Source organism: Hemitrygon akajei, chromosome 26, assembly GCF_048418815.1.
Source record: "Hemitrygon akajei chromosome 26, sHemAka1.3, whole genome shotgun sequence".
Classification (NCBI taxonomy): Eukaryota; Metazoa; Chordata; class Chondrichthyes; order Myliobatiformes; family Dasyatidae; genus Hemitrygon; species Hemitrygon akajei.
In genome coordinates this window covers 9,111,324-9,255,502 of record NC_133149.1, presented here as the reverse complement: position 1 = coordinate 9,255,502, position 144,179 = coordinate 9,111,324, and positions in this window count along the sequence as shown.

The following is a 144,179-nucleotide window of genomic DNA, read 5'->3' as shown; positions in this document are numbered from 1 at the left end:
ATGAAATTGTATGCATGTTTGTTTCATGCAACTGTAGGTGGTTTGCTGCGTGGTGTGGCCAAAAGGGTCTTTTCTGTACTGTATTATTAAATAAAAAATAATTGATTTGTTAAAATCAGGAGGACAAGAGAGAGGCTTTCTGAAATAATCAATAAACCAATAGTTTTGAATCAAATTCCCTTGTCTGGTGTATCAAAGCTGGGTGTGCCTGCACCCTCACCACCACCACCACCACCCCTGCACTCCTTCTCTCCAACCTGTCCAACGCCCAACTTGCTCCACCCTCACCATTCTCAATATCCTTTGCTTCTGCCAGTTTTACAAACTTGCTCGGCACTCCACATTAGTAATACAGTACTGTGCAAAAGTCCTAGCTGCATATATCTGGTCAAGACATTTGCAATGTACTGTAAATAAAGCTCAAAGCTAGACTATTACATCCTTGCTTCCCACCTCCACTTCCCTCTCCCCACCCCTGCCCTGTCCAAGTGCTCACTTTGTCTATAATAGATGATGGGGTTCAGTAACTTGCACAAACCCAATATAATTCTGGTTGCTTTCTGCTTTCTTAGCCTTTGGCTGTTCTGTCATCAAACTTAGAGAACTTTGGGAATTCACTGATATTCAGTTTTCTCATATTCTTTGAGTGTAAAAATACCAGACTGAGGAGATATATCAACTTAAACTCTATTATTCTGTGTATTATCATCTTTATATATTCAGTCTCCTTTTCCAGCACTGTGAAAATGCTGTTAATAGGTTTTTTCATTGTTTAATGTCTTGCCTGCATTCACCTTTAATCAATCTGTGCTATTCCTTCCCCTTCTCTTCTAACATGTTACTTTAAACAGAGAATGAGAGTTGTACAGCCTGATGATACTCGGGATAAATGGCTGTTAAACCGTGGCCACTTCATTAGATTCGCATGTACACCTGCTTGTTAATGCAAATATCTAATCAGCCAATCATGTGGCAGCAACTCAATGCATAAAAGCATGTAGACACAGTCAAGAGGTTCAGTTGCTGGTCAGACCAAACATTAGAATGGTGAAGAAATGTGATCTAAGTGACTTTGACCAGAGAATGATTGCTGGTTTCAGACAGAATGGTTTGAGTATCTCAGAAACTGCTGATCTCCTGGGATTTTCATGCACAACAGTCTCTAGAGTTCACAGAGAATGGTGTGTAAAGCAAAAAATACCCAGTGTGCGGCAGTTTTTTGGACAAAAATACCTTGTGAATGAGAGAGGTCAGAGGAGAATGGCCAGATTGGTTCAAGCTGACAGGAAGGTGATGGTATTCAAATATCCACAGTTACAACATTGATGTGCAGAAGAGCATTTCTGAATGCACAATACATCAATCCTTGAAGTGGATGGACTACATCAGCAGAAGATCATGAACCACTTATTGGCCACTTATTTAGGTAGATAAGATTTAGGTAGATTAGGAAGATCATGAACCACATTGGCCACTTATTTAGGTACAGGAGGTTGCTCATAAAATGGCCACTACGTGTATGTTATGAGCAGATCACCAAACTTAGAGAACTTTTGGAATTCACTAACATTCAATTTCTTCAAGTTCTTTGAGAGTAAAAATGCCAGTTTGAGGAGGTATTTCAACTTAAGCTCCATTATTCTGTAAATTATCATCTCCTTTACCAGCACTGTGAAAATGCTCAGTTAACATTTTTTCATTGTTTGATGTCTTGCCTGCATTCTCCTTTAATCAATCTATGTTAGTCCTTCCTATTCTGTTATTTTAAATGGAAAATGAGAGTTGTATGGCCTTAGATCCCTCAGAATAAATGGTTGTTATATCAGATTGTTTAAGTGATTGGATGTAGCTGGTTAAACTGATAAGAATTATTGGTTTATGTCATTGGCAGATGCCAATATGGACTAACTAGTTTTCATGTCACCGCAAAGTCACAGTTGTAGTTAAGAACAAAGATTAATTATTTCACAGAATTGCTGAAGAAAAGAAAGTTGACAGATTACTCTTTGTTTACAACTTATTCACCTCCAAGAATTTATAAAAATATGTAGTTGATAGTCCCTCAATTTAATAAAACTAAAGATCAACCAGGGAACATTGTGTTTTGCTTTTTTTTTGTTTCTTTCAATGCAACAAAGGGTTCTCAGATCTGATGCAATTTGGATTCTTATTGCTTCTCTTTCAGAAAATAGAAGAAACTCCTGTCCTCCATCAAACTAATGGCCCATCAGCAGAATCATGGAAATGCAATTATAAGCAAGCCTGCCCTAAGCATACAAACTCACGGTGTCTTCAGCAAAATAGAAGCAACATTTTCCCCACTACTCACAAGCTTTGCAGTGCACTGGTAACTGCTCTGTTCTGGACTGATGGAACCTGCCCAGTCCTCCACAGGATTATCACTTCTTTTCACGCAGTCCATCTTCATGGTACATTGCTTCAGGAAGACTAACAACATTGACAAGGATGCCTACCACCCTGGTCATTCACTTTTCCCTCTTCAACCTTCTGGGAGATGATACAGGAGCTTGAAAGCCTGGACATCCACACTCAAGAAAATAAGATCAGAAGATATAGGAGCAGAATTAGGCCTTTTGGCCCATTGAGCCTGCTCCGCCATTTCATCATGGCTGATCCAATTTTCCTCTCAGCCCCAATCTCCTGCCTTCTCCCTGTATCCCTTCATGCGCTGACAACTCAAGAATCTATCAACCTCAGCCTTAAGCATACGTAAGGATATGACCTCCACAGACACCTCACTATTCTGAGGATGTATCCTCTCTCACCATAGAAAACATCCTCTCCACATCCACTCTATCAAGGCCTTTCACCATTCACAGGTTTCAGTGAGGTCACCTCTCATTCTTTGGAATTCCAGTGAATACAAGCCCAGAGCCATAAAACGCTTTACATGTGACAAGCCATTCAATCCTGGAATCATTTTCATGAACCTCCTTTGAACCTGCTCCAGTTTCAGCACATCTTTTCTAAGATAAGGAACCCAAAACTGCTCTCAATACTCCAAGCGAAGACTCACCAGTGCTTAATAAAGTCTCAACATTACATCTTGCTTTTAGATTCTAGTCCTCTTGAAATGAATACTAACATTACATTAGCCTTCCTCACCATAGACCCAACCTGCAAATTAACCTTTAGAGAATCCTGCCCAAGAACTCTTGTCCCTTTGCACCTGTATTTTCTTTCCATTTAGAAAACCCTTTCATTTCTTCGACCAAAGTGCATGACCATACACTTCCCGACACTGTATTCCATCTGCCGTTTTTTTGCCCATTCTCCTTGTAACCCTCAGGATCAGCCAGCATGTGTTTGTCTAGGGGAAAACAACTCCTTGTCATGGTCCCATCTGGCTATTCCCGATCTTGCTATTACCTCAGTAATTGGGCCTCAATCCTCTCGCCTAATTTCCAATCACAACAAGGAGCTGCCAGTTCGTTGGTCGACTCTTGTATGAGTAACCTCGTTTCCTGGTTCTTTAGGACTGTCAGTTCTAAGTTCCGCATCGTTTCCTGGATTCGCTATGTAAACCTTGTCTCCGCGTAAAGACTCTCCTGGATACCTATCCCACGCTCGCTACGGTGATAACGCCTCATGTCTGTCCCCAGCCACATCCTTGCAACACTCCTGGCTCTGCCAAACTGAGAAATCTCGTTTGTGTGAATGCTGTGTGATTTAGATTGTGAGGACACTCAGTCCTTGTTTATTGTCATTTAGTAATGCATGCATTAAGAAATGATACAATGTTCCTCCAGTATGATATCACAAAAACACAAGACAGACCAAGACTAACTTACAAAAACCACATAATTATAACATATTACAATGCAACAATGCAAAGCAATGCCGTAATTTGATACGGACAGACCATGGACGTGGTAAAAAGTCTCAAAGTCCTCGACAGCCCATCATCTCACGCAGAAGGTAGAAGGAAGAAAAACTCTTCCTGCCATGAACCTCCAGCCCCGCAAAGCTTCCCGATGCTGCCTCTGAAAGCATCCGGCCACAGCCAACTCTGAGTCCATCCGAAAAACTTCGAGCCTCTGACCAGCCCTCCAACACCGAGCACCGAGCACCATTACTGCCAAGCGCTTCGACCCCGGCCCTGGCCGCCAAGCAACAGGCAAAGCCAAGGATTTGGGGCCTTCCTCTCCGGAGATTTCTCGATCACACAGTAGCAGTGGCAGCGAAACAGGCATGTCAGAAGTTTCACCAGATATTCCTCTGTGTTTCTCACGTCCGTCCCCATCAAAGCAGGATTGTGCACGGCCCCTACTTACAGATAACAGATATTCATTCCTGGAGTGGCTGCGTGCGCTGCCATCGCGCAGCCATTTTGCCCAGTTAGAAATCCACACTGCAAAATATCAGACAGTACACCATATGCAATTAAATGATTGAACTTTATAAATTTTAATCTGAATAAAAGGATAGTAAAGAAAATAAAAAGAAAAAGGGCCCATTTTAAGGAAAAATAGTCTACTGCACATCGTTGGAGCTCAGTGATACGGCTATTCATCAACCATCGGCCTCCTCTGAATGCAGCCGGCCCCTGGACCCACAGTCCTCTCTCTCCGGTGGTTTTCCAACTCTCTCCATTTGCGTCCTCTCTTTCTCCATCGCTCCCCAACAAAAGACCGCGAAAAACATGGCTCCCAGACACACAAGAAAGAACAACATTTCTCCCATTGGTTAACATACATTCCAAAGCTCTATTTGCATAACCCAAACATTGCTGCTACAGAGAAACCATTACATTAGCAGTGAAACATTACATAGGAGCCATTACATTAGCCTTAGCAGTGAAACCTTACAGCGTGTTACACTCTGCCCCCCCCCCCACCGAATTTAGTCATGTCCTCATGACGTTGAGATAATTTTCCAACCCTTCCTGCAAAACACAAAGCCACATCCAGATGTAAAAAGCAATGACATAGCTCCCCAACACAGTAGGGGTCACACTCTGTTCCCCTGGGGTTACGTAGGCCAGCCCATCTAGGGGTCTCCTAATTCTGAGACCTCCGCACTCCCTCATCTAACCCAATGGGAGAAGGGTCAGGAGTCTCTTCCTCAATCAATAGGGAGTTAGCAAAAGGCAACATATACCACAGAACCCGAGGAACGAACACAGAGCACTCACAGTCTGGGGTCTTGGCCAAGTGGTAACCACCTCTATCTTCGCTGTTAACTTCCCCCTTTTTCCTATAGTTTCTCCCCGGCTTGTCTCACAGGGACACTGGACATTATCGTCACCGGGAACATGTGCGCCAGGAGCATCCCCCTCGAGGTCTTCCAGGGTGTCCACTAAGTGGGCCTCGCCCTCAGGCACTCTGGGAAATTTGGGGGTCCTCATCACTCTTGTTACCTCCCCAGGTTGGACCACCAGTGGCTTCGACTGGGTGAACCATACAGTCCCTCGTTTAAATTCGGTATCGGGCCCAATGCAGCCACTACTTCCTCAAAAGCAGCTCGAAACATCGGGTACATGGACAATGTCGCCATAAAGCTCTCCCCAGCTTTCTCCTTGCAGGCCCCCACAAGCCTCCTCAGAAATGATGGAACTCTGTCTTTGAAGTCTTTGCCCCCAGCTATGGGAAACCCAACTTGTGACTCAGCCTGCTCAGCTATCTTCTCCTCCTCCCTGACAGTAAGGACAGGCCATGGCCCCGCCTCACCTGGGGCACTGATAGACACCGGCAGTCCCACTGCCGTTATGTCGGCACTAGTCTGAACTAAAACAAAGCCTGAGCCCGCCATTTTATCAAAACTCCATGCTACAATTTCAACTTCGCCAATAGCTTTAACCGTACTCAAAAATCAAATTAACAATTCATCCTGGGTACGAATATCCACCCCACTCAACACGCACGCATTAGTTACTGGTAACCCCAAAGGAGGTGCACTACCGCTCCACCCCAGCAGATTCCATTCCAGCACAGACTGAAACACACAACCCACTGGTTCAGTGCTCAGGGCAATCACGCAGCATCCCATGGAATCAATCCTGAACGTAGCCCCCACAATTGTGAGCCTCAGGCTTGGCCAGCATGTGTTCATCTCGGGGAAAACAACTCCTGGCCCTGTCAAACTGAGAAATCTCGTTTGTATGGATGCTATGTGATGTGTTGCTTGGTTACAAATCCACACCACAAAGTATCAGACAGTACACCATATGCAAGTAACTGATTAAACTTAATCTGAATATAGGGTTAGTGAAGAAAATAAAAAGAAAAAGGGCCCATTTTAAGGAAAAAAGTCAAAAGTGCATGTTGGAGCTCACTGCTACAGCCATTCATCAAACATTGACCTTCTTCGAGCGTCGCCGGCCCTTGGACCCTTGCTCCCAGTCCATTCTGTCCGGTGGTTTTCTGACTCTCTCCATTCGTGTCCTCTCTCTCCATCACTCCCCAACAAAAGACCGTGAAAATCTCTCTTCCAGACTCACAAGAAAAAAACATTTCTCCCATTGGATAACATACATTCCAAAGTCCTGTTATCTTTAGTCATAACCCAAACATTGCTGCTACAGATAAACCATTACATTAGCAGTGAAACCTTACATAGAAGCCATTACATTAGTCTTAGCAGTGAAACCTTACAGCATGTTACACCCTAATCTATGTAAGTCCTTCTCTAGCCTCTCTACTTCCTCAAAACTACTCGCCCCTCCACCTATCTTCATATTGTCTGCAAACTTTGCAACAAAGCCATCAATTCCATCATCCAAATCATTGACACTTAACTTAAAAAGAACTGGTCCTGACACAGACCCCTATAGAATACTGCTAGTCACCAGCAGCCGGCCAGAAAATTCTCCATTTACCTCCTGCCAATCAGCCATTGTTTTATCCATGCTAGAATCTTTCCTGTAATACCATGGGCTCGTAGCTTGTTAAGTAGCCTCATGTGTGGCACCTTGTCAAAGGCCTTCTGAAAATCCAAGGACACAACATCAACTGATTCTCCTTTGTCTATCCTGCTTATTATTTCTTCAAAGGTCAGTTTCTTCGATACTGACTACAGCCTATTTTATCATGTACCTCCAAGTACTTTGAGACCTCATCTTTAATAATCAACTCCAAAATCTTCCCAACCACTGAGGTCAGGCTCCTTTCTTCTGCCTGTCTCCCTTCTTGAAGACAATCTCTTCAGCTACCTCTTTCAGAACTCTGGAGTGTAGACCATCTGGCCCAGGTGACATCTACATTCAGACCTTTCAGTTTCTCAAGAACCTTCTCTCTAGTAATGGTAACTTCACACACTTCATGACCCCTGACACCTGGGACTTCCTCCATACTGCTGGTGTCTTCCACAGTGAAGACTGACACAAAATATTTATTCAGTTCGTTCATCAATCCATTGTTCCCCTTTACTACCTCTCCAGCATCGTTTTCCAGCAGTCTGATATCCACTCTGGCCTCTCTTTTACACTTTATGAACCCGAAGGAACTTTTGATATTTTCATTAATATTATTGGCTAGTTTAGTTTCGTATTCCATCTTTACTGTCTTAATAATTTTTTTTTAGTTGCCTTCTGTTGGTATTTGAAAGCTTCCCAATCCTCAATGTCCCCACTAATTTTTGCTCAATTATATGCCCTCTCTTTGGCTTTTATGTTGGCTTTGACTTCTCTTGTTAGCCATGGTTGTGTCATTTTGCCTTTGGAATACTTCTTCCTATTTGGGATGTATATATTCTGTGCCTTCCAAATTGCTTCCAGAAATTCCAGCCATTGCTGATCTGCCGTCATCCCTGCCAGTGTTCTTTTCCAATCAATTCAGGCCAACTCCTCTCTCATGCCTCAGTAATTCCCTTTTACTCCACTGTAATAGATCTGACTTTAGCCTCTCCTTCTCAAATTTCAAGGTGAATTCGATCATATTATGATCACTTGTCCCTGAGGGTTATTTTACCTTAAGGGGCAATTCTGGTTTTATTGCACAACACCCTATCCAGAATCGTTGATCCTCTAGTGGGTTCAACCACAAGCTGCTCTAAAAAGTCGTCTTGTGGGCATTCTATAAATTCCCCCTGTTGGTATCTAGCACAACCTTATTTTCCCAAACTACCTGCATATTGAAATTCCCCATGACTATCATAACATTGCTCTTTTAACATGCACTCTCTGACTTCCATTGTAATTTGTAGACCACGGCTTTGCTGCTGTTTGGAGATTCTCAACTCTAGCAAACTCGGGTGCCCCTCAGGTTCAGGTGTAGCTCTTCCATTTTTTACAAGTTGTACCTTTCGCAGAAGAGATGCCAATTATCTGGAAACCTGAACCCTTGCCCCCTGCACCAGTTCCTCAGCCATGTATTTATTTGCCAAATGCTCCTATTCTTATCCTCATTGGTGCGTGGCACAGGCAGCAATCCAGCGATTTCTACCCTGGCAGTCCTGCTTTTCAGCTTTCTACCGAGGAGTATTCATCAAAGGAGCAGTCATCAGAGTAGCATGAGTCAGAGTAGTAGGGCTTTGGTGAGGATGGGCCTAGGTGAAGTAAGGAGGTAAGTTACTTTCATATCTCTTTTTTACCCCTCTAACTTGAGAATAGTGGGTATGACTGCAAGGCCAGTTTTCTGTTCTGGGTGTCAGATGTGGGATATCTGGAACACTTTCAGCCTCCCTGATGGCCACATCTGCACTAGGTGCATTGAGCTGCTGCTCCTTAGAGACAGAGTTTGGGAACTGGAGCTGCAGCTCGATGACCTTTGGCTTGTTAGGGAAGGTGAGGAGGTAGAACATAGAACATAGAATAGTACAGCACATTACAGGCCCTTCAGCCCACAATGTTGTGCCAACCCTCAAACCCTGCCTCCCATATAACCCCCTACCTTAAATTCCTCCATATACCTGTCTCTTAAATTTCACTAGTGTATCTGCCTCCACCACTGACTCAGGCAGTGAATTCCACGCACCAACCACTCCCTGAGTAAAAAACCTTCCTCGAATATCCCCCTTGAATTTCCCTCCCCTTACCTTAAAGCCATGTCCTCTTGAACTGAGCAGTGGTGCCTTGGGGAAGAGGTGCTGGCTGTCCACTCTGTCTATTCCTCTTAATATCTTGTACACCTCTATCATGTCTCCTCGCATCCTCCTTCTCTCCAAAGAGTAAAGCCCTAGCTCCCTTAATCTCTGATCATAATCCATACTCTCTGAACCAGGCAGCATCCTGGTAAATCTCCTCTGTACCCTTTCCAATGCTTCCACATCCTTCCTATAGTGAGGCAACCAGAGCTGGACACAGTACTCCAAGTGTGGCCTAACTAGAGTTTTATAGAGCTACATCATTATATTGTGTCTCTTAAACTCTATCCCTTGACTTATGAAAGCTAACACTCCATAAGTTTTCTTAATTACCCTATCTACTTGTGAGGCAACTTTCAGGGATTTGTGGACATGTACCCCCAGATCCCTCTGCTCCTCCACACTACCAAGTATCCTGCCATTTACTTTGTACTCTGCCTTGGAGTTTGTCCTTCCAAAGTGTACCACCTCACACTTCTCCGGGTTGAACTCCATCTGCCACTTCTCAGCCCACTTCTGCATCCTGATCGATAGGAGCTACAGGCAGGTAGTCGCACTGAGGCCACAGGAGACCATCAGGAGTGGGAAGGGAGAGTATCAGTTAGTGGAGAGCACTCTTGTGACCATCCCCTTAACAATAAGCACTCCATTTTGAGTGCTTTTTGGGGAGACAACCTACCTGGGGGAAGCAACAGTGGCTGTTCCCTATGGCTCAGAAGGGTAGGGAATGGAAGAGGATGGTAGCAGTAACAGGGGACTCTATAGTCAGGGGGACAGATAGGTGATTCCGTGCATGCAAAAAAGAAACATGGATGGCAGTTTGCCTCCCAGGTGCCAGGGTTCGTGATGTTTCTGAGCACGTCCAAAATATCCTGAAATGGGAGGGAGAACAGCCAGAAGTCGTGGTATATATTGCAACCAATTACATAGGTAGGAATAGGGAAGAGGTCCTGAAAGCAGACTACAGGGACTTAGGAAGGAAATTGAGAAGCAGGACGCCAAGGTAGCAATCATGGGATTGCTGCCTGTGCCATGCGACAGTGGGTATAGAATCAGGTGGATGATAAATGTCTGGCTGAAGGATTGGAGCAGAGGGCAGGGATTCTGATTTCTGGATCATTGGGACCTCTTCTAGGATAGGTATGACCTGTACAAAAAGAACGGGTTGGACTTGAATTCGAGGGGGACCAATAACCTGGTGTAGAGGTTTGCTAGGGCTATTGGGGAGGGTTTAAACTAGATTTGCAGGAGGAAGCAAGTTGAAGTGCAGAGGCAGAGGATGGGGCAGTTGGTGCACAAGTAGAGACAGCTTGTAGGGAGATTATAAGGAAGGATAGGCAGATGGTAGAGCAAAGATGCACTCAGCCTGATGGTTTGTGATACGTCTATTTTAATGCAAGGAGTATCATAAATGAAGTGGACGAACTTTGAGTGTGGATCAATACATGGAACTATCATGTACTGGCCATTACAGAGACTGGGATGTCTCAGGGGCAAGAATGGCTGTTGAGTGTGCCAGGCTTTAGATGTTTCAAAAAGGACAGGGAGGGAAGCAAAGGAGGCGGGGGCGTGGCACTGTTGATCAGAGATAGTGTCACGGCTGCAGAAAAGGAGGAAGTCATGGAGGGATTATCTACTGAGTCAGTGTGGGTGGAAGTCAGAAACAGGAAGGGGGCGATAACTCTATTGGGTGTTTTTTATAGAGCCCCCCAATAGTAACAGGGGCATCGAGGAGTAGATAGGGAGGCAGATTCTGGAACAGTGCAATAATAATAGGGTTGCTGTGATGGGTGATTTTAATTTTCCTAATATTGATTGGCATTACCTTAGCGCAAGGGGTTTAGATGGGGTGGAGTTTGTTAGGTGTTTCAGATGTGAGGAGAGGCTGTACTTGATCTGGTATTGGTCAGGTGTCAGATCTCTTGGTGGGAGAGCATTTTGGAGGTAGTGATCATAACTCTATCTTCTTTACCATAGTGCTGGAGAGGGGTAGGAGCAGACAATTTGGGAAACATTTAATTGGGGTAGCTGGAGATATGATGCTATTAGGAGGGAACTTGGGAGCATAAATTGGGAGCAGATGTTCTCAGGGAAATGCACAGCAGAAATGTGGCAAATGTTCAAGGAGCATCTGCATGGCGCTCTGCATATGTTCCATTGAGGCAGGAAGGATGGTAGGATAAAAGAACCATAGTGTACAAAGGATGTGGAAAATCTAGTTTATAAGAAAAGAAAAGCTTACGAAAGATTCAAGAAACTAGGTACTGTTAGAGCTCTAGAAACTTACAAGGGTGCCAGGAAGAAGCTTAAGAACGAAATTAGGAGAGCCAGAAAGGGTCATGAGAAGGCCTTGGCAAGCAGGATTAAGGAAAGCCCCAAGGTATTCTGTAAGTATGCGAAGAGAAAGAGGATGAGCTGTGTGAGAATAGGATCAATCAAGTGTGACAGTGGAAAAATGTGTATGGATCCGGAGGAGATAGTGGAGGTACTTAATGAATACTTTGCTTCAGTATTCACTACAGAAAAGGAACTTGACGATTGTAGGAATGACTTACAATGGGCTGAAATGCTTGCGCATATAGACATTAAGAAAGAGGATGTGCCAGAGCTTTTGAAAAACGTTAAGTTAGATAAGTTGCTGGGACTGATGAGATGTACCCCAGGCTACTGTGGGAGGTGAGGGAGGAGATTGCTGAGCCTCTGGCGATGATCTTTGCATCATCAATAGGGACCGGAGAAGTACCGGAGTATTGGAAGGCTGCAAATGTTGTTCCCTTGTTCAAGAAAGGGAGTAGAGATAACTCAGGAAATTATAGACCAGTGAATCCTACTTTAGTGGTGGGCAAGTTGTTGGAGAAGATCCTGAGAGGCAGGATTTATGCGTATTTGGAGAGACATAATCTGATTAGGGATAGTCAGCGTGGTTTTGTCAAGGGCAGGTCACGCCTTACGAGTCTGATTGAATTCTTTGAGGATGTAACAAAACACTCTGATGAAGGTAGAGCAGTGGATGTAGTGTATATGGATTTCAGTAAGGCATTTGATAAGGTTCCCTATGCAAGGCTCCTTCAGAAAGTAAGGAGGCATGGGATCCAAGGAGATCTTGCTTTGTGTATCTAGAATTGGCTTGCCCACAGAAGGTGGTTGTAGATGGTTCATATTCTGCATGGTGAGCAGTGACCAGTGGTGTGCCTCAGGGATCCGTTCTGGAACCCATACTCTTGGTGATTTTTATAAATGACCTGGATGAGGAAGTAGAAGAAGATTCATTTTCATAGATGCTGCCCAACCTGCACAGTTCCTCCAGCATTTTCTGTGTGTTGGTTTGAATTTCCAGCATCTACAGAATCTATTGTGTTTATGCTCCACAGATGTTGCCTGGCCAGTTGTTTGTGTTTTGATATCATAGGATGTTCTTTCAGGCTGTTTTGGCCATTGGGGGAGGGGTTGGAGGGGGTGGGAATAAGCTCACACTGCGTATTAAATCTCCCAGTGGCATGTGTTTCATCTCCTCTGACAACTGTCCATCTCCAGGCCTTCATGTTTTCATGACTCTACTGACAGGAGAAGGGGCAAAGGTGGGTTACTGGCACCATAAAGCCAGTCTCTTCGGGCATATGGGGGCTCATCAGCCGTGATTGGCAGCTCATCTAAGAGAAGGGCCAGAAGTACCTATTCCACATGGTATCACTAAATAAAAAAATAAATAAATAAGAGGGGACCTCCCATTTGGAGGAGGGCATACACATGTGGACCACATCCTGTGCTTGATGGAGAAGGGGGCACCTTGACCAGCTGTGAACTCCACAGTCTAGGAGGGTCAGGGAGGGAGCCAATCTACCTCTCCCACACTCCTACCAGCTTCCTGACAGAGGAGTCATCACAGTAACCAAGTTGGGTTGGTTTGGGTTGATGGGCACTCAGTTCTGCCCTGTATTCAGTGCATGTCAGAAATAAAGTTTGTGGGCACACTATGATGGCGCCAGAAGCATGGCAGCCCTTGCAGGCTACCTCCAGCAACTCCTTGGCCTTCGCTGGATGTTGATGCAAAGTGAGGCATTGTCTGTATGTCTTAATGTTTCAATGTACATGTGACAAATAAAGCTAATCTTAAGAGGTTGCCACGATAGCGCAGTATTTAATGTAAGATCGGAGTTCAATTCCCATAAGGTTCTCCCTGTGTCTGTGTGGGTTTCCTCCCACATTCCAAAGATATACAGGTTAGGGGGTTAGTGAGTTGACATCGAAAGCATCCAAAGAAGGCACTAATAAGAGACAACTCATTGCCTGCAGCTCCCATGGGAATCATCAAATATTCCTATTCACCGCTACTACAGCTGAAATCCAGTCACAGCAATGGCTATTTCAGTAAGTACCATCATTTTAAAACATTTAAAAAATCAATCAATACTCAGAATCAATGGAGCCTGGACTGCAGACTCAGATCGTGAGTGCTGTTAAGAACGAGGAAGCGAGGAAAGCCTACTGGGCTGCAAGTAAGATCGAAACACCATGGCTTTAGACCCCCACTCCTGACTATCCTTCTAGCAAACGTACAATCTCTGGAAAATAAAAATTATGAGCTCAGAGCAAGATTGCTGTACCAGATAGACATCTGGGACTGCTGTGTACTTGGCTACACGGAAGTCTCGCTATCCTCCGCCGGTTTAGAAGTAGTGCTGCAGCTCAATGGCTTCACCATTCAGTGTAAAGACAGGACTGCTCAAGCTTTTAAAGGCAGAGGAGGTGGAGTATGCTTTTTATTTCAGTAATCGTGGTCCACAGATGTGGTGGTTCTGTGTCTCAATCCTACTCCTCCAACCTGGAATATCTGGCAATCAAATGTCACCATTCTTATCTGCCAAGGGAGTTTTCCAGTATCATCCTGGTAGCGGTGGACGTTCCACCTCAGGTCAATGTCAGGCTGACATGGGGGAGCTGAGCTCTGTGATCATCAGGCACAAAACATGCATTCTGAAGCCTTCCCAATCACTTGTGTGGGAGGTTAACCAGGCCGGCTTGAAGAAATCTCTGAACAACTATGACCACCTATCTATCTCCTGTGGAACCAGAGGAGCCAGACACCTGACCACTGTTACACCACCATCAAGAATGCTAAAAGTGCCATTTCATGCCAACGCTTCGGAAAGTTAAATCACCTGGCTGTACATCTACTCCCAGCTTATAGGCAGAGACTAGAGAGTGCAGCACCAGTAGTGAGGACCAAGAAGGTATGGACAAGGGAAGCACAGAAGTGCTTACAGGACTGCTTTGAGTCAGGGGACTGGACAATATTCAGGGATTCATCTTTGAATCTGAATGACGACGCCACAGTTATCACCTACTTCATCAAAACCTGTGTGGATGAGCGTGTGCCTTCGAGAACATATCCAAGCCAAAAGCCGTCAATAAGCTAGGAGATTCATACTCTGCTGAAGGCTAGATCTGTGACATTCAAGACCGGTGATCCAGAACTGTACATTAAGTCCAGGTATGACCTAAGGAAGACTATCTTAAAGTGAAAAAGCAATTCCGATTCAGGTTAAAGATAGAATAGGATGCACATCAGCTCTGGCAGGGTTTGCAGGCCACTACTTTCTATAAAATGAAATCTAACATCATGAATGGCTGTGATGCTTCACTCCCAGATGAGCTCAATGCCTTTTATGCTCACTTTGAAAGGGAGAATTAAACTACACTTAAGCGAATTCCTACAGCATCTGTGATCTCTGTCTCAGAGACTGACATCAGGAAATCTTTCCAGAGAGTGAACCCTTGCAAGGCATCAGGCCCTGACAGTTTACCTAGTAGGCTCTGAGAACCTGTGCCAACCAGCTGACAGGAGTATTCAAGGACATCTTCAATCTCTCACTACTGCATTTGGAGGTTCCAACCTGCTTCAAGAGGGCAACAATCATACCAGTGCTGAAGAAGAGCAGGGTGAACTGACTCAATGACTCTCACCCAGTTGCACTCACGTCTATTTCAAAAAAGTGCTTTGAGAGGTTGGCCATGGCTAGGATCAACTTCGGCCTAAGCAAGGACTTGGGCCCACTGCAATTTGCCTATCGTCACAATAGGTCTTCAGCGGATGCAACCTCACTGGCTCTCCACTCAGCCTTGGATCACCTGGGCAATAGTAATACTGAGATCAGGCTGTTTATTGACTAAAGCTGAGCATTCAGCACAATCATACCTTTAGTTCTAATCAAAAAGCTCCAAAAACGGTATCTCCTTCTGCAACTGGATCCTTGACTTCGTCATTGGAAGACCACAATCTGTGCGGATCGGAAACAACACGTCTTCCTCATTGACAATCAACACTAATGTACATCAAGGTTGTGTGCTTATCCCACTGCTCTGTTCTCTCTACACTCATGATTGTGTGGCTAAGCACAGCTCAAATGGCATCTATAAATTTGCTGATGATATAACTATTGTTGGCAGAATTTCAGATGGTGAAGAGGAGACATACAGGAGTGATACAGATCAGCTGGTTGAATGGTGTTGCAGCAACAACCTTGCACTCAATGTCAGTAAGACCAAGGAATTGATTGTGGAGTTCAGGAACACTAAGTCAAGGGAACACACACTAGTGTGTTCCCTTGACTTGACTCTGTGAAGAACAATAATTTCGGTTTGTATATTGTATACATTCTTTGATATTAAATGGAACAATTGAAATATGTCATTTGCATCAAATCAGATCAGTGAGGATTATCAAAGGGATCAAGAGTGGAAAGTGTGAGCAGTTTCAAGTTCCTGGGTGTCAACATCTCTAAGGAACTATCCTGGACTGAACATATTGAGGCAATTACAAAGCAGGCATGACTGTGGTTATATTTATTTAGGGTTTTGAGGACAATTGGTATATTACTGAAAACTCGCAAATTTCTACAGATGTACCTTTGAGAGCATTCTAACTGGTTGCATCACCACCTGACATGCACATTTTGGAAAAAGCTGTAGAAAGTTGTGAACTCTGTCAGCTCCATCATGCACACCAGCCTCCCCAGCATCCAGGACATCTTCAAACAGCGATGCCTCAAAAAGGCAGCATCCATCATTAAGGACCCCATCACCTTTCCATTGCTACCATCAGGGAGGAAGTACAAGAGCCTGAGACACACACTTGGCGATTCTTCCCCTTCAACGGATTTCTGAATGGATAGTGAACCCATGGACACTTCCTTTGTATTCCCTCTGTTTTTGCAAGACTTATTTTATTTGCTTTATATATACTTTTTATTGTAATTTATAGTTTTTATTATTATGCATTGCACTGTACTGCTGGTACAAAACAACAAATTTCACAACTTATTCCAGTGATATTAAACCTGATTCTGGTGACACTTGCCAGCATAATGCTCACTGATCTGATTTGATGCAAACAACATATTTCAATAGTTCAATAGTTCCATTTAATATCAAAGAATGTATACAATATACAATCCGAAATTCTTGTTCTTCACAGAGTCAAGTCACTTTTATTGTCATTTCGACCATAACTGCTGGTACAGTACATAGTAAAAATGAGACAACGTTTTTCAGGACCATGGTGTTACATGACACAGTAGAAAAAAACTAGACTGAACTACATGAAAAACAACCCAGAGAAAGCTACACTAGACTACAGATCTACACAGGACTATGTAAAGTGCACAAAAACAGTGCAGGCATTACAATAAATAATAAACAGGACAATAGGGAAGTAAGGTGTCAGTCCAGGCTCTGGGTATTGAGGGGTCTGATAGCTTGGGGGAAGAAACTGTTACATAGTCTGGTCATCAGAGCCTGAATGCTTCGGTACCTTTTCCCAGACGGCAGGAGGGAGAAGAGATTGTATGAGGGGTGCATGGGGTCCTTCATAATGCTGTTTCCTTTGTGGATGCAGCGTGTAGTGTAAATGTCCATGATGGTGGGAGGAGAGACCCTGATGATCTTCTCAGCTGATCTCACTATCTGCTGCAAGGTCTTGCAATCTGAGATGGTGCAATTTCCGAACCAGGCAGTGATGCAGCTGCTCAGGATGCTCTCAATACAACCCCTGTAGAATGTGATGAGGATGGGTGTTGGGAGATGGACTTTCCTCAGCCTTCGCAGAAAGTAGAGACGCTGCTGGGCTTTCTTTGCTATGGAGCTGGTGTTGAGGGACCAGGTGAGATTCTCCGCCAGGTGAATACCAAGAAATTTGGTGCTCTTAACGATCTCTACCGAGGAGCCGTCGATGTTCAGTGGAGAGTGGTTGCTCCGTGCCCTCCTGAAGTCAACAACCATCTCTTTTGTTTTGTTCACATTAAGGGACAGGTTGTTGGCTTTGCACCAGTCCGTTAGCCGCTGCACCTCCTCTCTGTAAGCTGACTCATCGTTCTTGCTGATGAGACCCACCACGGTCGTGTCATCGGCGAAGTTGATGATGTGGTTCGAGCTGTGTGTTGCAGCACAGTCGTGGGTCAGCAGAGTGAACAGCAATGGACTGAGCACGCAGCCCTGGGGAGCCCCCGTGCTCAGTGTGATGGTGTTGGAGATGCTGCTCCCGATCCGGACTGACTGAGATCTCCCAGTCAGGAAGTCTAGGATCCAGTTGCAGAGGGAGGTGTTCAGGCCCAGTAGGCTCAGCTTTCCAATCAGTTTCTGAAGGCTGATTGTGTTGAATGCTGAATTGAGGTCTATGAACAGCATCTGAACGTACGTGTCTTTTTTGTCCAGGTGGGTTAGGGACAGGTGGAGGGTGGTGGCAATGGTGTTATCTGTTGAGCGGTTGGGACGGTACGCAAACTACAGGGGGTCCAATGAGGGGGACAGCAGGGTCTGGATATGCCTCATGACAAGCCTCTCGAAATGCTTCATGATGATGGATGTGAGTGCTATGGGACGGTAGTCGTTTAGACAGGAAACCGAAGACTTCTTCGGCACGGGGACGATGGCGGTGACCTTGAAGCACGTTGGAATGGTGGCACTGCTCAGGGAGATGTTGAAGATGTCAGTGAGAACATCTGCTAGCTGGTCTGCACATCCTCTGAGCACTCTACCAGGGATGTTGTCTGGTCCAGCAGCCTTCTGTGGTTTGACCCTGCACAGGGTTCTTCTCACGTTGGCCACGGAGAGACACAGCACCTGGTCATTTGTAGGAGGGTCCACAAAAACAGAAGAGTGCCCCAAAGAACGATTGACAGTTAAAATGCTAGAACCCCAAGCACCCAGTATCAGGTTTATTTTCACTGACATACATCATGAAATGTGATGTTTTGTACCAGCAGTGCAATACAATTCATAAAAATTACTGTAAGTTACAATAATGCGTATGAAAGTTAAATAAGTTGTGCAAAAAGAGAACAAAATAGTAAGGTGGTGTTCATGGATTCACGGACTGTAGATTATTGTAATAGAATCCCGAGTCAACAGACATTTTGACCCATTGTATTTGAGCAGGCCATCCCATGAACCAGAATCAGATTTTTTTTTTTTTAAATTTTTTATTAGTTTTTCAAAACATTTTACAAAATTAAAAACCCCAAATCCCAATGAGGAGCATTAATACAGTGCAAGATTAAGCATACAATAACAATATGCTACAAAGGAAGAGAATTTAACAAAAAAGCACCTAAATTAAGGACAAGTGAGCTTAGTGTCCTCCCCAAGCCCCACAACACAAGAAAAAAAACAACAATTCCAGACCAACCACCACACAATATAGAGAGTATAAGTCCGGACAGTCAAACTCCCAGACTGTGAATACACTTAGCAACAGAGGATAATAATGCCTACTACCAGAAAAAAAAGGGAGCTGAAAGCAAGGGACCGAAAAGAAGAAGAAAAAAAGAAGAAAAAAAAACCCTAGTCAGGAGGAAGGATATGAAAGTACTCGATAAAAGGTCCCCAGACCTTATGGAACTTTAGATCCGAATTAAGAACTGAATAATGAATTTTTTCGAGGTCCAAGCAGGCCATAATGTCGTTAAGCCATTGCGCATGAGTGGGCGGGGCAACATCTCTCCATCTAAGGAGGATCAAGCGTCTCGCCAGGAGAGAGGCAAAGGATAGTATTCGGCATTTGGTTGGACCCAGACATAAATCTGTCTCGCCCCAAAAACCGAACAGAGCAATTAAGGGGTTAGGTTCTAGGTGCTGATTCAGAATACCCGATAGTGTAGTGAAGACATCTTTCCAGAATTTCTCCAAGCTAGGACAGAACCAGTACATATGGATGAGAGAGGCCACACCCCTCTTGCATTTATCACAGAGCGGACTAATGCCAGGGTAGAATCGAGATAGTTTAGATTTAGACATATGGGCTCTATGAACAATCTTAAACTGTAAGAGGCAATGGCGAGCACAAAGGGAGGTTGAGTTAACCGATTTGAGAACTGAGTCCCAGCTCTCCTCGGATAAGGAGATATTTAAATCCTGCTCCCAGGCCATTTTAATTTTATCCACAGGGGCCCGTCGTAAGGCTGCTAGTTTATCTCGGATAATTGAAATTAAACCTTTACCTAATGGATTAATGGTAAGAAATAGGTCCATAGCATTTTTCGCAGGCATTTCAGGAAAGTTAGGAATTAAAGGAGCAGTAAAGTGTCGGATTTGGAGATATCTGAAAAAGTGAGCGTTAGGCAGGTTGAACTTAATGGAGAGCTGCTGAAAAGAAGCGAAGCGATTATCAATGAAGAGATCTTCAAAATGTCTAATGCCCTTCCTGTACCAAACATGGAATGCTGAATCATACGTAGTAGGTAAAAAAAGGTGATTATGTGCGACAGGGCTAGAAACGGAAAACCCCTGGAAACCATAGCATTTCCTGAACTGAGCCCATATACGCAAAGTGTGTCTAACCAGAGGGTTAGCTATTGATCTGGACAGACTACTAGGGAGTGCAGAGCCAAGAAGTGCAGATATAGATAATTCTTTAGTGGAGCTCAACTCCATTGTCACCCAGTTAGGGCACTCAGGTTGACCGTGGAAGAAAGACCAGAAAGCAGCACAACGTATATTAGCTGCCCAGTAATATAAGCGAAAGTTAGGTAAACCCATGCCACCTTCTTTTTTAGATTTTTGGAGGTGGATTTTATTAATTCTAGAGTGCTTATTCTGCCACAGATATGACAAAATAATAGAGTCTAAGGAATCAAAAAAGGATTTAGGAATAAAAATTGGGATAGACTGGAATAAGTATAAAAATTTGGGGAGAACATACATTTTAACAACATTAATACGACCTACCAAGGACATAGATAGAGGTGACCATTGTACCAGACTCTGTTTTATAGTATATGAAAGATTGACAAAGTTTTCATGAAAGAGATCTTTAAACTTCCTTGTGACTGTAATTCCAAGATAAGTAAATTGATTATGGACTTCTTTAAAAGGGAGATCACGAAATATTAGTTCGTGTGCTTCTTTATTAATTGGGAAAAGTTCACTCTTATGTAAGTTGAGTTTATAGCCAGAGATCTGGCTAAACTGGTCAAGAAGTGAAAACATTAGAGGTAAGGATGTAGACGGATTTGAGAGAAAGAGTAATAAGTCATCAGCATAGAGAGAAACTTTATGCTCAACACCCCCTCTCCAAATCCCGGTCAATTCAGGACAATTTCGAAATGCTATCGCCAGAGGTTCTATAGCCAAATCAAAGAGAAAGGGACTTAAGGGGCATCCCTGACGGGTGCCACGTTTGAGATTAAATACTTGGGATTTCTGAAAATTAGTTAGAACAGAAGCAGTAGGACACAGGTACAGCAATTGGATCCAAGAGATGAAACTTTGGCCGAGGTCAAATTTTTCTAAAACTGCAAAAAGGTAGTTCCACTCTATATGATCAAATGCTTTCTTCGCATCAAGGGAGATAACACATTCAGGAGTCCCAGATGGAACTGAGTATAAAATATTAAATAGACGCCGAATGTTAAAAAAAGGGAGACGGTTTTTAATAAAGCCTGTTTGGTCATCAGAGATAATGGAGGGAATAATGGTTTCTAATCTATGAGCCAACACTTTAGCTAAGATCTTTACATCAACATTGAGCAGAGAGATCGGCCTATACGAGGAACACTCTGTTGGCTCTTTGCCCTTTTTTAAAAGAAGAATAATAGATGCCTCATTGAAAGAGGGTGGCAATTTGCCGTAATTAAACGAGTCAGATAATACTGAAAGTAACTGAGGAGAAAGAAGTGAAGAGAATGATTTATAAAATTCCACAGGGAACCCATCAGGTCCAGGAGATTTCCCTGAGGACAGTGCAGAAATTGCAAAAGATATTTCTTCTGGTGATATAGGCGCATTGAGTTTGGCTTTGGAATCAGATGAAAGTGAGGGGATATTCAGATTCTGTAAAAATTGATCCACAGAGATATTGTCATTCAGGGATTCAGAGGAATAAAGCCGAGAATAAAAATTTTAAAATACGTCATTAATTTCTAAATGATCCGATGTAAAGTCTCCGTTCTCCTTCCGGATCTTTGTAATATGTTGTTTGGCTTTGGAACGCCTCAGCTGATTGGCTAGGAATTTACCAGACTTATCCCCATGAATGTAAAAGCGGCTCTTGCTTTCGAGAAGTTGGCGTTCGACAGGTTGAGTGGACAGAAGGTTAAATTTAGTTTGGAGTTCAACGCGCTTCTTGTATAATTCAGGGTTCTTAGTTTAGGCATATACTTGATCCAAATCTTTAATCTGGTTAATGAGGTCTGCTCGATCTGCACGGGATCTTCTATTGAGATTTGCTGTGTAAGAGATTATTTGACCCCTCAGATATGCTTTCATGGCATCCCAGACAATCTGGGATGGCACTTCAGGTGATGTATTAGTGTTAAAATAAAAGGTTATCTGGTCCTTAATAAATTTTACGAAATCATCATCCGATAATAAAGTTGAATCGAACCGCCAGTGTTTGTTCCTCTGAGGGAAACCAGGAAAGTTCAGAGAGAGGGTAATTGGGGCAGAATCAGATTTACAGTCGCTGACGTAAGTCATGAACTCCGTCCTTTAGATGCAATAGTACAGTGTAGGCATGACAAATTAGTGTAAGTTACTATTTTAAAAGTAAGTAGTGCAAAAGAGGAACAGGGAAGCAGTGTTCAGGAGTTCATGACTGTTCAGAAAACTGATGGTGGTGGGGAAGAAGCTGTACCTCCTCCCTGATGGTGGCAATGAGAAGGGGGCATGTCCCAGATGGTGAGAGTCTTGAATAATGGATGTTGCCTTTTTGAGGCATTGCCTTTTGACGGTGTCTTTCTTGGTGGGGAAACTAGTGCCCATGATGGAGCAGGCTGATTTTACAATGCTCTGCAGCTTTTTCTGGTCCTCTGCAGTCTAACCGCTGGAATTATTATTACAGCTCATATGAAGGGTCTTGACCTGAAATGCTAATCATCAAATCCCTTTACAAATGCATTGAGATCCTCCAGCAGTCTGTTTCTTTGCTCCAGATTCCTGCATCTGTGGTAAATTGTGTCTCCACTAGAATTATGTTTAATTACTACATTAAGGTTGCATTTATGCAGGCATTTAAAAAGATTTAAATAAAGATCTGTCATAAGGGGGACAATGGGAGCAAACACAAATGCAAGACACAGACACTGAAGTACCAGGAACAGGACTAGGTGTGAGAAGGAAGCAAGGGAAGTGGGGAAGAAAGGACACTGGACATGACACAGGCCCCGGACGAGACAAGGATTCTGGGCCTGGGCTAGGACTTGACTGGGGTAGTGGAATCAGGATGTGGAACTGGGAACTAGGAGCCTGGGCTTGGACTCCGAGCCAGAGAATGGACAAGGACCCAGAATCTGGGTCTTGACTCAGGCTCGGACTCCAGAACCAGGCTCGGACAAGACGAGGCTACAGGATGAGGAGAGGCACAGGACAGGACGAGAGACTCCTGGACAGGACAAGGGAACCCCAGCACAGGATAAGGGAACCCCAGCACAGGATAAGGGAACCCCAGCACCGGGCTGGGCAAGGTACTCCTGGGCTGGGCGAAGCACATGGACATGACGAGAACACAGAGCCTGGGTCGAGGGAGAGACAGGAACATGGAACACCGAGCTGGGACCCCTCCTTGGGTACAGGATGTAGGGCCGGGACTCATACACAGAACACAGAGCTGGGACCCCTCCTTGGGTACAGGACGTAGGGCCGGGACTCATAACACAGAAAGCTGAACACGACAAGACAGTTCCCAACGCTAGGTAGCGGCAAAATGGCCGGACCTACCTAGCGAAGGCGTGGACACGGACAGACAGTTCCAAACAGGGTGAGGCTGCAGAGGCAAGGCAAGGTGAGGCGGGGCTCCAGGCAGAGGTGAGGCAGGGCAAGGTGAGGTGGGGCTCCAGGCAGAGGCGAAGCAGGGCAAGGTGAGGCGGGGCTCCAGGCAGGAAGGAGAAGGGAAGGGGTACAGACCGGGGCTTTGGACAGGAACAATCCAGCCACCAGAGGCTGAATCCTGAAGCTATTTATGAAGCTAGACCAAACAAGAATCAGCTGCCTCAACAGAAACAGGGGAAACCCGGAAAAACACGAGGAAATCTGCAGATGCTGGAAATTCAAACAACTCACACACTGGTGGAATACAGCAGGCCAGGCAGCATCTATAGGGAGAAGCATTGTCGACGTTTCGGGCCGAGACCCTTCGTCAGGACCAATTGAAAGGAAAGATAGTAAGAGATTTGAAAGTAGTGGGGGGAGGGGGAAATGCGAAATGATAGGAGAAGACCGGAGGGGGTGGGATGAAGCTAAGAGCAGGAAAGGTGATTGGCGAAAGTGATACAGAGCTGGAGAAGGGAAAGGATCATGGGACGGGAGGCTTAGGGAGAAAGAAAGTGGGGGGAAGCACCAGAGGGAGATGGAGAATGGGCAAACAACTAAATATGTCAGGGATGGGGTAAGAAGGGGAGGAGGGGCATTAACAGGAATTAGAGAAGTCAATGTTCATGCCATCAGGTTGGAGGCTACCCAGCCGGTATATAAGGTGTTGTTCCTCCAACCTGAGTTTGGATTCATTTTGACAGTAGAGGAGGCCATGGATAGACATATCAGAATGGGAATGGGACGTGGAATTAAAATGTGTGGCCACTGGGAGATCCTGCTTTCTCTGGCGGACCGAGCGTAGGTGTTCAGCGAAACGGTCTCCCAGTCTGCGTCGGGTCTCGCCAATATATAAAAGACCACACCAGGAGCACCGAACGCAGTATACCACACCAGCTGACTCACAGATGAAATGTCACCTCACCTGGAAGGACTGTCTGGGGCCCTGAATGGTGGTGAGGGAGGAAGTGTAAGGGCAGGTGTAGCACTTGTTCTGTTTACAAGGATAAGTGCCAGGAGGGAGATCGGTGGGAAGGGATGGGGGGGATGAGTGGACAAGGGAGTCGTGTAGGGAGCGATCCCTGTGGAAAGCAGAAAGGGGGGGGGAGGGAAAGATGTGCTTGGCAGTGGGATCCGGTTGGAGGTGGCGGAAGTTACAGAGAATTATAAGTTGGACCTGGAGGCTGGTGGGGTGGTAGGTGAGGACAAGGGGAACCCTATCCCGAGTGGGGTGGTGGGTGGATGGGGTGAGGGAAGATGTGTGGGAAATGGGAGAGATGCATTTGAGAGCAGAGTTGATGGTGGAGGAAGGGAAGCCCCTTTGTTTAAAAAAGGAAGACATCTCCTTTGTCCTGGAATAAAAAGCCTCCTGAGAGCAGATGTGGTGGAGACAGAGGAATTGCGAGAAGGGGGTGGCATTTTTTCAAGAGACAGGGTGGGAAGAGGAATAGTCCAGGTATCTGTGAGAGTCTGTAGGCTTATAGTAGATATCAGTAGATCAGCCATCTCCAGAGATGGAGACAGAAAGATCAAGAAAGGTGAGGGAGGTGTTGGAAATGGACCAGGTAAATTTGAGGGCAGGGTGAAAGTTGAAGGCAAAGTTAATGAAGTCAACGAGCTCAGCACACGTGCAAGAGGCAGCCCCAATGCAGTCATTGACGTAGCAAAGGAAAAGAGGGGGACGGATACCCATATAGACTTTGAACATGGACTGTTCCACAAAGCCAACAAAGAGGCAGGCATAACTGGGATCCATACGGGTGCCCATGGCCACACCCTTGGTTTGGAGGAAGTGGGAGAAGCCAAAGGAGAAATTATTGAGAGTAAGAACTAATTCCGCTAGATGGAGGAGAGTGGTGGTAGAGGGGAATTGATTAGGTCTGGAATCCAAAAAGAAGTGAAGAGCTTTGAGACCATCCCGGTGGGGGATGGAGGTATATAGGGACTGGACGTCCAGGCAGTGGGGGCCAGCGAACTTAAAATCATTGAAAAAATTCAAAGTGTGAGAAGTGTCATGAACATAGGTGGGAAGAGATTGAACAAGGGGGGATAAGACAGTGTCAAGATAGGCAGAAATGAGTTCGGTGGGGCAGGAGCAAGCTGAGACAATAGGTCTACCTGGACAGGTAGGTTTGTGGATCTTGGGTAGGAGGTAGAAACGGGAAGTGCGGGGTGTGGGAACTATGAGTTTGGTGGCAGTGGATGGGAGATCCCCAGAGCTGATAAGGTTGGTGATGGTATAGGAGACAATGGCCTGGTGCTCCTTAGTGGGGTCATGATCAAGGGGTAAATAGGAGGAGGTATCAGAGAGTTGTCGTTGTGCCTCGGCCAGGTAGAGGTCAGTACGCCAGACCGCAACAGCTCCCCTCTTATCAGCAGGTTTTATAGTGAGGTTGGGATTGGTGCGGAGGGAGCGGAGAGCAGAGCGTTCGGAAGGAGTGAGGTTGGAATTGGAACAGGGTGTAGTGAAGTTGAGACGGTTGATGTCCCGTTGGCAATTAGCAATAAAGAGATCCAGAGCAGGCAGAAGACCAGAGCGGGGTTTCCATGAAGGGGAGGAGGGTTGAAGACGGGAGAAGGGGTCATCGGTGGGGGTAGAAGAGTCCTTGTCAAAGAAGTAAGCTCGGAGACGGAGCTGGCGGAAGAAGAGTTCAGCGTCATGGCGTATGTGGAACTCGCTGAGGTGTGGGCGAAGGGGGACAAAGGTGAGGCCCTTACTGAGGACAGAGCGCTCTGCCTCAGAGAGTTGAAGGTTGGAGGGAATGGTAAAGACCCGGCACGGATGAGAGATGGGATCAGAGGGGGGAGGGAGGCTGGTAGTGTCGGTGGAGAGGGAAGGGTTGGGGTGAGAGGAAGATGGAGCCTCTGAGGGCCCAGGAGCTGACGATGGGATCTGAGGGAGAGGGGATTGCAGAGTGGTGGTGGGGGAAGGGGAGTCGGGAGACACAACCGCAGCATGTGAAGACCCGGCCTGGAGTTCAAGGCTGGAGTCGCAGTCAGTGGTTGCGCAATCACTTTGAAGCTGCCCATGGTCGTTGGAACTCGTGTTGATGGTGCTGGAGTCCGGAGTCTCAAAATCCCCTTGGTCGCTGGGGCAGCCGAGATCGATGGCCGAGGTGTATCCATGGTCGTTGGAACCCACGTTGACGGTGTTGGAATCCGGGTTTTGAACATTCCCTGGGTTGCTGGGGCAGCCGAGATCGACGGCCGAGGTGTATCCATGGTCGTTGGAACTTGTGTTGACGGTGCTGGAGTCCGGGTTTTGAACATTCCCTGGGTTGCTGGGGCAGCCGAGATCGACGGCTGAGGTGTATCCATGGTCGTTGGAACTTGTGTTGACGGTGCTGGAGTCCGGGTTTTGAATATGCCCAGGGTTGCTGGGGCAGCCGAGATCGACGGCCGGGCCTGGGGACACGATACGAAGACCATACTCTGGGGTCTGCAGATGGAAGATCTTGCGATCCTTGCAGGACGTGATAAAGTGAAAGAAACGGCGATTGCATGCATGGATCCGACGGAGGATGAAATAACGGACAGGTCCATTGCAAATGGAGAAAAAGGTGTCCCGGAGGTGTGGAAGGGATTGTGATAGGGACGCCAGGTACCTTCTCATGGTGGAGAGTGTCGCCCTCAGAGCTCGACGGGAGAAACAACGGGAGGCAGAGTCAATTAAATGTGAGTACCTGGGATCCTCAGAAAGTCCAAATTGAGAAGCTCGAAAACGGATCCTGAAGCCAACTGGAGTCAGTTGGCGGTGGAGACACATTCCAAGGAAGGATATATGGCTGTAATAGTGGGTCTGGGTCAAAATATGATCGAAAAGTTGAAGGGCCGAAAGAATTATAGATGGGGAGCAGTGAGAGAGGGTTTCACTGAACTCCCGTCGGAGAAGATTTAAACTTCTTCAGTGTAGGCATCACTGGCAGAGGCTTCGCAGTAGTGAATTTAAAGAGCAAACACGAGGAAATCTGCAGATGCTGGAAATTCAAACAACAACACACACAAAATGCTGGTGGAACATAGCAGGCCAGGCAGCATCCATAAGGAGAAGCACTATCGATGTTTCGGGCTGAGACCCTTCGTCAGGACCAACTGAAAGGAAAGATAGTAAGAGATTTGAAAGTAGTGGGGGGAGGGGGAAATGCAAAATGATAGGAGAAGACCGGAGGGGGTGGGATGAAGCTAAGAGCTGGAAAGGTGATTGGCGAAAGTGATACAGAGCTGGAGAAGGGAAAGGATCATGGGACGGGAGGCCTCGGGAGAAAGACAGTGGGGGGGAAGCACCAGAGGGAGATTGAGAATGGGCAAACAACTAAATATGTCAGGGATGGGGTAAGAAGGGGAGGAGCGGCATTAACGGAAGTTAGAGAAGTCAATGTTCATGCCATCAGGTTGGAGGCTACCCAGCCAGTGTATAAGGTGTTGCTCCTCCAACCTGAGTGTGGCTTCATTTTGACAGTAGAGGAGGCCATGGATAGACATATCAGAATGGGAATGGGACGTGGAATTAAAATGTGTGGCCACTGGGAGATCCTGCTTTCTCTGGCAGACCGAGTGTAGGTGTTCCATGAAACAGTCTCCCAGTCTGCGTCGGGTCTCGCCAATATATAAAAGGCCACACTGGGAGCACCGGACGCAGTATACCACACCAGCCGGTTCACAGGTGAAGTGTCACCTCACCTGGAAGGACTGTCTGGGGCCCTGAATGGTGGTGAGGGAGGAAGTTTAAGGGCAGGAAAACCCTTAAAACCCGGAAAACCTGGAATAAGGAACATGGACCAGACTGTGAACCAGAATGCTGATTTCATGGACTGGACCATGACAAAATCAGCTTTATTTGTCCCATGTACTTTGAAGCATTCCGTGAAATACATTGTTTCCATTAAATCAAATCAGTGAGAATGTGTTGAGGGCAGCGCACAAGTGTCGCCACGCTTTGGGTGCCAACATAACATGCCCACAACTCACTAACCTGAACCCATATACCTTTGGAATGTGGGAGGCAACCTACATGGTCATGGGAAGAACATACACTCTCCTTACAGACTGTAGCAGGAATCAAACTCTGATCTTACAGGTGACACTGTAATAGCATTACGCTAACCACTAAGCTACAGTTCCCCCACCACCACCCCCTCCAACTCAAAAGGCAAGGCATAGAAAAATATTGTGTTAACGTTGGCAATGGGATAAGTGAGGGAGAGAGAAGCACTCTCACTAAGGACATGGTATGCTGAAGCACCCATTTCTGTGCTGTACAACTCTATCTCACTAAATCTTGCAAGACAGGAATTCCTGCAGCCACACAAATCAATATCATCTGTGCCTCAGACTAAAATAAACAAATAGAACACCAAGCACAAGCACTCTCCTCAGAGTATGTTTGTGAAATTATATACTGTATGCCTGAGGGTGGAATTCCCACACTCCCACAGTCACTAACCATTCATTATTGGTCTCATCCTATACTTCCTGGCAATCCGCTGTGCAAAAGTATTTCAACATCTTCCAATGCACTGGGCAGATTCAAGGACAGTGGAAATGAACTCCTGTCCAGTTCAGTCATCCAAGACATCACTGATAGGTGTTTAGGGGATTTGGTATGTCAGACAAGAGTCTGGCAAATTTTGACAGATGCATGGTGGAGAGCATTCCGGTGGGCTGCATCACCACCTGGTAAGGGGGTGCCAACACATAGCATCAAAAGAGGTTGCAGAGGCTTGTAGAGTCAGCTAACTCCATCACAGGCACAGTCCTCTCAGCATAGAGGGCATTTTTAAAAGGTGGTGCCTCAGGAAGGTGGCACCCCATGCCCTCTTATTACTACCATCGAGCTTGATGGTAGTACAGGAGCTTGAAGACGCACCCAAACCTTTATGTGCATCTTCTTCCCCTCAGATATCAGATTTCTGAATGGTCTGTGAACCCATGAACACTACCTCGCTATTCTTCTTTTGCATGCTCTATTTTTTTTGTAACTTGCAGTAATTTCTACATTTTGTTTAAAAAGCTCTCTATCTCCAATTCAATATGGCTAATGATCTGACCTCCAGTACCTTCAAAGAATTCCAGAGATTCACTATCCTATAAGAGAAGAAATTTCTACCCAACTCAACTTTAAAGGACTCGCCACATACTATCTTACAGCTTTGTCCATTATTCTTGAGTTTCCCATGACTGAGAGCATTGCAAACATCCATCCTGTCAGCCCCACTTAAGATCTTGAGTAACATGCACAAAATGCTGCAGGAACTTTCCACAGTATCTATGGAAAGGAAAAGAACAATTGACTTGTCAGGCCAAGGCCCTTCATCAGGACCGGAAAGGAAGGGAAAAGAGGCCAGAATGAGGATATGGTCGGAGGGTAAGCAATACAAGTAAGCAGGTAATAGGTGAGACCAGATGAGGGGGAAGGTGGCTAGATGGGGAAGGGAAGGGGAAGAAGTGAAAAGCTGGTAAGTAGTAGGTGAAAGAGATAAAGGATTTTGTGCTTTCAATGAGATCATCCTTGGTTTCCGAAACTCCAAAAGGTACAGACCCCAACAATGTAGTATCTCTGAGTATTTTTTTTGTATTTGCAGCTTTCCATGGTTTCTGCTGCTGAAGGCATTCACTGAAGCCCTGACTGCTCACTCGAAATTTACACTTACCACTCCAAGGGAAAACAAACTTACTTACGCAATAGTCATCTACTCCCATTATCACCAGCATTTTGAATCTTCTCCCCTAGTTATTCAACTGCTTACGTTGTCCCTTGTGTTTTTCCTTATTAATATTACATCACCTTCCTCATTCCACTTGTGCATATATTTCCATATTCTGCCATATTATGATTCTTGGAACTTCTCTGCTAGTTTCTGCTAATTTGGTCTATTTAACACAACAAAACACATATAACCATATAACCATATAACAATCACAGCACGGAAACAGGCCATTCCGGCCCTCCTAGTCCATGCCGAACTCTTAATCTCACCTAGTCCCACCTACCCGCACTCGGCCCATAACCCTCCACTCCTTTCCTGTCCATATACCTACCCAATTTTACCTTAAATGACACAACTGAACTGGCCTCTACTACTTCTACAGGAAGCTCATTCCACACAGCTATCACTCTCTGAGTAAAGAAATACCCCCTCGTGTTTCCCTTAAACTTTTGCCCCCTAACTCTCAAATCATGTCCTCTCGTTTGAATCTCCCCTATTCTCAATGGAAACAGCCTATTCACGTCAACTCTATCTATCCCTCTCAACATTTTAAATACCTCGATCAAATCCCCCCTCAACCTTCTATGCTCCAATGAATAGAGACCTAACTTGTTCAACCTTTCTCTGTAACTTAAGTGCTGAAACCCAGGTAACATCCTAGTAAATCGTCTCTGCACTCTCTCTAATTTATTGATATCTTTCCTATAATTCGGTGACCAGAACTGTACACAATATTCCAAATTTGGCCTTACCAATGCCTTGTACAATTTTAACATTACATCCCAACTTCTGTACTCAATGCTCTGATTTATAAAGGCCAGCGTTCCAAAAGCCTTCTTCACCACCCTATCTACATGAGACTCCACCTTCAGGGAACTATGCACTGTTATTCCTAGATCTCTCTGTTCTACTGCATTCCTCAATGCCCTACCATTTACCCTGTATGTTCTATTTGGATTATTCCTGCCAAAATGTAGAACCTCACACTTCTCAGCATTAAACTCCATCTGCCAACGTTCAGCCCATTCTTCTAACCGGCATAAATCTCCCTGCAAGCTTTGAAAACCCACCTCATTATCCACAACACCTCCTACCTTAGTATCATCAGCATACTTACTAATCCAATTTACCACCCCATCATCCAGATCATTTATGTATATTACAAACAACATTGGGCCCAAAACAGATCCCTGAGGCACCCCGCTAGTCACTGGCCTCCATCCCGATAAACAATTATCCACCACTACTCTCTGGCATCTCCCATCTAGCCACTGTTGAATCCATTTTATTACTCCAGCATTAATACCTAACGACTGAACCTTCTTAACTAACCTTCCATGTGGAACTTTGTCAAAGGCCTTGCTGAAGTCCATATAGACTACATCCACTGCCTTACCCTCGTCAACATTCCTCGTAACTACTTCAAAAAATTCAATAAGGTTTGTCAAACATGACCTTCCATGCACAAATCCATGCTGGCTACTCCTAATCAGATCCTGTCTATCCAGATAATTATAAATACTATCTCTAAGAATACTTTCCATTAATTTACCCACCACTGATGTCAAACTGACAGGTCTATAATTGCCAGGCTTACTTCTAGAACCCTTTTTAAACAATGGAACCACATGAGCAATACGCCAATCCCCCGGCACAATCCCCGTTTCTAATGACAACTAAATGACTAATGACTTTCTAAATCTCATCCAGAAAGAAAATACTGTAGAGGCTAGAAAACTGCATCAAAAACAACAAAAACAGAAAATGCACATACTTGAAATCCAAAGCAACGCACACGAAATGCTGGAGGAACTCAGGGGGCCTGGTTGCATCTATGGAAATGAATAAACAGTGAATGCTCACTGTCTTTCTCAGGGATTGGGAACTAAAATTTAGACAGCTTAGGTTTAAGGTGAGAGGTGAAAGATTTAAAAGGGACCTGAGGGGCAATTTCTTCTCAAATAGGTTTCAAAATTCAAAGTAAATTTATTGTTATCAAAGTGTCTACATGTGTGTGCCATTTTCTTGTAGTTAGAATGTGAATGAGGCAAGGATATTAATGTCATTCAAACACAGCTGAACAGACGTGAATAGGAGAGGTTTAATACAATATGGGTCAAACATTGGACTAGTTTGGTGGGTGCTGTGATTAGCATGGACGAGTTGGGCTGAACTGCCTGTTTCTACACTGTATTACTCTATGACCCAATCACTTTGTCCATATGGGACGTTGATGAAACTTCACTCATTATTGTGGGGAAATTCTGTAGCTCTTCTCCAGTCCCTGAAGAAAACTCTGAACTCTCAGTGAATGGTAGGGCACTGGAGTGTGGTAGAACAAAGGGATCTGGGAATACAGGTCCTTAATTCATTGAAAGTGGTAGCACAGGTAGATAGGGTCATATACAAAGCTTTTGGCACTTGGCCTTCATAGATTAATATATTGAGTTCAGGAGATGGGATGTTACGTTGAAGTTGTATAAGACGTTGATGAGGCCTAATTTGGAGTATTGTGTCCAGTTTTGGTCTCCTACCTACAGGAAAGATTTAAACAAGGTCAAAAGAGTGCAAAGAAAATTTACAAGGATGTGGCTGGGTCTGGAGAACCTGAGAAAAGATTGAATAGGTTAGGACTTTATTCCTTCGAATGTAGAAGATTGAAAGGAGATTTTAAGAGGTATACAAAATTATGAGGAGTATAGATCGGGTAAATGCAAGCAGGCTTTTTCCACTGAGGTTGGGTGGAACTACAACCAGAGGTCAAGGTTTAAGGGTGAAAGGTGAGAAGTTTAAGAGGAACATGAGGGGAAACTTCTTCACTCAGAGGGTTGTGAGACTGTGGAATGAGCTGCTAGCACAAATGGTGCATGTAAGCTTGATTACAATGTTTAAGAGAAGTTTGGATAGGTACGTGTATAGTTGGGATATGGAGGGCTATGGTCCCAGTGCAGGTTGATGTGAGTAGGCAGCTTAATGGTTTTGGCATGAACCTGATGGGCTGAAGGGCCTGTTTCTGTGCTGTGCTTCTCTATGACTATAACTCCAGAATCTCTGTTATCTCATGCTCATACAACATAACTAGTGCTGTTAATTAATCATAGTTAGCATGCGTAATTAATGCAGTCACAAATTACTGAGGTACTTTTTATTATGTCAATGTTCACAATCTAAAGCTTCTTCAGAAGTCAAAAATGAAGTGTAAAACTTATTACTAAGCAACTATACTAAGTGTTACAAGAATAGAGAATGAACAAAGAAAGAGAAGCCAAAAGAACAAAGAGAACACATTCATGGTCATCTCGTAATCAGCCTTTAGATAACAAATTTCAAGCACCAGCAATCCAAACCACACTGAGTTCATAGACTCGAATCCCCAGAGCAGCTAAAATTGGCCCAAAACATAAGTATCAAGTTCATCATGTAGCGGGCAAGCTGCTGCAAAACTTACAGACACGAAGCACATAGCAGTGGGAGCTGACTCACAGTGTCAGTGCTGCAGAGAGAGGAGCGAATATCACGGCAGAGTGAGCGAAATCCGTCCTGGTCCTGGCACACTGCCTCTCTAGTCTATCTAGGCTGGCGTTTGAATTGTGCAAACACTGGGTCATGCCCCACCGGGCCCCGGCGCAGGGCCTACACATCGCCGCCCAACCCAAAGCCATTCTTGACCTCTCCAAATTGGATCAGCACTTGGAGCCATCCAACCTCACACCCAGTTTAGGTGAATGGGCAACAAAACTTTTCCACCCTGATTCCTCTTTGAATCACTCACTGTACCTCTATCTCCATCTCTGTAAACTGCCTTGAACACGTTCTGCCCTGACTTTGCAATGCACCAGCATGGCTCATCCCTCAAGTCAGCTTCGCCTCCACTCACCTCTTCATCGTTTGCTGTGATAATTTACCACAGTTTATCTCATAAAAAGTGTTATTAATGATATTTTTGGTTGTATTTCTTGCCTTCTGAACCAGCAGTAAGCTGTTGCACAACTTCAGTAGTACCATCTTAAACCAGAAGTTTACAGAGGTGATTATATAAAAATGCATAAGGCACAGGAAAGTTAAACTACAAGGAAAATACAAGGAAAATAACAGTTTTACGCTCTAATCCAACACTTCTTTTCTCGGATATTACCTTTTCTATTCTTCAACTGCTCATGGAGGGTCAGGGAAACCTCATGAGTGTGCACACAGGTACTCAGTTTTGTAAATTCACCTGCTTGCAGTTAACTGAATCAATAAAGATACTTGTTAGTTAATACAAATTGTCTCTGTGCCTACCCATCATTATTGTTGGTGGTTAATATCTATAACAATAAATTGCGCCTTGGTTTGATCTGCCAAAATGCAATACTTCACATTCCTCTGGATTGAAACTGATTTACCAAAGCTCAGTCTGATCAGCTAACTGATTAATAACTTTTCATAACCTTTTACACTGTCTAAAATACCACTTATTTTAGCATTATCTGAAAACTTATCCACCACGTTCACGCCCAAGTCACCTACACTTAGTCGCCTCTTTGATTTATTTATTTACTGAGAGACGGCATGAAATACACCCTTCTGGCCCCTCAAGACATGCCGCACAACAACCCCCAATTTAACCTTGTGATAACTTACAATGACCAACTAACTTACCAACCGGTATGTCTTTGGATTGTGGGAGGAAACCGGAGTACCTGGAGGAATCCCACGCGATCACATAGGGAATGTACAAACTCCTTACAGAAGGCGATGGGATTCATTAGGTACGCCTGTATATCCACTCGTCAATGAAAATATCTGATCAGCCAATCATGTGGCAGCAACTCAGTGCATAAAAGCATGTGGACATGGTCAGGAGATTCAGTTGTTGTTCAGATCAAACATCAGAATGGGGAAGAAATGTGATCTAAGTGACATTGATTGTGGAATGATTGTTGGTGCCAGGCGGGATACTTTGAGTATCTCAGAAACTGCTGATTTCCTGGGATTTTCACACACAACAGTCTCTAGAATGGTGTGAAAAACAAAAAAAAAACACCTAGTGAGTGGCAGTTCTGAGAGTGAAACACCTTGTTAATGAGAGAAGTCAGAGGAGAATGACCAGACCAGTTCAAGCTGACAAGAAGGTGATGCATTGCAACAGAGGTGTGCAGAGAATCATCACTGAATGTACAACATGTCAAACCTTGAAGTGGATGGGCTACAGCAGCAGAAGACATGAACATACAACAGTGACCACTTTACTAGGTGTAAGAGGTATCTAATAAAATGGTCATTGAGTGTGCATAAATCACAAACATCATCCAACCTCTCTCAGCTATCAACACCAGGCAAGTTTACAAGCTGTTGTCTCCTTGTCAACCAACTAACTATGTAGTGAGTTCTTGCATTTGTCAAAAAGTAAAAGGAGCAAACTTGTACCTGTGGTACAAAAGGAGGTCATGGTCTACCCGAGCTCTAATCCAGCTTCTCAGTCACCAGAGAAGGAGACACTCCAGCTAAGTGGAATAAACATTTTTATGCTAATAAAGCTTTTCTATTAATTATTTCAGCAGAATAATCATGACAGTTTCATGTTTTAACTGCAGTCCAGATGAAGGCTCTCGACCTACAGCATCGAGATCATAAGACCATAAGACTTAGGTGCAGAAATAGGCTACTTGGCCCATCGAGTCTTCTCTGGCAATCAATCAATGCTGATTTATTATCCCTCTCAACCCCATTCTCCTGCCTTTTTCCCCTAACCTAGGATGCCCTGACTTAACAAGAACTTATCAACATCCATTTTAAACATACCCAATGACTTGGCCTCTACGGCCATCTGTGGCAATAAAATTCTCAGATTCAGGATCCTCTGGCAAAAGAAAGGATGCCTTTGTATTATAGGGCTGTGTCCTCTGGTCCTAGACTCCCGCATTACAGGAAACATCCTCTTCATGCCCACTCTATCTAGGCCTCTAAGACTGTCCATTTTTCTTCACAAATGCAGTCTAACCCACTAAGTTCCTCTAACATCTTCTGTTTTGTCCAATATTCCAGCATGTGCAGTCTCTTGTGTTTCCATTTCATGAAACCAACCGGTTTGCATGCATTCCTCTATATATACACACACACACATCCAGGGATGGCATGTATAGTATTCCTTCTTTGATGATAGCTCACCCCATCCATTTACCATTTATTTTAAACCATTAGAAAGCTTTCAATATCTGATTAACCATTCTAGCTAGCTCGTCTCCCACCCCTCTCTATCTCTTACCTCAATCTCTGCACTGCACTATAAACACTTTAAACCACTTTTTATAATGTGATGACATTGTAAATACATGCTGGTATTAATGTATTTATGCACATTTTATTCCATATCTGTACTTTAACCTCTAACTTTATTTTAATGTATTTCTTTATGCATTGTTGCATGTTGCACCCTGTTCCAACACACCACAGAAAATTCCTAAACATGTCAATGTATAAAGTTAATCTGTGATCCTTATGGATGAAGAAAATCCAAATTCTCAAACATGTATGTACAATGTCCTGTGTATGTTACTAAAAAGGGCTTCTTTGGTTTGTTACGAGTAGGAATGTTTCTTTGTCTGTTAAATGTTTCTCTCGCCGTTGTTTCGCTTTAGAATGGCTGATATGGTAATTGTATTCATTTGTTAATCAATGGGGAATGTTATTGTGTTTTGTGAGGCTGGGAACTTGGGGGAGGGGTTGCGCGGGCTTGGGGGTGAAGGGAGTCAGGAGGGAGATGCCGAGGAAGGAGGACGTGCGCTCGGAAGACCACCGGGGAGTCCGAGGTGGAAGACGTGGAAGTCGGGAGGGCAAGCGACGAGGAGTCGAATGGTTCGCTGGTTGAGCTCCAACGAGTGCACTAAACTGACTGAACTTTGATAAGTTGGCGCCTTTTGTTTTTTTCTTGTATATATATATTGTATTGCCTAATACTCTTTTAATTTTAGTAAACTCTTTAAAGTGTATTTCATACCGGTATTTGTTGTGGGTTTGATACTGTTGGCGGGCGCGAGGCATAAACGTGATTCTCACAGCACCTGCGTGTACGGGAGGTGGGTTGGTGTGTGGCTGGATCTCCTTTTCCCCTAGACATACCCAGCCTGTTGGGTAAGTGTTACATGTAGGTAAATTATACCCAGGGTTCCTTTGTCGATTAAATTTATTTTCTCCTTCAATCAACATTTCTAAAACCAATTACTTGCTTATCATCACATTGGCTTTGGTTCCCAAATTACTTCAGAACCTATACTTCCAAAGAACACTTTGCCAGTTGTGAAACAGTGTGGAAGGAAATGCAAAGAGTACAGTGAAATTGCCTCTCCTTGTTTGATCATTCAAAGCTTTGTTTCCCAATCCACCCAAACTGCTTCTTGTGGTCTTTTTAAATGAACATTTGCATGTCCTTCAAGATAAATCAAGTCATGCAGTGAACCTGACTGCCCTAAAAGGCATTAAAAATACTTCCGTTTCAATCTTCACAGTTTTCGAAGGCTCTTTAAAAATATGTACAAACTGTCACCAGAAGTGACAAACAATTAACCAGCAGCCGACAAGCTGTGAAAGTAGCACCGTCCCACTGATATTTATTCACACTTCATGCATGAACAGAAGATAATTACAAATTTCAGGTCTTTATGCTGAAATTAGTGCTGTGATTCTTCAGCCTGTCCACAATCCTCGTTATTGGTTGCTAGAAGAATCACTTGGTGGGTAATGTAGATCACAGACCACCACATGGCAACTGTAGTGGGGAAGTGAGGAATGAAATACACTTAGTAGCCAGTTTCTTAGACACAACCAATACCTAATAATTAGTGCTTTTTGTGAATCTGTGCAATTCATTGCTGCAGGTGGCTGTGGAGGCCAAGCCATTGGGTACTTTTAAAGTGGAGGTTGATGAGTCATTTATGAGAAAAGGCTTTAAAGGTTATGGGGGGAAGGCAGGAAATTGGGGTTGAGGGGGATAATAAATCGGCCACGATGGAATGGTGGAGCAGACCCGATGGGTCAAGTAGCCTAATTCTGCTCCCATGTACTATGGTCTCAATGTTGCAAGCAGAGAGTGTGTGTTCATGGTTCTCTGCTCTACACTTCAAGGTTTGGGAAACTGATTGTTCAGAGAAACTCTTCTGCACACCACTGTTGTAACATGTTATTTGAGTTCCTGTCACCTTCCTGTCAGGCTGAACCAGTCTGGCCATTCTCTCCTGACCTTTCTCATTAACAAGGCATCTTCACCCACAGAACTGCACTATTCTCTGTAAATTCTAGAAATTGTTGTGCATGACAATCCCAGGAGATCATCAGTTTCTGAGATACTCAAATCAGCCCATCTGGCACCAATTGGTCAGAGTTACTGAGATCACATTTCTTCTCCATTCTGATGTGTGGTCTGAACTACAACTGAACTACAGATTGAGTTTGTATGTGGTAAAAACAGGAGGGCCAACATTTTGTGGAAGTGGTTGGCTGAGACAACTACAAGTAGATTGGAGATCCACCCACCATTTGCATACCACATCCCCTGCAAAAGAGTCAACTGAAAGTGAATTAAGAAAGGTAATCGGTGATGCCACATCAGTGTTCACAATGGCATTGGAAAACTGAAACATATCAGGGGTAAAATAGTGTTAAATGAAAATACTGCACCCACAGTTTACGAAGCTCATCTGGTTCCTTATACCATCCGTGACAAAGTAGCCAGTGAGCTAGATCACATGGAGGCTAAAAGATTTCTTTCCAAGGTTGAGTGAAGCCCATAGACAATGCCAGTGGTCCCAGTAGCCAAGAAGAATGGGTTTGTTAGGATCTGTCCCAGTACTGAAAGTAGATTAATACCTTCTGCCCAGGAGAGAGGATATCTTTGCAAACCTATCTGGAGGGAAACACACGTGCAAGATGGACTTAGCTGAGGCCTACCTACAGATGGAGATGGAAGAAAGGACCAAAGTGTTTCTCACCATAAAGGCCTTTACCTCTATAATTGGCTTATTTTTGGAGTGGCATCTGCACCTGCACTCTGGCAGAAAGTCATGGAAGGTGCTGCAAGACTGCCCAGGCCCTCGGTGTTATCTGGATGTTATGAGTTAGGATGACAAGAAATATTTTCAAAATCTCATGACAATGTTAAAAAGATTAGAAGATTATGAGCTCAGAGCACAATGTGATAAATGAGAACTCTTTAACCTAAGCACCACTTACTGTGGTTAGACCATTGATGCACAATGTTTACTCTGTGTACTGAGGAAATTCAGGCAGTGGTGGATGCCCCAAGGCTAGAGGGACGTGTCACAGTTGTGATCCTTTTTTGAGTGTCTCAATTACTATAACAGGTTCCTGCGAAACTTGGCTACTATGGTCCACCCCTTGAACTCATTACTGCGGATCAGAAAGAAATGGCAATGGACAAAGGAAATGGTGACGTCAGACACTGTACTCACACATCATGATCCACATCGTCCAGTGCAGTTTGCCGGTGATGCCTTGCTTATGGTATAGGTGCAGTCATGTCACATGCTAGGAGTGATGGAAATTAACACCCCATGGCCTTTGCATCACGTTCCCTTACTGCTACTGAGAAAAATTACGCACAGATTGACAGAGAGCCCTCGAGTCTGATTTGGGGTGTAAAATGTTTCAATCAGTACTTGTATAGGACAGTGTTTACCCTCATTACTGATCATCAACTACTACTGTGCATTTTCAATTCACAGAGGGGCGTTCTGCTAATGAATATAGAGATTAACTCTATTTTTTGAAGAACACAACTACAAAATCAAATTCAAGAGGACACCTAATCATAGAATGCTGATGGTTTGTTCCAATTTTCCTTGGAAAAAGAAATACCAGTAAAACTTACAAAGGAGAATACTCCTCTCGATGTATTCTCCCTAATAGAACATAGAACATAGAATAGTACAGCACATTACAGGCCCTTCAGCCCACAATGTTGTGCTGACCCTCAAACCCTGCTTCCCATATAACCCCCACCATAAATTCCTCCATATACCTGTCTAGTAGTCTCTTAAACTTCACTAGTGTATCTGCCTCCACCACTGACTCAGGCAGTGCATTCCATGCACCAACCACCCTCTGAGTGAAAAACCTTCCTCTAATGCAGCAGAAAAGAGCCAAGGGGAAACCAGAAAAGACCCCACACTGTCTCAGGTCTACGTAGCCACCCAAAATGGCTGGAATGTGCAGCAGAAATTCTAGTGTGCCCATTCTTACCAGCACTGGGAGGTACTTGCCCTCTACGGGGGTTGCCTTATTGGAGATTGAGAGTTGTACCATTAAAGATGAGAGTTAAGGTGTTGGAGGAGTTATGTGCCAGTCATCTAGGCATAGTCAAAATTAAAACATTGGCTCAAAGCTTTGTCTGGTGGTCTGATAGATCAGCAGATTGAGCAGCTTGCCATGCACTGTCTGGGATGCCAACATGTCCAGACAAAAGGTGTCTAGATCTGTCAGAACCACTTCCTGCAGTGCCAAACTTTACTCCTACAACCTCCATGGAGGAAACCCCAGAACCTGAGATTATTTTCACAAGTCTCCCCTTGTCAAGAAAAATGTTATCCCACAAGTGTAAGAATTCCTCAACAGAAATTACATCTTTAGACCTGAATGGGATAATTTAACATTTACTATGGTGTGGATGTCTGCATAGTATTGTATTATATAGTACGTTGAGATGAATTCTACTGTGTATATTGTTGTTGCATTCTATATTGAGTTGGAGTTTATAGCTAAGTAGAGAGAGGAGTGCTGTGTATTTAATATTTCAGTAATATTTGAGTAATTGTAAATATATTGCTTGATTAAGCATTCTTTGCTGTTTACATAGTTCATTATAGATGTACAAGAAGTACATGAATGGCATACGTCATAACACCACCATGTCATGTATGCGCGCCTCATTAAAATAAAATGAAGTAGACATGTTCATCCTAGGTCCTTTGTTTTCCTTTCATTAGTTTTATGCTTTGGAGTTACAAACTTAACACAGCCAAACTTAATCATTACCATTTAACAACAATTTGAGCACTTTGCACTAAAATGGTCTTTATTGTTCTTTCTTGTAAAAGTTGTGCATAACTTATATTTCATTTTTGTTTTTTCTTGTGAATGTTGATTATCTGATGTAATGCGCCTGTGATGCTGCTGTTAAGTAAGTTTTTCAGTACATTTGTGCTTACCTGTACTTGTACATATGACAATAAATTCGACTTTTAACTCTGGACGTTCAACTTTCAGTCCTGTGCTGTAATGCTTTATGTCCTATGTTACCTAATTGTGGAATTATGTTTGAGCTGGCATTGTCTCAACTTCATTCTAACTCACCATTAATTGGTATGAATGTGAGCTGAAGATAGTTCATGATCTATTTTAAAAATGTGTTTCCATGCTAATATTGGCTGCAGAGATTCCTGGATACTTAATTAAATATTATAAGCCAGGTACAAAATTTTCTGCATGATGGAGGGGAGTAGCTGGCAGTCAAACCATGAGCTGCAACTAATCAGTTCAAACATTCTTCAGAATCCTCTCAAGCAGAGCAGGTAGTTTCATAGGATTTATCAACACTGGGGGCTCTAGTGCATGCCCTGAACATTTGCAGATGCCTTGATTCAGAAATTATACACTTGAAGTGTCAGATCTTCTTTCTTGTAAGAATCTCTGGATGGATCTTTCTCAATTACAATCAGTTTTGCATCGATAATAATTCACTTGCATAGACATTTTATGTTTGATTCTTTTTACTGAGATTGAATATTTCATGTGTTGGTTAGCAGTCACACTCAACAGGAGTCTGTACATGAGTACATGCTCACACTTCTCAGTTAGATGCTGATTTCTCCTACTCCAAATAAAAATAAAAAGACTCAGTCTGTGGTCTAACAAGGTTGTAAATGATTACCTGTTATTTATCTCCTGTTAACTGATCAAAAGTTCTGTTAACTGAGGTGAAGATGGTTGAGAGTTTCAAGTTTTCAAGGTGTAAACCACCAACAATTTCACTTGGTCCAGCCACGAGGATGCTATGGCCAAAAATACACACACCAGTTTCTCTGCTTCTCAGAAGGCTAAGGAACTTTGGCATATCTCCACTATCTCCTAACAACTTTTATAGATACAATGAAGAAAGAAAGCATCATACCTGGATGCATTACAGCTTGGTATGGCAACTGCTCTGCCCAAGAACACAAGGAAGTGTGGAGAGTTGTGGATACAGCCCGGTCCATCAGGCAAAACAATCTTCCCTCCATTGATTCTATCTACACTTAGACCATAAAACTATATGGTCTGAATGTAGAATTAGGCCATATGGCCCATTGAGTCTGCTTCACCATTTGATTATGGCTGATTCAATATTCCTCTCAGCCCCAATCTCCAGCCTCCTCCCTGTATCCTTTCATGCCCTGACCAATCAAGAATCTATCATCCTCTGCCTTAATTATGCCCAATGACTTGGCCTCCACAACTGCCTGTGGCAATGAATTCCTCATACCGCTACTCTCTGGCTAAAGACTTCCCACTACCTCAGGAAAACAGCCAACATAATCAAGGATTCCTTCCACCCCAGTTGTTCTTTCTTTACCTCTTGGTAAGTAGAATGCTATTAAAGAACCTGCAACCTGGGCTGAATTCTACTGCTGTCTGTAAGGAGTTTATACCTGTGACCGAGTGGGTTTCCTTTGGGTGCTCCAGTTTCCACCCACATTTCAAAGACATACCAGTTGGTAGGTTAATTGGTCACATGGGTGCATTTGGGAGACAGACTTGTTACAATGCTGTATTACAAAATAAGTAAATAAATAAAATACTTGTCGTTCTGCACTTACTCTAACTTCTACATTCTGCTTTACATTTTATGTTTGAAATTATCTGATTGGATGTCATGCAAACAAAAGCTTTTCACGGTTATCTTATACATTTGACAAGAACAGACCAATACCAGCCATCATCATTGTGTGCCATGTCATTTGATGTGGGTGATCATGATCTATGACCATGATTGCTCTTGGCAAATATTTCAACAGAAATGGTTTGCCATTGCCTCCTTCTGGGCAGTGTCTTTAGAAGACATTTATCAGTAATTATCAGTAGCCATTATGAGTAGTCTTCAGAAATGGCCTGTCTGGTGTCAGTGTTTGCATATCCAGGACTTTTACTCCTCATCTACTTTGTACAAACGTTTGTATATGAAGGATGTAAGAAATAAAGTCAATTCAATTCAAACTTGTGATATGAACCAGCGGCTCATACAACCATCCACCATCCACTCCTGTGGCTTCATGTGACCCTGATCGGAGGCTAAGGGTAATCTGCAGGCCAGCGGAGGGAAGGAGCACCTTATACCTCTTTTGGTAGAGATGTATCTCCACCCTGCCACACATAGTACCAGTACCATTAAAGAAAAGATGGAAAAATAAGCTTCATTTGTTACGTGTACCTTAAAATATACAGTGAAATGTGTCAGTTGCATCAAATCAAATCAGTGAGGATGTGCAGGGGATGGGGGGAGACCCACAAGAGTCACCGTGTTTCCAGCACCAGCACAGCATGTCCACAACTTACTAATCTTAAACCGTACGTCTTCAGGATGTGGAAAGAAACTGGAGCACCTGGAGGAAGTTCACTCAGTCATGGGGAGAATGTAAAACATTGTTCTAACTGCTATGCTACTGTGCTGCCCACTACACTAGCGAGGCCCCACTGATAAATAAATACCTCCTGATTGACAGATGTTCTGGTCAGTATCACTTTGTTGCTTGTGGTTGGGTGCTAACTGAATACCACATTGTTTACATCACAACAGCAACTGCAGAACTAAATACTTCAGCCAATTAAGTTCTTTGAAGTGTAGTCACTGCTGGAATGGAGGAAATGTTACCATGTTTAGAGGTAACGAAATGCACTACAGGAATGAAAAGCCCATGTGTCAGCAGTTTTACCATGAAGGGAGCTATTCAGAAAGGAAATTCACAACGGGTCAAGGACTGGAGGTCCGGAAGCAGCCTGTTCTGGGGTTGAAGGCCTGCCTCTTTGTGTGTGAGTGGGAAGGGTGGAGGAGGGGTTTGTTTTGCCCAAAGGTCAAATAGTGAAGCTGGTGAGTCTGCAGGTTGAGACCCAAAGGTCAAAGCTCCTGGGTCAGCTTGCCTGGTGATCGGAGGCCCGATATCTACGAGTCTGCAAATCCAGGCCAGGGTCTGGAGGTTGGAGGCTCAGAGGTGGCCTGCCCTGCGGGGGGGGGGGGGGGGGGGTGTGTGTGTGTGTGTGTGTGTGTGTGTGTGTGTGTGTGTGTGTGTGTGTGTGTGTGTGTGTGTGTGTGTGTGTGTGTGTGTGTGTGTGTGTGTGTGTTTGTGTGTGTGTGAGAGAGAGAGAGAGAGAGAGAGAAAGGACTTGTTCTGCTGTTATTGTTTGGTTTTGTTTTTTTTTGTTACTGTTGTTCCAGCCTGGGTGGTTCTGTGGAACATGACGGGCACGGTATGGTGGCACCAGAATTGGTGGCAACACTTCCGGGCTGCCTCTGACACATCCTTGGGTTGTGTTAGTTGTTAAAATGTGAAAACGCATTTCACTGTGCGTTCATGTGATAAATAAATCTGAATAAAGAAATCTAATAAGTGAATCACTTCTGAATTCACAGCTACAGTGTGTCAATGGTTTTACTTCCCATGCCTGTCACTTACTTACATGAAAGCTATCAATAAAATAGAAAGGGTGCAGAGAAAATTTTCAAAGATATTGCCAGAACTTCAGGACTGAGTTATAGTGGAAGGTTGAATAGGTTAGGACTTTATCCCTGGAGTGTAGGAGACTGAGGGGGGTATTTGACAGAGGTGTACAAAATTATGGTAGAGCTTAGATAGGATAAATGCAAGCTGACTTTTTCCATTGAGGTCAGGTGAGACTCGAAACTAGAAGTCATGGGTAAAGGTGAAATGTGAAATGTTTAAGGAGAACATGAGAGGGAACTTCTTCACTCAGAGGGTGGTGAGAGTGTGGAATGAGCTGCCAGTGCAAGTGGTGGATGCTGGTTTGATTTCAACATTTAAAAGAAGTTTGGATAGATACATAGATGGAAGAGGTATATAGGACTATGGTCTGGGTGCAGTTCAATGGAACTAGGCAGAATAATAGTTCTGCTGAGACTAGATGGGCTGATTGGCCTGCTTCAGTGCAGTAGTGCTCTAAGACTCTATGACTACTGATCAGTTCCAAACATGACATCTCTTCTAGTCAGTGAGAACTCAATGCCTTCCACCCAATAGAAAAACAAACCTGCACTTTGGATCGTCTTCAGGAGCAAGGGAAACCCTATATTACTAAGTAATATAGTAATATTGGCTGCTTTCAGAGACCTGCAAAGGTCGTCTAAAATATGCACCCAAGGAACACTTTTCTGCCGACACCACCTTTTCAGTCAATATATCCCACATCTCAGCAACTCAATGACTTGGAATTCAGAGGCAATAACTTTGCCAAACCAAATAAGAAGAGAATGTATAAATAACATCACGCTTCAGTGACAAAGCCTTGTTTGTAGAAGGAATGGAGGATTGGAATGTAAAGATCATTTCTACAGTTCTGAAGTTCTGGAGAGAATTAAATTCTCTTGGAACTTGAATATACGAGGGCTCTCCTGACTACTAAAGACACACTCAAAGCTTTGCCGTGTAAGCAAATGCTAAAAATTCCCAGTTCAGAATCAGGTTCAATATCACTGGCATATTGTCATGTGTTGTTATGTGGCAGCAGTACATTGCAATACATAATAATAAACAAATTATAAATTACAGTCATAAAATATATTCTGGAGGAACTCAACAGAAAACATCTATGGAGAGGAATAGAGAGTTGATGTTTTAGGCTGAGAACTTTCATCAGGACCCTTTAAATAAGATCAAGTTTGCAAACAGTGATCAAAACACACACCATGGAGTGCTGGATTTGGTTAAGAAAAATACCATCAAGGCAAAACTTGTGATAATTCTAAAAAAATCTCAGTATCACAATGTCCTTTTCCTTTGCTTTTTTTCAACAAGTATCAATGGCAAAAAACAAGGCAGTATTTCCAAATGTACACGTGACACAAAACATGAACTGTGAAGAAGGTGCTTATAGACTTCAGGGAGATATGGAGAGGTTAGGGGAAGTGGGCAGGTAGGTGGCAGATGATCTTTGATGCCACAAAGAGTGAATATAAATGAGGGGATACAATTCAAAAAGGAAATAGAGACTTGGGGGATATGCTTAGTTCAAAGTAAGTGCCAGAACATATTTAGGAAGAGGTTAAAGTATAAAGGATCTGGTCTTTGAAAGTAGAGAAACTGTATACAAATGCACAGGTTTATAAAACACTGGGGTGGCCACTACTAAATTATTTTGACCAGTTCTGTGCCCGTTCTTCAGGAATGATGTGAAGACTTTGAGGAAAATGCGAAAAAGGTTTTTCTGAAATCATTCCAGGCAGGAGGAACTTAGGTGCTGTAGATAGACAGGAGAAAGTGGGTATTTTCTGCTTGAAACAGAGGAAGCTGTTAGGAGAATTGATGGAGATGTTGAAGATCATGAAGTCTCGCAACAGAGTAAAGAGAGAGAAACTGTTCCCATTGGAGGAGAAGTCAAGAACAAGGCAATATACACTCAGTGGCCACTTTATTACATAAATCTGTACATGTGCTTGTTAATTCAAATATCCAATGAGCCAATTATGTGGCAGCAATACAATGCATAAAAGCATACAGACATGGTCAAGAGATTCAATTGTTATTCAGACCAAATATCAGATTGGGGAAGAAATGTAACCTAAGTGACTTTGACCATGGAATGATTGTTGGTGAAGATGGGGTGGTTTGACTATCTCAGAAATTGGCCACCAACTGGAATATGAAGTTAGTTGGCAAAAGAACCTCAAGTGACAATGAATGCTTGCAGTTTGGAACAGACTCCCAGGAAAAGCGATACAGACAGATGCCATTATGGCATTAAATACCTGATTAGGTATCAAAGGGAACAATGGGAAAAGCCTCTCTTCTTGTTCTACCATCAGGGAAGACATACAAGAGCCTGAAGACCTACACTCGATGATCAAGAATAGCTTTTCCCTTGTAACAAATTTGTAAATTTTCAAAACCCAGCAACACCTTTGTAAATTTTCTCTTTCAATCTTGTTGATATCTTTCCTGTAGATAGGAGACTGGACTGCACATAATTCTCCAAATTTGGTCTTACCAATGTCGGGTACAACTTCAAGATAACATCCCAACTCCCACATTTTAACTTATGAAGGCAATGTGCCAAAAGCTCTCTTTATGACTCCATCTACCCACGACACTACTTTCAAGGAATTTATAATCTCTACTCCCAGATCCCTCAGTGCCCTATTGCACACTGTGTAAGTCTAACCCTACTTTGTCCTCCCAAAGTGCAATACCTCATGCTTGTCTGCATTAAATTCCATCTGCCAGTTTTCAGCCCATTTTTCCAGCAGCATGATTTGATAGCTTTACCTGCTGTCCATTATGCCCCCACATTATTGCCCAGATCATTAATATAGATGACAAATAACATTGGACACAGCACTGATCCCTGCGGCACACCACTAGACACAGGTAACCAGTCAGAGCCAAACAACTCTGGCTTCTCCCGTAACATAGTGGTAGTAGACATCTGACTTGTTGACACATTGTTTACAACTGTCATGTGCAAGTAATGTAGCCACATGTGTGATGTAAACACAAGTTTACGCAGAAGGCACTTGTTAAAAGCGCATTTTTAATGATAGTAAGACTTGTGACTTTCTGCATTTTGTAAGAAAGTAACAGAACAAACACTGTGTGTGCTGGCAGACAGCTGAACTCAGGTGAGGAGGAATGACAGACTCCCACGTAGAGACAGAAACAAGAGTTTATTCATAGGAGCTCCAACAGAACGTCAGTGACTTGACCGAGTGACAACGCAAGACAAATCATTCTCAAAACACACACAAGGACCCCACAAAAGTGCTAATCGGGAGTCTGCTTTAAATAACCACAGTTGGCTGACAACCCGTGCCAGTTAAAATAAACTGGACAAGGTTAAACAGAAAGCACATGGCCTTAATGACTCTAGATAAGACCATAATGTACAATATTAAGACAGGTAGGTGCACAGGCTGGCAGGTTTATGACACACTGTTGTGTTGCAAACCCACCACTGACAGAGACCCGTTTCAGGAATGTATAAGCAATGTTTGTCTTGGAAAATCCTTTCCTGACGGTAAGTTGATTTACACTTCTCAGCAATGTCCTCAGACAATGGTATTTACTCTTCTGTATTGACTGGTGGCCTATTAAAATGTTCCTTAAAAGCTTGGAAAGACAGAAAATATAATTACATAAAATAGAAATGAAACTCTTCCTTGGGCACACAGCATTCACCTCATTGTTCTGCCGGGGTTCAAAATGATCTAAATCACTAATTTGTCCCACTCCCACTGTCAGAGTCACGAGGTTCTACTCTTATCCTATCTGATCTCTCATTGACATCAATAACACAACCACCAAAACTTTCATTATTCTCATAATTACTTTTCCTGAAAACGCATCTCAAGGTATGCACACAGTGGCCACTTTATTAGGTACATTTGTACCCCTACTCGTTAATGCAAATATCTAATCAGTCAATCATGTGGTAGCACCTCAATGCATAAAAGCATGCAGATGTAGTCAGGAGGTTCAGTTGTTGCTCAGACCCAACATCAGAATGGGGTAGAAATGTGATCTAAGTGACTTTGGCCATGAAATGATTGTAGGTGCTAGATGGAATGTTTTGAGTATCTCAGAAACTGCTGATCTGCAGGTGTTTTCACATACAACAGACTCTAGAGTTTACAGATGTGGTGACAAAAACAAAAAAGCATCCAGTGAGCAGAAGATCTTTGAATGACAATGCCTTATTAATGAGAGGGATCAGAGGAGAATGGCCAAACTGGATCAAGCTGACAGGAAGGCAACAATAACTCAAATAACCATGTGTTACAACAGTGGTGTGCAGAAAAGTATCAATGAAAGCACAACACGTTGAACCTTGATGTGTTTGGGCTACAGCAGGAGAAGATGTTAGTGGTGCTAATAGGTGCGCTAATAACCTGACCACTGAGTGTATGTACTTTGATAATAAATTGACTTTGACTTTGTAAAGACCATTAATATAATTAGTGAGGGTGGTCTCAGTGGTTTTAACAGTTATATAATTAAAATAACCATTAAAACCATCGAGACCATCCTCACTAAAATCTTTAATTCTTTTAAAACCTGAAATAAAGTAACTTAACTAACCAACTAAAGCTACCCTCCCCAGTTATTTTTGGTTGAAATAAAACATTCATCCATGTTCTGAAGCCCCCAATATCTCATGGAGAGTGTTCCAGTGAATACAGCAGGTTTATGAGAAATGTATGTAGTCCTCCTGCCAATTCACTACAGTAAATATTATTGTCTGATGACATTACTGAAAAGTGTAAATCAAAAAGTTTTTCCAAGATAAACATTGTTTGCTCTTGACTGAAAATGGGCCTCTGCCAGTGCTGAGTTTGCATCAAAACACTGTTTGTTCTGTTATTCACAAGTTATTCACAGTAAGTCACAAGTTTTGTTAGCATTAAGAATTCCATATTTAATTAGGGCCTTCTGCTGCCCTTAGGTAGGAGTGGTACTTTCTATGGTCAGAGATGAGACTGCCCTTTCTACACAAACAAAGTTAGACCAAGATGTTGCCTGAGGCTCAACTAAAGCAACAAAGCTGCAGGAGATGCATTTGTCCTAAAGAGCAGGATTGGTTCCTTGATGTTTCAGTGATGTTCAGCTTGCTTTAGCTGATGTTGGCTAATGAGAAGTAAAATAGGTCAAACCTTAAATGTTGCCATATCCTTTAGAGTTCCATTTACCCCTTATTACAGACAACTGGGAGGACTGGTTTTTACAATATGATTTATTAAAATATTTTTTATTTAGAGATTCAGCATGGTAAATGAGCCTTCTGACCCAATGAACCCACGCTGTCCAATTACACCCATGTGACCAAGTAACCTCCTAACCTGTACATTTTGGAATGTGGGAGGAATCTGGAGCATGTCAATGGGGACAGCATACAAACTTCCTACAGACAGTGGTGGAATTGAACCCCGGTCATTGGCTCTGTAATACCCAACTGAAGGAATTGTAAATTCACAATATCCCAAAGAAGCAAAAATAAAATTTCTTGGCCCCAGAAATCTCAAAGATGGAGAGTTCTGGAAACACTCGGTAGATCAGACATTAATTCTGTTCTCTCTCCACAGGTGTTGCCTGACCGGTGGGAAATCTAACTTCATCCTGTAATATGGAGGCAGATTCGAGGATCCAATGAGTGAAACAGAAGACAGAGATTGTGAATGAGCACATTAATTATTGATTTAAAAGTGAACAGTGAAACACGAACTGGGTGTCTAGCTAAATAAGTGCTCACCTAACTATCCTAAACTACACAGAACTATTATACTGCACATATATCTTAACGGGTACTCCATCAAATCTCCCCAAATTATAAAACTGAAGAACTAAGCATGCTCATGCGACAATGAATACTTAACTAAACAAACGTGGGGTCGGGGGAGGGTGGAAGCTGTTTATGTTTGCAACATTCTTTCTCAATGGTCCTTTAAGCGCTGGTCGTGACTTCAGCCTGAAGTGGACCATGGAGGCAATGGAAAGAGAGACCAAGCCTTTTGCACGTGCTGTTCTTATACCTCTGAGACACCTGGACCTGAAACCGTTGCCATGGCACACAAGCCAACCAAAGAGAAAGTGCAGCTGCATCCTTTAAACAGGCCAATCAACGCGCAACACAGCAGAAGTGGCTTTCAACTGGCAAACAAGCCAAACCCCCACAAGAACTGCACAGGAGAGGTAACAAGCTTGTTTTCAGAGAGTGAGGGAGGACTGAATAGAAGAAATGGAATAATTCTGAATGGATGTGACCAAATAGTAAGCTGACGCTTTGTTGTCTGTGTCACATGTGACAAATAGCAAGGCTGTGGAATATTCTAATGTACGAAAGAAAAGAGAAAAACTGTGTCAAGATCACAAAAGATTGACAGGCAGGTATGGCCAGATTCATGAATCCACAAGATGATAACGTGCCCACAAACACAATAAGATCTTGATCTCCAAGCTTATGTTGAACACAAACAGAACACTAACTTGCTATCTCTTTCCTGATTCCCAGAATCGTGCAACATACACTCAGCGGCCACTTTATTAGGTACATCCAATACCCAAAAAGTGGCCACTGAGTGCATGTTCATGGTCTTCTGCTGCTGTAGCCCATCCTTTCAAGGCTGTGTGTCGATGTGTTGTGTGTTCAGAGATGTTCCCAAACACTTCAAGGTTCGATGTGTTGTGCTTTCATAGATGCTTTTCTGCACACCACTGTTGTAACACATGGTTATTTGAGTTATTGTCACCTTCCTGTCAGTTTGATCCACATGATTGGCTGATTAGATATTTGCATTAACGAGTAGGGGTACAAATGTACCTAATAAAGTGGCCACTGTGTGCATACCTTGAGATGCGTTTTCAGGAAAAGTAATTATGAGAATAATGAAAGTTTTGGTGGTTGTGTTATTGATGTCAATGAGAGATCAGATAGGATAAGAGTAGAACCTCGTGACTCTGACAGTGGGAGTGGGACAAATTAGTGATTTAGATCATTTTGAACCCCGGCAGAACAATGAGGTGAATGCTGTGTGCCCAAGGAAGAGTTTCATTTCTATTTTATGTAATTATATTTTCTGTCTTTCCAAGCTTTTAAGGAACATTTTAATAGGCCACCAGTCAATACAGAAGAGTAAATACCATTGTCTGAGGACATTGCTGAGAAGTGTAAATCAACTTACCGTCAGGAAAGGATTTTCCAAGACAAACATTGCTTATACATTCCTGAAACGGGTCTCTGTCAGTGGTGGGTTTGCAACACAACAGTGTGTCATAAACCTGCCAGCCTGTGCACCTACCTGTCTTAATATTGTACATTATGGTCTTATCTAGAGTCATTAAGGCCATGTGCTTTCTGTTTAACCTTGTCCAGTTTATTTTAACTGGCACGGGTTGTCAGCCAACTGTGGTTATTTAAAGCAGACTCCCGATTAGCACTTTTGTGGGGTCCTTGTGTGTGTTTTGAGAATGATTTGTCTTGCGTTGTCACTCGGTCAAGTCACTGACGTTCTGTTGGAGCTCCTATGAATAAACTCTTGTTTCTGTCTCTACGTGGGAGTCTGTCATTCCTCCTCACCTGAGTTCAGCTGTCTGCCAGCACACACAGTGTTTGTTCTGTTACTTTCTTACAAAATGCAGAAAGTCACAAGTCTTACTATCATTAAAAATGCGCTTTTAACAAGTGCCTTCTGCGTAAACTTGTGTTTACATCACACATGTGGCTACATTACTTGCACATGACAGTTGTAAACAATGTGTTTACTCGGAGTTGGATCCCACATTGAAATGTTGGCAGTAGGTGTGGGTTGAGAAGATTGTCTCTGGTGTAAACTGCTTTGACTGTTGATGGGGCCTGATCAAACAAGTCAACAAGTCAGATGTCTACTACCACTATGTTAAGGGAGAAGCCAGAGTTGATTGGCTCTGACTGGATACCTGTGACTAGTGGTGTGCTGCAGGGATCATTGCTGTGTCCAATGTTATTTGTCATCTATATTAATGATCTGGGCAATAATGTGGGGGCATAATGGACAGCAGGTAAAGCTATCAAATCATGCTGCTGGAAAAATGGGCTGAAAACTGGCAGATGGAATTTAATGCAGACAAGCATGAGGTATTGCACTTTGGGAGGACAAAGTAGGGTTAGACTTACACAGTGTGCAATAGGGCACTGAGGGATCTGGGAGTAGAGATTATAAATTCCTTGAAAGTAGTGTCGTGGGTAGATGGAGTCATAAAGAGAGCTTTTGGCACATTGCCTTCATAAGTTAAAATGTGGGAGTTGGGATGTTATCTTGAAGTTGTACCCGACATTGGTAAGACCAAATTTGGAGAATTATGTGCAGTCCAGTCTCCTATCTACAGGAAAGATATCAACAAGATTGAAAGAGAAAATTTACAAAGATGTTGCTGGGTCTTGAAAATTTACAAATTTGTTACAAGGGAAAAGCTATTCTTGATCATCGAGTGTAGGTCTTCAGGCTCTTGTATGTCTTCCCTGATGGTAGGAACAAGAAGAGAGGCTTTTCCCATTGTTCCCTTTGATACCTAATCAGGTATTTAATGCCATAATGGTATCTGTCTGTATCGCTTTTCCTGGGAGTCTGTTCCAAACTGCAAGCACTCATTGTCACCTGAGGTTCTTTTGCCAACTAACTTCATATTCCAGTTGGTGGCCAATTTATTAGTTACAGGAATGGAACCTCGTGTGGTCTTCTGCTGCTGCAGCCCATCCACATCAATGTTCAATGTGTTGTGCATTTAGAGATGCTCTTCTGTACACCACTATTGTAATACTTGGTTATTTGAGTTACTGTGGCCTTCCTGTTAGTTTCAACCAGAATGGATATTTTCCTCTGACCTCTCTCATTAACAAGGCAAGTCATTAACTCTTGACCATAGAACTGCCACTCACTGGATGTTTTCTGTTTTGCACACCATTCTCTGTAACCATTCTTGTGCGTGAAAATCCCAGGAAGTCAGCAATTTCTGAGATAGTCAAACCACCCCATCTTCGCAACAATCAGTTCACAGTCAAAGTCACTTTGGTCACATTTCTTTCCCATTCTGGTGTTTGGTCTGAACAACTGAACCTCTTGACCATGTCTGCATGCTTTTATGCATTGAGTTTCAGCCACGTGATTGGCTGGTTAGATATTTGTCTTAACAAGCAGAAATACAAATGTACCTAACAAAGGGGCCATCAAATGTAGAACAGTATAGCACAGCAACAGGCCATTCAGCCCACAATGTTATACCAAACTAATGACAATAGTAATCAAGTGGCCAACAAAGTTAATATGTTCTGCCTACACACTGTCCTGCACATCTCCTTTGAATTTATGCCCTCTCATCTTAAATATGTGCCCTTTGGTATCAGATATTTCAGCACTGGGAAGAAAGAATCTGCCTGTCTACTCTAAACTTTTAAATGTCAGTTCTGATCCTCTCTCCACAGATGCTGTCTGACCAGTTGGAAAACACCTTCTGGGCACCCACCTGTTTAAGGAGATCAAGTCCAATAAGGTGAGATGAAACCTCACCACTTAATTATTTATTATCTCCCTCATTATGACCTTTCACCTTACTGTCTCCCTGCACTGCACTTTCTCTGTAATATTCGATTCTGCATTCAATTATTGTTTTCACTTGTATTTCCTCAATGTACTGTTGTAATAAAATGATCTGTATGCAAAAGAAAGCTTTTCAGTGTACCCCAGTAAATGCAAAAATAATATATCAATTCCAGTTACTGAATTCTATTTCCTAATAGTCCTAACTGTAAATAAAATGAAGCAGAACAACTATTAGTTTGGCTGTTTCCACTGTGCGTGACTTTGACTGGACAGGAGCACATCATCCTTTTCCCCTGGTACAAAATGCCATTTTTCCTCGAGTGTCCATGCCTCCTGCTATCATCAGGCAGCAGCTCACGGTATTTCAGTGTGATCCCAGTGCGATCCATCGTCACAATGCATTGCTTCTGGAAGGCGAACTGTAGGGCGAGAGATTGAAATCTTGAGCAATATGCACAAAATGCTGGAGGAACGAAGCAGGCCAGACAGCGTCTCTGGAGGGGAATAAAAGGAAGAGAGCAGAAGCCAGAATATGAATGAAAGGGGGAGGGGATCGAGTAGATGCTGACAAGTTTAAGTTCAAGACCAGGAGAGGGGAAGGTCAAGGACGCCTGGCACCCTGCCCATTCCTTTTTCTCTTTTCCTTGTGGCTAATGCTGATTGATTGACTGTCCATCATATCCAACAATGACAAAAGATAGAGGATAATAAAATCCCGGGCAACCAAACTCGAGAACTGTGGAAAGCGGCCAGTGGGTGAGTGGGCTAGTGAAGGAGTGGAGATTTGAGGCTTTGACTCGAGAGATTCTGGAAGTTTTGGCAGTTGGACTGTGCCATCAAGTCAATAAAGATTTGAATAGCTCAGCAAAAAGCCGTTGATTAGACATCAAGATTTGAATAGCTCAGACTCAGCAGAAAGCAGCTGATTGGGCAATCAAGGTCAGGTGACCAAGCAGTTTGAAAAGCTCAAACAAATAAATAGAGGGTTACCTCTAGCGGAGCAGCCTGTGGAAAGCGACCAGTCAGTGAGTGGGCCAGTGAAGGAGTGGAGATTTGAGGCTTTGACTCGAGAGATTCTGGCAGTTTTGGCAGTTGGACTGTGCAATCAAGTCAATAAAGATTTGAATAGCTCAGCAAAAAGCCGTTGATTAGACAGTCAAGATTTGAATAGCTCAGACTCAGCAGAAAGCAGCTGATTGGGCAATCAAGGTCAGGTGACCAAGCAGTTTGAAAAGCTCAAGTGAGTGGCAGACCGCACTGAGCGTCTGGAGCTGCGATTGGATTCATACTGGAGCATCCGCGATGCTGAGAAAGTTGTGAAAAGCACGTTCAGTGAGTTGGCCACACCGCAGATAAAGGCTACATAGGCAGAAAGGGAAGTGGTGGCCACTAGACAGCGTAGCAGTAGGCAGGTAGTGCAGGAGTCCCCTGAGGTCATCTCCCTCCTAAACAGATATACTGTTTTGGATACTGTTGGGGGAGATGGCTCATCAGGGGAAGGCAGCAGCAGCCGAGTTCATGGCACCATGGGTGGCTCTGCAGCACAGGAGGGAAGGAAAAGGAGTGGGAGAGCTATAGTGATAGGGGATTCGATTGTAAGGGGAATAGATAGGCGTTTGTGCGGCTGCAAGCGAGACTCCAGGATGGTATGTTGCCTCCCTGGTGCAAGGGTCAAGGATGTCGCTGAGCGGCTGCAGGACATTCTGGAATGGGAGGGTGAACGGCCAGTGGTCGTGGTGCACATAGGTACCAACGATATAGGTAAAAAACGGGATGAGGTCCTACAAGGTGAATTTAGGGAGTTAGGAGATAAACTAAAAAGTAGGACCACAAAGGTAATAATCTCTGGATTACTACCAGTGCCACATGCTAGTCAGAGTAGAAATAGGAGGGTATTTCAGATGAATACGTGGCTTGAAAAATGGTGCAAGGGGAAGGGGTTCAAATTTCTGGGGCATTGGAACCAGTTCTGGGGCAGGTGGGACCGGTATAAACAGGACGGTCTGCACCTGGGCTGGACTGGAACCAATGTCCTAGGGGGAGCGTTTGCTACTGCTGTTCAGGAGGCTTTAAACTAATGTGGCAGGGGGATGGGAACAAGTGCAGAGAGACAGAGGGGTGTAAAATGAGGGTAGAAGCAAACAGTAGTAAGGTGAAAAGTAAAAGTGGCAGGCAGGCAAATCCAGGGCAAAAAGCAAAAAGAGCCACTTTTCAACATAATTGTATAAGGGCTAAGAGTGTTGTAAAAACAAGCCTGAAGGCTTTGTGTGTCAATGTGAGGAGCATTCGTAACAAGGTGGATGAATTGAATGTGCAGCTAGTTATTAATGAATATGATATAGTTGGGATCACAGAGACATGGCTCCAGGGTGACCAAGGATGGGAGCTCAACATCCAGGGATATTCAATATTCAGGAGGGATAGACAGGAAAGAAAAGGGGTAGCATTGCTGGTTAGAGAGGAGATTAACGCAATAGAAAGGAAGGACATTAGCCTGGAGGATGTGGAATCGATATGGGTAGAGCTGCATAACACTAAGGGGCAGAAAACACTGGTGGGAGTTGTGTACAGGCCACCTAACAGGAGTAGTGAGGTTGGGGATGGCATTAAACAGGAAATTAGAAATGCGTGCAATAAAGGAACAGTAGTTATAATGGGTGACTTCAATCTACATATAGATTGGGTGAACCAAATTGGTAAGGGTGCTGAGGAAGAGGATTTCTTGGAATGTATGTGGGATGGTTTTCTGAACCAACATGTCGAGGAACCAACTAGAGAGCAGGCCATTCTAGATTGGGATTGAGCAATGAGGAGGGGTTAGTTAGCAATCTTGTCGTGCGAGGCCCCTTGGGTAAGAGTGACCATAATATGGTGGAATTCTTCATTAAGATGGAGAGTGACATAGTTAATTCAGAAACAAAGGTTCTGAACTTAAAGAAGGGTAACTTTGAAGGTATGAGACGTGAATTAGCTAAGATAGACTGGCAAATGATACTTAAAGGGTTGATGATGGATATGCAATGGCAAGCATTTAAAGATTGCATGGATGAACTACAACAATTGTTCATCCCAGTTTGGCAAAAGAATAAACCAGGGAAGGTAGTGCACCCGTGGCTGACAAGGGAAATTAGGGATAGTATCAAGTCCAAAGAAGAAACATATAAATTAGCAAAAAAAAGCGGCACACCTGAGGACTGGGAGAAATTCAGAGACCGGCAGAGGAGGACAAAGGGCTTAATTAGGAAAGGGAAAAAAGATTATGAGAGAAAGCTGGCAGGGAACATAAAAACTGACTGTAAAAGCTTTTATAGATACGTGAAAAGAAGAAGATTGGTCAAGACAAATGTAGGTCCGTTACAGTCAGAAACAGGTGAATTGATCATAGGGAACAAAGACATGGCAGACCAATTGAATAACTACTTTGGTTCTGTCTTCACTAAGGAGGGCATAAATAATCTTCCGGAAATAGTAAGGGACCGAAGGTCTAGTGAGATGGAGGAACTGAGGGAAATACATGTTAGTAGGGAAGTGGTGTTAGGTAAATTGAAGGGATTAAAGGCAGATAAATCCCCAGGGCCAGATGGTCTGCATCCCAGAGTGCTTAAGGAAGTAGCGCAAGAAATAGTGGATGCATTAGCGATAATTTTTCAAAACTCCTTAGATTCTGGATTAGTTCCTGAGGATTGGAGGGTGGCTAATGTAACCCCACTTTTTAAAAAAGGAGGGAGAGAGAAACTGGGGAATTATAGACCGGTTAGTCTGACATTGGTGGTGGGGAAAATGCTAGAGTCGGTTATCAAAGATGTGATAACAACACATTTGGAAAGAGGTGAAATCATCGGACAAAGTCAGCATAGATTTGTGAAAGGAAAATCATGTCTGATGAATCTTATAGAATTTTTTGAAGATGTAACTAGTAGAGTGGATAGGGGAGAGCCAGTGGATGTGGTATATTTAGATTTTCCAAAGGCTTTTGACAAGGTCCCACACAGGAGATTAGTGTGCAAACTTAAAGCACACGGTATTGGGGGTATGGTATTGATGTGGATAGAGAATTGGTTGGCAGACAGGAAGCAAAGAGTGGGAGTAAACGGGACCTTTTCAGAATGGCAGGCAGTGACTAGTGGGGTATCGCAAGGCTCAGTGCTGGGACCCCAGTTGTTTACAATATATATTAATGATTTAGACGAGGGAATTAAATGCAGCATCTCCAAGTTTGCGGATGACACAAAGCTGGGCGGCAGTGTTAGCTGTGAGGAGGATGCTAAAAGGATGCAGGGTGACTTGGATAGGTTAGGTGAGTGGGTAAATTCATGGCAGATGCAATTTAATGTGGATAAATGTGAGGTTATCCACTTTGGTGGCAAGAACAGGAAAACAGATTATTATCTGAATGGTGGCCAATTAGGAAAAGGGGAAGTGCAACAAGACCTGGGTGTCATTGTACACCAGTCATTGAAGGTGGGCATGCAGGTACAGCAGGCGGTGAAAAAGGCAAATGGTATGTTGGCATTCATAGCAAAAGGATTTGAGTACAGGAGCAGGAAGGTTCTATTGCAGTTGTACAAGGCCTTGGTGAGACCGCACCTAGAGTATTGTGTGCAGTTTTGGTCCCCTAATCTGAGGAAAGACATTCTTGCCATAGAGGGAGTACAGAGAAGGTTCACCAGATTGATTCCTGGGATGGCAGGACTTTCATATGAAGAAAGACTGGATCGACTAGGCTTATACTCACTGGAATTTAGAAGATTGAGGGGGGATCTTATTGAAACGTATAAAATTCTAAAGGGATTGGACAGGCTAGATGCAGGAAGGTTGTTTCCGATGTTGGGGAAATCCAGAACGAGGGGTCACAGTTAAGGATAAAGAGGAAGCCTTTTAGGACCGAGATGAGGAAAAACTTCTTCACACAGAGAGTGGTGAATCTGTGGAATTCTCTGCCACAGGAAACAGTTGAGGCCGGTTCATTGGCTATATTTAAGAGGAAGTTGGATATGGCCCTTGTGGCTAAAGGGATCAGGGGGTATGGAGAGAAAGCAGGTACAGGGTTCTGAGTTGGATGATCAGCCATGATCATACTGAATGGCGGTGCAGGCTCGAAGGGCCAAATGGCCTACTCCTGCACCTATTTTCTATGTTTCTATGTTTCTAACAGCTTCTTCCCCACTGATATCAAATGTCTGTACCAATCACCTGTTCACATCCCTCTCCCCTGCATTTCTATTTGTATCACTGTAGTTTGCACTAATGTCTATGCACCCATTGCATTGTTTTGAACTTGTCAATATACTTTTGTTGTACCACCAGGCATCCTGCTTTCTCCGGGAGCTCCACCCGAACAATTAATTTTATTACACCCTGGTATAGATGACAATAAAGTGATCAGAATCTGAAAGAAAGAAATATTACATTTATTTGTCACATGTACATCGAAATATCGAAACATACAGTCAAATGCAACCTTGTGTCAATGACCAACAAACTTGGGATGTGCTGGGGGCAGCCTGCAAAGAGTTCTGCAGTTTTAAAACCATCAACATTAAAGCCGATTGGAAGGCAACAGAAACTCAAATGTATTACAATAGCGGTGTGCAGAGGAACATGTCTAAACACACAACACATCGAACCATGAAGTGGATGGGCTACAGCAGCAGAAGACCACAATCATACACTCAGTGGGCACTTTATTAGGTACAGGAGGTATATAATGAAGTGGCCACAGAGTGTATATGCTGTGTGTGACTATATGTTCTGTGCTTTGCACCTTGGCCCCAGGGGAATGATGTTTTCTTTAGCTGTGCATATGCGTATGGCTGAATGACAATAATCTTAAACATATTAAATTATAGCACATTTTGTAGAAATGTCACTTAACATACAAACTTTGTAGATTGTCATGATACTGTGGACCAGTATGAGAAGCTGAATCTCTGCCAGTGTTATTTTGATACAATCATCTTAATTTGCCAGGTTCCCGCATGAGAAACTTCAGCAGGTAATTCCGGTACAAGATACTTGCTGCGTAAAGTGGTACTTTCTGAAGCAAGTTACAAGTGGTAGTGAGAGGTATTATTTGAGTTGTGTTGTTGGTTTCCCAAGAGGCTGATTCTATGTCAGTCATATGACTGCCACACTCAGGTCTGAAAAATAAACTGTAATTTGAAGACCCAAAAATAGAAAGACTGCAATTATCACGCAATTTATCTTAGTAAATAAATGTTGTCTTATACACCCTTCTCTGGAAGGACAATGTGCCATCAATAGAGGAAGTAAATATTAATTTAGTTGTGAATGCATGCCTTCAGAAACACATTGGTGGAACATCTGCAGTTTCGAACAATGGGGGTGAATTTCATTAAAACCTATTGAATATTGAAAGGCCTAGACAGAGAGAATGCTTCCTATAGCATCAGAGGGCACAGCCTCAGAATAGAAAGCCATCCCTCAGAAGAGAGATGAGGAGGAATTTCTTTAGACAGAATGTGGTGAATTCAGGTGACTGTGGAGACCAAGTCATTGAGTATATTTAATGCAAATATTGCCCAGCTCTTGATTAATCAGGATGTCAAAGGTTACTGGGAGAAGCCAGGAGAAGGGGTTGAGAGGGATGATAGATCAACCATGATTGAAGACCGGAGCAGACTCAGTGGATCAAGTGGCCTAATTCTGTTCCAATGTCTCATGACTTATGGCTTTCTTTGGCTGATGACCTATTATGACTCAGAAGTTAAGTCTGAGAAAGTGGTAGTGGCACATAGGAGGGAGATTGAATGGTGTCACAACAATCTCTCACTTGGCATCAGCGGAACCAAAGAGCCGGTTATCAACTACAGGAGGAAGATGCCAGAGGTCCGTGAGCTATTCCTAATTAGGGAATCAGAGGTGGAGAGGGTCTACTCTAAATACCTTGGAATTATCATTCCAGAGGATCTATCATGCAACTAGCTCAAGGAAGGCATGACAGTGCCTCTACTTTCTTTGAAATTTGCATGATTTGGCATGTCATTTCGCTCCTGAACCAGTGTGGATAACTTCACTGACCTCATTACTGAAATGATTCCACTAACTTTCAAGGGCTCTACAACTCCTGTTCTCAGTGCTATTTATTTACCTATTTCTTTATTATTATTATTTCCTTTTTTTTTACATTTGCACAGGTTGTCTTCTTTTGCATTCTGGTTGTTTGTCAGTCTTTTTTTGGTTTCAAAAGGTACATTTAATGTCAGAGAAATGTATACTACATACATCCTGAAATTCTTTTTCTTCGCAAACATCCATGAAAACAGAGGAGTGCCTTAAAGAAAGAATGACATTTAAACATTAGTACCCCAAAGCCCCCCCCAGCTCCCCCCTCCCACACACAAGCAGCAACAAGGCAACGACTCTCCCCTCCCCGCCAGCAAAAAAGCATCAGTGCCCTCCACTGAGCACTCAAGCGTGCAGCAAAGCATCAATAAAGACACAGACTTGCAGTACCCCAAAGACTACTCATTCACCCGGTAATTCGACATACCACAGACTCTCTCTCTCCCTAATAAGGGAAAAAGAGGTGTCCCCATTTCACAGGGAGAGATAACAAACAACTCGTTGATTTACGATGTTAAAAGTCTGTTGCATCTATGCATAGTTTTTCATAAATTCTATTGTATTTCTTTATTTTCCTGCAAATGCTTGTAAGAAAATTAATCTCAAGGTAGTACATTGTGAGGAATATGTATTTTAATAATAAATTTACTTTGAACTTTATTTGAACTTGGAAAACTTTGACAAATGTATAGATGCACAATGGAGAGTATCCACAGCTTGGTACGGAAACACCAATTCCCAGGAACGGAAATGTCTACAAAACGTGGTAGATATAGCCTAGTCCATCACAGACAAAACGCTCGACCACTGAGTGCACTTACATGCAGCACTGCCACAGGAAAGCAGCATCCATCATAAAGAACTCCACCATCCAGGCCATGCCCTCTTCTCGAAACTCCCACTGGGCAAAAGGTACAGGAGCCTTAGGTCCCACAACACCAGGTTCAGGACCAGTTATTATCTTACAACCATCAGGCTCCTAAATTGGCGTGGATAACTTTACTCACCACAACTTTGAACTGATTCCATAAACTACAAATGCACTTTCAAGGACACCACAATTTATGTTCTCAGTATTATTTATTTTTGATTTGCAAAATTTATCTTCTTTTGCACATTGGTTGTTTGTCAGCCTTTATATGTTTACATGTTTATATTTATGTGTTTACTAAATTCTATTGCATTTCTTTATTTTCTTGTAAATACCTTCAAGAAAATTAATGTCAAGGTCGTATATGGTAACACATACATCACCTTGTCATGGTGGACAGACTTGTAAGTTCCTGAGATCTCAAGAGATATCTTGTCTAGAGTTTAGCCATTTGATACTTAGCTCCTGATAGGGTCACCAATGGCCAAGGCAGAGGTTTCAGACAAAGAGTGATTCAACTAAGACCTCACAGTGGACCTAGTGGAAGATGATGACACCGAATATGGAGGAAGGCTGCAGCAGTGAAGGGTCCACAGTCATCTTACAGTCAATGCCACTGGACCCTGACGACGAACTGTCAAGGACGATGTGTGGCTGCCCGTGCATCAGCCTTGCTACATTAAACAGTCACGCACAGGAGTTCTCCATTAAGGGAATCCGGATTAAGACCTGTGGCAATCAGCAAGTGGGGAAGGCAGCAGAATTGTCAGGTCTGGGAGTCGACACTGCACTAGAATATATTGATCGGGACTGGCCTCAATAGCCACCTGAAGATCAAACAATAGACAACCTTTCAGGAGAAGATCGTACTCAACTCAAGTAATCATACTTCCACTACTACTATAGTCATGGAGTCATAGAAAAGAACAGCAGATAAGTAGACCCTTTGGCCCATCTAGCTTGTGCTGAGCCATTTAAACTGCCTAGTCCCATTGACCTGCAGTGGGACCATAGCTATTCATACCCCTACCATCTGTGTACCAACCCAAACTTCTCTTAAATGTTGTTAGCACATCCAGGTGAGCACTCGTGGAGATAACACACTTGACCACTGCTACACTCTCTTCTGCAATGCTTACAAAGCTCTCCTTCATCCAGCTTTTGGAAAATCAGATCACTCTTCAATCCTGTTTTTGCTGACGTACAGGCAGAAGCTGAAACAAGAGGTGGTCATAATTAAAACTGTCCACTGTCCAATCAGTCTCCATTCTGCAGGACTGCTTTGATGATGTCAACTGGAATGTCTTCCATGATGAGGATGTCTCCGAGTTCACGGATGGAGTTATGTGCTTCATCCGAAAGCACAACGACGATGTTGTCCCACAGAAGTTGGTCAGGGTCTTCCCAAACCAGAAACCCTGGATCAATAGTTCTGTGTGAGCAGCACTTACTGTGCGACATAGAGCTTACATTGCCAGCAATCAGCAGGAGCTCAAGGAAAGCAGCTATGATCTGCGTAAATCTATCAAGGCTGTGAAACAACAATATGGGGACAAGATTGAGTCAATATTCACAATGAATAGCAGGCATGATTTGTGGCGAGGGCTGCATACCATCGTAGACTTCAAAGCCAAATGTTGTGGTGCCACCAACATTGCGGCCTCTCTCAAGCACTTTTACGCTCGGTTCGATGTCGCTAACTCTAAGCCTCCGAGGAAAGCCACCGCTACAACCTGCAACCTGGTCATCTCTGAGACGCGCAGATGTTTCCAACAGGTACACAGTCGCAAGTCTGCTAGACCAGACGGCTTCCCAGGGCGAGTACTCATGATCTGTGTAGCACAACTGGCAGGTGTGTTTACAGACATTTTTAATCTCTCCCTCTCCCAGTGTAGAGTGCCCTCCTGCTTCAAATTAACCACCATTGCCCTGTACCAGAAAAGATCAAGGTAACATGCCTGAACGATTGGTGTCCTGTCACACTCACTTCAATAATAAGCAAATGCTTTGAGAAGCTGGTCATGGATTACATCTGCAGCTTGCTGCCATCCACACTGGACCCCTACAATTCAGCTTGCTGCTGCCCCACCAAACTCAGTTCTGCATACATCAACACTGTTTTATCCCCCCTTGTTCAATCCCTTCCCACCTATGTTCGTGACACTTCTCACACTCTGGATTTTTTCAATGATTTAAAGTTCCCTGGCCCCCACCGCCTTATTTTCACCATGGACGTCCAGTCCCTATATACCTCCATCCCCCACCAGGAAGGTCTCAAAGGTCTCCGCTTCTTTTTGGATTCCAGACCTAACCAGTTCCCCTCTACCACCACTCTCCACCGTCTAGCCAAATTAGTCCTTACTCTCAATAATTTCTCCTTTGGCTCCTCCACTTCCTCCAGACTAAAGGTGTAGCCATGGGCACCCGTATGGGTCCCAGCTATGCCTGCCTTTTTGTTGGCTTTGTGGAACAGTCCATGTTCCAAGCCGATATGGGTATCCGTCCCCCTCTTTTCCTTCGCTACATCGACAACTGCATTGGTGCTGCTTCCTTCATTCCTTCATTGACTTCATTCATTTTGCCTCCAACTTTCACCCTGCCCTCAAATTTACCTGGTCTATTTCTGACACCTCCCTCCCCTTTCTTGATCTTCCTGTCTCTATCTCTGGAGACAGCTTATCTACTGATATCTACTATAAGCCTACAGACTCTCACAGCTACCTGGACTATTCCTCTTCCCACCCAGTCTCTTGCAAAAATGCTATCCCCTTCTCACAATTCCTCCGTCTATGCCGCATCTGCTCTCAGGATGAGGCTTTTCATTCCAGGACGAAGGAGATGTCTTCCTTTTTTAAACAAAGGGGCTTCCCTTCCTCCACCATCAACTCTGCTCTCAAATGCATCTCTCCCATTTCACACACATCTGCCCTCACCCCATCCACCCGCCACCCCACTCAACATAGGGTTCCCCTTGTCCTCATCTACCGCCCCACCAGCCTCCAGGTCCAACATATAATTCTCCATAACTTCCGCCACCTCCAACGGGATCCCACCACCAAGCACACCTTCCCCCCCGCCATTTCTGCTTTCCACAGGGATCACTTCCTATGCGACTCCCTCGTCCATTCATCCCCCCCATCCCTTCCCACCGATCTCCCTCCCGGCACTAAGCAGAACAAGTGCTACACCTGCCCTTACACTTCCTCCCTCGCCACCATTCAGGGCCCCAGACAGTCCTTCCAGGTGAGGCGACACTTCACCTGTGAGTCGGCTGGTGTGGTATACTGCGTCCGGTGCTCCCGGTGTGGCCTTTTATATATCGGTGAGACCTGACACAGACTGGGAGACCGTTTCGCTGAACACCTATGCTCTGTCCGCCAGAGAAAGCAGGATCTCCCAGTGGTCACACATTTTAATTCCACGTCCCATTCCCATTCCCATTCTGATATGTCAATCCATGGCCTCCTCTACTGTCAAGATGAATCCACACTCAGGTTGGAGGAACAACACCTTATATTCCATCTTGGTAGCCTCCAACCTGATAGCATGAACATTGATTTCTCTAACTTCCGTTAATGTCCCTCCTCCATTCTTACCCCACCCCTTATTTATCTATCTATTTATTTATTTATTTATTTATTATTTCCCCCTTTTCTCTCTCTCTTTTTTCTCTCTCTGTCCCTCTCACAATCACTCCTTGCCTGCTCTCCATCTCCCTCTGGTGCTCCCCTCCCCCTTTCTTTCCCCCTACGCCACCCGTCCCATGATCCTTTCCCTTCTCTAGCTGTGTATCCCTTTTGCCAATCAACTTTCCAGCTCTTAGCTTCACCCCTCCCTGTCCTGTCTTCTCCTATCATCTCAGATTTCCCCCTCACTCTCCTACTTTCAAATCTTTTACTATCTTTCCTTTCAGTTAGTCCTGACGAAGGGTCTCAGCCCGAAACGTCAACTGTACTTCTCCCTATAGATGCTGCCTTGCCTGCTGTGTTCCACCAGCATTTTGTGTGTGCTGCTTGAATTTCCAGCATCTGCAGATTTTCTTGTGGTTGCCCCCTACAATTCACCTACCAACATATCCGATCGACAGATGACGCAATAGCCACTGCTCTACATACTGTCCTTACACATCTGGAGAAGGATGCTTATGTGAGAATGCTGTTCTTGGACTACAGTTCAGCATTCAACACCACAATTCCATCCAGGCTCAACAAGAAGCTCAGAGACCTCAGCCTTGACCCTGCCTTGTGCAGCTGGATCCTGGACATCCTGTCAGATCACCGGCAGGGGTAAGAGTGGGCTCCCTCACCTCCAACCCTCTGACTCTCAACACAGGAGCCCCTCCGGGCTGTGTACTGTATCCCCTCCTTTACTCCCTGTATACCCATGACTGTGTCCCCACCCACAGCTCCAATCTGTTAATTAAATTTGCCAATGACACTACATTGATTGGCCTAATCTCAAACAATAATAAAGTGCCCTACAGAGAAGAAGTCATCTCTCTGACACAGTGGTGTCAAGAAAACAACCTCTCCTTCAATGTTGCAAAAACAAAGGAGCTGGTTGTGGACTACAGGAGGAAAAGAAACAGGCTAGCTCCTATTGACATCAATGGATCTGGGGTTGAGAGGGTAAAGAGCTTCAAGTTCCTCGACATTCACATCACCGAGGACCTCACGTGGTCTGTACACACCAGCTGTGTGGTGAAAAAGGCACAACACCTCAGACGGTTGAGGAAGTTTGGTATGGGCCTCCAAATCCCAAGAACTTTCTGCAGGGGCATAATTGAAAGCATCCTGACTGGCTGCAACACTGCCTGGTATGGGAACTTAATCACAAGGAATAATGTGCTAACTCGTTCAATCTTTCCTTATAACTCAGGTCCTCCAGTCTTGGCAACATCCTTGTAAATTTTATCTGTATTCTTTCAACCTTGTTACATCTTTCTTGTACGTAGGTGACCAGAAAATGCACACAATGCTCCAAATTAGGCCTCACTAATGTCTTATACAATTCCAACATAACATCCCAATTTCTGTACACAATACTTTGATTTATGAAGGCAATGTGCCAAAAACTTTCTTTCTGACCCTATTTACCTGTGACGTCACTTTACATGAATTATGGACCTGTATTCCCAGATCCCTTTGTTCCACCACACTCTTCAGTGCTCTACCGTTCACTGTGTAAGACCTACCCTGGTTGGTCCTGCCAAGGTGCAAAACCTCACACTTGTCTGCATTAAATTCTATCTGCCATTTTTCAGTCCATTTTCCCAGCTCATCCAGATCCCTCTGCAAGCCAAGATAGCCTTCCTTACTGTCCACTACACACCCAATTTTGGTGTCATCTGCAAACTTGCTGATTCATTTAACCACATTATCATCCAGATCATTGATGTAGATAACAAACAACAACGGACCCAAGGACTGATCCCTGCCACACACCACTAGTCAGAGGCCTCCAGTCAGAGAGGCAACTGTCTACTACCACTCTCTGGCCTCTCCCACAAAGCCAATGTCTAATCCAATTTACTACCTCATCTTGAATGCCGAGCAACTGAAACTTCTTGACCAGCCTCCCATGTGACACCTTGTCAAATACCTTGCTAAAGTCCATGTAGACAACATTCACTGCCTTGCCTTCATCCGCTTTCTAGGTGACTTCCTCAAAAAACGCTATTAGTTTGGTTACACACAACCTACCTCACACAAAGCCATGCTGACAATCACTAATCAGTCCATATCTATCCAATACTCATAAATCCAGTCCCTTAGAATACCTTCTGTTGTGTATTTAATATTTCATTAATATTTGAGTAATGTTGATCAAGCATTCCTGTTCATTTAAATCATTAATCATGGGTCATATGTAAACATACGTTAATTGCATACATCATCATGCTATCACGTGATATGTAAAGTAAACTTGAAGTAAAACTGCATTTCAGACCCTCATGTCTTTGTTTGAATTAGTTTAATGTTTTGAAGATACAAAACATAACACTGGAGATGAGGTATTTTTAAAAAATGAACCCGCGACAGCTACTGACTGGTTAAAGTGCAGTGGGACATTCAAACTAAAAAGCACAGTTTGTGATAAACACAGCTCAGCACATGGAGATGGTCGAGTTAAAAAAATGGCTGTAAACGGAAGAATTCAGGGTTCATAAACTGTGTACAAGGTGATAATAATGATTTTTTTAAAAAGCAGAAATAGCTGGCTGTATTGGAAAGACTGATGAGTTCAATTACATGATGGTACTATCGAAACAGTATTTTAAAGCAAATAAAAAAGCCCATGAGAAGTGAGTGCCAATTTTGTTGAGTTCATTAGGTTTAAAGGCATACAGTTTGCTTTGAAGTTTGACTGCTCCAATCAAACCATCAGAATTGAGCTTTTCTACTGTTGTACAAGTAATGCAGGATCACTTAGAACCAAAGACATTGTTGATTGCAGAACGCTTTAGGTTTCATAAATGGAATCAAAAAGGTGAGTCCACTTCAGTTTACATAACTGAATTGAAGAGATCGTTGGAGCATTGTCATTTTGGTAATGGGCTTAATGATGTACTGAGAGATCATTTCGTTTGTGGAATCTTTAAAGAAAACATTCAAAAATGGCTCGTAACTGAAGCACAACTTATATTTAAAAGAGCAGTTAAAACTGCTGTATCCATGGAAACAGCAGACAGACACAATTGAGTTGCAGTCAGGAATGAAAGTGAGCAAGAATAAAAAGCAATGTCTAAACGGAAACAAGCCAGGCTGAACAAATTGTGTGACCGTTGTGGCAGGAGTGGCATCTGCATCTGCGCCTACACTTTCCCAGGCACTCAGTGTGACCTGAATGACATCATTGTTACTGATAAGGATGACAAGGGACATGTCCAAAACCTTAAGACAGTGTTACAAGGATTAGAAGATTATTGGCTCAGTGAATTCTTTAATCCAAGCACCACTTACTGTGGCCACACAATCGATGCACAGTGTGTCAAGAAAATTCAAGCAGTGGTGGATGCCCCAAGTAAAAGGACATGTCACCGTCATCGTCCTTTTTAGATTTGTCAGCTACTATAATAGGTTTGTGCCAAACCTGGCTGATGTGCTCCATCCCTTGAACTCATTGCTACAGATCAGGAAGAAATAGCAATGGACCATGGCCTTCAAACAGGTAAAGGAAATGGTGATGTCAGACACTGTACTCACACATTATGATCCACATCATCCAGTGAAGCTTGCTGTGATGCCTCACCTTATGGTACGCACCTATTCAGGAGTGAAGGAAATGAATGCTCCATAGCATTTGCATCATTTTCCCTTACTGCTGTAGAGACACATTATGCACAGATAGAGAGAGAGGCCTTGAGTCTTGTTTGGGGAGTAAGACGTTTCAACCAGTACTTGCATAGGAGAGAGTTTACCCTCATTACTGATCATCAACCACTGGCATCCATTTTCAACCCACAGAAGGGTGTTCCACTTACAGAAGTAACACAAATGCAGGGATAGGCTCCATTTTTTGAAGGACGCAATTACAAGATTGAATTTAAGAAGATAATTAATCATGGAAATGCTGATTGCCCAAAAAAAGCACTGGAAAACTTTACTAAGAAGACTCTCTTCTTAATATATTCTCCTTCATGCAAATTGAAAATCTCCCTATTACGGCAGAGGTGACCCAAAGGGAAACTAGAAAAGACCCCACACTGTCTCAGCTCTATATGGCCACCCAAAATGTCTGGAATGTGCAACAGAAGTCCAACTTTGCCTTTGTTACCAGTGCCAAGATGAATTTGCCCTTGACAGGGGTTGTCTTATGTGAGGATTGAGAGTTGTTCCACTATCCAAGCTGAGAGCTAAAGTGTTTGAGGAGATTCATGATAGTCATCTACGTGTGGTTAAAATGAAAGCATTGTCTTGAAGCTTTGTCTGGTGGCCTGGGATAGATCAGCAGATCGAGCAGCTTGCCATGTACTGTTTGGGATACCAAGAGTAGTACTTCTCCATCTCTGGGAATGGCCTGCAATGCCCTGGCAGAGGACTCATGTGAATTTTTCTGGACCATTCATGGGCACAAATTTCTTGCTAGTAGTGGATGCAGCTACAAAGTGGCCAGAAGTGTTCTCAATAGCCTCCATTACAGCCTCACACACTGTTGATCTACTGAGAAGCCTCTTCTTAAGGACTGGTGTTCCAGAACACTTAGTCAATGACAATGGATCACAGTTTGTGGTGGAACAGTTTCAGTCATTCCTGAAAATAAATGGAATAAGACATATTACATCAGCACTGTACCACCCAGCTACAAACAGCTTGATGGATGAGTTTGTCCGGAGTCTAAAGAACACAGTACACTGACACTGAATCAGAAGCTCACCAATTTCCTCCTTGCATAATCACAATGCAATGCACTCAAGCAACAACTCACCAGTTATGTTATTTCTGGGTCATCTCTTGTGCTCATGCTTGGATCTCCTCAAACCCAATATCAGAAGGAGGATGCAGGACAAACAGCTGAGACAAATTGAAGGCTCTTTAAACAGGGAAGTTCAATGTTTTACTCCTGGATAAGTAGTCCTGACGAGGGACTACAGAGATGATCAAAAGTGGGTATTTAGAAAGGTGAAGGATAGAACTGGACCACTCTCCTACGCAGTGGAGATTGGGCCTGATATCTGGAGACACCACATGGATCAGTTGAGGAGAGCAGAGGCAGTTGATAGAAAAGGAAGTTGGCTACCACTATCAGAACCACTTGCTGCAGTCTCAGAGTCAACTCCTACAACAACCATGGAGGAGGCCCCAGAACCTGAGATTGTTTCACCACCATAGGTCTTATCTGCGAAGCAGAGTGAACACACTTGTTAGAAAAGACATTATCCCATAAGAGTAAGAAATCTACCACTGCAATTAAATCTATAGGCCTGAATGGGACAAACTAAACTTTGGTCTGTTGTGGATGTCTCTATATAGTAGTTGTATTATATAATATACAGTGTATATAGTTGATATGCATTCTATATTGAGTTGGAGTTTATAGCTATGTCATAAGGTGACGTGAGACTGGACCCAAATGCAGGACGCAGGCACTGAAGTACTGGGGGCAGGACAGGACAAGCTAAAGGATAGGAGACTGTGGCATTCGTGGAGACCGTGGCGTTCAAGGTGATCCTGGGGTTCAGAGGGGATCCCCGAGTTCAGAGTGGTCATGAGGCTAGGCTACAGGATGGGTTCTTGGGACTAGGAATGCTGGGAGGATAGCCCCCTGGACGGGCCGCAGAACTCCTGGGCAGGGCCTGGACCTCCCAGGCAGGACACAGGGACCTGGGCAGGTCGCGGGGCACAACCCATCGGAGGCGAGGGATCCGAAGGGGCAGAGCCCTCCGCCGGGCAACAGCAGTCTGGCCTGGCTTACCCGATGGAGGCAAGGGATAGGAAGGGGCAGAGCCCTCCGCCAGGCAACAGCAGTCCGGCCTGGCTTACCCGACGGAGGCAAGGGATAGGAAGGGAGCTCAGTCCAGGGTGACTTCCAGACTCACTCACAGAACTCATCTTTAATGGTGGGTACTCCAAGCCGCCAGCCGGCCGACTCCACTCAGTCCCAGAGTCCCTTATATACACTGCCAACCGATAGGCATCAGGTGTGCCTCCTTGAGCCCAAACAAGCCAACATGATCCTCAGGTGTGACTATTTGAGCTCAAGGCGAACCGAGGGACGGTCAAAGGACCCGGAGTCCGGAGTCCACGGACCGGATCAAGAACTGGGATGCGGACTTTGGACCCGACCATAACAAGCTAAACTGGGAGGAGTGTTGAGGTGTTGTGTATTTAATATTTCAGTAATGTCTGAGTAATGTAATTTTTTTATATACATACACTCCTCGCTTAAAGTAAACTCAAAGTTAGACTGCATTTTTGGACTCCCATGTCTTTGTTTGAATTATTTTAGTGTTTTGAAGCTATAGAACAACACCTTCCAATAACTTTCCCATAACTGATGTCAGGCTCACCGGCCTATAATTTCCTGGTTTATTTTTAGAGCCTTTCTTAAACAGCAGAATAGCGTTAGCTATCCTCCAATCCTCTGGTACCTCTCCTGTCTCTATGGATGATTGAAATATCACTGTTTAAGACCCTGCAATTTCTGCACTTGCCTCCCATAGAGTCCGAGGGAACATCTTGTCAGGCCCTGGGGATTTTCCCACCCTAATGAGCCTCAGACAGTAAACACTGCCTCCTCTGTAATTTGTACAGGGTCCATGAAGTTGATGCTGCTTTGCCTCACTTCTATAGACTCTGTGTCCATCTCCTGAGTAAATCCAGATGCAAAGTGCAAAAACAAAATCCATTTAAGACCTCCCCATCTGTTTTGGCTCCACACATAGATTACCATTCTGATCTTCCAGAGGATCAATGTTATCACTTGCAATCCTTTTGCTCTTATATATCTGTAGAATCCCTGAGTATTCACCTTCACCTTGTCTGCTAGAGCAACCTCATGTATTCTTTCGAACTGAATTGAATTGACTTTATTTCTTACATCCTTCACATACATGAGGAGTAAAAATCATTACATTATGTCTCCATCTAAATGTGCATTGTGTAATCATAGTAATTTATAATAAATAGAACAGTCAATGTAATATAGAGTACACTCGAGTCAGCGTGAATTCATCAGTCTGATGGCCTGGTGGAAGAAGCTGTCCCGGAGCCTGTTGGTCCTGGATTTTATGGTGCCATACCGTTTCCTAGATGGTAACAGCTGGAATAGATTGTGGTTGGGATGGCTTGGGTCCTCAATGATCCTACAGGCTCTTATTACACACCTGTGCTTGTAAAGGTCCTGAATCATGGGAAGTTCACAACTACAGATGTGCTGGGCTATCCACATGACTCTCTGCAGAGTTCTGAGATTAAGGGCCTCCCAATTTCTTTCTTAAGTGTTCTCTTGCATTTCTTATTCTTCTGAAGTACCTCATTTGTTCCTATCTGTCTATACCTGCTATGCACCTCCTTTTTTCATATCTAGGTCCTCAATATCTCTTGAAAAGCTATGTTCCCCGAACTTGGTATCTTTACCTTTTATTCTGACAGGCACATACAAGCTTTGTACTCTCAAAATTTTGTTTTTGAAGGCCTCTCACTTACCAAGTAAATCTTTGCCAGAAAACAGCCTGTTGCACTCCACATTTGCCAGATAATTTCTGATACTATCAAAATTGGCCTTTCTCCAATTTAAAAACCTCAACCCATGGACCAGACCTATCCTTTTCCATATTTACTTTGAAACTAATGACACTGTGATCGCTAGATGTAAAGTTTTTGCCTACTAAAAATTTTGTCACCTTCCCTGTCTCATTCTCTAATAGCAGATCAAGTATTGCACACTCTCTCATTGAGACTTCTATGTGCTGATTAAGGAAACTTTACTGAACACATTTGCTGAACTCTATCCCATCTAGTTTTTTTACAGTATCGGAGATCCAGTCAATATGTGGAAAGTTAAAATCACCTGCTGTAACAACCTTATGTTTCTTGCAACAGTCGCAATCTCTCTACAAATTTGTTCCTCTTCATCCCTCGCACTGTTGGGTGGTCCATAATATAATCCCATTAACGTAGCCACACCTTTCTTATTCCTCATTCCTACCCATTACACCTTACTAGATGAGTTCTCCGGTCTGTCCTGACTGAGCACTGCAGTGACATTTTCCCTGACTAGTAACACCACCCCTCTCCCTATAATCCCTCCTGCTCTGTCACGTCTAAAACAATGGAACTCTGAATTATTGAGCTGCCAGTCCTGCCCCTCTTGCAAACAAGTCTCACTACTGGCTACAATGTCATAGTTCCATATGTTGATTCATAATCTGAGCTCATTTGCCTTTCCTACATGCTTCTTGCATTGAAATACACACAGCTCAGAACATCAGTTGCAGCATGGTCAACCTTTTGATTTCTGACTGTCAGAAACATCTGTTTCCACAACTATCTGTTCTGTAACACTGGTTCCTATCTCCCTATGACTAGTTTAAACACCCACCCGTGCAGCACTAGCAAACCTTTCCACTAGGCTATTAGTCCTCTCCAGTTCAGGTGCAAACCATCTTTTCTGTACAGATCATACCTTCCCCCGAAGAGAGCCCAATGATCCACAAATCTGATGCCCTCGCTCATACACCAAGTACTTAACCATGTGTTAAACCGTATAATTTTCTTAGTTTTGGCCTCACTAGCACGTGGCACAGGTAGCAATCCTAAGATCACAACCCTGGAGGGCCTGTCCTTTAACTTAGCACCTAACTCCCTAAACTCACTTTGCAGAACCTCGTCACTAGTCCTACCCAAGTCATTGTGGACTACGACTATGTGGACCACGACTTCTGGCTGTTCACCTTCCCACTTAAGAATGCTGAGAACTCGATTCGAGATATCCTAATATCCTGGGCCCTGGCACCTAGGAGATAATATACCATCCGGAATGCCATTCTCATCCACAGAACCTCCTGTCCGTTCTCAAGTCATGTCACTTTTTATTGTCATTTCGAGCATAACTGCTGGTACAGTACACAGTAAAAACAAGACAATGTTTTTCAGGACCATGGTGCTACATGAAACAGTACAAGAACTACACTGAACTACCGTAGATTCCGGATTTTAAGCCGCTACTTTTTTCCCACATTTTGAACAGCTTTGAACTCTGCGGCCTTTAATACGGAGCGGCTAATGCATTATTTTTTTTCATGCCGCCAAAAACATTTTGCCTCGTAACAGTAGACCAATAAAATTGATGAGTAGTTCACAGAGGTCCAATGAAATTGTACGATAAATCAAGCACACTTTCACAATTAAATTATTGTAAATCAGTCATTTATACTCACCCTCATCAACATGGAAAACACTCGAAGAAAAGCATTGTGCTGCCTTTATGGCAGTTATTTAGTTTATAATATTTTCGCTTAGTAATTCATTTTCTAGTTAAAGTTAGAAGAGTTTTAACTATATTTGTTTTCTGTACTACATCGCGGGATGCTATGACGTCACACCCGGTTTCGCCGCGTCTTGTGGGATACCAGTTTGCGATAAACGGGACGGCGGGGGGGAGCGGCATTACGCGAGCGGCATTGGATCTGAGCGAACGCTGCTTTTAAGTTAAAGGCGATCAATAACTTTTCCTGGTAGGCTGCAGTATATATATTTTTTACCAGTCGTTAGGAGATATTGGAATGTTGTTCAGTAAAAAAGTATACGCAACGTATATTTAAAAGTAGCCGCGTTACAGGCACGGTTCGAAAAAAAGCATTTGCAATATGTATTTGTTTATGTTACCATATGGATTTAATTAAAAGTTAAAAAATCCTCACGTGTAATATCTTTCTATGTAAATATCTCATATTACAACGTGGGACACCTGCGGCCGAAAATCCGGTGCGGCCGAAAATCCGGTACGGCCTGTACAAGTAAAAAATTGATTTTCTTTCTAAAATTAGAGCCAGCGGCTTTTAATCAGGTGCGCTCTGTAGTCCGGAATCTACGGTATGTATAAACAACACAGAAAAAACTACACTAGACTACAGACCTACCTAGGACTGCATAAAGTGCACAAAACAGTGCAGGCATTACAATAAATAATAAACAAGACAATAGGCACAGTAGAGGGCAGTAAGTTGGTGTCAGTCCAGGCTCTGGGTATTGAGGAGTCTGATGTCTTGGGGGAAGAAACTGTTACATAGTCTGGTTGTGAGAGCCCGAATGCTTTGTTGCCTTTTCCCAGACGGCAGGAGGGAGAAGAGCTTGTATGAGGGGTGCGTGGGGTCCTTCATAATGCTGTTTGCTTTGCGGATGCATCATGTAGTGTAAATGTCTGTAATGACGAGAAGAGAGACCCCGATGATCTTCTCAGCTGACCTCACTATACGCTGCAGGGTCTTGCGATCCAAGATGGTGCAATTTCTAAACCAGGCAGTGATGCAGCTGCTCAGGACGCTCTCAATACAACCCCTGTAGAATGTGATGAGGATGGGGGTTGGGAGATGGACTTTCCTCAGCCTTTGCAGAAAGTAGAGACGCTGCTGGGCTTTCTTTGCTATGGAGCTGGTATTGAGGGACCAGGTGAGATTCACCGCCAGGTGAACACCAAGAAATTTGGTGCTCTTAACGATCTCTACCGAGGAGCCATTGATGTTCGGCGGGGAGTGGTCGCTCCGTGCCCTCCTGAAGTCAACAACCATCTCTTTTGTTTTGTTCACATTAAGAGACAGGTTGTTGGCTCTGCACCAGTCCGTTAGCCGCTGCACCTCCTCTCTGTAAGCTGACTCATCGTTCTTGCTGATGAGACCCACCACGGTCGTGTCATCGGCGAACTTGATAATATGGTTCGAGCTGTGTGTTGCAGCACAGTCGTGGGTCAGCAGAGTGAACAGCAATGGACTGAGCACACAGCCCTGGGGAGCCCCCGTGCTCAGTGTGATGGTGTTGGAGATGCTTCTCCCGATCTGGACTGACTGAGTCAGGAAGTCTAGGATCCAGTTGCAGAGGGAGGTGTTCAGGCCCAGTAGGCTCAGCTTTCCAATCAGTTTCTGAGGGATGATTGTGTTGAATGCTGAACTAAAGTTTATGAACAGCATCTGAACATATATGTCTTTTTTGTCCAGGTGGGTTAGGGACAGGTGGAGGGTGGTGGCAATGGTGTTATCTGTTGAGCGGTTGGGACGGTACGCAAACTACAGGGGGTCCAATGAGGGGGACAGCAGGGTCTGGATATGCCTCATGACAAGCCTCTCGAAACACTTCATGATGATGGATGTAAGTGCAATGGGACGGTAGTCATTTAAGCAGGAAACCGAAGACTTCTTTGGCACAGGGACGATGGCGGTGGCCTTGAAGCACATTGGAATGGTGGCACTGCTCAGGGAGATGTTGAAGATGTCAGTGAGAACATCTGCTAGCTGGTCTGCACATCCTCTGAGCACTCTACCAGGGATGTTGTCTGGTCCAGCAGCCTTCCGTGGGTTGACCCTGCACAGGGTTCTTCTCACGTTGGCCACGGAGAGACACAGCACCTGGTCATTTGTAGGAGGGGTGGACTTCCTCGCCGCCACGTCATTTTCCGCCTCAAAACGAGCATAGAAGTTGTTCAGCGCATCTGGGAGGGAGGCATCAGTCCTAATTAATGAACCTCCTATCACCACAGCATGCCTCTTCTCACTCCTTCCCTTCGGATTCACAGAGCCAGACTCACTGCCAGACACCCAGACACTGTGACTTTCCTCAGTTAGGTCATCTCACCTCCCTCCACAACAGTATCAAAAGTGATATATCTGTTGCTGAGGGGGATGGCCACAGGGATACTCTGCCATGGCTGTTTAACCCTTTCCCCTTCCTGTTTATCACCCAGTTTCCTGTGTCATCCTGCACTATGTCCTATCCATTACCCCTTTAGCCTCCTGAATGATCTGGAGTTCATCCAGTTCCAGCTCCATGTTTCATAAATTCTAATTATATTTAGAATACAATTATACAAGAAGATCTCTAAGGGGTAAGAGAAAAGAGTGACCTTTTCAATCAGATCTGCACTCAAGATCAAAAAGGCAGAACTTTGTGGCAGTTTTTAGGAGATGAATTGCATCTAATCACTGAGCGGGAGTAAGAAAAGAGAGAGATCTTTTCAACTAGGTCCATGCTGAAGATTAAAAAGACAGAACTTCACGGCACTCTCTAGGAGTTGGACTATGACCAATCACTGTGCGGAATTCATTAGAAAGGGCCAATAAAAATAAAGCAAGTGCAAGCAGAGTGGCCATTGTAGTATGTGGGCCAGTGTTTGGAGTGGCTTTGGCTCATCAGGCTTGGGCACGGTAAATATTGGGTAAGTTTCTCTTTTTCTTCTTTATTCTTCATTTCTCGTCTGTTTGGATATAATAGTGCAGTGAGAATGGCTCCAGGGGCAGTGTTTTGTTCTGTGAGTGAGATGTGGGTATGCTGGGATACCTCCAGTCTCCTGGATAACCACATCTGCACCAGGTGTACTGAGCTGCCGTTCCTCATTACAAAACTGGAGCTGCAGCTCGATGACCTTCGGCCCTTACAGGAGAATGAGGAAGTGATAAATAGGAGCTACACGGAGATAGTCAACTCTAGGTTGCAAAAGGCAAGTAAATGGGTGACTGTCAGGAGAAGGAAGGGAAATGGCAGTCAGTGCACCCCTGTGCTTGTTCCCCTCAATAGTAAGTATACCACTTTGGATACTGTTGAGGGGGATGACCTACCGGGGGAGCCACAGTCACTGGTGCTGTTACACGGAAGAGAAGTGAAGAGGACTGCAGTGGTGACAGGACATTCCATAGTCAGAGGAACAGAGACGAGTTTCTGTGGGCCCGATAGAGACACCCGGATGGTATGTTGCCAACCAGGTGCCAGGATCAGCCATGTCTCAGATCGGGTCCACGGTATACTCAATGGTGAGGGCGAGCAGCCAGAAGTCTTGGTGCTTATTGGCACCAATGACATACGTAGGAAAGGTGAGGAGGTCCTGAACAGAGATTTTAGGGAGCCAGGTAGAAAGCTGAAAATCAGAACATGACAGTGAGGGTAAGAATAGGATGATTTGTCAGGTGAATGTGTGGCTGAGGAACTGATCCAAGGGGCAGGGGTTCAGATTTACAGATCATTGCAATCTGTTCTGGGGAAGGTACAACCTGTACAAAAGGAATGGGTTATATCTGAACATAAGGGGGTCCAATATCCCTGTGGGCAGGTTTGCTAGAGCTGTTCAGGAGAGTTTAAGCTAATTACACAGGAGGAGGGGACCTGGAGTGAAAGGGCTGAGGATGAAATAGTTGGTTTACAAACAGAGGCAGTATGTAATGGGACTGCTAGCAAGGAGAGGCTGATGATAGGGCAAAATTGCAGTCAACAAGATGAGTTGAAATGTAAAAGGCAGACAAAATCGAAACAGGACTGAAGGTGTTGTATTTGAATGTGGGCAGTATATGGAAGAAGGTAGGTGAACTTGTAGCACAGATACAGGTTGGCAAGTACGATGTTGTAGGCATCACTAATTCGTGGCTGAAGGAAGATCAGAGCTGGGAGCTTAATGTCCAAGGATACACATTCTATCAAAAGGGCAAGCAGATTGGCAGAGGAGGTGGTGTGGCTCTGTTGGTAAAAGATGATATCAAATCATTAGAAAGAGGTCACATAGGATCTGAAGGTGTTGAATCGTTGGGGCAGAGGTAAGGAAATGCAAGGATAAAAAGACCCTGATGGGAGTTATATACAGACCCCCAAGCAATAGTATGGATGTGGTCTGCAAATTACAGCTGGAGATGAAAAAAAATGCATGCCAAAAAAGCAATGTTACAATAGTCATGGGGGATTTTAATAGGCAGGTAGATTGGTAAAATCAGGTTGGTGTTGTACCCCAAGAGGGGGAATTTCTAGAATATCTATGAGATGGCTTTTTAGAGCAGCTCATAGTTGAGGTCAATAGGGGATCAGCTGTTCTGGATTGGGTGTTGTGTAATGAACTGGAATTGATTAGCGAGCTTAAGGTAAAGGAACCCTTCGGGGTAAGCGATCATAATGTGATCAAATACACCCTGCAATTTGAGGAGAACCTAAAGTCAGTTGTATCTGTAGTACAGTGGAGGAAAGGGAATTACAGAGGGATGAGAGAGGAGCTGGCCAGAATTGATTGGAAAAGAACACTGGCAGGGATGACGGCAGAACAGCAATGGCTGGAATTTCTGGGAGCAATTCGGAAGGCATGGAATATATACATCCTAAAGAGGAAGAAGTATTCTAAAGGTAGGATGACACAACAAGAGAAGTTGAAGGTTAATTTATTATCAAAATATATATCAATTTACAGCTCCGAAAATTTGACTTCTCCAGATAGCCATGAAACAAAGAAAGAACATGAAAGTCATTCAAAGAAAAACATCAACCACCCCCTGTCACACAAAAAAGAGCAGCATCACAATCATCAACCCAAACAACTCCTCCCCAGAACACTACAAAACATCAACCCCCAAACCTCCTCCCATCACAAAACAAAATAGAAAAGGAACAGGCAAAACAACACAAAAAATGAAAACCACAAGTCTGAAAAGTCCACAGTCCATGAACACAATAGTCCCATCAGTGAATGCAGAACCACGATACCATCTTACAATATCACCAACATTCATCGAAAAGCATACGAGGGAGAGGCCTACCCGCCTGCAACAGCGAGCCACACAGCAATAGACTGCTCACAGATTCCTCCTCTGACTGCAATCAAAAGGAAGGCAGTCGGCGCTGAACTCTCCCTCGCCTTCTGCGTTCGCTTTGATGTTTCAATCTTCCTTGACGCTTTAATCGGCGAAATAGAGTCAAACATCGGATCATGTCATGTCTCTAAGTTTCTTCGCCTCGAGGCTATCCGAGTACAGGCTCGCTTACCGGAATCTTCTCAGAGACGGCAAGGCACTGCATCTCTCATCGATCTCCAAACTGTAAATCACAGGTTCTAACAGTCCCAGAAGCATATTTAAGGTGAAAAACAGACGTAAAAAAAGTAAAATGGACATTTTCATGGGCTACCTGGAAGATGTTGACTGAGGGAGTGTTGTAAACTGGCACTATCTTGACCAGAAGTCAAAGCCAACATAAAAGCCAAAGAGAGAGACCTAATAGAACAAAAATTAGAATTAGAGGATTGGGAAGATTTTAAAAACCAATAAAAGCAACTAAAAATTCATTAAGAATGTAAAGATAGAATCTGAAGTAAGCGAGCCAATAATATTAAAGGTGATACCAAAAGTTACTTCAGATACATATAGTATAAAAGAGAGGTGAGAGTGGATATCGGACCACTGGAAAAAGTGCTGGAGAGGTAGTAATGGGGGCAAGGAAATGGCAGATGAACTGAGTATTTTGCAGCAGTCTTCACTGTGGAAGACACTAGCAGTGTGTCGTATGTTCGAGTCTGTCGGGGGTAGAAGTGTGTGAACTTACCATTACTAGGGAGAAAGTTCTTGGAAAACTGAAAAGTCTAAAGGGAGGTAAGTCACCTGGACCAGTTGGTGTACACCCTGGGGTTCTGAACGAGGTGGCTAAAGAGATTGTGGAGGCTATAATAATAATAATCTTTCAAGAATCAATTGATTCTGGCATGCTTCTGTAGGATTGGTAAATTGCAAATGTCACTCCACTATCAATAAGGAAGAGAGGCAGAAGAAAGGAAATTATAGGCCAGTTAGTCTGCCCTCAGTGGTTGGGAGAGTGTTGGAGTCGATTACTAAGGTTGTGGTATCAGGATACTTGGAGACACATGCTAGAATAGACCATAGTCAGCATAGTTTCCTCAAGGGAAAAACTTTTGGAATGCTTTGAGAAAATAACAAGCAGGATAGAGAAAGGAGAGTTGGTGGATGTTGTGTACTTGGATTTTCAGAAGGCCTTGATCAAGATGCCACACATGAGGCAGCTTAACTCATCAACAGCCCATGGTGTTACAAGAAAGATACTGGCATCAACAGAACAGTGGCTGATTGGCAGGAAGCAAAGAGTGGGAATAAAGGGAGCCTTTTCTGGTTGGCTGTTGGTGACTAGTGATGTTCCACAGGGGTCTAAATTAGGCCCACTTCTTTTGAAGTTATATGTCAATGATTTGGATGATGCAATTGATGGCTTTGGTGCAAAGTTTGCAGATGATATGAAGATGGGTGGAGGGGCAAGGAGTTTTGAGAAAGTAGAGAGACTACAGAACAACAGGCACATTAGGAGATTGGCAACAAGGTGGCAGATGGAATACATTGTCAGGAAGTGTAAGGTCAAGTACTTTGGTAGAAAAAAATAAAAGGGCAGACTGTTTTCTAAATGGAGAGAAAAATCAAAAATCTGAGGTGCAAAGGGACTTGGGAGACCTTGTGCAACTTTTCCCAAAGGTTAATATGCACTTTGAGTCTGTGGTGAGGAAGGCAAATACAATGTTAGCATTCATTTTGAGAGGACTAGAATATAAAAGCAAAGATACAATGTTGAGACTTTATAAAGCGCTGGTGAGGCCTCACGGAGTATTGTGAGCAGTTTTGGGCCACTTATATAAGAAAAGATGTGCTCTCATTGGAGAGGGTTCAAAGGAGGCTCACAAAAAATATTCTGGGATTGAAAGGTTTGTCATATGAGGAGCGTAAGATGGCTCTGTGCCTCTACTCACTGGAAATCAAAAGGATGAGGGGTAACCTCATTGAAACCTATCGAATGTTGAAAGGTCTCAATAGAGTGGATGTGGCGAGGATGTTTCCTGTGGAGCGTGAGTCTAATACCAGAGAACACAGCCTCAAAATAGAGGGATGCCCTTTCTAGAACAGAGATGGTGGATCTGTGGAATTCATTTCCACAGGTGGCTGTGGAGGCCAAGTCATTGGATATATTTGAGGCAGAGCTTAATAGATTTTTGATTGGTCAGGGCATGAAAAGATATGGGGAAAAGGCAGGAGATTGGAGCTGAGAGGGGAAATGGATCAGCTGTGATGAAATGGCAGAGCAGACTTGATGGGCCAAATGGTCTAACTCTGATCCCATAAATTATGATCTAAAGGTTTTATTTCTTTATTTTCCTGTAAATGCCTGCAAGAAAATGAACCTTAAGGTAATATATAGTAATGTATAAAATCAGTGGTACTTTATTAGGTACCCCTTCCATAAATAATGTGGCCACTGAGCGTATGTTTATGGTCTTCTGCCGTTATAGCCAAATACTTGTGTTGTGCATTCAAAGATGCTCTTCTGCACACCACTGTTGTAACGCCTGGTTATTTGAGTTTGTGTTGCCTTCCTGTCAGCTTAAACCATTCTAGCTATACTCCTCTGACCTCTCTCATTAACAAAGCCCACTGAATATTTGTTTTTCTCATCATCACTCTCTACAAAATCTAGAGACAATTGTGCATGAAAATCCCAGGAAATCAGCCGTTTTTGAGATATTCAAACCACCTCATCTGGCATCAACAATCATTCCACGGTCAAAGTCACTTTAGATTGCATTTCTTCTCCATTCTGATGTTTGGTCTGAACAACAACTGGACCTTGTGAGCATGTCTGCATCCTTTTATACATTGAGTTGCTGCCATGTGTTTGGTTGATTAGATATTTGCATTAATCAGCAGGTGTAATTAATGTATAGGTGTACCTAATAAAGTGGCCAATGAGTATACAGACTTTGATTTGAAATTTACTTTGACTTTTGTCAGTGAAACTGTGGAATTTAAGCATTATGCACACTGATTACACATTACCCAGATCACAGCAGGCTTTGTTTCTAACCTTAAATAAAGGATCTCTTGTGAATTTACGAGTTTTATGACGTTCCACTTCCAAAATATTTCTTGAAGATTCACATCCTCAGATTTCCATTGCTGAATTATTAATCCAACCCCACAGATGCATCATTCTGGAAGAAAACCACCACAGCTCTCACAACCTGAGATCAATAGGAGGTAATAGAGGGAGTGAACTCTACTTTATATATCAACAAAAAGGCAAAGGAGCCTGAGTGCATCAGAGAAGAAACATCAAAACACATCAGATCAAAGCCATAAAATACTTCATATGGCTTATTCAGGTGCTGCTATATCCCACAGATTAGTCAGGCAACAGTCTGTCAGGATTGTAGGGGAAAGAATAGTGTTGGCTACTAACTTGTAACTAAGGATATGGATTATTTTAATGGGGTGACAGGGAACTGCAGAGAAAAGTAAAGAGATGGAATGCAGCAGTGACAACACCTAAGTTTTAGGAACTTCACTAATTTTGTTCTAGCATGCACCTATTGATGTAATAGAAAATTGGATTCAAAGATTAAAAGTACATTTATTATCAAAGTATGTATACAGAATGCAACTCTGAAATTCATCTTCTCGCAGGCAGCCACGAAACAAAGAACCCATTCAAAGAAAACATCAAACACTTAGCGCACAGAAAAAGAACAAATTACGCAAATGGCACAAAGTGAGTGAACAACACATAGAATGTCAGACATCAAGCCAGTAGTTCAGTTCAGTACCACACCGCCAGTCACTGCGGGCTCAATGCAGAGCCATTCTTTTCTGAAGCACCGTTGGCTGGTGCATTGTTTGCTGGTGCTCTTTGCATTTACTATAGACCTGCAGATAATCATTTTATTTTGTAATCAGGACCCAGTCTGTTACCTTCTGTCTTTCTGTAACCACCATTATCTTATTAAAATGTAGTCTTACTGGTCATCTTGTCAACTGAGAATGTAAAAGCTGTACCAAATTCATGATCAGGACAGTTCAGCTTTGGCTGGTCTAAAGATATGCAGCAGTTTTTTGATAAATTGCATGTTATTTTGAACATCAGCTTCATGTGATCTTTCAGTTTATTTCTACACTGACATGTTTCAAACATTAGTTTCATGTAATCGTTCAGTTTATGCCTACATTGACATGCACACAAAATTCTGGAGTCATGTCAGGAAACATCTATGGAGAGAAATGGACAGTTGACATTTTGGGTTAGGACCCTTCATCTGGACTAAAACGAAAATGAGGGATGGTTGATATAAAAAGGTGGAGGAAAGGAGATCAGGAGCAGGCAGGCAATAGATGGGTTCAGCTGGTGGAGGGTGGGGGGTGGTTGACAGGCTGATGGAAGATGGGAGATAGTGGGAATGGTTTCAGAAGTTAGAAAGGTGTAAGTGACAAAGGGCTAAAGATGATGGAATCCAGATGGGAGACGAAAGAGGAGATTGGAATATAGGGTATGAGGTGGGGAGAAGAACGAGTGGGAGGAGTGTGTGGATGATATAATGTAAAAAGAATCGGTCCCAAACAGACCCTTGTGTAACACCATTCATCATCGGCAGCCAACCAGAAAAGACTCCCTTTATTCCCACTCTTTGCCTCTGGTCAATCAGCCACTGCTATATCCATGCTAGAATCTATCTGTATTCTGTAATACCATGGGCTCATAGCTTGTTAAGCAGCCTCATGTGTGGCACCTTGTCAAATCCCTTCTAAAACTCCAAGTACACAACATCAACCTTTTGTCTATCTTGCTTGTTATTTCTTCAAAGAATTCCAACAGTTTTGTCAGGTCAAGATTTTCCCTTAAGGAAACTATGTTGACTACAGCCTATTTTTATCATGTGCCTCCAAGTACCCTGAAACAACATCCTTAACAATTGACTCCAACACCTTCCCAACCACTGTCAGAGTAATTGGAGTAACTGGAGTGACATGTGCAATTTTCCAGTCTTTCGCAACCATTCCAGAATCTACTGATTCTTGAAAGATCATTATGATGGTCTCCACAATCTCTTCAGCCACCTCTTTCAGAAACCTGGAGTGTACCCCATCTGGTCCAGGTGACCTATCTACCTTCAGACCTTTCAGTTTCCCCAGAACCTTCTCCTTAGTAATGGTAACTTCATACACTTCATGACCCCGACACCTAGAACTTCCACAGTGAAGACTGACGCAAAATACTTATTCAGTTCATTGGCCATTTCCTTGTCCCCATTACTACCTCTCGAGCATCATTTTCCAGTGTTCCGATAGCCACCCTCACCTCTCTTTTACACTTTATGCATCTGAAGAAACTTTTGGCATCCCCTTTAGTATTATTGGCTAGTATTTCATCTTTACCTTCTTAATGACTTTTTAGTTGCCTTCTATTGGTTTTTAAAATCTTCCCAATCCTCTAACTTCACATTAATTTTGTTCTATTATATGCCCTTTCTTTGGCTTTTATGTTGGCTTTGACATCTCTTGTTAGCCACCATTGTGTCATCTTGCCTTTAGAATACTTCTTTCTCTTTGGGTTGTATGTATCCTGTGCCTTCCAAATTGTTTCCAGAAATTCCACCCACTGCTGATCTGCCATCATCCATGTGATCAATGTGTTCTCTTCCAAACAATCCTGGCCATCTCTTCTCTCATGCCTCTGTTACTCCCTTTACACTCTAATACTGATACATCTGATTTTAGCTTCTCCTTCTCAAATTTCAGGGTGAATTTGATTATATTGTGATCACTTTCCCTGAGGGGTTCTTTTACCTTAAGCTCTCTAATAAATTCTGGTTCATTGCACAACACCCAATCCAAATTGCTGATCCCCTAGTGGGATCAACCATGAGCTACTCTAAAAAGTCATCTCATAGGCATTCTAGAAATTCCCCCTCTTGAGATCCAGCACCAACCTGATTTTGCCTACCTACCTGCAATTGAACCCGCATCTTCCACTTCCACGGGCAGCTCATTCCATACTCACATTACCCTTCGAGTGAAGAGGTTTCCCCTTAGATTCTCTTTAAATATTTCACCTTTCGCCCTAACCTTATGACCTCCAGTTCTAGTCTCACAGAGAAAAAACTGCATGCATTCATTCTTGATATACACCTCATAATTTTGTATACCTCTATAAGAAGCTGTCCAAATCCAATCTGGTTAATTGTAATCCAGTCAGCAAAATGATGGATGGTGATGGTAGCAGTATTTATTCACCAATACCCATTTCAGACACTGCCCGCACCACTCAACTTCAGATCTCAACTCAGCTAAAAAAAAGTGTGGACCAGCGAGCTCTACTTCAGAGGTGAGGTGAGCGAGACTGTCTCTGTAAGGAATCAAGGTGCCCTGGTTAGTCTGATGTCGTTGGTTATCAGGGGAAATCTCTCAAGTGTTTGGGAGCTATAGCTTGCACAATGGAAGATGGATAAATCACAAAGGAGGCACGCCAGCAGCTATCGTCATTTGGAGTTTGAGGAGGTTTGCTATGTCACCAAAGACTAGCAGATTTTAAAAAGTGCATATTGGAGGGCATTCTGATTGATTTCATAACCATTTGCAATGGAATCGCCAATGACAAAAGATCTAAAGTAAGGGCAGAGTGTTGTAGATTCATCCAGCTCCATCATGGGAACAAGCTTCCACACCATCGAGGACATCTTCAAAAGGCTGTGCCTCAAGAAGGCATTATCCATCTTGAAGTACACTCACCATTGGGGACATGCCCTCTTCTCGTTACTACCATCATGTAGGATGTATAGGAGCCTGAAGACATACTCTTGATGTTTTGGTAACAGCTCCTTAGACCATAAGACAATCAGACATAAGAGCAAAATTAGGCCATTCAGCCCATTGAGCCTACTCCATTATTCCATCATGGCTGATTTAGACCATAAGACCATAAGACATAGGAGCAGAATAAGGCCATTTGGCCCATCAAGGCTGCTCCATCATTCAATCATGGCTGATCCTTTTCTCCCCTCCTCAGTCCCACGCTCTGGTATTCTCATAATCTTTGATGCCATGGCCAATCAAGAATTTATCAATCTCCACCTGAAATATACCCAATGAACTGGCCTCCACAGCTACTTGTGGTAACAAATTCCACAAATTCACCACCCTTAGGTTAAAATAAATTTCTCCAGATCTCTGCTTTAAGAGGGTGTCCTCTATCCTGAAGCTGTACCCTCTTGTCCTGGACTTCCCCACCATGGGAAACATCCTTTACACATCTACTCTTACACCGACCCCTGCGGAATGCCAGTAGTCACTTACCAGCCAACCAGAAAAGGATCCTTTTATTCTCACTTGCTGCCTTCTACCAATCAGTCAATGCTCTAACCATGTCAGTAAAATTCCTGTAATACCATGGACTCTTATCTTGACAAGCATCCTCCTGTGTGGCATCTTATTAAAGGCCTTCTGAAAATCCAAGTAAACAATGTCCACTGATTCATCTTTGTCTATCCTGCCTGTTAATTCCTCAATATCCCCTGAAGGAAACCATCCTGACGTTGGCTTACTTTATCATGTGCCTCTAAGTTCTCTGAAACCTCATCTTTAATCATAGACTCCAACATCTTCTCAACCACTGAAGTCAGGCTAACTGGCCTTTAATTTCCTTTCTTCTGCCTCCCTCCCTTCTTAAAGAGTGGAGTGACATTTGCAATTTCCCAGTCCTGCAGAATCATTCTGGAATCTAGTAATTCTTATAGAACATAGAACATAGAATAATACAGCACATTACAGGCCCTTCGGCCCACAATGTTGTGCTGACCCTCAAACCCTGCCTCCCATATAACCCCCCACCTTAAATTCCTCCATATACCTGTCTAGTAGTCTCTTAAACTTCACTAGTGTATCTGCCTCCACCACTGACTCAGGCAGTGCATTCCACGCACCAACCACTCTATGAGTTAAAAACCTTCCTCTAATATCCCCCTTGAACTTCCCTCCCCTTACCTTAAAGCCATGTCCTCTTGTACTGAGCAGTGGTGCCCTGGGGAAGAGGCGCTGGCTGTCCACTCTGTCTATTCTTCTTAATATCTTGTACACCTCTATCATGTCTCCTCTCATCCTCCTTCTCTCCAAAGAGAAAAGCCCTAGCTCCCTTAATCTCTGATCATAATCCATACTCTCTAAACCAGGCAACATCCTGGTAAATCTCCTCTGTACCCTTTCCAATGCTTCCACATCCTTCCTATAGTGAGGCGACCAGAACTGGACACAATACTCCAAGTGTGGCCTAACAGAGGGATCTGTGGACATGTACCCCCCAGATCTCTCTGCTCCTCCACACTACCAAGTATCCTGCCATTTACTTTGTACTCTGCCTTGGAGTTTGTCCTTCCAAAGTGTACCACCTCACACTTCTCCAGCTTGAACTCCATCTGCCACTTCTCAGCCCACTTCTGCATCCTATCAATGTCTCTCTGCAATCTTTGACACTCCTCTACACTATCTATAACACCACCAACCTTTGTGTCATCTGCAAACTTGCCAACCCACCTTTCTACCCCTACATCCAGGTCATTAATAAAAATCACAAAAAGTAGAGGTCCCAGAACAGATCCACTAGTCACAGCCCTCCAATCTGAATGTACTCCCTCCACCACAACACTCTGCCTTCTGCAGGCAAGCCAATTCTGAATCCACCTGGCCAAAATTCCCTGGATCCCATGCCTTCTGACTTTCTGAATAAGCCTACTGTGAGGAGCGATCTTGAAAGATCATTACCAATGCCTCTACATTCTCTTCAGCTACCTCTTTCAGAACTCTGGGGTGTATTTCATACGACCCAGGTAATTCATCTACCTTCAGACTTTACAGCTTCCCAAGCACCTTCTCCTCATTAATAGCCTGTACACTCACTTCTGCTCCTGATACTCTTGAATCTTTGACATTCTTCTGGTATCTTCCACAGTGAAGACTGAGGCAAAACACTTATTAAGTTTGGCTGCCATTTCTTTGTTCCCCGTTACTGCAGCGCCAATGTCTCACCTCTCTTTCACTCTTTATATATCAGAGAAAAACTTCTGGCATCCTCTTTTATATAATTGACTTGCATATCTTCATATTTCATATTTTCTGTCCTTATGGTTTTTTAAGTTTCCTTCTATTGCCTTTTAAAAGCTTTCCAATCCTTTTAGTTCCCACTACTGTTTCCTTTTAATTATATTCTATTAATAACTTCACTAATTAATAATATGCTCTGTCTTTCCTTTTATACTGTCTGTGACTTCCCTTGTCAGCAATGGTTGCCTCATCCTGCCTTTAGAATCCATCTTCCTCTTTGGGATGCATGTATCACGCACCTTCCAAATTGCTCCCAGTAATTTCAGCCATTGCTGTTCTGCCATCATCCCTGTTAGTGTTCCTTTCCAATCAATTTTGATCAGCTCCTCTCTCATGCCTGTGTAATTCTCCTTACTCCACTGTATTGATGATACATCTGACTTCAGCTTCTCCCTCTCAAACTCAAAGTTGTATTCTGTCATGTTTTGATCACTACCTCCGAAGGGTTCCTTTCCCTTAAGACTCTTGACAGTGTTAAATTAAATTGACTTTATTTCTTTCATCCTTCACATACATGAGGAGTAAAAATCTTTACATTAAGTCTCCATCTAAATGTGCAATGTGCAATCATAGTAATTTATAATTTATAATAAATAGAACAGTCAATGTAATACAGAGTACACTCAAATCAGCATGAGTTCATCAGTCTGATGGCCTGGTGGAAGAAGCTGTCCCAGAGCCTGTTGGTCCTGGCTTTTATGCTTCAGTACCGTCTCCCAGATGGTAGCAGCTGCAACAGTTTGAGTTTGGGGTGACACAGGTCCCTAATGATCCTTCAGGCCCTTTTTTACACACCTGTCCTTGTAAATGTCCTGAACAGTGGGAAGTTCACATCTACAGATGTGCTGGGCTGCACCACTTTCTGCAGGGTCCTGAGATTGAGGGAGGTACAGTTCCCACACCAGGCAGTGATGCAGCCGGTTAGGATGCTCTCTATTGTGCCCCTGTAGAAAGTTCTTAGGATTTGGGGGCCCATACCAAACTTCCTCAACCGTCTGAGGTGTTGTGCCTTTTTCACCACACAGCTGGTGTGTACAGACCACGTGAGGTCCTCGATGATGTGGATGCCGAGTAACTTAAAGCTGTTTACCCTCTCAACCCCAGATCTATTGATGTCAATAGGGGTTAGCCCGTCTTCATTCCTCCTGTAGCCCACAACCAGCTCCGTCTTTTTGCGTCATTGAGGGAGAGGTTGTTTTCTTGACACCACTGTGTCAGAGAGATGTAGGCCACCTCGTTATTGTTTGAGATAAGACCAATCAATATAGTGTTGTCAGAAATTTAATTAGCAGATTAGAGCTGTGGGTGGCAATACAGTTATGGGTATACAGGGAGTGAAGGGGGGGGGGGTTCCTGTGTTCAGAGTCAGAGAGTTGGAAGTGAGGGAGCCCACTCTTACAACCTGCTGGGATCTGATAGGAAGTCCAGAATCCAGCTACACAAGGCAGGGTCAAGGCCGAGGTCTCTGAGCTTCTTGTTGAGCCTGGATGGAATTATGGTGTTGAATACTGAACTGTAGTCCAAGAACAGTTCTCACATAAGCATCCTTCTTCTCCAGATGTGTAAGAATGGTATGTATAGCAATGGCTATTGTGTTGTCTGTTGATTGGTTGTGTCGGTAGGCGAATTGCAGGGGGTCCAGTTTGGCTGGTAGCATGCTGCAGATGTAATCCTTGACCAGCTTCTCAAAGCATTTGCTTATTATTGAGGTGAATGGGACAGGACGACAGTCATTCAGGCATGTTACCTTGGTCTTTTTTGGTACAGGGACAATGGTGGTTAATTTGAAGCAGGAGGACACTCTACACTGGGAGAGGGAGAGATTAAAAGTATCAGTAAACACACCTACCAGTTGTGCTCCGCACATCCTGAGCACTTGCCATGGTCCCACAGCCATGTGACTGTCCACTTGTTGGAAACATCTGTGTACCTCAGCCTCAGAGATGACCAGGTTGCAAGTTGTAGCCGTGGCTTTCTTTGGAGACTCAGAGTTAGTGACATCAAACCTAGTATAAAAGTGATTGAGCTCATCTGGGAGAAAGGCCGTGATGTTGGTGGCACCACTAGGTTTGGTTTTGAAGTCTGCGATGGTATGCAGCCCTCGCTACAAGTCACATGTGCTATTCGTTGTAAATATCGATTCAATCTTCTCCCTATATTGTTGTTTCGCAGCCTTGATAGCTTTGCGCAGATCATAGCTGCTTTTCTTGAGCTCTAGTTGATCGCCAGCGATGTAATCTTTATGTCGTGTGGTAAGTGCTGCTCACATGGAACTATTGCTCCAGGGTTTCTGGTTTGGGAAGGCTCTGACCGACTTCTGGGGGACAACATTGTCGACGCACTTCCAGATGAAGCACGTGACTCCATCAGTGAACTTGGAAACATCCTCATCATGGAAGACATTCCAGTCGACATCATCAAAACAGTCCTGCAGAATGGAGACCGACTGGTCGGACCAACAGTGGACGGTTTTACCTATGGCTGCCTCTTGTTTCAGCTTCTGCCTGTACATCGGCAAAAGCAGGACCAAAGAGTGGTCTGATTTTCCAAAAGCTGTGGAGGATCAAAGAGATCTTGGGGTCCGTGTCCATAGGACACTCAAAGCTTCTGCGCAGGTTGTCAGTGTCGTTAAAAAGGTGTATGGAATGTTGGCATTCATCAATTGTGAGATTAAGTTCAAGAGCTGAGAGTTCATGTTACAGCTATATAAGACCTTAGTTAGACCCCACTTGGAGTACTGTGCTCATTTCTGGTCACTTCATTATAGGAAGGATGTAAATACTATAGAGAGAGTGCAGAGGAGATTTGCAAGGATATTGCCTGGATTGGAGAGCATGCCTTATGAGAATAGGTTGAGTGAATTTGGCCTTTTCTCCTTGGAGCGACAGAGGATGAGAGGTGACCTGATAGAGGCGTATAAGATGATGAGAGCCATTGATCGTGTGGATAGCCAGAGGCTTTTTCCCTGGGCTGAAATGGCTGACATGAGGGGACATAGTTTTAAGATGCCTGGAAGGGGGATGTCAGAGGTAAGTATTTCCAAACAGAGAGTGGTGGGTGCGTGGAATGGACTGCCGGCAATGGTGGTGGAGGCAGATACAATAAGGTCTTTTAAGAGACTCTTAAACATGGAGCTTGCAAAAATAGAAGGCTATGCAGTAGAGTAATTCTAGGCAGTTTCTAGAGTAAGTCACATGGTCAGCACAATATTGATACCGAATCTAGAATTGTATTTCCCCAAGTGGGCTCAACCACAAGCTGCTCTAAAAATCATCTCATAGGTATTCTCAAATTCTCTTTCTTGGGAACCAGCAGTAACCTGATTTTTGCAAACTATCTGCATATTGAAATCCCCACGACCATCTGTAATGTTCAATCAGGTTTGTGGGTCTGGCAAGTGATACAGAGAGCAGTCTCTGTGAATAGGTATGTGAATCATTTATTTACAAGCAGTAATAATTTGACCAAACATTCATGTTCCCCAAGTTACAGACAACACAAAACTGAATACTCAACAAGCATACCTAGTTAAAGTGCACGCAGAGCATACCTTCCCAATGGTCTTGCCCTAAACAATGGAAGAAGAGAGCAAGTCCCTTCCTCGTGCTATTTTATATACACAAGATATTTGAAACTGGACACCAGGCAGTTATCCAATGGGAAAAGTAGCTGCAGCTTCTAAACTAACCAATCACAACAGAAGCGACTTTCAACAATGAGAATAAGGCACTCCACCTCTCAAAAGTAGCGAATGTGATGATCCAGCCTCAGACTAGTAGGACACTCACAAACTCCCAACTAAGCTATACACAGCTCAGAAGAGTACGATACCCAGTACTGTAAACCCAATAGTCACCTCCCAGGATACTATAGTAGTGCCCCAGCTTCCCTGCGCCTCAAAAGGCCACCAGACCCTCACTGCAGTGTAATAGCCAGTGAACTGGTCCCCCAATTAATTTTATACACTGATGTTCACCAAACAATCAGGTATGTAGGTGCAGCATTCTTGACCAATAACAGTACACGCGCCTCCTTCCTTTGTGAGCAGGTAATCCAAGGCCATTGAAATCAGCTCCTGGGCCAGCCGGGCTGTACCCTGCTGAGAAAGGCTATCATTTAAAACATCCTTCCTTTGTAACAGCCCTCTTACCAACCAGAGTGGGCAAGGTGTTTATTCAGGGCACTGGGGTGGCATACGTACGACACCACTATCAACTGCAGCACCCTGTGGGAACAACGGGTAGGCTTAGGAACAGCATATCCAGTAAGTGCCATTCAGCTTCCACAAGTGCCAATCTTCACTACACCATCTGGCATAGACACAATCATCCCAGGACACTGTTCCTGCTCACACTTGCCATCCACCTTACACCTTATACCTGTACTCAACATGCCACCTACACCAACACTCTGTCAGGTGGGGAAATCACTTTAAGAGTCAGGACTTTCCAATGATACAACTGGTACGTAGGGAAATACCAGCCTTTAAAGCAGTTACTCTACTAGGGCCATCAAGGCTCAAGCCCCTTAAGGCTGTTACCTTACTCTGGGTTAAGTTTGGTTGGAATTGACTACCCTCTCCTAGCTCCCCCAAAACAGAATGCCAAAACCCAAGATAATTTTCCCCAGCCGTCTTTTCTTTGTTATCAAAGGGATCGATATTAGTGGCATCACTTCTGTGATGTATTAAGGAGTCTTCATACAAAATTCAGCAATCTGACCCATTCAGCAATCTAACCAGTGTGTAAATTCAAACACCATCAACAGGGATATATAGCAGGATCTCCCACCATGAATCAGCATTCACTACTTTGTCATTCTGTGATGCAGGGAGATACAAATGTACTCACTCCTGATTAGTCACTGGACATTTAGAAAACACAAAAACAGTAGAACTATAAGATTTGCTCCCCAAAAGCTCAATTCCCTTTGAAATGTGGGCATCTCAAATCAGGAATAAAGTTGCCCAAAAAGCTACCAAATTTCAACTCAAGTCACATATGGCCACTATGAAAAATGAGTCATCACTAAAACCAATTACAAAAACCATAGGGAAACAAGTAACAAAGGAACAGATTAGGACACAAAACACTAATCAGAAAGCACAAAGCCCCAGCTGTAGTTCCTATGGAACTGCAAAAACTTAAAACAGACAGTTAATTGCTCACAGAGAAACAGCAATAAAGAACAACGGATAAGGCTCTTAAAGGCCGTATACACACACACACACACACACACACACACACACACACACACACACACACACACACACACACACACACACACACACACACACCAGACCTTCCCCCCCCCCCCCCACCCCCGTGTGGTCACACCTCACGTTTCATGCTGGTCAAATGACCCCCTCCCTACACCCTTCAACAATGAGGTGCTAACTACCCTCCGATTCCCACTGCTGGCGAACGTTAGCCAATATCCTTTGCAGGGAACCCTGACTGGAATGTGAGATATCTGGCAGCGGACAAAAGGAAATTTATCTGCAGAGGGCTTGAAGAATGACCCTTCCCCCTCAACAGTCTCTCTTTCTTGCTCCTCCTGATAGTATTTCCACATTGCATCGAGGATGGGGGCTGGAACCCCAGCTTTAAGCAATGCTGGAAACATTTATTTACAGGATATGCGGGATCCCCCACTCCCCGTCTGCCTATCTAATTTCCGTACTTGGCTACGGGCACCCTCTTCTACATACTCTAAGCCTTGTAATAATTGAATCGCTGTACTTACAGGATGACCAACTGCTGGTGCTATTAAAGACAACACTACCCCTTTGATTGGAAATATTACCGAAGAAATCATGTGTCCCACCAGTCTGGAAGTTAATTTAACTTTCTCTGGTGGGCTACCACTATCGTGGTATATTTCTGTGATAAAGAGCCCGCTGGCGCAGAACTTTAGTACCCTCCTCTGCTGTGATCCCCTCCGCTCGGGGTTTTAAATTCCATTCGGTAAGAGTGGGATACCTAAGTTTAACAGCTGTTGTTACCCAGATTTGTAGTGATGCATTTTGCTCAGGGGAAGTAAGCAGTGTTCTCATGGCGTTATTGATCGCCTGTTATTGATGGGCTCCCTAAAGCACCTATCTCTCTATTAGATAGGATCACTCAGGTAACCCCCCCCCCCACCCCGCCCACATCCCGGAACCCGAATAACCACGCGGCCAACGACTCCCCAGCCTTTTGTCTGTACCTATCCCTTTAAATTTGCTAATTCCTTAGCGGAGAATTCTCTGAACTCTATTCTCTCGAAGATGTCCATTACCCCATCTCCCGCACATTCCTGAGCCTCCTCCCCTCCCCCTCCAGAGAGGAAGAAGCTGCAGATCGATGCTCTTCACGGCAGGTTTGGGAACGCGTGATCACTTGCCAGACCAAAAAACTTGATTGAACCTGACATTATCATAACATTCCGCTTATTGTATGTCTTGTTTATCTCCTGTTACAATTTGTAGCCCACATCCAGGCCTGCATAAAACTTCCACCTTGCACTTTCTTAACTCTACCCACAAGGATTCTACACTTGCCAATTTTACAGTATATGTCACCTCTTTCTAAAGATTTGATTTAATTTTATACCAACAAAACCACCCCACTCCCTCTGCCTACCTACCTGACCTTTTGATACAATGTGAATCCTTGGATGTTAAGCTCCCAACCTTGATCTTCTTTCAGCCAGGACTCAGAGATTCTCACAGCATCATACATACTAATCTCTAACTGTGCTACAATGCCTACCTTATTGTATTTACTGGGTGCATTGATAGATGCACCTTTAGTCTGTATTCATCACTCTTTTTGAAATTTGCCCTCATGTTATACTTCAACTCATCCCACTCACTGCAATGTTTCCCTATCATCTGCCTGTCCTTCCTCACAGTCTCACTACACACTGTATCGACTTATAAACCAACTGCACAGTCCTTAGCCCTATTAATCCAGTTCACATCCCCCTGCCAAATTAGTTTAAACCAGTGATCCCCAATGGGAATGGCATCGCCCCCAAGGGAATGGTTATGTGTCCCAAGGGGGAGTTAGGGAATAGAAGTCATCAGGGAGCATTCAAGATTCTTGGAGGGGGCGGAAAGCAGCACCCTAACTTGAATCACGAGACCTGACTGACCGCTAGTAGAGCAGGCACTTCCAAAAAAAGAGAAGAGGCACTGGAGCACAGGAAGAACCACAGCTCTGCAGGTGGGGAGCACTCGTTGCCAATTTGGCAATCTCATCTGACCTCACCAACCAACAGCCATTATTGGGATGCATAAATTAGCGACGAGGGTGCCCAACAGTTCTTCTTGACTTGTGGCACGGAATGAGTTCATGCAACTTAACAGTGTGTGTTCAAGAACCACCTTTGGGGATTAGAGACCTCATATGATTGGTCAATCGCGCTATCTGGAATAGTATAAAGGTAGCTTGCCGAACACCAGCTCTATCCTGACTGACATTCAGATTTCAATCTTAATCCTTGTCAACATCATTTTTGCTCTTGTGATCGGCTTCATCTTCACCTTGCCGTCTCTTTGCATGCAGTCATCATTGTTCCATCCATGTCAATTCGCTGCTGTCGTCAACATTCAATAGGCATTCTCAGTTTGTGTCAATTTTTAATTTTAATTTAGCCCTGTTAACGATGGATAAATATGTATAGTGTGATCTCTGTGACTCTGAAGGCAGTGAAGCCTTGAATTCTAATCCTCCTAAGAAGCGGAAACTGCAGAAAGTGTGTCAATAAAATGTTACGTGCCTGGAGTGAGGTTTTATTCCATTCCCATCAGATCAGCAAAGCCCTAGCTGTCTTATTTGTAATACTGTACTGTCTAATGAAGCCGTGAAACCATCAGAATTGCAGGAACACTTCTGTAAAAGACACCCTGAAAAGACTACTTATAGTATTACTCAGATCAAGAAGATGAAAGAAGCATTTGAAAAGTGTTGCACACTTGAGTCATTTGCCAAGAAAGCTAAAATGACTTTGATAGTGGCCTCATTGCTTCTTATAACATTTTCAAAATGATAGCAAAATGTGGAAAATCTCAGACACTTGGTGAAAGATTAATAATGCCTGCTGTATCAGAAGTGCTCACCACTCTCAAAATGAAGACCAGTATTTTAAAATCAATTCCTCTGAGTAATAACTGCAGATCGTCATATTGTTGAAATGAATGAAGACATTGAGTATTAGCTATTCACACAGCTACAAAAACAGAATTTGGGATACAACTGGATGAGCCAACTGTGCGAGATAACGAGGCATTGATAATGGCATATGTACGGTTTATCAAAATGGAAGTTTATGAAGAGATTCTTTTTTGTAAAAAGTTATAAACAAATATCAATGGAGAATCAATCTATGACAAGCTCAAAATGTATATTGAGGATAAAGGTATTCCAATTAGGAACACAATTTCTTGTGCAACAGATGGAGCACCATACATAACAGGTCACCATGCTGGTTTAGTGGCATTTATGAAAAAAGATATTCCAAGTCTGCTTGCAATCCATTGTGTAATTCATTGTCAACATTTCATGGCCAAAGTCCTTAGCTAGCAACTTTTTTCAAGCATGACTCTTGTAAAATCTGCTATCAACAAAATTAAAGCAGAATATTTCACCAATTATGCCAAGATAACAGTGAAGAGTTTGAATGCTTGCTTCTTCACACTGAAGTGCATTGGTTATCAAAAAGCTGCTGCTCAGAATGGTTCTTTGATCTTTTTGACACTGTGGTTGAATTTTTGCTCAAAATTGACAAGAACTTGGGAAACAAGATTGAGCTTCTTTCTTCTTTTCAAATCTTTTTATTGATTTTAAGAACATAACATAAGTAAAATATAAGTACAAAAAACATTTGAGAGTACACAATAGATTCATTAATAATAAATTATATATTATCAATGTAAAAAGTCTCCCAAACTTATAATATTAATATGAAGGATTTAAGACGAAAAGCACAAAAAAAAACCCCAAAAAGAAGAAGAAAAAAAAACAAAAAACAATATATAAAAAAAAAACTAACATGGGCAATTGTATAATGTTAAGTACATACAGTAGTGCCAATGACTCCGAACCTCCATTTATACAATTCAGGATGGTAGCAATAAGGTTCAGGATCAGATCATTTAACTCGCATGAAAATGTTGAATAAATGGTCTCCAAGTTTCCTCAAATTTAACTGAGGAGTTAAAGACCACACTTCTAATTTTTTCTAAACTCAAACAGGAAATGGTTTGAGAGAGCCACTGAAATACAGTTGGAGGATTAATTTCTTTCCAGTTCAATAAAATAGATCTTCTAGCCAATAGTGTAACAAATGCAATCATTCGCTGAGAAGAAGCAGATAAACACATATTATCTATCATAGGTAGACCAAAAATTGCAGTAAAAGGATGTGGTTGAAGATTAATATTTAAAACTCTTGAAATGATATTAAAAATATCCTTCCAATAGCTTTGTAAACAAGGACAAGACCAAAACATATGAGTCAATGTAGCAATATCAGAATGACATCTATCACAGGTTGGATTAACATAAGAATAAAATCGAGCAAGTTTATTTTTAGACATGTGGGCTCTGTGTACAACCTTGAATTGTATTAGAGCATGTTTAGCACAAATAGAGGATGAGTTTACCAATAATAAAATTTTTTCCCATTGCTCAGTAGATATAGGGCAATGCAATTCTTCCTGCCATTCCTTCTTAATTTTTTCTGATATATCCGGCTGTATCTTCATAATCATATTGTAAATGATAGCTACTAAACCCTTTTGATAAGGATTAAGAGTTAGAATTCTCTCTGTAATGTCCAATGGACATTCTTTCGAAAAAGACTTTAATTCATTATATAGAAAATTTCTAATTTGTAAGTATCTAAAAAAATGGGTTTTAGATAAATTGTATTTGTTAGATAACTGTTCAAAGGACATAATGTTATCATCCAAATACAGGTCACGAAAACATTTTATACCTTTTGTTTTCCATAGGAAAAAAGCCTGATCTATAGATGATGGCCGAAAGAAGTAATTAGATATTATAGGACTTGACAGTATAAACTTATTCAAGCCAAAAGATTTACGAAATTGAAACCAGATTCGTAATGTATACTTAACTATGGGATTAGTTATCTGTTTATTAATTTTGAGTAACGAAAAAGGAAGTGAAGATCCTAAGATTGAGATCAATGAGAAATCTTGCACAGATTTACATTCCAAATTTACCCATTGTGGGCCAGCTACTGTAGTCAATTCTTGTGTCCAAAATATCAAATACCGTATATTAACTGCCCAATAGTAAAATCTTAGGTTTGGTAAAGCCAAGCCGCCCTCCTTCTTTGACTTCTGTAAATATTTTTTACCTAATCTAGGATTTTTGTTCTGCCACAAATAGGAAGATATTTTAGAGTCAACCATATCAAAAAAAGATTTAGGAATAAAAATTGGTAATGCTTGAAATAAATATAGAAATTTAGGTAATATCATCATCTTAATGGCATTAATTCTGCCTACCAAAGACAAAGATAGTGGGGACCATCTATTAGCAAGTTGCTTAATTTGATCTATTAAGGGGAAAAAATTAGTTTTAAACAAATCTTTATGTTTTTTAGTAATTTTAATACCTAAATAGGTAAATTAATCTGTAACGATTCTATATGGTACATGATTATAAATTGGAATATACATATTTAATGGAAAAAGTTCACTCTTATTAAAATTCAATTTATAACCAGAAAAATTACTAAATTGAGCAAGTAAAGAAGAAATAGCAGGAATAGATTTTTCAGGATCAGATATATATAATAATAAATCGTCCGCATATAATGATACCTTATACATCGCCTCTCCACGGGTAATGCCTAAAATATTGGGTGATTCACGAATAGCTATAGCCAAAGGTTCTAAAGCAATATCAAATAATAAAGGGCTCAAAGGACAACCTTGTCTTGTACCACGAAATAATTGAAAGAAAGGGGATTTTTGATTATTGGTAAAAACCGAAGCTAAAGGTTTATGATATATTAACTTAATCCATGATATAAATTTTGATCCAAAATTAAAATGTTGCAATGTATTGAATAAATATGACCATTCGACTCTATCAAATGCTTTTTCGGCATCCAAAGAGATAATACATTCAGGGATTTTAGATGTAGAGGTATAAGCAATATTAATTAATTTTCTAATGTTAAAAGATGAATAGCGATTTTTAATAAATCCGGTCTGATCCTCAGAAATAATCCGAGGTAATATATTTTCTAATCTAATAGCTAAAATTTTACTAAAAATCTTAAAATCCGTATTCAGCAAAGATATAGGTCGATAGGATGCACATTCAGTTAGATTGAGCTTCTATGTGGAAATGTGGCTTGCCTAGCTGATCTGTATGCTAAAATGAACATTCTAAATGCATAGCAAAAGTTTCAATTTAATCCAGGCAAAATGTGCAGTGTCCACTTTTATTGAAAAATTGGAAATCTATTAGTAAAACATTGGGAGAAGAATGTTCTTACAATTTCCCTGCATAGAAAATATGGCACTCTCTTTCACAGATGCTGATTTGCAAGAGTACTGCTGACACCTACAGTCACTGAAGAAGGATTTTCAGAATCGATTCAAGGATTTGAACAATCTGGAAATTCTGAACTGGGTAGTTAACCCATTTCATTGCAAGGAGGAAGAACAGGAAGAGAGCTTGCAAGAAGAAATTATTGACATTCAGATTGATGAAGAAGCAAAAATGCTTTTCTAAAATGTCAGCTTTTGTGATATGTAGCTACACTGTCATATGAAGTTTCCTCATCTTTGAAGAACAGCTAAACTGCTTTTCGTTGCATTTCCATCCTCCTATCTTGTTGAAAGAGGCTTCAGTGCAGTGAACCAAATACTCACAAAAAACTGAAACCACTTGTACATTGCTACACGTGGGGCTTCAGGCTTTGGCTGTTACAATTTGAACCAGATATTTCAACTCTTGCTAAAAACCATCAAGCTCAAAGACTACATTGATATCAAAGCTGCTTTACAGTGCACAGGTACTGTGTAAGCTAGGTTTAAAGACAAATAAAAATATAAAGCAGAATCATTTTTCTATTGTTAGCATATGGTAGACATGTTTTTGAACATTGTGCCTAAGAGGAGCATTGGCAAGTATGAAGGTGCTTGGGCTAAAAAAGGTTGGGAAATACAGGTTTAAACCCTCCACAACAGCTCTAACAAACCTGCCTGCAAGGATATTGATCCACCTCAGGTTCACGTGTAACCCATCCTTTTTGTACAGGTGATACCTTCCCCAGTAGAGATCTCAATGATTCAGAAATCTGAATCCCTGCCCCCTGCACCAGTTCCTCAGCCACCTATTCATCTGTACTATCATACACTTCTTGCCATGAATAGCACATGGTACTGGAAGTAATCCAGAAGGAGAGGGAGGAGGGTTGATGCTTTGCTGCTGTTTGTGCGTGGGAGAGGGGAAGGGAGGGGACTTTGGAGTTGTAATATTTTTCTGTCTTTGGGGTTTTTCTTTCTATTCTTTGGGGTTTCTTCTGTTTTGTGGATGTCTGCGAAGAGTAAGAATTTCAGGTTGTATATTGTAAACGTTCTCTAATGTTAAATGGAACCATCGGACCATTGCTACCTTGGAGGTCCTGCTCTTCAGTCTCTTCTCTAACTCCCTATACTCACTACTCAGGACCTCATACCTGTGCTATTGGTGCTAATGTGCATACAGCCTCTGGCTGCTCACCCTCCCTCTTGAGAATCTTCTGCAGCTGCTCTGAGACATCCTGGACCCTAGCACCAGAGAGGCAACACACCATCCTGGCATATTTTTCACAGCCACCGAATTTCCTGTCTGTCCATCATTAGATTTCTAAACAGTCCATGAACCCATGAACATTACCCCACTAGTTTTCTCTGTTTTTACACTATTTATTTATTTTAAATGTGTTTTTTTTTCTAACTTCAAGTAATTTTTATGCATTGCCCTGTACTGCTGCCTCAAAACAGCAAGCTTCATGTCAGTGATAATAAAATTGATTCTGATTTGGATTCTGAGATAGTTGTAGTTGTTGAAGGTCAATCATCTCAGTCAAAGGACCTCACTGCACCAGTTCCTCAGGGAAGTGATATTCTTACTACATGTCAGAAACATCTAGACCAGAGGTTCCCAACCATGGACCCATACCATTAACTGAGACATTGGTGGAACCCAGATTGGGAACCCCGATCTAGATGAACATTGAGACATAGAAGGTACTGGACCAAATGCAGGTAAATGAGATTAGCAACCTGCCCCTGGCCATTGGTTTACACAGCAGGCAGTCAAAGAGTCTGCTTGAGCTGATTCCCAGCTACTCTTCCAGGGTTACATCAATGCCTGACTGTGCCTGGAAAAGGACTACACGGTATCCATGGGTACAATGGCAGAGTTCTGGGACCGGTTGATCTCACAGGGTCTTGAGTGCATTCTGGATAGAGATGATGGTGTTATAATTTGAATGGTAAGATTAGCTTTGTCACATGTACATTGAAACATATAGTGAAGTGCGTTATTTTGCGTTAACAGCCAACACATACGGTGGATGAGCTGGGGGAAGCCCGCAAGTGTCATCATGCTTCTGGTGCCAACATAGCATGCCCACAAATTACTGATGCTTACTAACCTGTATATCTTCATAATGTGGGAGAAAACTGGAGCACCCGGAGGAAACCCTTGCAGTCATGGGGAGAACATAGAAACTGTAGGAACTGAATCCTGATCAGTGATGGCTGGAGCTATAAAGTGTTGCACTAACCACTAAGCTACTGTTAAAATGATTAGTGTAATGGTCCTCATAGATGGGCTGAATGGTCTAAGTCTGTGCTCAAAGACTCAATGACTCTGTTGCTATAGTCCCATTACTCTCTCCCCAAGCTGTAAAGCACACACAAAGGCTATTATCATCACTTACATTTTTAACTGTAATCTGGAATTTCGAGCAATATAACAATATTGTTGCAGCAGGTAACTCTGAACGGTGCCAAGGTTGCATGACACTGTTACAGCTCTTACTATTAGAGTTCAGAGTTCTATACCAGCATCCTCTGTATATGTTGTGTGTGTGTGTGTGTGTGTGTGTGTGTGTGTGTGTGTGTGTGTGTGTGTGTGTGTGTGTGTGTGTATGTGTGTGTGTTTCTTCCAGGTGCTCTGGTTTCCTCCCACGGTCTAAAGACGTACGGTTAGTACTTTAATTGTTCATTGTAAATTGTCCTGTGATTCTTCATCATCATCATTATGTGCTGCGTCGTATTAACATGGGTGATCATAGTCTTATCTATGACTATGATTGTGCTTGGCGGATTTTTCGACAGAAGTCATTTCTGTCCTGTGTTTGGGCTAGTTTTAAATTGATGGGTCACTGGACTGGAAGGGCCTGTCCTAAGCTGTATCTCTAAATGAAATAAAAAATAAAATCAGGAGCTCTCCAGTCCAGGATGTTGTAAAATAGGAACAATTACATTGTGATTTCAGCATTCTTTCCCACTGCACCCAACAACTTCATTATATCCTACCACTTGCAATTCATTACTTTAAAAATGGAGTATGGGAATTATATGAAAACGACCACCCACTCAAATAATAGTTGAAGAATAAAGTACATGGAAAATATTAATTTTCACACAATGTGCATGCATTTGTATCCAATTGCTCACACAGATCAATGATGTTAACCCAAGCAGTAGTGAGGAATTTACGTAGTTAGAAAATAATACTGTCTCTCTTTTATCAAGTGTAGGAGTATTCTGGTGTTAGAACAGGAATGAAGACACTTCTGATTCAATGAGGCTAGACCTATGTTCTACTGAACAAGACTGTTAGCATAAATCTGCAGCGACAAACTCGTTCAAGCCAAATAAACTACTGACTTTCAAGGACTCAACAACTCATGTTCTCAGTATTATGTATTTACTATTTATTATCATCATTTTTTTATGCTTGCACAGTTTGTCTTCTTTTGCACATTGGTTGTTTGTCAGTCTTTGTGTGCTGTTTTTTCTTTCAATCTATTGTATTTCTTTGTTCTACTGTGAATCTCAGGGTAGTATACATTACTATGGATAAATTTGGGTTGATTTCTCTGGAGCAGAGGAGTCTGAGGGGAGATCTGATAGAGGTTTATAAGATTAAGAGAGACATAGATAGAGTGGACAGAGAGTATCTGTTTCCCAGGGTTGAAATGTCTAATACCAGAGGGCGTGCATTGAAGGTCAGAGGGGGTAGGTTCAAAAAAGATGTCAGGGGCAAGTTTTTTAAACAGAGAAGGCAGGAACCTGGAATGTTCTGTCTGGAGTGGTGGTAGTGGCAGATACATTTCTCTCAGTTCCTCCGTCTTCGTCGCAACTGCTCTCAGGATGAGGCTTTTCATTCTATAACTAATGAGATCCCTCAAAGAAAGGGGCTTTCCTTCCTCCACCATCAATGCTGCCCTCACCTGTATCTTTTCCATTTCACACTTGTCTGGCCTTACACGATCCTCCCACCACCCCACCAGGGATAGGTTTCCTCTTATCCTCACCTACCACCCCAGTAGCCACTGCACCCAGCACATAATTCTCTGGAACTTCTGCCATCTCCAACGGGATCCCACCACCAAGCACATCTTCCCTCCCCCCACCCCCACCACCACCACTTTCAGCTTTCTGCGGGGATCGTTCCTTATGTGACTCCCTTGTCCATTCATCCCTCCCCACTGATCTCCTTTCTGGTACTTATCCTTGCAAGTGGGACAAGTGCCACACCTCACTACCATTCAGAACCTGAAACAGTTCTTCCAGGTGAGGCGACACATCGCCTGTGAGTCTGTTGGGGTCATTTACTGTATCCGGTGCTCCTGGTGTAGCCTCTTGTATATCGGTGAGATCTGACGTAGATTGGGAGACCGCTTCGCTGAGCACCTATGCTCTGTCTGCCAGAAAAAGTGGGATCTCCTGGTGGCCACCCTCTTCAATTCTACATCCCATTCCCATTCCAATATGTCAGTCCGTGGCCTCCTCTACTGTTGAGATGAGGCCACACTCAGGTTAGAGGAGCAACACCTTATATTCTGTCTAGGCAGCCTCCAACCTGATGGCATGAATATCAATTTCTCAGCCTTCTGGTAATTACCCCCTCTTCACCATTCCCATTCCTGTTTCCCTCTCTCACCTCATCTCCATACCGGCCCATCACCTCCATCTGGTGCTCCTCCTGCTTCCCTTTATCCCATGGTCTTCTACCAATCTTTCACCAATTGACTTCCCAGTTCTTTACTTCACCCCTCCCCGTCTCCCAGTTTCATCTGTCACCTACCACCTTGTACTTCTTCCTCCCCTTCCCCCACCTTCTTACTCTGACTCCTCATCTTTTTTTTCCAGTCCTGATGAAGGGTCTTGGCCCGAAACATCGACTGTGCTTTTTTCCTATAGATGCTGCCTGGCCCACTGAGTTCCTCCAGCATTTTGTGTGTGTTGCTTGGATTTCCTGCATCTGCAGATTTTCCCATCTCAGTTTATTCTCATCTGTTGGCATATTAAGTGACCGTTTCACCCAATGAGTCCTGCCAGTTCCTGATAGAGCAAGCTCATAGGTCCCAGAGATCTCATACATCTGCTTTTCCCAGAGCTCTGTAAATGTCTCTCTCATGTGCACACACAATCCTGATTGACATTGTTTCCACTCCACTCCAGGAACCCATTCCAGATCAGAACCATCATCAGCACCAGCAACTTTCCTTCCCATTTCCTTGCGTTACATTTTGCCTCCTGATCTTTGAACCACCTACAATTAGGAACAGCTTCCTTTTATAAATCCCTGCACCTCTAGCTCCAAAAGGAACAGCCTCTGCTTCTCCAGAGTACTTCTCTTCAAACAGTTGGTAACCAACCGTCACACCCTTATCAGAATAAGAAACAGGTTTAATATCATTGGCATATGTCATGAAATTTGTTGCTATGCGGCAGTATATTATAATAAATTACAGTAAGCATATATATTAAAAAGGTAATTACATAAGTAGTGCAAAAAGAGAAAAAAATAATGAGGTAGTGTTTATGGGTTCGATGTCCATTCAGAAATCTGATGACAGAGGGTAAGAAGCTATTCCTGAATTATTGAGACTCCTGTACTTCCTCCCTGATGGTAGCAAATAGAAGAAGGCATGTCTTGGGTGATGGGGGTCCTTAATGATGGATGCCACCTTTTTGAGGCATTGCTCCTTGAAGATGTCCTAGATGCTATGGAGGGTATTGCCCATGATGGAGCTGACTAAGTTTACAACTTTCTACAGCTCATTTGGATCCTGTGCAAAGCTCCCCACCCCCATCCTAGACAGCGATGCAGCCAGTTAAAATGCTCTCCATGGTACATCTGTAGAACTTTGTGTGTGTTTTTGGTGACAAACCAAATCTCCTCAAGTTCCTAATGAGATCTAGCCACTGTCATGCTTTCTTTGTAACTGCATCAATATGCTGGACCCAGGATAGATCCTCAGAGATATTGACACTCAAAAACTTGAAATTGCTCATTCTTTCCACTTCTGATCCCTCTATGAGGACTGGTGTGTGTTCCCTTGTCCTACCCTTTCTGAAGTCCACAATCAATTCTTTGGTCTTACACTGAGTGCAAGATTGTTGCTACGATCTCTAGAGCTTAGCAACACTCTGACTACTTCAATCACTTGGCACTAAAATGGCCCTTGTTTTTGCACATGCATTCTTTCTTTTATGTTTAATATTTGTTTTTCTTGTGAATGCTGCTTATCTGAGCGATGTACCTGTGATGCAAATGACTATTTTCATTGCAGCTGTGCACACATATATTTGTGCATATGACGATATACTTTTACTTCGACTTTTTGACATTCATCTTAAAGCTGAGCCATCCCAGAATATCTTTCTGTACATCCTGTCTGAAACCCTTGCATTGTTCTTACAGTTAACTGGCTAGAATAAGGCAGTATACCAAATGCGGCCAAACCAATTACAAGACGCATTATACAAATATCTCAGTTCAGTATGTAATCCCATCCATGTGATCATTTTAAGCAATGCCATCATTTAAGGCAGGTAGCATAGCAGTTAGCTTTACATCGCCAGCGACCTGAGTTCAATTCCTGCGCTGTCTGTAAGAAGTTTGTACGCTGTTACTGTGACCACATAAGTTTCCTTCATGAGCATTGGTTTCCTCCCACAGTCCAAAGACTTTCGGGTTATTCGGTTAATCGGTCACATAGGTGTAATTGGGTAGTGTGGCCTCATTGTGCCAAGAGCATCTGTTATCATGATGTATCGCTAAATAAAATCAATAAATTAAAATTTAAAGTAGTCATCTGTAAAATGGTAGGGTTTCAAAAACGTAAATCACATGGCTGATTGTTTGTCAGTCTTTGTTTATGTATAGCTTCTCATAAATTCTATTATATTTCTGTATTTTCCTGCAAATGCCTGTAAGAAATTAAATCTCAAGGTAATATATGGTAACATATATGAATTTTGATAATGAATTTTGCTTTAACTACATTACTTTAATATTGATGTTTAACTTTGACAGGTTCTCTATATGAAGATGTTTAGAACATGAATGAAAATAGAGCTTAATCAGTTCTTTCCCAATAAAACTGGCTGGTAACACATAACTAGTTACTTGTGTTGGTGAAGTCTGTATGGCAGTACATGTAACAAATAATAATATACTTTTCTATTGAGAGAAACATGGGTGCTGCACATGACTTCTCTGCTAATCACTTCCAGGATCCCTTCTGCTTCACCAACCATTCCCTCAGTGGGCTCTGTCACGTTCCAGTGCTGAAGCACACACTTTACCAGATCGTTACACCCTATTTAGAACGGCGACAGTTCTTTAACATTGTCACTCATTCCTCTTACTCCCAAAGTGCATCACTTCTCGTTGCTCAATATTAAACTCCATCTGCTTCTTGCCTGCCCAGTCTGCCATCCTGTCTATGTCCCCTTGCAGTCTGTTACTCCCCTCTATATTGGCTATCATTTCTGCGGTGTTATGGTCCAGTCTGGAGCCCGCATTTCGGGTCTTGATCCGGTCCGCGGACTCCGGACTCCGGGTCTTGTAGCCGTTCCTCCTTTCGTCCTTGAGCCCAATTAGTCACACCTGTGGATCATCGTGGCTTGTTGGGACTCAAGGAGGTGCACCTGATGCCCATCGGCTGGCGGTGTATATAGGGGGCTCTGGGACAGAGTGGAGTTGGGGTTAAGGTTAGGTTGAGATTATGCGGGCAGTGGGCGAATCAGCCCTCTTGTGCTTTTTGATCTCGTCACTTGAGATTAAATTTCACGCGACCCTGCCACTTTGATCTGGCCCACGCCTTCATTTATCAGGTCCAACACTTGCCTTTGTTGAATCTTGCCCCTCTTGACATCGGATATCCGGTTTGTGGGGGTTTAGCAAGGGTTAATCGGGGTGTGCTTAGGGTTTGTGGGGCTGAACCCAGCATTAATCGGGAAGTGCCTAGGGTTTGTGGGGTGTGTGTGTCCCTTTTGGACTTTAGGATTAGGTTTGAGTGTTGGGCATTAGGGTTAGGGTTAGGGTTATCCTGCTCCTCTGTTTGCCCTGGCTTGGTGTTCCCCTTGTTAAAGATGAGTTCTTTGAGTAAGTATGGCAGTCACCTTAGACCTAGTTCCCTTCCTATCCCTTGCCTCTATTGGGCAAGCCTGGCTGGACTGCTGTTGTCCAGTGGGGGATTCTGCCCCTTTCCATCCCTCGCTGCCGATGGGTTGTGCCCTGCAACCTACCCAGGTGCCCCACGACCTGCTCAGGCCCCTGTGTTCCTGCCTGGGAGGTCCAGACCCTGCATAGGAGTTATGCGACCAGCCCAGTGAACTCCTAGACCCTGCCTGAACTTTGGGACCCTGCCTCGCCTGAACTCTAAGACTCTCCCAGAACCCCAGAATCACCTTGAACGTCACATCCCTCACGCACACCATGTTCACCACATCTTGTCTATTGTTTAGTTGTTCCTGTCCTGCCCCTAGTACTTCAGTGCCTGCATCCTGTAATTGGGTCCAGCCTCCTGTCCCCTTATGACATGTGGTCTTTGTCATCTATAAATTTGGAAACTCTACTCTGTAGACTCATGTCCTTGGACCAGTATTCCAAGTAAACTCATCACCAAACTCCAGACCAAAAGACTGCAATCAGTAAGGACGGCCTCCTTATGGCAGCGTGGCCTAATTCTTCTTGAGCTCCTTCTACAAATTGGCAGATGAGACCACCACAGTGGGCCATGTCTGAAATAATGAGAATCTAAGTTTACTTTAAAGTGTAAAGGTCCACTTAAGATCTCACTTCATTACAAACACTCTGCTGGAGGAACTCAGCAGGTCAAACAGCATCTAAACATCCTGATATAGGGTATTGACCAGATCATCGACAGGTACTTCTCTCCCTTCACAGATGCTGCTCAACTCTCTGAGCTCTTCCAGTGGATTGTGTGTCACTTCAGATTTTGGCATCTGCAGTCTTTCATGTCTTCATTATTAGATAATTGCTAAGTTCACCAAACTCACTGTTATGAAAAGCAAAGTGATTTTCATGGAATGTGGCTTGAAAATACAACACAACAGAGGCTTCAGATGTATTTCCATCAGCTAACCGAGGCCTCTGTTGGTCAGGATCAACCATGGATGTTGCATCCAACCTGTCTAGATACACAAGCCAGGGCAGTGCAATATGGAGCGCAAGCTGTAGTAAGAAACATCTACTGACTTGCCTTCAACAACTTTCCTGGCAACTCCTTCAAAAAACTATTTAAGATTGGTTAGACACGACCATGCACAAAGCCATGCTGACTAACACTAGGCAGTCCCTGTCTATCCAAATACTCAATAAATGGTCTTTTAAGTATTTTTAAAAGATAAGCATGAGTTCCTATGAATTCAAAAGAAGATGGTTCAAAAGCACTTAATTTTAAAACAAATCTTAGATCCAATTCAAATGTGCTTATATATTACAGCATCGCTACCTAAAAGTCAAGCAAGATCTTCTTGTTTACACAATCACTGTCATCAGTGAAACAGGATAGCTGCTGACTATCAAACTTTAAAACATAGGAGCCTCTGGATCATTGCTTTCTCAATGATTAACCATTACAGGAAATTCACTTCCAGTCGTATATCTTTACAACCACAAAGAACAAGGAAGCTCGATGGATTTGAGTTATTTCTCCACAACAGTGATCAGTACTAACAGGAACAAAGTAGAATGGATCGCAGAACACGACGTGGCTTATACGAGGGGTGATTGATATGTTCGTGGTCTAAGGTAGAAGGAGTCAATTTTCAAAAACCTAGCATGTTTATTTTTCAACATAGTCCCCTCCTACATTTACACACTTAGTCCAGCGGTCATGGAGCATACAGATCTTGGACCCCCAGAAAGTGTCCACAGATGTGTGATTGATAAGTTTATAGCCTAAGGTAGAAGGAGATGAGTTATACAGCTCTCATTACATGCACATGCAGGTCAACTCTTTGAGTGATTATGCAGAAAGTTTGAAGTTAATAACTCATCTCCTTCTACCTCAGGCCACGAACTTATCAATTGCCTCGATGCGTTATTAACTGATAAGTTATTAATTTCAAACTTATCAATCACCCCTCATATATCACAAGCCATGAAAGGACTTTTTCTTTCATTATTTATTCTTTTTTTCTTTCTTATTACACATTTAGAGCAGTGGGGATGCCAGGCAAGATAGTAGAATGGTTCCCTTGTGGGATGTGGGAAGGCAGGGAGACCTCCAGTGTCCCTGACGACTGCACCTGCAAGAGCAGCTGCTTCTAACGGATCGAATTAAGGAGTTGGAGCTGGAACTGGATGAACTCCAGATAACTTGGGAGGCTGAGGGGTTGATAGTCAGGACACAGAGAGAGGTGGTTACATCCAGGATGCAGGACACAGGTAACTGGTTGACCATCAAGAGCGGAAAGGGGATAGGCAGCCAGAGCAGAGTACCCCTGTGGCATTCCCCTCAACAACAGGTTCAGAGGCAACAATGCTTTGGATACTATTGGGGGGAAGGAATGACCTTGCTGAGGAAAGCCATAGCTGTCAGGTGGGGAGAACAGGTGAGCTGTATAGGGGATACATTGATAGAGAGAACAGACAGGAGGTTTTGAATTGAATTGAATTGAATTGAATTGAATTTCAGTTTATTGTCATTTAGAAACCACAAATGCAATGCAGTTAGAAAATGAGACAACGTTCTTCCAGAATGATATCACAAAAGCACATGACAAAACAAACTACACCAGAAAATCCATGTAACGTTTGGCAATCCCCAATCCAGAGTCCGGAGAGGCTGCTGCGTATTAATATCGCGCTACCATCTTATCGTGTCCCCAGAAAGGAGCTCCAAATCCACCAGACAAAACAAGACTACCCAGACACACCAAGTCAGGAGACCAACTCTACCACCTAACATACCAAAAAACTAAATCTACAAGACCTACACAAAACCACATAGTTACATATAGTTACAACAGTGTAGATAATAACATAATTGATTAAAAAAAAAGACCATGGGCGCAGTAAAAATAGTCCAAAGATGTTAAAAGACTGTAAGTTCAAAAGAAAGCACCACACAGTTTCCACAAGTCCTCAGGGTCCTGATAGACTCATCATCCCACGCCGGCGGCAGAAGGGAATACCCCCGCTATGGTTTTCCAAGGCGCCTCTGGACTCAGCCTCGCAGACGCATCACACAATGAAAGCTCCGTCGGACCCAGCCTCACAGACGCAGCACACAGTGAAAGCACCCCGACTGCAGCGGAGGAGAATGAGATTCCCAGATGATATCTTGCTTTCTGGGTGCCTGGGTCAGGGACATCTTGGTTTCTTAAGTGGGAGGGTGGGCAGTCAGAGGTCATGGTCCATGTCAGCACCAATGACATGGGTAGGAGGGGTGATGAGGTCCTGGTAAAGTGAGTTCAGGGAGTTAGGTGCTAAGTTAAAGGACAGGACCTCCAGGGTTGCAATCTCAGGATTGCTACTCGTGCCACGTGCTAGTGAGGCCAGAACTAGGAAGATCATACAGTTTAAATCATGGCTAAGGAGTTGGTGTAGGAGAACCATTTTGGATTTTTGGATCTTTGGATTCTCTTCCAGGGAAGATACAGACGAGACTGTTCGCACCTGAACTGGAGGGGGACGAATATCCTAGCGGGAAGGTTTACTCATGCTTCACAGGGGGTTTAAACTAGATTGCAGGTAGATGGGAACCTGAGCACCAAAACAGATAGTGGACTGGTTGTGGACATAGTTAAGCCTACATACAAAGTCAGCAATCAAAAGGTCAAGCATGGTGCGACTAGTGTCCTGGTCTGCATATATTGCAATGCAAGGAGTATTGCAGGAGAGGCAGATGAGCTCCAGGCATGGATCAACATGTGAAATTAAGACATTGTAACCATTAGTAAGACTTCATTGCAGGAGGGGCAGGACTGGCCGCTCAATGTTCCGGGGTTTTAGATATGACAGAGTGGGAGGGATTGAAGGAGGATGGATGGTATTACTTATCAGGGAAAATGAACACTGAGGAGAGGCTGTACTTGATTTGGTATTGGGAAATGAACCTGGTCAGGTGTCAAATCTCTCAGTGGGAGAGCATTTTGGAGATAGTGATCATAATTCTATCTCCTTTCCAATAACATTGAAGAGAGATAGGAACAGACAAGTTAGAAAAGTGTTTAATTGGAGTAAGGGGAATTATGAGGCTATCAGGCAGGAAATTGGAGGCTTAAATTGGAAACAGATGTTCTCAGAGAAAAGTATGGAAGAAATGTGGCAAATATTCAAGGGACATTTGTGTAGAGCTCTATATAGGTACGTTCCAATGAGACAGGGAAGTTATGGTAGGGTACAGTAAAGACTGTAATAAATCTAGTCAAGAAGAAAAGAAAAGCTTATAAAAGGTTCAGAGAGCTAGGTAATGTTAGAGATCTAGAAGTGTATAAGGCAAACAGGAAGGAGCTTAAGAAGGAAATTAGGAGAGCCAGTAGAAGCCATGAGAAGTCCTTGGCGGGAAGGATTAAGGAAAACCCCAAGGCATTCTACAAGTACATGAGGAGCAGGAGGATAAGACGTGAAAGAATAGGACCTATCAAGTGTGTATGGAAAGCGTATATGGAACTGGAGGAAATAGCAGAGGTACTTAATGAATACTTTGCTTTAGTATTCATTATGCAAAAGGATCTTGGTGATATTATTGATGACTTGCAGCAGACTGAAAAGCTTGAGATATTAAGAAAGAGGATGTGTTGGAGGTTTTGGAAAGCATCAAGGTAGATAAGTCGCCGGGCCTGGATGAGATGTACCCCAGGCTACTGTGGGAAGCGAGGGAGGAGATTGCTGAGCCTCTGGTGATGACCTTTGCATCATCAATGGGGATGGGAGAGGTTCCGGAGGATTGGAGGTTTGCGAATGTTGTTACTTTATTTAAGAAAGGGAGTAGAGATAGCCCAGGAAATCATAGACCAGTGAGTCTTACCTCAGTGGTTGGTAAGTTGATGGAGAAGATCCTGAGAGGCAGGATTTGTGAACATTTGGAGAGGTATAATATGATTAGGAATAGTCAGTATAGCTTTGTCAAGGGCAGGTCGTGTCTTACGAGTCTGATAGAATTTTTTGAGGATGTGACTAAACACATTGATGAAGGAAGAGCAGTAGATGTAGTGTATATGGATTTCAGCAAGGCATTTGATAAGGTACCCCAAGCAAGGCTTATTGAGAAAGTAAGGAGGCATGGGATCCAAGGGGACATTGCTTTGTGGATCCAGAACTGGCTTGCCCACAGAAGGCAAAGTGTGGTTGTAGACGGGTCATATTCTGCATGGAGGTCAGTGACCAGTGGTGTACCTCAGGGATCTGTCCTGGGACCCTTACTCTTTGTGATTTTTATAAATGACCTGGATGAGGAAGTGGAGGGATGGGTCAGTAAGTTTGCTGATGACACAAAGGTTGGAGGTGTTGTGGATAGTGTGGAGGGCTGTCAGAGGTTACAGCGGGATACTGATAGGATGCAAAACTGGGCTGAGAAGTGGCAGATGGTTTTCAACTCAGATAAGTGTGCTTTTGTGATATCATTCTGGAGGAACGTTGTCTCATTTTCTAACTGCATTGCAGTTGTGGTTTCTAAATGACAATAAACTGGTAGGTCAAATATGATGGCAGAATATAGTATTAATGGTAAGACTCTTGGTAGTGTGGAGGATCAGAGGGATCTTGGGGTCTGAGTCCATAGGACGCTCAAAGCAGCTGCGCAGATTGTCTCTATGGTTAAGAAGGCGTATGGTGTATTGGCCTTCATCAATCATGGAATTGAATTTAGGAGCTGAGAGGTAATGTTGCAGCTATATAGGACCCTGGTCAGACCCCACTTGGAGTACTGTGTTCAGTTCTGGTTGCCTCACTACAGGAAGGATGTGGAAGCCATAGAAAGTGTGCAGTGGAGACTTATAAGGATGTTGCCTGGATTGGGGAGTATGCCTTATGAGACAAGATTGCGTGAACTTGGCCTTTTCTCCTTGGAGTGAAGGATGATGAGAGGTGAACTGATACAGGTGTACAAGATGATGAGAGGTATTGATCATGTGGATAGTCAGAGGCTTTTCCCCAAGGCTGAAATGGTTGCCACAAGAGGGCACAGGTTTAAGGTGCTGGGTAGTAGGTACAGAGGAGATGATAGGAGTAAGGTTTTTACTCAGAGAGTGGTGAGTGTGTGGAATGGGCTGCCAGCAACGGCGGTGGAGGTAGATACGATAGGGTATTTTAAGAGACTTTTAGATATGTACATGGAGCTGAGTAAAATAGAGGGCTATAGGTAAGCCTAGTAATTTCTAAGGTAGGGACATGTTCGGCACAACTTTGTGGGCTGAAGGACCTGTATTGTGCTGTAGATTTTCTAAGTGAAAGTACTAAGTACAGGAGATGGGATGTTATGTTGAAGTTGTGTACGACGCGGTGAAGCTGAATGTGTGCAGTTCAGGTCACCTACCTACAAGATGTAAGCAAGGTTGAAAGAGTGCCGAGAAAATTTGCAAAGGATGTTGCCAGGACTTGAGGACCCGAGTTATAGGGAAAGGGTGAATAGGTTAGGACTTTGTTCTCTGGTGTGTATGAGAATGAGGGGAGATTTAATATAAATTATAGGGTTACTGACAGGGTAAATTCAAGCAGGCTCTTTGCACTGCATTTGGGTGACTCTACAACTAGAGGGGGATTTTCTTCACTCAGAGGATGGTGAGAGTGTGGAATGAGCTGCCAGCACAAGTGGTGGATGCGATTTTGATTTCAACATTTAAGAGAAGCTTGGATAGGTGTATGGATGTCAGGGGTATGGAAGGCTATGGTCTGGATGCTAGTTGATGGGACTGTGCAGGTGAATGGTTTGTATGGACTAGGTGGGCTGAAGGGCCTGATTCTGCACTGTAGTGTTCTGTGACTCTATGAATAAATTACCAAACTAGGGAATCCTAGTCACAAGATCGCTATGAAACGGTAGCAGGATTAGGGCACTCAGCTCCTCCAGCCTTACCACCATTCACCGTGATTAAGGCTGATCAGCCATTGCAGTCCTCAAGTCCCTGTTATCACTCCAGCTTCAATAATTCTAACATCTTGGCCTCAACCATCAGGCTCCTGAACCACAGTGAATAGCTCCACTCACCTCAAGACTGAACTGATTCCACAACCTATGGGCTCACTTTCAAGGACTCTGCCATTCAGGTTCTGAGTATTATTTATTTACTTATTTGGCTAGTTATTTTGTTTTGTTTGTTTCTTTTTGTTTGCACAGTTTGTCTTCCTTTGCACATTGGTTGTTTGCCATTCTCTGTGTGTAGGTTTTCATTGATTCTATTGAATTTCTTTGTTCCCTGTGAATGCCTGCAAGAAAATGAATCTCAGGGTTGTACACAGTGACATATTTGTACTTTGATAAGAAATTTATTTGAACTTTGAGAATTCACGGACGCTCTGCCTGCTTCAAATTAAATTTACACACCTCAGTTTAATTTGATTGCCATCTATTCTTGTAACGATTTTCTTTCATGCAGGGATCTCCTACTGGTAAAACCCTCTCAATCTCTACCTTCTCATAGCCCCTGACGACCTTGTTTGTCTCATAAAGTCTCCTTTCATTCTTCAGTGGAAGTCTACAGACCACCTCTTGCACTACTATGAACTTGTCTCTGAATTTGTCTTTTTATTTGCACTAATAGCTTGTTTTTGCAGTCTTTCTTTGCCTTTCTTCTGTCTTGTATAGTTTCTATATAATCTTATAAATTGTCCATACCTACAGCAAGCATTTTTCATTGTACCTGTAGCTTACCATACTTGTGCACATAACAGTAAACTCAACTTCCGAACTCCAAAGAAAACAGACCCAAATCTTCACCTGTCTTGATGGAATAATCTCCATTATTGTATCCAATGAGTGGCTACTATCACCAGTTAATGAGACAAGGATATGGCCTATACAACAACTGAACCCCAATCCTTCGTTGAGCATGGATGGTGAACTGCAAATAGAAAACCAGATAGCTTGCTCATGCTGCCATTGAAAATGGTGAATGTTTGACAAGGAGAGGATTCAAAGGAGGTTCACAAAAAAAGATTCCTGGATTGAAAGGTTTGCCTTACAATGAGCATTTGATGGTTCTGGGCCTCTATTCACTGGAATGCAGTAGAATGAGGGGTGACCTCATTGAAACCTATCGATAAAGTGGATGTGGAGAGGATGTTTCTAGTGGTGGGAAGTCTAAGCCAAGAGGACACAGCCTCAGAATAGATGGACATCCCTTTAGAATGGAGATGAGGAGGAATTACTTTAGCCAGAGGGTGGTGAATCTGTGAAATCCATTGCCACAGACAGCTGTAGAGGCCAAGTCACTGGGTATCTTTAAGGCAGTGGTTGATAGATTCTTGATTAGTCAGGGCATGAAGGGATATGGGGAGAAGGCAGGGGATTGAGGCTGAGAGGATAATTGGATCATCCATGATGAAATAGCAGAGCAGACTCAATGGGCCAAATGGCCTAATTCTGCTCCTATGTCTTAAGGTTTTATAAGATGTTATCTGTCTTTTCCACCGGCTCAGGGCTACACCAAAGAACCTGCCCAAAAAATGTGTTGTAAATCCTTTGTTGGACTGACGCATCCAGCCATTTGATTTACAGCCAGGAGTCTGACCAACGCAGCAAACTTGGTATTATATTATGTGCAGCATGCAATTATCATTATTATCAAATAAGAAGAGTAATAATCCGGAACATTAATGAAGAACAGTGAAGCAACTTTCAGAGAATGTGTAATTTATCCAGTTAATTGCAGAACAGAAAATCCCTGACGTCTCCTTTTTGCTGCTGATCAACCTTCTTTCTTGCCATTCTTGAAGAAACAGCCGAGCTATTTTTTTAAATTTAAATTTTATTTAGAGGTAACAGGCCCTTCCAGACCAACAAGGGCTATATTGTTAGTCCTGCACAGGCAGGCACCACCCTGTCTCCACCTGCCACTTGTTTCCAACTCATCACCTGCAGCCCATTTAAACCCAGCTCTCATCCACAATCGTTGTTCACCCATACGAACCAGCCAGCCTCAGCCAGTTTTTCCTGGCCTTCAGTTACCTTGTTTTGTTAAGCATCTGTTCTCTCTTGCTTCATGAGAATCTTATTAGCAAAATATAATTTGCAGCTAAATCGTCTCCGCTGCTTTGTGTTTGGGTCAAGCCTCCTTTACAATTCCTGACATGCACTGCCCGATTACTCAATGTGACCAATTAACCTACCAAGATGTATGTCTTTGGAAGGTGGGAGGAAACCAGAGCACCCAGAGGAAGCCCACATGGTCATGGGGAGAACATACAAACTCATTACAGACAGAAAGAAATTGAACCCGGGTCAGTTTGTTAACCGATGAATGGTATCAGCCCAAAACATCGACTGCTTATTCCACTCCATAGATGCTACCTAACCTGCTGACTTCCTCCAGCATTTTGTGTGCGTTGCTCTGTTAGACAATAAAGGGCAAGGTAGATTGTGAGTTCAAGAATCCATGTTTAGTATACAAGAGGACACTTCCAATCTCCAGCACTTATCAACAGGCTGTGGTCATAATGGATCTTGCATTAGTAGGATTGATGAAGCAAAGTTCGAAGTTCAAAGTAAATGTATTATCAAAGTACTTATATGTCATCATATACAACCCTGAGATTCATTTTCTTGCAGGTCTAAGTACAAAGACAGACAATAAAATCAATTAAAAACTTTACATAAAGACTGACAAACAACTAATGTGTAAAAGAAGACAAACTGTGCAAATACAAACAAAAATAAATAGTAATAATAAATAAATAATACTGAAAACCTGAGTTGTGGAGTCCTTGAAAGTGAGACCGTAAGTTATGGATTCAGTTCAGTGTTGAGGTGAGTGAAGCTACCCATGCTGGTTCTGGTGTCTGATGGCTGATGTCTGATAACTATTTCTGAACCTTGTGCTGTGGGACCTAAGGTTCCTGTTCCTCCTTCCTGATGGTAGCAGCGAGAAGAAAGCATGGCCTGGATGGTGAGGGCCCTTGATGATGGATGCTGCTCTCTTGTGACAGCACACCCTGCAGATGTTCTCACTGGTAGGGATGGGCTTTTCCTGCAATGATCTGGGCTTATCCATTACTTTTTGTAGGCTTTTCCATTTATGGGCATTGGTGTTTCCATACCAGGTCACGATGTAACCAGTCAGGATGCTCTCCACTGTGCATCTATAGAAGTTTATCAAATGTTTTAGATGACATTCTGAATCTACACAAACCTCTAAGAAAGTAGAGACACTGCCATGCCTTCTTTGTAATGGCACTTACGTGCTGGTCCCAGAACAGATGCTCTGAAATGATAATGCCAAGGAATCTGAAGTCTCCACTTCTGAATCCCTAATGAGGACCTGCTCATAGACCTCTGGTTTCCTCTCCAATCAGCTCTTTGATTTGGTGAAACAAGTACTTCAGCTTCCATCCTTATGTACTGAAAGAATAAACTAACTACTTTCTCTGAACCTTTCAGTTTTCTCTGAAATAATTAAATATGCCTGGGTTTTTGAAAGCAGCAATCAGGTGGTGCTGCTATGAATAAATTGTATGTCTTTCCAGAGTTCTTCCTCTGACAACAAGGAGACGGAAGCATGAAATCATTAAAGTAATTAAGAGACATTTGGAAAGTTGCTTTATATTCGTACAAGCTATATAATTTATAGATCAATAGAGTAGTTGAGAGGTTTAAATATGGATAATGAAGTTTGTACAAGCCTTACAAGCGATTTTAATAGAACCAGCAACTAAAAAAATTAAATCACGCAGGACAAGGGGTTACATGACAACATCAGACTGATCAATTTGTCACACAGTTTATGATCACAAACTAATCATCTTGATTAAATTGAATACGGTATTCTTATTCTTAAATGGAGGCAAATGAATTTTAATTCAGAATGAAAAATTTATTGTTAATGCTACTTGCTCATTTGTAATCTTTACAAGTCAAGTTTTTTCTTGGTGCTAACATCCATTACGTTATTTTATGTGGCATTTAACAAGTTATAATAAATCAAAGTGTTTTACTGTCACTCGTAATGTGCAGTGTGTTAATTCTCTCTTCCTGTCAACTGGCTCTAATCGCAAACTCGCCTGTTGTATGATGCAGAGATGAAAGTAAATTCTATTGCCCCATTGCCCAATGCCAGCTCCAAAAAATCACAACCATTAAACTTCAGACCACACATATACACACAGTGGCCACTTTATTAGATACAGGATGTAGCTAAAAAAGATAAATATATATTACTGAGTTTGTAATGGAAAATAAACAAAGTTGTTTGGGGGGGTTGCTGGTAACAAAGCAGAGTGTGATTTAGTGATGGTTACTCTCCCAGCTGACTGAACTGCCTGAGGTCTGTCTGTGTGGAATCAGTTACACTGTCACAAGGGAAAAAGGGAAGATATACTTACTGTGTTTCCTCCATCAGTTGTCTATAGGCTAATCAAAACTGATGAAATATCCTACCAAGATCCAACAAATGGGGAATTGCTTGCTAACATACCCTCAAAATTACCAGAGTTGCATTCAGTCCTGGAGAGGGTTCAAAACAAGTTCATTAAAATGATTCTCGTCATATGAAAAGTGTCTGATGGCTTTAGGCGGCTGTTCACTGGAATTCAGTAATCTATTGAATGGTGAAAGGCTTTGATAGAATGGAGGTGGAGAGGATGTTTCCTATGGTGGGAGCGTCTAGGACCAGAGGGCGCAGCCTCAGAATAGAGGGGCATCTTTTTAGCATGGAAATGAGGAGGAATTTCTTTAGTCAGAAAGTGTTGAATCTGTGGAATTTGTTTGCACTGGTGGCTGTGAAAGCCAAGTCTTTATGTATATTTAAGGAACAGGTTGATAGATTTCTGATTGGTCTGGGCATGGAGGGAATACAGGGAGAAGGCAGGACATTGGGGCTGTGAGGAAAATGGATCAGCCATGATGAAATGGTGGAGCAGATTCAATAGGCCAAATGGCCTAATTCTGCTCCTATATCTTATGGTCTCATGGTTTTATGGTCCCGGTTGCGCCATTACAGAAAGGATCAGAATTAGAATCAGGTTTAATATCACCGACATGTGTCGTGAAATCTGTTAACTTTGTGGCGGCAGCACAATGATATATGTCATAAGCATAGAGAAAAAACATATAGAGAACAATCTGAGTGGATTAGTAATAACATCTCCACCTCGCTGACAATCAACACTGGCGCACCTCAGGGATGTGTGATTTACTCTCTCTACACCCATGACTGTGTGGCTAGGCATAGCTCAAATGCCATCTACAAATTTGCTGATGATACAATCATTTTTAATCTCTCCCTGTCCCGGTGTAGAGTTCCCTCCTGCTTCAAAACATCTACCATTTTTCTGGTACCTAAAAAGACCAAGGTAACATGTCTGAACGAATGTCGTCCTGTCACACTCACCTCATTAATAAGCAAATGCTTAGAGAGGCTGGTCAAAGATTACATCTGCAGCTTACTGCCATCCACACTGGACCCCCAACAATTCACCTACCGACAAAACCATTTGACTGAATAGCCACAGTTCTACACACATCTGGAGAAGAAGGGTGCTTATGTGAGAATGCTGTTCTTGGACTACAGTTCAGCATTCAACACTATAATTCCATCCAGGCTTGACAAGAAGTTCAGAGACCTCGGCCTTGACCCTGCCTTGTGCATCTGGATCCTGGACGTCCTGTCAGATCACCGACAAGTGGTAAGAGTGGACTCCCTCACCTCTGTCCCTCTGACACTCAACACAGATGCCCCTCAGGGCTGTGTACTAAGCCCCTACTCTACTCTCTGTATATCCATGACTGTGTTGCCACCCACAGCTCCAATCTGCTAATTAAATTTGCTGATGATACTACATTGATTGGTCTAATCTCAAATTATAATGAAGGCAGCTTACAGAGAAGAAGTCATCACCCTGACACAGTGGTGTTAAGAAAACAACCTCTCCCTCAGTGCTGCAAAAACTAAGGAGCTGGTTGTGGATTACAGGAGGAATGGGGACAGGCTAATCCCTATTGACATCAATGGATCTGGGGTTGAGAGGGTGAACAGCTTCAAGTTTCTCGCCACCACATCACCGAGGATCTCACGTGGTCTGTACACACCAGCTGTGTGGTGAAAAAGGCACAACAGTTTGGTGTGGGCCCCCAGATCCTAAGAGCTTTCTACAGGGGCACAATTGAGAGCATCCTGACTGGCTGCATCACTGCCTGGTATGGAAACTGTAATTCCCTCAATTGCATGACCCTGCAGAGAGTGGTGCAGACAGCTCAGCGCATTTGTAGTTGTGAACTTCCCACTATTCAGGACATTTACAAAGACAGGTGCGTAAAAAGGACCCGAAGAATCATTGGGGACTCGGGTCACCCCAACCACAATCTATTCAGGCTGTTACCATCCAGGAAGCAGTACCGCAGCATAAAAGCTAGGACCAACAGGCTCCGGGACAGCTTCTTCCACCTGGCCATCAGACTGCTCAATTCATGCTGACATAACTGTATTTCTATGTTACATTGACTGTCCAGTTGTACGTACTATTTATTATAAATTACTATAAATTGCACTTTGCACCTTTAGGCGCACGTAACATAAAGATTTTTAATCCTCATGTATGTGAAGGATGTAAGAAATAAAGTCAATTCAATTCAATTCATTGTTGGTAGAATCCAAGATGGAGACAAGAGGGTGCACAAGAGTGAGATATACCGACTAGTGGAGTGGTGTCACAGCAACAACCTGGCACTCAATGTCAGTAAGACAAAAGAGCTGATTGTGGACTTCTGGAAGGGTGAAACGAAGGAACACATACCAATCCTCATAGAGGAATAAGGAATGGAGAGAGTGAGCAATTTCAAGTTCCTGGGTGTCAAGATCTCTGAGGAATTAACCTGGTCCCAACGTATCGATGCACTATAAAGAAGGCAAGACAGTGGCTATATTTCATTCAGAGTTTGAGGAGATTTTGGTTTGTCACCTGGAACACTCAAGATGTACCGTGAAGAACATTCTGACTGGCTGGTAGTGGAGTGCTACTGCACAGGATCAAAGTAAGCTATAGAAAGTTATAAAATTAGTCAGCTGCATTATGGGTACTAGCCTCTGTAGTATCCAAAACATCTCCATGGTGCAGTGGCTCAGAAAGCTGACATTTGTCATTAAGGACCCCCACCACCTAGGACATGCCCTGTTCTCATTGTTACCATAAGGAATTGTTCTTTTTCTCTATATTTATCATGTACTGCTGCTAAGTTAAATTTCACAACATATGCCAGTGATAATAAACCTGATTCTGATTCTCTCTTCACCAGGCAGCATCCTGTTAAATCCCCTCTGCACCTTCTCTAAAGTTTCCACATCCTGTAATGAGGCAACCAGAACGGAACACAATACTCCAAGTGTGAACTAGTCAGAGTTTTATAGAGCTGCAACATTACCTCACGGCTCTTGAACTCAATCAACGTTCAAAGTTCAAAGTTCATTTATTATCAAAGTATGTATGCATTATGCAACCAGGAAATTTGTTTCCTTACTGGCGGCCACAAAACAAAGAAACCCAAAAGAATCTATTTTTAAAAAAGGACTGTCAAACACCCAATGTGCAGAGAGAGAGAAGAAAACAAAAATATGCAGACAATAAAAGTAGGCAAATAGCATACAAAACTGAGTCCACAGCCACAAAGACAGGCATCACTGCTGACGGAGCAGGCCACAGCCTGGGTTCATCACAGAATTGAGTAAAATCTCATGGAGCAGCAAACTGAACCAGCCTGTTCCTTCCCTCCAGTCCCAACATCCTGACCTTTTCAATCTCACCCTGACTACTTTTCAATCTGGCCCCTGACTAATGAAGACATTCTTAAACATCTTATCAACTTGTGCTGCAAGTTTGAGGGATCTTTAGATGTGGATCACAAGATCCCTCTATCCCTCCACACTGCTAAAATTCCTGCCATTAACCCTGTTTATTCTGTATTCAAGTTTGACTTTCCAAAGTGAAGCAGCTAACCCATTTTTTGAGTGGGACTTTTCACAATAATAAACCAATATCAGTATCAATTATGCTGCCTATCCAAAACATTTGTGGCCCACACTGAAAAACTTTGAGCCACTCTCCCACTTCCTGTGCCTTCAGAACTTGAAGCAGAAATGAAGAACGTGGTTCTTGTCCTCCAGTAGGTATCAAACAAATCTTGTTTCACTCGGTTCTTTAAAACCACTCACCTGTTTTTTGATATTGAAATTAGATTAAGCAGAGGCAAAATTGCTTAATTAATTTAAAGTTGACAAAATAAATGTAAGAAAGGTGGTTTCTGTTTTTGACAGCTTGATGCCAAAATAACCACACTTGTATTCTTGTAGTCAGAACTTGTCTAGTTTGGAATAGCTGATTGGTTAAATAATGCCTTCTGCCAACAGTACATCAGGCCGACAGCTGATGGATGGGACTTGCATTTACTTAGTCGGAAAGATGAGGTTAATGAACCTATTGGCTTTCATGGGTTTCTGGGTATCAAGCCTTGAGAAATTGACAATCACGATGACTACAAGAGGGATTAAAATATAATTGTATGGAAATTCAGCCTTTATTTCAGTGTTGCAATCTCACATCCTTGTTAAAGTTCAGCCCACAAAGATTCGGTTTAAAATTTGTCCGACAAGTAACAGCAAAACTTACAGTGGACAGTCCCAAACTCGGCTGGGAAAGGAGGAGGGTTGGGCACAGGACTAGCAACCCCATCCTCTAAAAACCCAGTGCTACAGAAATTCAAAAAACCTCATTCCTGAGAGAAGAAGGATCTTTGCCTGGAAATTGTAAATTGCTCACTGGCATGTCTTTGGACCATGGTAAGAAACTGGAGCACCTGGAGGAAACCTGCACACACACAGGAAGGATGTACAAACTCCTTACAGTGGATACCGGGATTGAACTCTGAACTCTGACGCACCGAGCAGTAATGATGTTGCTATGTTACTGCTGAGCATGCTGGGGGAGGGCACACAGATGTAACACCGATAGAAACCTGGAGTACACTACCCAGGGAGATCAACATGCCCATTTTAGCACTAAATAAAAACTTAAATAAACAATCTAATTAGCATATGTTTCTGGAATCAAATACACAATAACATATATTCCAGTAATATAAAGATCTTAGCATCAATAATTCAACAAGTCAATGTACATGTGATAAATAAATGAACCTGAATTTGAATCATAGAACATTGAACATTTCAGCACAGAACTGGCCAACCTTTTTACCTACTCTGAGATCAATCTAACCCTTCCCTCCTACAAAGACCTCCATTTTGCTATCATCCAAGTGAAAATCTAAGAGTTTCTTAAATGTCCCTAATGTATCTGTGCAAAAGAAGACAAATTGTGCAAATAAACAACAAATAATACTGAGAACATGAGTTGTTGAGTCACTGAAGGTGATTCTGTTGTTTGTGGAATCAGTTCAATGTTGGGGTAAGCAAAGTTATCCACACCAGTTCAAAATCTTGATTGCTGTAGGTTAATAACAGTTCCTGAACCTGGTGGTGTGGGACCTCAGATTTCTGCACCACCTGTTCGATGGTAGTAGAGAGAAGAAAGCCTGGCCTGGATGATGGGGGTTCTTGGTGATGGTTACAGAGGGCACAGCCTCAAAACTGAAGCATGACCCTTTAGAATAGAGATAAAGAGGATTTTTTTTTTAGCCAGAGAGTAGTGAATCTGTGGAATGCTCTGCCACAGACTGCAATGGAAGCCAAGACCATGAGTATATTTAAGACAGAAGCTGACAGTTTCCTGATCGGTCAGGATATCAAAGGATATGGTGAGAAGGCAGGTCTATAGGGTTGAGTGGGATCTGGGATCAGCTATGATGAAATGGCGGAGCAGAATCGATGGGCTGAATGGCCTAGTTCTGCTCCAATGTCTTATAGTCTTACTGATACTGCTTTCTTGAGGCAGAGCTCCTTATAAATATCCTCAGTGGTGAAGTGGGCATTATCTTTGTTGAGTTGGGTGGCATTCACTATTTTCTGAAGTTACAGTACTGTGCAAAAGTCTTAGGCACACGCATATAGCTAGGGAGCTTAAGACTGATGCACCATCAATAACTCACTCTGAGACGTAAGAAGCGAGATATCGGCTTTTATTGACTGGAAGAATGAACAACACTACATCCTGGAGAATGAGGCCGGGCATCAGGCCTCAATCGCCTTTATACAGGGGTCTGTGGGCGGAGCCACAGGAGCAGTCAGCAGGGGTCTGTGGGAGGAGCCACAGGAGCAGTCAGCAGGGGGTCTGTGGGAGGAGCCACAGGAGCAGTCAGCAGGGGGTCTGTGGGAGGAGCCACAGGAGCAGTCAGCAGGGTCTGTGGGAGGAGTCACAGGAGCAGTCAGCAGGGGTCTGTGGGAGGAGCCACAGGAGCAGTCAGCAGGGGTCTGTGGGAGGAGTCACAGGAACAGTCAGCAGGGGGTCTGTGGGAGGGGCCACAGGAGCAGTCAGCAGGGGTCTGTGGGAGGAGTCACAGGAGCAGTCAGCAGGGTCTGTGGGAGGAGTCACAGGAGCAGTCAGCAGGGGGTCTGTGGGAGGAGCCACAGGAGCAGTCAGCAGGGGTCTGTGGGAGGAGCCACAGGAGCAGTCAGCAGGGGTCTGTGGGAGGAGCCACAGGAGCAGTCAGCAGGGGGTCTGTGGGAGGAGCCACAGGAGCAGTCAGCGGGGGTCTGTGGGAGGAGCCACAGGAGCAGTCAGCAGGGGTCTGTGGGAGGAGCCACAGGAGCAGTCAGCAGGGGTCTGTGGGAGGAGCCACAGGAACAGTCAGCAGGGGTCTGTGGGAGGAGCCACAGGAGCAGTCAGCAGGGGTCTGTGGGAGGAGCCACAGGAACAGTCAGCAGGGGTCTGTGGGAGGAGCCACAGGAGCAGTCAGCAGGGGTCTGTGGGAGGAGTCACAGGAGCAGTCAGCAGGGGTCTGTGGGAGGAGCCACAGGAGCAGTCAGCAGGGGGTCTGTGGGAGGAGCCACAGGAACAGTCAGCAGGGGGTCTGTGGGAGGAGCCACAGGAGCAGTCATCAGGGGGTCTGTGGGAGGAGCCACAGGAGCAGTCAGCAGGGGTCTGTGGGAGGAGCCACAGGAGCAGTCAGCAGGGGGTCTGTGGGAGGAGCCACAGGAGCAGTCAGCAGGGGTCTGTGGGAGGAGCCACAGGAGCAGTCAGCAGGGGTCAGTGGGAGGAGCCACAGGAGCAGGGGTCTGTGGGAGGAGTCACAGGAGCAGTCAGCAGGGGTCTGTGGGAGGAGCCACAGGAGCAGTCATCAGGGGGTCTGTGGGAGGAGCCACAGGAGCAGTCAGCAGGGGTCTGTGGGAGGAGCCACAGGAGCAGTCAGCAGGGTCTGTGGGAGGAGCCACAGGAGCAGTCCAGACAGGTATATGTAGTTTACCACAAAGACTTTTGCACAGTACTGTAGTAAGCGTGAGAGTAAGCATTAGGCATGGACTAGAAGGGCCGAGATGGCCTGTTTCCGTGCTGTAATTGTTATACGTTATATGTTATATGTAATTTTATGTATTGCCACAAATAAAAACAAATTTCATGAGTGATGATAAACCTGATTCTGATATGGGTCTCTATTGTGGACTGAGAGTGGGAAAGGGGCTGGGAGAGGGAAATCATTGTTGGGGAAAAGGGGAAGGGAGAGGCAAGGAGCAGGAAGCACCAGAGTCACATTCTGTGATGATCAATAAACCAATTGTTTGGAAACAAATGACCTTGCCTAGTGCCTCAGGGCTGGGTATGTCTGCATCCTTCTCTGCCATCTGTCCCCTCCCGCAGTGCTCCACCCTCTCCATTCCCAACATCCCTTGCTCCCACCAGATTTACCATCTCACTCTCCACTCCACATTGACAAGTACAGTACTGTGCAAAAGTCTTAGGTGCCCTAGCTTTATATATGTGCATCAGACTTTTCCTCAGGTTTATGACATAAATCATGATAACTTCATAAACACAAGAGATTCTGTAGATGCTGGAAATCATAACTTCTGTATTTCTACAAAACGTGCTTTTACCTGACAACGTCTGGAAGAATATTATAATTTGTCAAAGAGCAAAGTAGGGAGGCTGGAAAGGATTTCAAGATTAAATAGTATTTCAGAAAATTGACCCATTGGTTCACAATGGCTAGTTTCTGTTCATTTGAGAGATTAATGATGAAGTCTCTGAGAATGGAAGGTAATTATATTCAAGTGGACATTGATCGAAAAATAAAATTCTTTCCATTTTACTGTAATGTTGTGTTGTCATATTCAATGTACGTCATCTGCTACAATCACAATACTAGTGTCAATAACAGGATAAGCATCTGCTGAGAGTAATATAAGGGAAAGGCCATCACACAAATTCAGTGTGGTTGGCAGAATCACACTAAAACACTGGAAATATCATTGGATATGTCGGTCGCACACTGCACAGCAAAACAAGCTATGGTGATCATTTCAGAGTAGTCAAATCCCTGGAGGTCTAAAATCAATCATAATAACATGCTGTTCTATACAGGGCTTTTAATGGAAGTCACTCAGGTTTCTGCTCTTTGGATTCTAATCTCTATGGCAACCCAGGCACAATCTGGTACTGTGGCAGCATTTGAAAATCCTACCAATTTCACATTGACATTTTCTTGAACAGTGGCAATTATTGGGATGTTTTGTTATTATAGCTGAATTGGCTGAGATTTATTCTGCATTCATTCTTCAGTGAGGCAAAAGTGATCGGTTCATTAGTGACCACCATAAAAATCTGTCCTTGCTAAAGTAGTAATTGAAGGAAGAAAAATGCTTAGTAGGTATCAAAAAATAATGTGTAGAAATTACGTAGGAATTACATAGTAACGAAACCCAATTTCCCTTGGGATCGATAAAGTATGTCTGTCTGTCTGTCTTGACAGGGTTGACACAATCCAGCCATTGACACCATTGTTAATTATATGGAACTTTGCTCCATTTTTAGTTCTCATTTGAATAACACTATGCAAATTTCCAATTTATTTTCTGTCATTATTATTTTTGTGTGTACATCAAGAGCAGTCAAACTTCATTTTGTCTGAACCGAGTAAGTAAGTCTCTTTGATCTTGCCGTGAAACAATGATTGTCCATTTATGCTCCCTGCCCTGCTAAGTTCCTCCAGATTGGTATGCACGTTACTGGCTTGTTATGGCAACTACTGTGCCCGAGAATGCAAGAAAGACGAATGTATAGAATGTCAAATAGGAGGAGGTTTTGATGGACTTTGGAAGGTGTCTGGTTGTTGACCAGTAACTTCAAGTTCAATTTCAACTTTATTATTGTGATAGGCACACATGCATAAGGTATACAGTACTGTGAAAAAGTCTTAGGCACATATATATATTGAAGGCACCTAAAACATTTGCACAGTGTGGTGTTTGTCAACGTGGAGCAGAGAGTGAGTTTGTAAATCTAACAGGAGCAAAGGATGTTGGGAATGGCAAGGGTGGAGCTCCACTGGAGGGGTGTGGGACAGGTAGCAGAGAAGGCGTGCCAAAGGTGGGGAATGCCATGGTGCAAACATACCCAGCCCTGAGACACCCAGGCAAGGTCATTTGATTCCAAATAATGGTTTATTGATTGTTACAGAATGTCTCTGATGCTTCCTGCTCCCTCCCCTCTCTCTTCCCCTTTTCCTAACCATGACTCTCCTCCCTTTGTCCCCTTCCTACTCTTGGTGCACAATTGAGGCTAATATTAGAATCATGTTTATCATCACTCACATTCAGTATGTCCTGGAATTTATTTTTTTTGTGGCAGCAGTACAGTGCAATACTTAAAATTACTACAGTGCTGTGTAAAAGTCTTAGGCACCTCAGATACATATATAAGCCTAAGACTTTTGCACGGCACTATAAATGTCATGAAAGTTAGCTTTTTGCAGTAGCAGCACGCTACACACTCAAGTTGACATAAACTTAAATGCACATTCTTAAGTGTTCTCTTGCATTTCTTATACTCCTCAAGTACCTCATTTGTTCCTCTCTGCCTATACCTGCTATGTACCTGCTTTCTTTACTGAACCAGAGCCTCAATACCTCTCAAAAACCAAGGCTCATTAAACCCGTTATCCTTGTCTTTTATTCCAACAAGCTGCCACTTACACCTTTGCCAGAAAACAGCCTGTCCCCCTCCACACTTGCCAGATTCTTTCTGATACAATCAAAATTGGCCTTTCTCCAACTTAGAATCTCATCCTGAGAACTAGACCTACCTTTTTTTCCATAATTACCTTGAAACTAATGGGATTATGCTCAGTAGATGTAAAGTACTCCCCTGCCCAAACTTTTGTTACCTATGCTGTTTTGTTACCTAAACTTTTGTTTCCCTAGTAGGAAATCTAGTATCACACACTTTCTGTTTGATAGATAGATAGATAGATAGATAGATAGATAGATAGATAGATAGATAGATAGATAGATAGATAGTTAGATAGATAGATACTTTATTCATCCCCATGGGGAAATTCAACTTTTTTTCCAATGTCCCATACACTTGTTGTAGCAAAACTAATTACATACAATACTTAACTCAGTAAAAATATGATATGCATCTAAATCACTATCTCAAAAAGCATTAATAATAGCTTTTAAAAAGTTCTTAAGTCCTGGCGGTTGAATTGTAAAGCCTAATGGCATTGGGGAGTATTGACCTCTTCATCCTGTCTGAGGAGCATTGCATCGATAGTAACCTGTCGCTGAAACTGCTTCTCTGTCTCTGGATGGTGCTATGTAGAGGATGTTCAGAGTTTTCCATAATTGACCGTAGCCTACTCAGCGCCCTTCGCTCAGCTACCGATGTTAAACTCTCCAGTACTTTGCCCACGACAGAGCCCGCCTTCCTTACCAGCTTATTAAGATGTGAGGCGTCCCTCTTCTTAATGCTTCCTCCCCAACACGCCACCACAAAGAAGAGGGCGCTCTCCACAACTGACCTATAGAACATCTTCAGCATCTCACTACAGACATTGAATGACGCCAACCTTCTTAGGAAGTACAGTCAACTCTGTGCCTTCCTGCACAAGGCATCTGTGTTGGCAGTCCAGTCTAGCTTCTCGTCTAACTGTATTCCCAGATACTTGTAGGTCTTAACCTGCTCCACACATTCTCCATTAATGATCACTGGCTCCATATGAGGCCTAGATCTCCTAAAGTCCACCACCATCTCCTTGGTCTTGGTGATATTGAGACGCAGGTAGTTTGAGTTGCACCATATCACAAAGTCCTGTATCAGTTTCCTATACTCCTCCTCCTGTCCATTCCTGACACACCCCACTATGGCCGTGTCATCAGCGAACTTCTGCACATGGCAGGACTCCGAGTTATATTGGAAGTCTGATGTGTACAGGGTGAACAGGACTGGAGAGAGTACGGTTCCCTGCGGCGCTCCTGTGCTGCTGACCACCGTGTCAGACCTACAGTCTCCCAACTGCACATACTGAGGTCTATCTGTCAAGTAATCCACTATCCAATCCACTATGTGAGAGTCTACTCCCATCTCCGTTAGTTTGTGCCTTAAGATCTTGGGCTGGATGGTGTTAAAGGCACTAGAGAAGTCAAGGAATGTAATCCTCACAGCACAACTGACCCCATCTAGGTGAGAGAGTGATTTGTGCAGCAAATACGTGATAGCATCCTCCACTCCCACCTTCTCCTTATACGCAAACTGAAGAGGATCCTGGGCGTGCCTGGTTTGTGGCCTCAGATTCTGTATTATCAGCCGCTCCATGGTCTTCATCACGTGCGACGTCAAGGCAACAGGTCTGAAGTCATTCAACTCCTTTGGTTGTGGTTTCTTCGGTACCGGGACAATATAGGATGTTTTCCACTGTCTGGGTACTCTTCTCTGCTCCAGGCTCATGTTGAAGATGCGCTGTAGTGGTTCTCCCAGCTCAGTCGCACAGGCCCTCAGTAATCGTGGGGAAACTCCATCCGGTCCAGCCGCCTTGCTGGTACAGATCTTCCTCAGTTGACCTTCCACCTGTGCAGCCGTAATCCTGGGACTTCTGTGTACTGATTATGCAAACTTCCCTGAACACTTTTGACAAACTCTTTTCCCATCCAGCCCTTTTACAGTATGGGAGTCCCAGTCATATGCAAAATCCCCTACAACCACAACCTTATGCCTGTGATCTCTCTACAAATATGCTCCTCTAAATCAAGCAGACTGTTGAGTGGTCTATAATGTAATCAAATTAACATAGCCATACCTTTCAGTTCCACCCATAAAGCCTCACTAGACTAGTTCTCTGGTCTATCCTGTCTGAGAACTGCCATGACATTTTCCCTGACGAAAAAAGCCACTCTCCTTCTTTAATCCCTCCCACTCTATCACGTCAAACACAACAGAATTCCGGAATACTGAGCTGCCAGTCCTGCCCCACCTGCGACCAAGTCTCACTAATGGTTACAACATCATAACACACACAGAACCACCTTTTGTTCCTTGAACCAACAAAGCCTCTTCTCCCCCTTTCCCTTCTGAGCCACAGAGCTGGACTCAGTGCCAGAGGTCTGACCACTGTGGCTTTATTTTTCTTGGTCACCCCTTCCCCCCCCCCCCCCCACAACGTGTTGTTGAGGGGATTGGCCCCAAGCGTACTCTGCCTATCTTTTTATCCCCTTCAGTCACCTGTGCCCTGCATTTTGGGTGTACCTATCTCTCTGTCTATTAACACTTCAGCCTCCCAAATGATCCAGAGTTCATCCTGTTCCCGTTCCAAATCCTGAACATAGTCTGTTAAAAGCTGCAGCCCACTGGCCCACTCAGACTATGGCTGCTTTGCTCAAACCTAACTTCTTATTGGCCCTTGACAAGTTTCTAATTATGCACAATCTAATGTCCCTTCAGGAACTGTGGTGCACAGAATGTGCTGACTGGCCCTGCCTGCTTCTTTTAAGCTCTCTCTTCCTCTACGCAATTCGATGTCTCCTGAGGAGCTGTGCTGTGCAAAATGTGCCAACTGTTCCCATTTGATACTTTTAAACTCTCTCTCCCTCTACACATTCCGATGTCTCTTTGGGAACTGTGGCACGCAGGTGCTACCAAGTCCATCCAATTCCAGCTCCAACTCCTTAACCCGATCTGTTAGAAGCTGCAGCTGGATGCACTTCTTGCAGGTGTAGTTGTCAGGGACACTGGAGGTCTCCCTGCATTCCCACATCCCGCAAGAAGAGAATTCTACTATCCTGCCTGGCATCCCCACTGCTGGGAATGTGCAATAAGAAAGAAAAAATAAATAATGAAAAAAATACCTATGGTCTATGCCTCTCTCCACTGAAATCTCAATGAACCAAAGACCCGGCTCCACACTCTAAGAATGGCCAACTCCCACAATGGTTGTTCCACTTCAACCTCACTTCTTTTTATTGGATCTTGCCAAGTACCTAGTTATGCATATCCAATGTCTTCTTGGGAACTGTGGCGCGCAAAATATGCCAACTGCCTCCTGCTCAGTTCTTTTAACCCTTCTCTCCCTATACGAAATCCAATATCTCCTCAGGAGCTATGGCACGCAAAATGTGCTGCCTGCTCCTGCTTCTTTCTTTTTCAACTCAATCTCCCTTGGTATTGGTATTGGGACAGCACGAGAAGAGCACTTGTTCTGAACTTTGAAGGTACTTAATGATAGATGCTGCATTCTTCAGGCAGAGCTTCTTGAAGATGTACTCATTGGTGGGGAGAATTGTGCCTGTGATGGAGCTGACTGAGTCGACAGCCTCTGCAGCCTCTTGCAATCATGTGCATTGAAACCTCTATACCAGGCATTGATGCACTCAGTCACAATGCTCTCCATTGTACATCTATAGAAATTTGTGAGAGTCTTCGGTGACATACTCAAACTCTGAAACTGTCGTGGTCTGGTCCGGTTTGTGGTCCGCGGACTCCGGACGCCGGGTCCTCCGGCTGTCCCTTGTTTTGGTTGGACTAAGCCATAAACACGTGATGCTCATCTTGTTGTCTGCGAATGTAAGTGGCCCTGGGATTGAGTGTGGTTGGGGGATTGTCTTGTCAAGCTTCCCTGGCAAGATTCTCATGGAGCAAGTGGCTGGTGGAAGGCTGGTATGGCCACTTGCCATCTTTAGGATGCGTTGGAGAACCATTGCTTCTGGGAGCCTTGCTGTCAGTAGTTGGAGCTGTCATTGCGGTATGGATTCGGCCGTTTCCCGGGCCAGCTGGGTGGCCGTCAGCCACTCCGAGCTAGGTAGGGATCTGGTTGTTTCCGTAGCCAGCCAAGGATGCCGGCCGTAACGGCTACTCGGAGCAGCCCCGATGCAGAGATGGAACTGTCTGTCATCCTTCGGTGTTTGTCTCTTCCTGTCCTCACCTCCGTGCGGTAGGTCAGGCTGTCCTGCCGTTGCCCTGTGGGATAATCTGTCTTGTCTTGTCCTCGCCTCGGTGGGGTAAGTCAGGCTGTCCTGCCGTTGCCCTGTGGGGGGAATCTGTCTTGTCTTGTCTTTGCCTCCGTTGGGTAAGTCCGGCCATTCTGCCGTTACCTAATGGATGGTCCTGCCCCACCTTGGTGTGGAATGAAAGTTGAGTCCCGGCTTGTCGAAGGAGACGTCCCGGCTCTATGTCTATGTTCTGTCGAGTCTCATGTTAGTGTCTTGTTCAAGATGAGTCCCTGCTTGTCGAAGGAGAAGTCCCGGCTCTATGTTTATGTACAGTTCCCAGTCTGCCTCCAATCTCCAGCCAAGCCTCGACCCCAGCCTCAAGCCTCCAGCCAAGCCTCAAGACCCCAAGTTTCTAGCCAAGCCTCATCACGTCCTCGCCTGGGTTTGGGGGTCCAAGCCCGAGGCGAGACCCAGGATCCGAGTCCTTGTCCAGTCTCGAGCTCGGAGTCCACCCCAGGCTCCTTGTTCCCAGTCCCTTGTCCTGCCCTGTTCCTAGCACTACAGTGTCTGCGTCCTGCATTTGGGTCCTGATACAACACCCCCGTATGACAGAAACAAATTAAAGCCATTGGTGGTGGTGTGACTGTGAACAAAGTATCTGGAGAGACACTGAAGCCTGCCTGACCCAATATTACATGACAATTTTATATGCTAAAGATCAAAGGTAATGGCAGAACAATTCCATAGTTACAGTGTATCTACAATGCTTCCTTTGAATTACATACAATTTTTCAACACCTCCTTCTTCACACCCACATTCCAGACACCCAAAATGAATGTTAATCCCCACTGACTCTAGGCTGCATTCATTCATATGCAGACAAGTGTTTCCAGGTTTGCAACCAACACTAAACAGCCACTCCAGGAGGGCTATTGTTCAGAGCTGCATTTTAAATTCAATCTACAATCCACATTCAAATCTGAAGATGGGTTGGTCTTGAAATTGTTACGTACCCCGTGGGTATCTTGTGACTGTCACATGACCATGATGTAATTGAGTCTCTGCTGAGCATGATGTAATAATCTTGTGATGGTGGAGTGATGTGATTTTCCGGCCAGTGAGAAGCCTGTTTCAACAGGTATAAAAAGGGGAAAGCCCTGTGGTGATGCAGGTCAGTTCATTGTTTAATTCGTCAGTGACTCCGTTATGCTGCATATTTGTCTCGTGATGCAGTTTTGTTTTAAAGTGGAGTTTTACTTTGTCTTAAGTTTCAAAGGTTATTGCCAGCAGTCACGTACGACGCTGCCAGTTTAGTCCAGTCGGAGAGTGAAGAATTTATTGAAGTACGGAGACCCGAAGGATGAAGTAAAGTTGGTGTCATCGGCGGTAATACAAGATCGACCTTATTGAATCCTCGTTCAGAGGGTAGTGGCCTGCATCTGAGATAGTCCCTGCATTGTGAAAGCAGAAAGGGCTGGACGCAGCGATATCCGCCAAGAAAAGGTCAGTGCCTTTAAGCCGTTTTATTTCCTTCGTCTTAAATCCTTCGGTCAAGGCCTATTTCGTCTAGGATCAGCAGTAACGTCACGTCATCGAGCAATTCGTTACTTCAGGAAAGCCTGTCCTAATTGACTGTGAAGTCATTTGGACTTTTACATTTACTACTTTTAAGAGCTGTGTTCGCATTTATCGCTTTAAGAACTGTTCGAGTTGCTGTATAGCCATTAACTTCCGGTTAAGTTAATCGTTTGTTTACTTTTCATTTTTATTGAGCAGTGTTTAATAAATGTTTTATTTATAAAAAAGAACCTGTCTCCATTCTATATTCATTGTTGCTGGGCCATAACAAAATTATGGCCCAGCTATATACACTAACTCCAGAATATGCCCGAACAGCGTGCTTTCTTCATGATTACATCAAGATGATGGGCTCAGAATAGATTAATGGCCTGACTCATGAAGGAAAACATTCCAATAGACTTATTCAGCATCCTATCTACATGTAGAATATGGGTTTGTATTGTGAGGCTAAATCAGTTATTTTGCATTCGCTGTTCTTATATTAACCATCCATCAGTCAGCTTCTATTTGCCTCCTCTCATTATCCCAGCATGAGCAACCAATATGAATTCTTAGCTTCCTATATTGCAATTAATAAAATATTTTTAAAAATGAGAAATAGATTTTGTTTTGATGGTTTTGAATTCAGAAAATAAGAGATCAAATTTCCAGTGACTTGCAATATAAATCCATCAAACTTATTAACAACTGTTGCAGCAAAATAATTGTGAAAGCAGGATTGTTATAACAGATCGATAGAAAGAAATTAAAAGCAAGAGAAAAGTATTTTCATGATCAAAGCATGTTATATTTCCAGTAAAAGATCACTCCTCTACAGTACTATGAAAAAGTCTTTGGCATATACTGTATATATAGTTAGAGTGCCTATGACTATTGTACAGTACTGTATTTGTCAACATGGAGTGGAGAATGAGTTTGTAAATCTGGTGGGAGCAAAGGATATTGGGAATGGTGAAGGTGGAGCGCCATGGGAGAGCTGAGGGACAGGTGGCAGAGAAGAGAGTGCCGGGGGCGGAGGGTGGCGTGGACTATACTCTTTTCCATAGATGCTTCTTGGCCTGCTGAGTTCCTCCAGCATTTTGTGTGTGCTACTGGGATTTCCAGCATCTACAGATTCTCTCTTATTTGTGATTGGATTCCTATTGGTCACTGTAAATTGTCCGATGATTAGGCCAAGGTTAAATCAGGGGATTGCTGGACAGTACAGGTTAGAGAGCCAGAAAGGCCAGTTCCGTGCTGTATCTCAATAAGTAAGTAAATAAATAATGACAAGGGAATATACAGTAAATGATTGGGTACCAAAAATATTAAGTAGCTGAAGGACTTCATGTGCTGTACTTAGACTACCGTTTGTTTTATTATAACAGTGTCAGTAACATTACACTGTCTTATATAAACATGTACTTCACACTTTATGTCAACCTGTCAATCTTCAGGCTATGCCATTCAGAGACTTGTAGTAATATTATTTTTGACTGTATTGCTGGATCTACAGTATATGTGCCATTTTATTTCACCTTGGCCCCCGGAGGAACGATATTTCATTTAGCTGTATACATGTGTATGGCTGAATGCAATAAACTTGAATTTGAACTTGAATCTTATTTAGCCTGCATTTCCACAGATCGCTGAAAGTAGTAGGAAAGGTACCTTCATGCCCAAGTACAAGAGAGCAGGCATACACCTCCGTCACCGCCTGGTGTGGAGACTCCAATGTACAGGACCAGAAAAGGCTGCAGAGGTTTGTCGACTCAGCCAGGTCCATCGTGGACAAAACCCTCATCAACATCATGGACATTTTCTTAAGGCAGTGCCTCAAGAAGGCAGCATCCACCCTCATCACCATCCAGGACATGGCCTCTTCTTTGGAAAGGAGGTACAGGAGCCTGAAGGCACACACACACACAATGAATCATAATGATAAATGTGAGGTGATGCATTTTGGAAGGACAAACCAGAAGGCTGAGTGTAGGGTTAATGGTCAGTTACTTAAGAATGTGGATGAACAGAGGGACCTTGGGGTTCAAATCCATACATCCCTCAAGGTCGCTGCACAGGTTGATAGGATAGTTAAGAAGGCCTATGGGATGCTAGGCTTCATTAACGGGGGATTGATTTCAAGAGTAGAGAGGTCATGTTGCAACTCTACAAATCTCTGTTGAGAAACACACTTAGAGTATTGTGTTCAGTTCTGGTCACCTCATTATAGGAAGGATGTGGAAGCTATGGAGAGGGTGCACAGGAGATTTACCAGGATGTTGCTTGGATCGGAAAACAAGTCTTATGAGGCGAGATTAGCAGAGCTGGGACTTTTCTCTTTGGAGCGTAGAAGAATGAGAGGGGACTTGATAGAGGTCTACAAGATTATGAGAGGCATAGATAGGGTGGATAGCCAGTACCTGTTTCCCAGGGCACCAATAGCAAACACCAGAGGGCATATGTACAAAGTTAAAGGAGGGAAGTTTAGGGGAGACATCGGGGTAAGTTTTTTACATAGAGGGTTGTGGGTGCCTGGAATGACTTGCCAGGGATGGTGGTGGAGGCTAAAACATTAGGGGTATTTAACAGCCTCTTGGACAGGCATACGTATGAAAGAAAAATAGAGGGTTATGGGGTAGTATGGGTTGCGTACTTTTTTAAGGTATGTATGGGTCAGCACAACATCGAGGGCCAAAGGGCCTGTACTGTGCTGTAGTATTCTAGTGTCTAGTGTCTAGAATCAGAAACAGTTTCTTCCCCTCCACCATCAGGTTGTAAAATGGTCCTTGTCATTCCTTCTCTTTGTACTATATTTGTAACTTCTATAATTTTGTACTGTACTCCTGCCACAAGATAACAATTCACTGATAATAAATTGGATTCTGATTCTGGTGAGACCAAATAGATAGTAAGTCTTTGTCCTGAGTTTAGGGTATTCCAAAATCAGAAACGAAAAGAGATATAGAAGATCTGAGTGACAAGTTGTCCATGGAACAACTGCTAGAGAAAGAAAGAATTACAAAGTTTCAAAGACAGGTAATTGGACAGAAACAGAGTAGAGGTACATGGACTAAATATTGATTAAAGGGACCCACATCATGATTAGTATGGATAAGGTGATCTGTTGCAGTGCTGCTCAGATCCATGACTCTATGCCCATGGAAACAGAAGGACTTAGTGAATAGAAGGTGTGAATATTACCCCACCGATGCAGCAACAACCTGGCGCTCAACGTCAGTAAGATGAAAGAGTTGATTGTGGACTTCAGGAAGGGTAAGGTGAAGGAACACACACCAATCCTCATAGAGGGATCAGAAGTGGAGAGAGTGAGCAGTTTCAAGTTCCTGGGTGTCAATATCTCTGAGGATCTAACCTGGTCCCAACATATCGATGTAGTTATAAAGAAGGCAAGACAGTGACTATACTTCATTAGGAGTTTGAAGAGATGCCAACAAATACACTCAAAAACTTCTATAATTATATCGTAGAGAGCATTCTGACAGGCTGCATCACTGTCTGGTATGGGGGGGGGGCAGACTACTACACAGGACCAAAAGAGGCTGCAGTGGGTCATAAATTTAATTGGCTCCATCTTGGGTACTAGCCTACGAAGTACCCAGGACATCTTTAGGGAGCGGTGTCTTAGAAAGGCAGCGTCCATTATTAAGGACCTCCAGCACCCAGGACATGCCCTTTTCTCACTGTTACCATCAGGTAGGAGATACAGAAGCCTGAAGGCACACACTCAGCGATTCAGGAACAGCTTCTTCCCCTCTGCAATCTGATCCCTAAATGGACCCTACCTCACTTTTTTAATATATATTATTTCTGTTCAATATACATATACTGTAATTGATTGACTTATTTATTTTTTTATTTCTCTTACATTGAACTGCTGCGAAGTTAACAAATTTCACAACACATGCTGGTGATAATAAACCTGATTCTGATTCAATGAAAAACCTGCAGGAACATGGGAAACAAGGAAGTAGAAAGGAGCTTGTCATGACATTGTTATTCGAGCTGTCTTCCAGATAACACAAGGAAGGATAACACATTTTCCCTTCATTTGGAAAATGAAGGGAAACATTTGGTGGATCACAGAGCTCTGTTTCATGCCTGACCGCTCTATTGTTTAAGAGTGTTTAAGACACAATATGGCATCAAGGCATGAAACAGATGCAAGCAATTCCAACCTCTGGGTAAACAAATATTGATTTATTGGAAGGGAGCTTGGCAAACACTTGTGCTGAAGCATGCTGTTATTGACCAACAGAAGGATTAACAGCAGCGGAGATTAGATTTCCCATGTTGAATGTGAGTAAATCATTTGGTTAGGCCTAGTGTGCAATCTCATCTATTGAAAGGAAAATCCCCAGAATATAACTGTTAATGTTGATTGGTGCATCAAGGCCCAGCTGTGCATTGTGGAAGTGGTTCCTGGGTTGGTTGCAAGCCAGTGAGTGTGGCAAGTGTCTGACAGGATCTATTTACTTACTTATTGAGATACAGTGCAGAATAATGAGCTACTGCACACAGCAACCCCCAACTTAATCCTAGCCTAATCATAGAACAACTTACAATGACCAATTAACCCACCAGCCGGTACATCTTTGGACTGTAGGAGGAAACCGGAGCACCCGGAGGAAACCCACACAGTTATGGGGGAACATCCTTGTAGGCAGTGGTGAGAATTGAATCCAGGTCGCCTGTACTATAAAGCGTTGTGCTAACAACTATGCTACCGTGCAGCCCCCATACTCTGATTGATCTACTTCAATCAGAGGATTTTAATATTGCTGTCCTTGCTCCTTTTCAGTGTTCCTCTGACATTGCCTCTATAAAATCCTCTTCCAGTGGTTTTGGAGGATTAAAGATAAGAGTAGGTTTATTTGTCATTGAAGAATACACTGAAAGACACCATTTGTGTCAATGACCAACACAGTCTGAGGATCGTGCTGAGGGACAGCCCTCATTTGGTGCCCACAACTCACTAGACCCTAACCTGTACATCTTTGGAATATGTGAAGAAACAGGAGGGAGACATACACATGATCATGGGAGTGTGTAAAATCTCCCTATTCTTCCAGTGATTTTGGAGTGTTCTGTGTTGACTGTGTTGGTGGTAACCCTCGAGTGATTTCAGAAGCATAAGGATAAAGATTAACTTTATTTGTCACATGTGCATCAAAACATCAGAATATAGAAATATAGAGTGAAATATGTCTTATGTGCCAAGGAAACCTTGTGGGTTTCCTCTGGGTGCTCCAGTTTTCTCCCACATTCCAAAGACATATAGCTTAGGGTTAGTAAGCTATGGGCATGCTCTGATGGCACTGCAAGCATGACGATACTTGTGGGCTGCCCAACACAATCCTCACTGACTTGCTTTGACCCAAACAATAAATTTAATTGTATGTTTTGATGTATGTGTAACAAATAAAGCTAATCTTCATCTCTTTTCCTTTCTCTTTCTAACTATTTAGAGTTCTGTGTGAATTTTTCAATGCAATTAGCTCTTTGGGGCTTTCAACATTATCATTGTTTTTGGGCCCTAAAGATCTCTAAAGTTACCACCAGGCAAGTGGGAAGTCTGCTCTGGGTATTGCTGTATCACCGTGCAGCTTGTCTTCTGGTCAGTGACAAACGCTGGAAAAGTCATATTGTTGGGCTAACGACCCATTCAAGGCAATCGAGTTGCAAATATAATGTAATAGGTGACTATCACAGGAGAACTGGAAACACTTGTGGAGTGATAATAAGGATAATCATAAAGAATTTATGATCAATTTTATGAACATGTACAGTACTCCTCACAGAGTTCTTACTGATAACAATCCCACATCATAAAATTGTCCATAACAGCAAAGTGGAACTTCAAAATAAAGAGCAAAGACTAAAACTAAAAGTCTATTCGTCTTAGCGTGACCAAAATGAAACAATTTTCCTTGTGATAGATTAGCTATTGAATTCTTTCTTGCTGGTGATAGTGTGCACATTGTTCAAATTAAATACTGTTAGCTAATTCATCAATCCTTGCAGCATACACATCATGGCACACTGAAGGCACTTGTGCATATCTGGAAGCTGGGAACATGGAAGATGAATATGCTGGTGCCTGCGGAGTATAGACAGAGCTTGTCAGTAAAGACCCACTTTGGATTTTAGGGGTTGCAATGTATGTTCATAGGACTTCTGAGGACACTGGTCTCTCCAAAAAGTTTCAAGAGTAAACAATCAGATGAAATTAACACTGGAGAGGTGGTGTTCTATATTACTGATTCTGATTTACTGACCTCATGTGCATTGAAACATACATTGAAATGTGGCATTTGGATTAACAACCAACGCACACACTCAACGTTTTGAGAACAACTTCTTCCCCTCCACCATCAGATTTCTTAATGGTCCATGAACCCATGTTGGATATGCTCGGAAAAAAACAACTGTTTTCTTATGCTGGTTGTGTTACATTTGCATATTGATGAGCTACAGTCATTTAATTTCAGCATTCAGCCAGTGCTTTTTTGTACCCTCCATGGACAGGAATTTGGAAAGCAGCTGAATACTAAATCTGCTGCTGTCATCTCATGCTTGGCTCATGTACCAGGGCTGATCGTGAGTCATTCCATACTCTTGTGAGATGTAGACTTTGCAGACAATCTATCCTTAATTGGCACATTGACCTTCATAAATCAGAGTATTGAGCACAGAAGATGGGATGTTATGTTGAAGTTGTATGCGACATTGGTGAGGCCTAAACTGGAGTATTGTGTGCAGTTTTGGTCACCTACCTACAGGAAAGTTGTAAATAAGGTTGAAAGAGTACAGGAAAAAGTTTACAAGGATGTTGCTGGGACTGGAACACCTGAGTTATAAGGAAATATTGAATAGGTTAAAACTGTATTCCTTAGAATGTAAGAAATTGAGGGGAGATTTGATAGAGGTGTACAAAATTATGAGGGGTATAGATAGGGTAAATGCAAGCAGGTTTTTTCCACTGTAGGTCATAGGTTAAGGGTGAAAGGTGTAAAGTTTAAGGGAAACATGAGGGGAAACTTCTTCACTTCAGAGGGTCCTGAGAGTGTGGAACAAGCTGGTGGAACAAGCTGGAACAAGTGATGTATGCAAGCTCGATTTCAACATTTAAGAGAAGTTTGGAAAGGTACATGGATAGTAGGGATATGGAGGGCTATGGTCCCAGGGCAGGTTGATGGGAGTAGGCAGTTCAAATGGCTCGGCACAGACTAGATGAGCCACATTCCAAAAATATAAAACTTAGGTTTAGTAAGTTGTGGGTGTGCTATGTTGACACCAGAAGCATAGCAAAACTTGTGGGCTGTCCCCAAGCACATCCTCAGACTGTGTTTGCCACTGACAGAAAATGATGCATTTCACTGTATGTTTTGATGTACATAAAGCTAATCTTTTAATCTTTTTTTTACTCAGCAGATCAGGCAGCATCCATGGCAAAAGCAAGAAAGATAATGTTTCATTTGAAAGAACTGAAAGAAGGTGAGAAAGGCAGGTGTACGGGGTTGAGTGGGATCTGGGATCAGCCATGATGGAATGAATGGGCTGAATGGCCTAATTCTGCTCCTGTGTCTTATGGTCTAACTAGGAAAAAGAGAAATTAGTTTTGAAAACAGGAGATTCTGCAGATGCTGGAAATCCACAGCCACATATACAAGAAGCTGGAGGAACTCAGCAGGTCAGGCAGCATCTATGGAGAGGAATAAACAGTTGATGTTTCAGCCCGAGACTGTTCATCATGACTGGGAGGGAAGGGGGAAGTAGCTGCAAAATAGTTCTGAGTTACAGAAAAGGTAGAGGAGGAGGGGAGTATAATGGAAATGTCTGATGGGGTGAGGTCAGTGTTGTTATGGTG